Source organism: Hyperolius riggenbachi, chromosome 10 (assembly GCF_040937935.1).
Source record: "Hyperolius riggenbachi isolate aHypRig1 chromosome 10, aHypRig1.pri, whole genome shotgun sequence".
In the NCBI taxonomy this organism is placed as follows: domain Eukaryota; kingdom Metazoa; phylum Chordata; class Amphibia; order Anura; family Hyperoliidae; genus Hyperolius; species Hyperolius riggenbachi.
In genome coordinates this window covers 266,297,141-266,419,636 of record NC_090655.1, presented here as the reverse complement: position 1 = coordinate 266,419,636, position 122,496 = coordinate 266,297,141, and the positions used below count along the sequence as shown (strand labels likewise).

Genomic DNA, 122,496 nt, shown 5'->3' with positions numbered 1-122,496 from the left:
GGGGGTCCCTGAATGCCCAGGACCCTTTGTCACACGGAGGTGCGAAAAAACTAGGTAATAAGAGCATTTGCTACATTTGACCAGGGAGAGGAACTGTTAACCCCAGGCTTCCCTGGTCTTTTTATAAACCAAGCCTTTCCCTATCTGCTGTCATTTTTTTTTAATAGTGGCAACAGGGAATATTTTATAAGGCTCTAACTACTTTTTTAGGACGAATAAACGTTGATTCGTCACAATGGTCACTATACATTACTGTACAGAGAGTGGTCACAGTAGGGGTGACTTAGTGTTACCGGCCTGATTTAAGCTGATAATGGTCACTGTACATCACTGTACACAGATTGGTCACAGTAGGGGTGACTTAGTATTACCGGCCTGTAATAAGCTGATAATGGTCACTGTACATTACTGTACACAGATTGGTCACAGTAGGGGTGACTTAGTGTTACCGGCCTGTAATAAGCTGATAATGGTCACAGTGCATTACTGTACACAGATTGGTCACAGTAGGGGTGACTTAGGCTCAACACACACCATACAATCTAGGTTGTTCAATCTTACCACTTTCATGTAGTATAAGAGCTTATCCAATCAATCATTCAAGGTATTTTCAATCTGTTAGCCCTTATACTACATAGATTTGGTAAATCTGTCCAACCAAGATTGTATGGTGTGTGTTGAGCTTTAGTGTTACTGGCCTGTAATAAGCTGATAATGGTCACTGTACATTACTGTACACAGATTGGTCACAGTAGGGGGTGACTTAGTGTTACCAGCCTGTAATAAGCTGATAATGGTCACTGTACATTACTGTACACAGATTGGTCACAGTAGGGGGTGACTTAGTGTTACCGGCCTGTAATAAGCAGATAATGGTCACTGTACATTACTGTACACAGATTGGTCACAGCAGGGGTGACTTAGTGTTACCGGCCTGTAATAAGCTGATAATGGTCACTTTATAGGTGCGCACACACGCACTACTACAGAGAACGACGGGTCCGTCAGACCCTCCCGCTGGGCGTTCGTTCTCCCGACAGTAGTGCATGTGTACAGTCTGTCTGCAGACTGATAAGGCTGTTTCTGTACGATCCGCTCAGCGAATCGATCCGAAACAGCCTTATCAGTCTGCCGAGAGACTGTACACACCCACTACTGTCATGAGAACGAACGCCCAGGGGGAGGGTCTGATGGACCCGTCGTTCTCTGTAGTAGTATGTGTGTATGCACTTTTAATTACTGTACACAGAATGGTCACAGTAGGGGTGACTTAGTGTTACCGGCCTATAATAAGCTGATAATGGTCACTGTACATTACTGTACACAGATTGGTCACAGTAGGGGGGACTTAGTGTTACCGGCCTGTAATAAGCTGATAATGGTCACTGTACATTACTGTACACAGATTGGTCACAGTAGGGGTGACATAGTGTTACTGGCCTGTAATAAGCTGATAATGGTCACTGTACATTACTGTACACAGATTGGTCACAGTGGGGGGGGGGGTGACTTAGTGTTACTGGCCTGTAATAAGCTGATAATGGTCACTGTACATTACTGTACACAGATTGGTCACAGTCAGCTCATCACCCCCCCCCCCCCCCCACCCCCCCAGTGCTTGGTGTCCTGTTACGACCTTGACACAAGATATTCTTATGTGTCAGGAAATGCATTTGGTTCACTGAATTCCAAGCTACATAAAATCAGCATGCAAGCCGAAGTTACAGTCATGTGATTGATTGGCTGCCTGTAATGAGCACAACCTTCTGCAGTTCTCTGTCAGGCTGATAACATGTGATGGTCAGTGAGGGCTGGTTCACACCCGGATGCTTTTGGCAAGCGTCTCAGCGATTTGTTACTGGCCAGCGATCAGCAAATAGCTGGATGTATGCAATTTACATTTTCCTATCTGAGTGTGATCCAGCCCTGACATGCAGAAATCTCTGAGATGGTGCAAATAGTATGCTTATTTTATGCAAATGTATGCAGCTGCTGGTCCATTTCTAATCTGCATACATTTTTCATCAATTTGGAATTCTCAGCCGCTCACTGACCCTCCCTAATGATAATTGCTCCCCCCCTCAGAATTCTTTAACAGTGTTACTTTGATGTTTGTCTATTTGCAGGGTGGAGTCCCGGCATCAGGAACCTTTCAGAGACTCGTCTCTCTGTATCCACAGACTGTACAACGGATGATGATGACACTGGACAAGAGTCTCCTGCAGATATCCTGGCTACCCCAAATATTCCCCCAGACCTGTCTAACCCTGAGGGGCCTCACACCCAGCAGAGCTCTCCCCCTGCTGGAGGGTCTTGTTCCTGTTCCTGGTGTGGGAAATGTTTTGGGCGTAAATCAAATCTCATCATACATGAGAGAACTCACAGTGGTGAGAAGCCCTATTCATGTGCTGAGTGTGGGAAATGTTTTGCACGTAAATCACAGCTTGTCAGACACGAGAGATCTCATACTGGTGAGAAGCCCTATTCATGTGCTGAATGTGAGAAATGTTTTGGATCTAAACCAGACCTTGTCATCCATGAGAGATCTCACACTGGTGAGAAGCCCTATTCATGTGCTGAGTGTGAGAAATGTTTTGCACAGAAAGCACATCTTGTCATTCATGAGAGATCTCACACAGGTGAGAACCCCTATTCGTGTGCTGAATGTGGGAAATGTTTTGTATGGAAATCGGCTCTTGTCAGACATGAGAGAGCTCACTCTGGTGAGAAGCCCTATTCATGTGCTGAGTGTGGGAAATGTTTTTCACACAAATCACAGCTTGTAAGACATGAGAGATCTCACACTGGTGAGAAGCCGTATTCATGTGCTGTATGTGGGAAATGTTTGGTTCGTAAATCACATCTTGTCCCACATGAGAGATCTCACACTGGTGAAAAGCCATATGCATGTTCTGAGTGTGGGAAATGTTTTTCACGTAAATCACAGCTTGTCATACACAAGAGAGCTCACACTGGTGAGAAGCCCTATTCATGTGCTGAGTGTGGGAAAAAGTTTGGAAGTAGGTCACATCTTGTCACACATCAGAGATCTCACACCGGTGTGAAGCCTTATTCATGTGCTGAATGTGGGAAATGCTTTGGGTCTAAATCAAACCTTGCCAAACATGAGAGATTTCACACTGGTGAGAAACCCTATTCATGTGATGAGTGTGGGAAATGTTTTGTACAGAAGTCAGACCTTGTAAAACATGAGAGGTCTCACCCTGGGCAGAAGTCTTATGTGCTGAGTGTGGGAAATGTTGTGGATGTAAATCAGACCTTGTCAACTATGAGAGATCCACACTGGTGAAAAGCCGTACTCCTGTTCTGAGTGTGCAAAATGCTTTGGGCCTTAATCCCATTTTGTCACACATGAGAGATCTCACACCTGTGAGAAGTCTCATTCATGTGCTGAGCAGGGCTGTGGAGTCAGTACAAAACACTTCAACTCCTCTAATTTGCATATTGCAACCTTGTTAATTGAAAATATGTTACATAAAAGGCATCTCATCACTGCCAACGCTTAGGAATTTTAAAGGTCAATTGAAGAGAGAGGGCTATGGAGGTTGCTATATTTATTCCCTTTAAAATAATTCCAGTTAACTGGCTATCCAGCTGATCTTCTGCCTCTAATACTTTAGCCATAGACCCTGAATAAGCATGCAGCAGATCAGGTGTTTCTGACATTATTGTCAGATCTGACAAGATGAGCTGATTGCTTGTTTGTGGGGTTATGCAGACACTGCTACAGCCAAATAGATCAGCAGGACTGCAAAGCTACTTGTATTGTTTAAAAGGAAATAAATATAAATATTCTTCTCAACTGAGTTTTCCTTTAAAGCTATATTAAGATGGCATCTGCTTTTGGTAACAAAAAGCTCCTGGCCAGGAAGCTGACACTTTACCCTGCCAGCCATACCAGCCTGTCATTGCTAACGTGCATGCCTCAGTATGCTGTCTGTATAATAAGATTCAGCGGAGCCCCATATCTGCTGGGTTCCAGCGTGTAGCCCTGACACCTTGCAGAAAAAGGGCTCTACCTTTTCTATATCTGAGATAGAGAAGGTCGGGGCCATTTTCTGCAAGAGGCAGATGTATGCTGCAGAACTCAGCTGATACGGGGTTCCAGTGAGTCTTATTAAACATACAATGTGTTGGGACATTTTAACTTTCAAACATTAGTGTACCTCCGTGTTTTTTTTGGGGGGAGGGATGTTGTACACCAGAGATGCATTTTAACTAAATGTAGGATATTGCTGTAGAGTAGCTGAAAAATAGAAATCAAAACTAGATCTTGGTAAGAGAACTTGTAGAGGGTGCAGACCAGAACAATGAAAATCGATCAGGCCCTAGGCAGTCTGACTGTGGGTATATGTAAAGGTACCCATACACTCATAGATTTCCAACAGATTTCCAGATTTGATCATCAGATTCCTGTCAGATGCCTGTCAGGTCGAATCTGACAGGAATCTATCTGATGTGGGCCACACACTAGGAACACATTTCCAGTAGATTTCTGTATGAAATCTATTGAAACTCCATCAAAATGCAGCACTGCACTATTCAATCTAATTCAACGCTATGGGCTTTGATATGCCACCTGCAGCCGATCGACCTAGATTTTCCATCCTGACTGATCGTGTTAATTGATGGAATTCTGACAAAAATTGATTGATCGGTCAATCAATCATGCTGCCTGTATTGATTTCTAGTAGATTCGATCAGACCAGATGAATCGGCCATATATCGATGGCAGAAATCAATGAGTTTATGGGTACCTTAAGAGTCATGTGCAGGTAATCTGCAGGAGAATGGGGAGATTCTTCTTCTATTACACATTCTTCATGCATGATCTGAACATGGATCAGGCTCCTAGGCAATGTAACTGTGGGTACATGTAAGAGTGCTGTGCAGGTACTCTGCAGGGGAATGAGGCGATTCTTCCTCTGTTACACATTCTTCATGCACAATCTGAACATGGATCAGGCCCTAGGCAATGTAACTGTGGGTACATGTAAGAGTGCTGTGCAGGTACTCTGCAGGGGAATGAGGCGATTCTTCCTCTGTTACACATTCTTCATGCACAATCTGAACATGGATCAGGCCCTAGGCAATGTGACTGTGAGGACATGTAAGAGTGATGTGCAGGTACTCTGCAGGGGAATAAGGAGATTCTTCCTCTATTACACTCTCTTCATGTACAATCTGAACATGGATCAGGCCCTAGGCAATGTAACTGTGGGTACATGTAAGAGTGATGTGCAGGTACTCTGCAGGGGAATGAGGAGATTATTCCTCTATTACACATTCTTCATGCACAATCTGAACCAGGTTTAGGGGTGATAAACAACATCTCTGCGATCAGTGAGCACAATATTCTCAGTGGACTCACAACATCTGTTACTGTTATTACTGTATATATGTTATTTATGATCACTATTATCTAAGAAATAGAACACTTTATCATATTTTCTATTTTATTACAGTTTATATTCATTAGGAGTCGGAGTTGATGCATTTTTCCCGACTTCGACTCCAGGGACCCAAAAAATGCTCCAACTCTTTGACTCCGACTCCACAGTCCTGGTGCTGAGTGTGGGAAAGGTTTTGCAGAGAAATCACAGCTCGTCATTTCTGAGAGATCTCACACTGGGAAGATGTCTTATTCATGTGCTGAGTGTGGGAAATGTCGGTGTAAATGAGACCTTGTCACACATGAGAGAACCACACTGGTGAGAAGCCATATTCATCTGCTGAGTGTGGGAAATGTTTTGGGTGTAAATCTCAATTTGGCCGACATGAGAGATCTCACCACTGCGAGAAGTCTCATTCATGTGCTGAGTGTTGGAAATGTCAATGTATGCCACCGTTTATCAGACAATTCTATTAAGTGTGGGAAATGTCTTGGCCGACATTGTTTGATACACTTTGTCTATTTTTTTGTTCTTCACATGGAAGCATAATTACACAGCATCCAGAGGACTATTTTGTGCTACACAGTGTATTGGTTTGCAAAGTGTTTAAGTCCCTGAACTGAGGTAGCAGGATGAGAAAAAATATGGGCACGTGTAGTACTAAGCTTGCTTAGAACTTGCCTGTATTCAATTTTCCATTAGAAGGGTTGATAAACCACGGTTAATAGCTATGCAAATCCTGAAGAGTAAATAAAAACCAAAACACAAATCTGGCTGAACAAACTCTCTTGTTAAGAAGAGAATGCTGGGAAGTGATTTGTTTTTGTTGGGAGCTGAATGAGCCAGATTTTATGTCACACTGAAATGGCTACTTTGTACATTCACAGTCGGAATTGAACCCCCTTAAATTTAAAACCAGAGTTAGAATCTAGGAAAGTTCTGTATATAACTGTTATTTACCTCTTATTTGTCTTTTTGTGCTTTTACAGAGGCTTGAAACTGTGAAAAAAATGCAATGAAAATAAAGTCAAAATAATAAATGTATCCCTCTTTCCTGAATAAAGAGATCCTTATTTGTGCCCCTATAGATAACTTTTGTTTCCCAGCTCTTTCGGGTACTGTTGCCATGTAGTAGGAAGCTAACTCAGCCAGAGGCATTGTGGGTATTTGTATTATTTGCATATATTGGGAGACCTTAGTGGTGTGCCACTACACCAACAGTTACCATAGATAGATTCAGGAATATATATAGTCATGGACGAAATTGTTGATACCCCAGAAATTTTTCAAGAAAATTAAGTATTTCATTCTCACACAAGTATTGCAGTAACACATGTTTTGCTATACACAAGTTTATTCCCTGTGTGTGTATTGGAACAAAACAAAAAAAGGGAAGAAAAAAGCAAGTTAGACATAATGTCACCCTAAACTCCAAAAATGGGCTGGATAAAATCATTGGCACCCTTAAAGAGACTCCGTAACAAAAATTGCATTCTGTTTTTTATCATCCTACAAGTTCAAAAAGCTATTCTAATGTGTTCTGGCTTACTGCAGCACATTCTACTATCACCATCTCTGTAATAAATCAACTTATCTCTCTCTTGTCAGACTTGTCAGCCTGTGTCTGGAAGGCTGCCAAGTTCTTCAGTGTTGTGGTTCTGCTATGAACTCCCCCGTCCAGGCCCCTGTATGCACACTGCCTGTGTGTTATTTAGGATTAGAGCAGCTTCTCTCTTCTCTCTTATCTTTTACAAGCTGGATAAATCGTCCTCTGAGCTGGCTGGGCTTTCACATACTGAAGAATTACAGACAAGGGCAAAGCTGTTTGCAGGAAGAAACAAGCAGCCTGAAACTTCAGTGCATGAGAACAGGGGGAAAGAAACACACAAATAATCTCTTGAGATTCAAAAGGAAGGCTGTATACAGCCTGCTTGTGTATGATTGTATTTTCTATGTGTGGACATACTGTACATCAACCTACTTCCTCTTTGGTGGCCATTTTGTTTGTTTATAAACACACTTTTTAAAACTGTTTTTAACCACTTTTAATGCGGCGAGGAGCGGCGAAATTGTGTCAGAGGGTAATAGGAGATGTCCCCTAATGCACTGGTATGTTTACTTTTGTGCGATTTTAACAATACAGATTCTCTTTAACTAAATATTTGACTCTTCCAATACAGTACTAGACTCTTCCACGATGATGACATGCCCTCTTGGAAGAGATATAACCACTAGCTAAACCTAATCACTAGCTGACAGTTAAAAACCTAGTATGAACCAGAGGCTGCTAGCCATAAATGGTCTACACATTTTCTAAAGAACAGGGTAAGGATTGGCCGCGCTCAATCAGGCTGCAACTGAAATGAAACCAACAGAGGCATGCAGCTCCCCTTAGGGACTTAAATGGCAAAAAAACTATACACTAAACCCTAATCTAAATTAATTGAATGCAAACTGATACACATGGATGCATCTAGCCTCAAAGGGAACCTAAACTGAAAAAGATATGGATTTTCCTTTTCAAATAATACCAGTTGTCTGACTCTCCTGCTGATCCTGTGTCTCTAATATGTTTAGCCACAGCTCCTCAACAAGCCTGCAGATCAGATGCTGTGACTGAAGTCAGATTGGATTAGCTGCATGCTTGTTTCAGTTGTGTGATTCAGCCACAGAGATCAGCAGGACTGCCAGGCAACTGATATTTTATAAAAGGAAACATCCATATCCCTCTCAGTCTAGGTTCCCTTTAAGTAGACTTCTACTTATGGCTAGCTGCAAAATGGACCAATTGTAGTGAGAGGTATATGGAGGCTGCCATATTCATTTGCTTTTAAACAATACCAGTTGCCTGGCAGACCTGATGGTCTGTTTGGCTGCAGCAGTGTCAGAATTAGTGCAGAAGGAATGGTCCGCACTTGTTCAAGCTGATCCAAACTTTATGTGTCTGAATTAGACCAGAAACAAGCATGCAGCTAATCTTGTCAGATCTGACAATAATGTCAGAAACAGCTGATCTGCTGCATGCTTGTTCAGGGGCTATGGCAAAAAAAGTATTAGATGCAGAGGAGCAGCAGGGAAGCCAGGCGACTAGTATTCCTTAAATCGAAGTAAATATGGCAGCTTCCATATACGTAACACTACAGTTGTCCTTTAAAGCTGCTAATAAAGTGATTCCTCTGGATAATGTGTTGAATATCAGCTGTATATTGTTCCCCCAGTGTGACGTGTTTTGTTCCTCTGCATGGAATGTAAGATGTACTATTACCTGCATCACTCACATTTACTGTAATAAATACATTGCATTGTTATAATGACTGAGGCCAGTGTAAGCTCAGTGTTTGCAGCCAGAGCTCTCTGTAACATTGCAGGTCTGCAGTCTGTCACTGGTGAGGGTCAATGACATGCAAATTATTCTGAGTTGAGGCAAAATTCAGCAAACTTTTTATGTTACTTTATGCAGCTTGAGAATGTACCAGTCGAATAATGATGAGGTGAGGTGCAATTGCTCCATTTTCAAAATGTGTAAATTTGCATCATTTTGGAAATATTTACATCTTATCTACCATCCCTATCTGTCACCTCCTATATGATGTATACAGGCATAAGCTGGAGCACATGCCGCACCCATGGAGGTACCCCTCACCTGCTGGTAAAAGGGTCCTTCAATAATAACCAGCTCTCCTCCAACACAAGCTGCATAATGTCACATATGAAGTCATTGTGTACATCCCAACCAGGGAATGCTTCATTCAGGGAACACTGTCTAATACTTCTGTGCAATACCAGGGATCCTTAGTGACATTTACTGCCGTAGTCAAGTAAGCTAACCAACCACTCATCAATGTGACCCCTTATCTGGTGACTCCTCTACCTGAAACATGCCTCTGTACCTGTGCCATGTGCCATGCTCAGACCGGACAACTAATGTCAGTTAGGGCATGACAGGAGGCTGGTGTGGAGCTGCAAGCTCCGGGCATAGTACATAGGCATGCTGCCAGCTAGTGTAGGATTGTCCAGGTAAGGTGTCACACTGATGTCAGTTAGGGCATGGCAGGAGGCTGGTGTGTAGCTGCAAGCTCCGGGAATAGTACATAGGCATGCTGCCAGCTAGTGTAGGATTGCCCAGGTAAGGTGTCACATTGATGTCAGTTAGGGCATGACAGGAGGCTGGTGTGTAGCTGCAAGCTCCGGGCATAGTACATAGGCATGCTGCCAGCTAGTGTAGGACTGTCCAGGTAAGGTGTCACATTGATGTCAGTTAGGGCATGACAGGAGGCTGGTGTGTAGCTGCAAGCTCCGGGCACAGTACATAGGCATGCTGCCAGCTAGTGTAGGATTGTCCAGGTAAGGTGTCACACTGATGTCAGTTAGGGCATGACAGGAGGCTGGTGTGTAGCTGCAAGCTCCAGGCATAGTACATAGGCATGCTGCCAGCTAGTGTAGGATTGTCCAGGTAAGGTGTCACACTGATGTCAGTTAGGGCATGACAGGAGGCTGGTGTGTAGCTGCAAGCTCCGGGCATAGTACATAGGCATGCTGCCAGCTAGTGTAGGATTGTCCAGGTAAGGTGTCACACTGATGTCAGTTAGGGCATGACAGGAGGCTGGTGTGTAGCTGCAAGCTCCAGGCATAGTACATAGGCATGCGGCCAGCTAGTGTAGGACTGTCCAGGTAAGGTGTCACACTGATGTCAGTTAGGGCATGACAGGAGGCTGGTGAGTAGCTGCAAGCTCTGGGCATAGTACATAGGCATGCTGCCAGCTAGTGTAGGACTGTCCAGGTAAGGTGTCACACTGATGTCAGTTAGGACATGACAGGAGGCTGGTGTGTAGCTGCAAGCTCCGGGCATAGTACATAGGCATGCTGCCAGCTAGTGTAGGACTGTCCAGGTAAGGTATCACACTGATGTCAGTTAGGGCATGACAGGAGGCTGGTGTGGGGCTGCAAGCTCCGGGCATAGTACATAGGCATGCTGCCAGCTAGTGTAGGACTGCCCAGGTAAGGTGTCACACTGATGTCAGTTAGGGCATGGCAGGAGGCTGGTGTGTAGCTGCAAGCTCCAGGCATAGTACATAGGCATGCTGCCAGCTAGTGTAGGATTGTCCAGGTAAGGTGTCACACTGATGTCAGTTAGGGCATGACAGGAGGCTGGTGTGTAGCTGCAAGCTCCGGGCATAGTACATAGGCATGCTGCCAGCTAGTGTAGGATTGTCCAGGTAAGGTGTCACACTGATGTCAGTTAGGGCATGACAGGAGGCTGGTGTGTAGCTGCAAGCTGCGGGCATAGTACATAGGCATGCTGCCAGCTAGTGTAGGACTGTCCAGGTAAGGTGTCACACTGATGTCAGTCAGGGCATGACAGGAGGCTGGTGTGGGGCTGCAAGCTCCGGGCATAGTACATAGGCATGCTGCCAGCTAGTGTAGGACTGCCCAGGTAAGGTGTCACACTGATGTCAGTTAGGGCATGACAGGAGGCTGTTGTGGAGCTGCAAGCTCCAGGCACAGTACATAGGCATGCTGCCAGCTAGTGTAGGACTGTCCAGGTAAGGTGTCACACTGATGTCAGTTAGGGTATGACAGGAGGCTGGTGTGGAGCTGCAAGCTCCGGGCATAGTACACAGGCATGCTGCCAGCTAGTGTAGGACTGTCCAGGTAAGGTGTCACACTGATGTCAGTTAGGACATGACAGGAGGCTGGTGTGTAGCTGCAAGCTCCGGGCATAGTACATAGGCATGCTGCCAGTTAGTGTAGGACTGTCCAGGTAAGGTATCACACTGATGTCAGTTAGGGCATGACAGGAGGCTGGTGTGTAGCTGCAAGCTCCGGGCATAGTACATAGGCATGCTGCCAGCTAGTGTAGGATTGTCCAGGTAAGGTGTCACACTGATGTCAGTTAGGGCATGACAGGAGGCTGGTGTGTAGCTGCAAGCTGCGGGCATAGTACATAGGCATGCTGCCAGCTAGTGTAGGACTGTCCAGGTAAGGTGTCACACTGATGTCAGTCAGGGCATGACAGGAGGCTGGTGTGTAGCTGCAAGCTCCGGGCATAGTACATAGGCATGCTGCCAGCTAGTGTAGGATTGTCCAGGTAAGGTGTCACACTGATGTCAGTTAGGGCATGGCAGGAGGCTGGTGTGGAGCTGCAAGCTCCGGGCATAGTACATAGGCATGCTGCCAGCTAGTGTAGGACTGTCCAGGTAAGGTGTCACACTGATGTCAGTTAGGGCATGACAGGAGGCTGGTGAGTAGCTGCAAGCTCTGGGCATAGTACATAGGCATGCTGCCAGCTAGTGTAGAACTGTCCAGGTAAGGTGTCACACTGATGTCAGTTAGGACATGACAGGAGGCTGGTGTGTAGCTGCAAGCTCCGGGCATAGTACATAGGCATGCTGCCAGCTAGTGTAGGACTGTCCAGGTAAGGTATCACACTGATGTCAGTTAGGACATGACAGGAGGCTGGTGTGTAGCTGCAAGCTCCGGGCATAGTACATAGGCATGCTGCCAGCTAGTGTAGGACTGTCCAGGTAAGGTATCACACTGATGTCAGTTAGGGTATGACAGGAGGCTGGTGTGGGGCTGCAAGCTCCGGGCATAGTACATAGGCATGCTGCCAGCTAGTGTAGGACTGCCCAGGTAAGGTGTCACACTGATGTCAGTTAGGGCATGGCAGGAGGCTGGTGTGTAGCTGCAAGCTCCAGGCATAGTACATAGGCATGCTGCCAGCTAGTGTAGGATTGTCCAGGTAAGGTGTCACACTGATGTCAGTCAGGGCATGACAGGAGGCTGGTGTGTAGCTGCAAGCTCCAGGCATAGTACATAGGCATGCTGCCAGCTAGTGTAGGACTGTCCAGGTAAGGTATCACACTGATGTCAGTCAGGACATGACAGGAGGCTGGTGTGTAGCTGCAAGCTCCGGGCATAGTACATAGGCATGCTGCCAGCTAGTGTAGGATTGTCCAGGTAAGGTGTCACACTGATGTCAGTTAGGGCATGACAGGAGGCTGGTGTGTAGCTGCAAGCTGCGGGCATAGTACATAGGCATGCTGCCAGCTAGTGTAGGACTGTCCAGGTAAGGTGTCACACTGATGTCAGTCAGGGCATGACAGGAGGCTGGTGTGTAGCTGCAAGCTCCGGGCATAGTACATAGGCATGCTGCCAGCTAGTGTAGGATTGTCCAGGTAAGGTGTCACACTGATGTCAGTTAGGGCATGGCAGGAGGCTGGTGTGGAGCTGCAAGCTCCGGGCATAGTACATAGGCATGCTGCCAGCTAGTGTAGGACTGTCCAGGTAAGGTGTCACACTGATGTCAGTTAGGGCATGACAGGAGGCTGGTGAGTAGCTGCAAGCTCTGGGCATAGTACATAGGCATGCTGCCAGCTAGTGTAGGACTGTCCAGGTAAGGTGTCACACTGATGTCAGTTAGGACATGACAGGAGGCTGGTGTGTAGCTGCAAGCTCCGGGCATAGTACATAGGCATGCTGCCAGCTAGTGTAGGACTGTCCAGGTAAGGTATCACACTGATGTCAGTTAGGGTATGACAGGAGGCTGGTGTGGGGCTGCAAGCTCCGGGCATAGTACATAGGCATGCTGCCAGCTAGTGTAGGACTGTCCAGGTAAGGTGTCACACTGATGTCAGTTAGGGCATGACAGGAGGCTGGTGAGTAGCTGCAAGCTCTGGGCATAGTACATAGGCATGCTGCCAGCTAGTGTAGGACTGTCCAGGTAAGGTGTCACACTGATGTCAGTTAGGGTATGACAGGAGGCTGGTGTGGGGCTGCAAGCTCCGGGCATAGTACATAGGCATGCTGCCAGCTAGTGTAGGACTGCCCAGGTAAGCTGTCACACTGATGTCAGTTAGGGCATGGCAGGAGGCTGGTGTGTAGCTGCAAGCTCCAGGCATAGTACATAGGCATGCTGCCAGCTAGTGTAGGATCGTCCAGGTAAGGTGTCACACTGATGTCAGTCAGGGCATGACAGGAGGCTGGTGTGTAGCTGCAAGCTCCAGGCATAGTACATAGGCATGCTGCCAGCTAGTGTAGGATTGTCCAGGTAAGGTGTCACACTGATGTCAGTTAGGGCATGACAGGAGGCTGGTGTGTAGCTGCAAGCTGCGGGCATAGTACATAGGCATGCTGCCAGCTAGTGTAGGACTGTCCAGGTAAGGTGTCACACTGATGTCAGTTAGGACATGACAGGAGGCTGGTGTGTAGCTGCAAGCTCCGGGCATAGTACATAGGCATGCTGCCAGCTAGTGTAGGACTGTCCAGGTAAGGTATCACACTGATGTCAGTTAGGGTATGACAGGAGGCTGGTGTGGGGCTGCAAGCTCCGGGCATAGTACATAGGCATGCTGCCAGCTAGTGTAGGACTGCCCAGGTAAGGTGTCACACTGATGTCAGTTAGGGCATGGCAGGAGGCTGGTGTGTAGCTGCAAGCTCCAGGCATAGTACATAGGCATGCTGCCAGCTAGTGTAGGATTGTCCAGGTAAGGTGTCACACTGATGTCAGTCAGGGCATGACAGGAGGCTGGTGTGTAGCTGCAAGCTCCAGGCATAGTACATAGGCATGCTGCCAGCTAGTGTAGGATTGTCCAGGTAAGGTGTCACACTGATGTCAGTTAGGGCATGACAGGAGGCTGGTGTGTAGCTGCAAGCTCCGGGCATAGTACATAGGCATGCTGCCAGCTAGTGTAGGATTGTCCAGGTAAGGTGTCACACTGATGTCAGTTAGGGCATGACAGGAGGCTGGTGTGTAGCTGCAAGCTGCGGGCATAGTACATAGGCATGCTGCCAGCTAGTGTAGGACTGTCCAGGTAAGGTGTCACACTGATGTCAGTCAGGGCATGACAGGAGGCTGGTGTGTAGCTGCATGCTCCGGGCATAGTACATAGGCATGCTGCCAGCTAGTGTAGGACTGTCCAGGTAAGGTGTCACACTGATGTCAGTTAGGGCATGGCAGGAGGCTGGTGTGTAGCTGCAAGCTCCGGGCATAGTACATAGGCATGATGCCAGCTAGTGTAGGACTGTCCAGGTAAGGTGTCACACTGATGTCAGTTAGGGCATGACAGGAGGCTGTTGTGGAGCTGCAAGCTCCAGGCACAGTACATAGGCATGCTGCCAGCTAGTGTAGGATTGTCCAGGTAAGGTGTCACACTGATGTCAGTTAGGGCATGGCAGGAGGCTGGTATGTAGCTGCAAGCTGTGGGCATAGTACATAGGCATGCGGCCAGCTAGTGTAGGACTGTCCAGGTAAGGTGTCACACTGATGTCAGTTAGGGCATGACAGGAGGCTGGTATGTAGCTGCAAGCTGTGGGCATAGTACATAGGCATGCTGCCAGCTAGTGTAGGACTGTCCAGGTAAGGTGTCACACTGATGTCAGTTAGGGCATGACAGGAGGCTGGTGTGTAGCTGCAAGCTCCGGGCATAGTACATAGACATGCTGCCAGCTAGTGTAGGATTGTCCAGGTATGTCAGTTAGGGCATGACAGGAGGCTGGTGTGTAGCTGCAAGCTCCGGGCATAGTACATAGGCATGCTGCCAGCTAGTGTAGGATTGTCCAGGTAAGGTGTCACACTGATGTCAGTCAGGGCATGACAGGAGGCTGGTGTGTAGCTGCAAGCTCCGGGCATAGTACATAGGCATGCTGCCAGCTAGTGTAGGATTGTCCAGGTAAGGTGTCACACTGATGTCAGTTAGGGCATGACAGTAGACTGGTGTGGAGCTGCAAGCTCCGGGCATAGTACATAGGTATGCTGCCAGCTAGTGTAGGATTGTCCAGGTAAGGTGTCACACTGATGTCAGTTAGGGCATGACAGGAGGCTGCTGTGTAGCTGCAAGCTCCGGGCATAGTACATAGGCATGCGGCCAGCTAGTGTAGGACTGTCCAGGTAAGGTGTCACACTGATGTCAGTTAGGGCATGGGAGGAGGCTGGTGTGTAGCTGCAAGCTCCGGGCATAGTACATAGGCATGCTGCCAGCTAGTGTAGGACTGTCCAGGTAAGGTGTCACACTGATGTCAGTTAGGGCATGACAGGAGGCTGGTGTGTAGCTGCAAGCCCCGGGCATAGTACATAGGCATGCTGCCAGCTAGTGTAGGACTGTCCAGGTAAGGTGTCACACTGATGTCAGTTAGGGCATGACAGGAGGCTGGTGAGGAGCTGCAAGCTCCGGGCATAGTACATAGGCATGCTGCCAGCTAGTGTAGGATTGTCCAGGTAAGGTGTCACACTGAGGTGTTGGTTAGCTTACCAGTAAGTAATTAGGAATACTTGATTTCTTACAAAAGAGTGCAGACAATCCTTGTATTCATGGCTGGATTTAGGCCGAGGGCACCTAGGTCATGACCTAGGGCACCACAGGAGCAAGGGCACCAAATCAGCAGGCTGAAAAGGAGGGAGGGGTCATCTGGCTACCTATACTGAATGGGGGCAGCTGGTGACAGTGGCTTTGGGCTTATATGTCAGTACACGGCCTAACTACTCCTAGTCTGCTACAAACCTGCTTATATGTCAGTACATGGCTCCCTAGAAGACAAATGTAGAAAGCAGAGAAGCACCACAAGTAACACAGCGGTGTACCACAACCTCAACCCCCGTGTCCCAAGGGGTACACTAAGTCCACTTGAAAGCAAACATTTGGCACCACCAAGGAGTCTTCAAGCCCTTTTATTGAATAGTAAAAACAAGTGCAGTAACAGATCGCTGTTTCGGGCTGTATATCCTTTACTCAAACTGCATCAGCCAAAATCAAAGTGCCCATATCACCCTTTAAAGTGGACCTGAACTGGGAACATCCTCTCTGCTGTAAAAGATATGCAACAGCATAATAACCTTCAAAGAAAAACATTTCTTTGTTACAGCTGATACAAATCCTGCCATAAATCTGCAGTGTTTCTACTTCCTGCTGTCATGGAAGCAGCCATATTGTTATAGAGAACCTGAGGGGGGCTCATAAAATAAAATTTGGCTACTTGATCCGGGGGCTGAGCGAATCAAGTGGCCTCAAAAACCGCCGCTCCCCACTGCTCCTGTGGGTCGCAATGACCTCTGGTTTATGATGCTGCAAGGACAGACTGTGTGTCTCTCACCAGGAGCGGCAGGAGGTGTGGCTAGGAGAGAAAGCTGCCCAATGGCAGCTCTGGAGACCCTGTAGGAACTCCCCTGGTGGGTGTTTTGAACAGGAAATCCCTCCTCAATGTGAACCCTCGAGAAAGTGACAAATTTTGTCGCTAATCTGGGGGGGGGGGGCACAGAGGCATGTCATGTGTCCAATCTGCCTCACTAAGAACCTCCTCGGGTTCTTTTTAACATCCTGTGCTTTCAAATGAGCTCTGCCATGGCAGTCAGGTGACCCAGGGAAGAGATCAAATTACAACTTGTGATTAGACACAAATGAGGGGGTATTAAACATGCTTAACACTCTAAATACATATAGGGTGCATGTCTCTATGTTTTCCTTCAGTCCTGTGCAAGAGTTCAGGTCCACTTTAAATACTCCTTCACCTTAGTAAAAACAGAAAGAATTTGCGATAATTCAGGTTGGAGTGAGCTTGAGATGTTTCCCAGAGCAACACTGCTGAACCTGAATTATCGCAAATTCTTTCTGTTTTAGGAAAGCAAACTTTTGTTTTTCTTAACATCTTAGTAAGGGGGCTTTTAGGACCATTGTAGTCCCTTACACACTCCAATGAGTTCTGGGTCACCATGAGCTTGCTGGTTAGTCTGTGCCTCTCGGATTCACAAGCCCTACTCCATAGAGCCAAATGAATCCATGCCATGCACTGATGAGGATCAAACAATCCGAAACAGTCTGTATGCATGTTGGATTTTTATGGCTCTGTACAAATTAACAAGCTGACACATCATTGCATTCCAGCGGTTCTGGAGGTGTGTTTAGCTTCCAAGGGTACAATGGTTAATTTGCATATATTCAGCAGTGTTGCTCTGGGAGACATATCAAGCTCACTCCAACCTGAATTATCGCAAATTCTTTCTGTTTTAGGAAAGCAAACTTTTGTGTTTCTGTTATACTAGTAATAGATTTCTGAATGCAGGAGATTCCACAAAGGCTGCAGTTAGCTTATTCACCACAAGATGGCGATCACATAGGGAGGAAGTGATGTAACACAGTAGGAAGATAAGTTGCAGGAAGTGGAGAGAACACCAGGCTGAATAAAGGTAATTGTGTGACTCTTATTGCTACTCCAGAATAAGCATCCACAACTTCATGAAAACAGGATGTGCTTAATCAGGACTATCCTACCTAATACTGGGACACCTCTGGCTACCTAATACTGGGACACCTCTGGCTACCTAATACTGGGACACCTCTGGCTACCTAATACTGGTGACACCTCTGGCTACCTAATACTGAGGGGACACATCTGACTACCTAATACTGAGGGGGACCTCTGGCTACCTAAATATGGAGGAATTATTTTGGCTACTGAATACTGAAGGACACCTCTGTATACTTAACACCAGGGGCAATCTGGCTGCCTAATACTGAGGGCACCTCTGGCTACCTAACCTAATACCATGGCACTAATGTCTAACTAATACTGGGGGCACCTCTGCCTACCTAATACTGGGGACACCTCTGGCTACCTAATACTGGGGACACCTCTGGCTACCTAATACTGGGGGCACACCTCTGGCTACCTAATACTGGGGGCACCTCTGGCTGCCTAATACTGGGGACACCTCTGGCTACCTAATAGTGGGGACACCTCTGTCTACCTAATCCTGGGGGCACCTCTGGCTACCTAATACTGGTGATACCTCTGGCTACCTAATACTGGTGACACCTCTGGCTACCAAATACTGAGGAGACACATCTGACTACCTAATACTGAGGGGGACCTCTGGCTACCTAATACTGGGGGCACCTCTGGCTACCTAATACTGGGGGGCACCTCTGGCTACCTAATACTGAGGGGGACCTCTGGCTGCCTAATACTGAGGGGACACATCTGGCTGCCTAATACTAGGACACATCTGACTACCTAATACTGAGGGGGACCTCTGGCTGCCTAATACTGAGGGGACACATCTGGCTGCCTAATACTGAGGGGGACCTCTGGCTACCTAATACTGGGGACACCTCTGGCTACCAAATACTGAGGAGACACATCTGACTACCTAATACTGAGGGGGACCTCTGGCTACCTAATACTGGGGGCACCTCTGGCTACCTAATAGTGGGGACACCTTAATACTGTGGGCACCTCTGGCTGCCTAATACTGGGGGCACCTCTGGCTACCTAATACTGGTGACACCTCTGGCTACCTAATACTGAGGGGACACATCTGACTACCTAATACTGAGGGGGACCTCTGGCTACCTAAATATGGAGGAATTATTTTGGCTACTGAATACTGAAGGACACCTCTGTATACTTAACACCAGGGGCAATCTGGCTGCCTAATACTGAGGGCACCTCTGGCTACCTAACCTAATACCATGGCACTAATGTCTAACTAATACTGGGGGCACCTCTGCCTACCTAATACTGGGGACACCTCTGGCTACCTAATACTGGGGACACCTCTGGCTACCTAATACTGGGGGCACACCTCTGGCTACCTAATACTGGGGGCACCTCTGGCTGCCTAATACTGGGGACACCTCTGGCTACCTAATAGTGGGGACACCTCTGTCTACCTAATCCTGGGGGCACCTCTGGCTACCTAATACTGGTGATACCTCTGGCTACCTAATACTGGTGACACCTCTGGCTACCAAATACTGAGGAGACACATCTGACTACCTAATACTGAGGGGGACCTCTGGCTACCTAATACTGGGGGCACCTCTGGCTACCTAATACTGGGGGGCACCTCTGGCTACCTAATACTGAGGGGGACCTCTGGCTGCCTAATACTGAGGGGACACATCTGGCTGCCTAATACTAGGACACATCTGACTACCTAATACTGAGGGGGACCTCTGGCTGCCTAATACTGAGGGGACACATCTGGCTGCCTAATACTGAGGGGGACCTCTGGCTACCTAATACTGGGGACACCTCTGGCTACCAAATACTGAGGAGACACATCTGACTACCTAATACTGAGGGGGACCTCTGGCTACCTAATACTGGGGGCACCTCTGGCTACCTAATAGTGGGGACACCTTAATACTGTGGGCACCTCTGGCTGCCTAATACTGGGGGCACCTCTGGCTACCTAATACTGAGGGGGACCTCTGGCTGCCTAATACTGAGGGGACACATCTGGCTGCCTAATACTGAGGGGGACCTCTGGCTGCCTAATACTGAGGGGACACATCTGGCTGCCTAATACTGAGGGGGACCTCTGGCTACCTAATACTGGGGGCACCTCTGGTTACCTAATACTGGGGGGCACCTCTGGCTACCTAATACTGGTGACACCTCTGGCTACCAAATACTGAGGAGACACATCTGACTACCTAATACTGAGGAGACACATCTGGCTGCCTAATACTGAGGGGGACCTCTGGCTACCTAATACTGGGGGCACCTCTGGTTACCTAATACTGGGGGGCACCTCTGGCTACCTAATACTGGTGACACCTCTGGCTACCAAATACTGAGGAGACACATCTGACTACCTAATACTGAGGGGGACCTCTGGCTACCTAATACTGGGGGCACCTCTGGCTACCTAATAGTGGGGACACCTTAATACTGTGGGCACCTCTGGCTGCCTAATACTGGGGGCACCTCTGGCTACCTAATACTGAGGGGGACCTCTGGCTGCCTAATACTGAGGGGACACATCTGGCTGCCTAATACTAGGACACATCTGACTACCTAATACTGAGGGGGACCTCTGGCTGCCTAATACTGAGGGGACACATCTGGCTGCCTAATACTGAGGGGGACCTCTGGCTACCTAATACTGTGGGCACCTCTGGCTACCTAATACTGGGGGCACCTCTGGCTACCTAATACTGAGGGGACACATCTGACTACCTAATACTGAGGGGGACCTCTGGCTACCTAATACTGGGGGCACCTCTGGCTACCTAATAGTGGGAACACCTTAATACTGTGGGCACCTCTGGCTGCCTAATACTGGGGGCACCTCTGGCTGCCTTATAGTGGGGACACCTCTGTCTACCTAATACTGGGAACACCTCTGGCTAACTTCTACTAGGGGGCACCTCTGGCTACCTAATACTGGGGACACCTCTATCTTTTTAATATGGGGGGCATCTCTGGCTACCTAATACTGGAGGGACACCTCTGACTACCTAATATTATTGGGGCACACATTTCTATGTAATACTTTTGGGGGGTAATCTGGCTACCTAATAATATTTTGGGGGCACATGTGTTTACCTAAAATTACTAATTGGAACTCTCAAAGGGCGGCCTAGATACTGCTTATTCAAGGTCACATTTGTCTACCTTATAATGTTAGGAGTTGACTCAGAGGACTATCTAATACTGCTAATTGGGGGGCACATATGGCTACTTAATCCTTGTATCTAGGGGAACATGGCTACTTAATGTATGCATTTGGGGGCATAATGATTTTAAATTCTGGTATGTGAGGTACCAGCTGTTTAAAGGGAACCTTAACTGAGAGGGATATGGATGTTTCCTTTTAAACAATACCAGTTGGCTGGCAGTCCTGCTGATCTCTAGCTGCAGTAATGGCTGAATCACACAACTGAAACAAGCATGCAGCTAATCCAGTCTGACTTCAGTCAGAGCACCTGATCTGCATGCTTGTTCAGGGGCTGTAGCTAAACGTATTAGAGACACAGGATCAGCAGGAGAGTCAGGCAACTGGTATTATTTTAAAAGATAAAATACATTTCCTTCTCAGTTTAAGTTCCCTTTAACTCTGATATCGGGGGACAACACAGCTGTTTGATAATAGTAGTGTGGTCTGCAGATAAAAGCTAGACTGTCTCTATAGCAGTACAGCAAATTGCAGTGACCCATTGCTTGTCCATTGGACTGAGATCTTCCAACGTCCCAGAACACCCTAAGTGTTTTGTGATTGTAAAAGCTCTTGGTAATGTTATCCTATGTGTGTGTTCTCACTGGAGCGATGTGATTTTGTAAAAATCTCCCATAGCATTGCATTAGCAATAGCTTTTCAAAATCACTAGCTCTTAAAAAGCTATTGAAGCCCTTAATCTGGCTCTAGTTAGGAGGATTGTGACTTTGATTATGGTCTTTCTTTACAGAGTTCTACTCATTGGGAAGACTGGTAATCATGTGACCATCACAGTGCCCCCACCTTACTCCCTGATATCTGAGGGACACAACAAGCAGAAGATTCTGGAAGTCACCAGGAAGATGATAGAGCTGCTGACAGGAAAGGTGAGTGGTGCTGGGAATTATGGGACATTATCTAGTAATAGCAAGGGGTGTGTCTGGGTGGCGTCAGGTTCCTATGAGGTGTCAGGACGGCATGCTAGGGATTCAGCCACCCCTCACATCAGCAGGTAAGAGGAGACCTTGTTTTTTTTGTACAGGAGAGTGCAGTGCAGATCCCCTCCCAAATCCTCTGATAAACACATAGGGACAATGTATTCCAGTAACAGAAACCCACCAGAGAGATGTACAGGTCCTCTTTATTCTCAGGATTGTCTACAAGAGGATCCCATCATCCCCCCAGGCAGATGGAGCTGAGGGTCATAGAGACCTCCAACTGTGTGACATTGTTTCCTTATGTGCATATGCCGTTATCTGTGTTCACAATTTAAATTACCTCTCATTGTGTGCACTTAGGGTGGAGAACAAGTAAGTGCTGTGGTTAGAAAGGAAGAAGAAGAGACCTATGTGAGGGGTGATCAGCAGTCTACGGAGGAGGGTGACATGATGGGGACAATTAAAGAGGAAGAAGAAGAGACGTATGTGAGGAGTGATCAGCAGTCTGTTGAGGAGGGTGACATGATGGGGACAATTAAAGAGGAAGAAGAGGTGTATGTGAGGAGTGACCAGCAGTCTACCAAGGAGGGTTACTTAATGACGACTATTAAAGAAGAAGAGGCCTATGTAAGGATTGATCAACATTCTATGGAGGAGGGAGACATGATGCGGACAATTAAAAATGAAGAAAAAGAGACATATGTGAGGAGTGATCAACAGTCTATGGAGGAGGGTGATATGATGAGGGCAATTAAAAATGAAGAAAAAGAGACATATGTGAGGAGTGATCAGCAGTCTATTGAGGAGGGTGACATGATGAGGGCAAGTAAAGAGGAAGAAGAGACATATGTAAGGAGTGATCAGCAGTCTATGGAGGAGGGTGATATGATGGGGACAATTAAAGAGGAAGAAAAAGAAATGTATCTGAAGAGTGATCAGAAGTCTATGGCGGAGGGTAACAGGATGCGAACAATTAAAGAGGAAGAAGAAGAGACGTATGTGAGGAGTGACCAGCAGTCTGAGGAGGATGGAGATGTGAACAAGACAATTAAAGTGGAGCACACTTTTGCCGAGGGCAGAGCAGGTGAGTTAATGCTGTTTTTAGGCACAGCCATTCCAGGCCTGCACCTGGAGCGCCACCAAGATCCACTCTTTGCCCTTTCATGCTCCTGTAATGTAGACCCTTTAAGGTATGGGAGCTCGTGATTGGTGATTTGTGAACTCCTTAGGCCATTTAGAGGTAATAATGATAATTCTGATGTCAGAAGAGACCCCGTCCCCTTACATATGTAGCTGGAGTAGAGCAGTCTCATGGGCTGTGGGTGAGGGAATGGATGGAGTAATGCGCCCCCTGCAGGCAACTCTCACTCTGGCTCCTAAAGAGTGTGAGGAAGTTTTACCAATCATTCCACCCACTAACACCAGGGAAATGTAAGCCCTTTTTAAATATACAAACTCTCACTACTTACTGTCACCAGCCAGCATTACCCACCATTACCCACCATCTGCTGCTAAACCCACTACCTGTCACTGCCCATCAGCCAGTGCAGATTGCCCAACTATAAAGCATTCCCGAAGTGACATGTGAAATGATGAGATAGACATGTGCATTCACAGAGGTGCCAAGTGCTTTTTGGACTTCATGCTGTGTATTGCTCCTGTTTATTGCCTGATGAAGCGGGATTTTGCCTGCGAAACGCGTTGCAACTTATTTTAGGAGTTTGTAAATAAATTGTCTACATCTTTAAATCGACAGTACTTTGGTCCTTGTTTTGGGTTGGCTGGTCCACCACCGCACCCCTAAGGTTTTAAACGATTTAGTGACTTTTATCCTACTGGCGCCTCTGTACATCCTCACATATCAAGATATCCACCCTTGGTGGAAGGGTGCGACACCCTCTTTTCTCCCTATCCACAGAGAGCGACGTCTTAATCCTGAGTGGGGACAGGCTTGTTCTCCCCACCTGCTATTTCAGTGGTTGCCTTGGAGTTAACTCTGGTTTGTAAGTATATTACTTACATTTCACATTACCTCTTCCCTCCTCCAATACATACTACACTATATTGGGCTCTCGGTTTTCTACCCCTTATATGTGTATATACAGTGCCTAGCACACAAATAACTATGCTGGTTTCCTTTTTTTCTCTGCCTGAAAGAGTTAAATATCAGGTGTGTAAGTGGCTGACTCAGTCCTGACTCAGACAGGAAGTGACTACAGTGTGACCCTTACTGATAACAAATTCCAACTATAAAACAATTACCTAGTAGAAAATGGCTTCTGAGAGCAGGAAAGAGATAAAAAGGGTCAATAGTTCATAGATTTTAGCTCTGGTATACGTCAATGTGTCATTGAGCAAAAACAATAAAACTGTTGAAACTTAAAAAGTAGATTTAACCACTGTACACCCACAGGTGTGGATATCTCCATCCCTTTTTCCATCCTTTCACCCCCAGGGACGGAGATATCCGCACCTCTCGTGCTTCCGCCACTGCCCGCGCTCGCATGCCGCCGCCCGCTCGCCCGGAGATCAATGAATGGGAAAAAACGTTCCCGTTCGTTGATCTAAGCCCCCCGCAATGATCAGCTGCTTCTATGAGAAGCAGCGCGATCATTGTGGAAAAAAGTTTCACAGCCTCATAAGATTTCCTGCAAGTGTACGTCCTACGCTTGCAGGTCGCATGAGAAAAAAGTTACTGTGGCCATCTTGTGGCCAAATAGTAAAACTACACCCTAAAGCATTTTTCATATACAAATACATTAGTTTTACACTATAAATTAACCCATTACCTCCGACACTTTCCATTTTTTTATTTTTTTTTGTAATTAAAAAAAAAAATTACAATAAAGAAAAAATACATAAATAGTTATCTTAGGGACTAAACTGTTTAAATATTTATGTCAAGAGGGTATAGCACTGTTACTTTAATAAACTATGGGCTTGTAATTAGGGATGGATGCAAAACTGAAAAAAATGCACCTTTATTTCCAAATAAAATATTGGCGCCAAACATTGTGATAGGGACATAAACAGTGTAATAACCGGTACAAATGGGCAAATACATTTCATGGGTTTTAATTACAGTAGCATGCATCATTTAAAAACTATAATGGCCGAAAACTGAAAAATAATGATTTATTTCCCACATTTTTTCCTATTTTCCCATTAAAACACATTTAGAATAAAATAATTCTTGGCATAATGTCCCACCTAAAGAAAGCCTAATTGGTGGCAAAAAAAAATTTCATTGCGATAAGCAATGATAAAGTTATAAACAAATGAATGGAAGGAGCGCTGAAAGGTAAAAAAATTGTTCTGGTGTTTCAGGGGTAAAACCCCTCAGTTGTGAAGTGGTTAAACATACAGTAAAATAAAACTAGAATATCTTAAAAAGTCATTTTTAAAAGAAGATAGATACAATTGTTAATTTCATGAGTTTTTTTTTTTTGCTTCGGTTGTCCTTTAAGAGCTACAAGAAAGTGACACTATGTTCTTCCCCAGCCACACCCTAATACAACTGTATGATGTCTAGTGGTCATTCTCCAACCCCTATACACTTCCCTGGTGTCTAGTGCTTCCCCCTCCCTCCCCAATATAGCTTCCCTGGTGGTGTCTAGTGCTGTGATAATGGCTGTGATACTGTACCACGTGTGGCACTTTGTCAGCTCTTGACAAAGTGGTCATGTGGAGCATTCCTGCACCTCTCTCTGCCCTGATTCAGTTTCTGCAGACTTTCTCTCATTGTGGGACTCTGGTCTGGTACAGCATCACAGTCATTACCACTGACTTCTGTACCTTATGTGTTATTGTTATCATCACATGGTTTTCCTGTCATTGATTGTTTACGAGCATATGCACTTTCCTTATCTCATGGACTTTGATTCGTGCTTTTATTGCTGCATTCAGCACTTACTTTAAAGGAACACTGTAGGGGGTCGGGGGAAAATGAGTTGAACTTACCTGGGGCTTCTAATGGTCCCTCGCAGACATCCTGTACCCGCGCAGCCACTCACCGATGCTCCGGCCCCGCCTCCGGTTCACTTCTGGAATTTCAGACTTTAAAGTCTGAAATCACTGCGTCTGTGCACCCATGCCCTCGCTTCCGCTGATGTCACCAGGAGCGTACTGCGCAGGCACAGACCATACTGGGCCTGCACCGTACACTCCTGGTGACATCAGTGGGAGTGAGGACACAGCAACGCAGGCGCAGTGGTTTTCAGACTTTAAAGTCTGAAATTCCAGAATTGAACCGGAGGTGGGGCTGGGGCATCGGTGAGTGGCTGCGCGGGTACAGGATGTTTGCGGGTGACCATTAGAAGCCCCAGGTAAGTTCAACTCATTTTCATCCAACACCCTACAGTATTCCTTTAAACACATTGTTGGCACTGAGAAAAAGAGAGAACACCAAGAGCCCAATATAGTGTAGTATGTACTGGTAATGTATAATTGGAAGAGTAAGAATATTAATTTAATACTCACAAACTAGGGTTACCAATTAGGCAACCACTGTCAAAGCAGGTGGGGAGATTGTTCTGACCCCACTCAGTCACTCTCTGTAGTAGAAGAAGGAAGAGTACAAACCTCCACCAAGGGTGGACTTGATGTAGATAATAGGGTAACAGAGGCGCCAACAGGATAAAAACCACTAAAAGAACTTAAAAACCCATCTTGGTAATAGAGGAGGTAGTGGTGGACTTACCTCCTCTAAGCAGAACATACGACTGTAGATTTTCAGTCAAAACAATTTTATTGGATACTCCAAATAAAGTGCAACGCGTTTCGCGGGATACAAACCTGCTTCATCAGGCAATAACAGGAGTAAACAGCATCTGCCAGTATCATCAACGCTGAGCGCCTCGGTGAAGCTGTGTACTCCTAATTGCCTATAGGATTTCCATGCATCCCAAATAAGATTAAATCTTGCTATATTCTCAACACTATAATAATAGACTCGATCAATTAACATCACCAAGTCAAGACGCTGAGTAACCAAAGCTAACTCCAAATCAGTGGATTTCCACTGGAGGGCTATTGACCATTGGGCAGCAAATAACATATATCTATATAGGGGTCAGAAGCTTCCAGGTACTTTATCATTAGCCATATATAAAAGGGCCTGGGAAGCAGACAAAGAGATTGGAAAACCAAACACGTCTCGTATTAAATTTTTCCATGAGTCCCAAAAACATTGTGCACGAGGGCAATCCCAAAAAACATGCACCAGAGACCCTTCCATACCACAACCGCGGAAACAAGATGAAGAGGCCGAGGGATAAATTGTATGAATTTTAACCGGGGTATAATACCACCGAAACAAAAGCTTAACCGCCGTATCTTTCACCATATTTGACTTTCCACCTTGGAGACGGCAGTCCAGATAAGGGACCAGTCATATTGTGTAAGCTGAATTCCCAATTCCTGTTCCCAGGCCCTCATGTATGGCATTTTATCTACATTGTCCCGACCCAATAATAATCCATACAATAATGAAATGAGACCTTTTCGACGAGTAAACTCGAAGTAAAGTGATTCAAAAGCTGTAGGCTCAAACATTGGAAAGGAAGGAAATAACGATGAAAATTAATGTTTAATTTGACAAAATCGAAACGCCTCTTCCAAGGGGGCATCTTGACCAAATCGAAGCATATTAAATGTAACTGAGACGTCCCTAATCCAAAACGTATTAGCCGTAGAAAGGCCCTTATCTCTCCACCAGGAAAACATCTGGGGGTTCCTAAAAAAGGGAACAAATCGAGGATTACCAAAAATAGAAGTCCTGGGGGAGGGAAAGGACATAAGGTTATGTGAAGTGGCTATGGAAATTCATAATTTGGCTAGTGATGATACAATCCTGTTCTGTTTCCTGCCAGAAAGAGCTGCTATATCTTTTTTAGCTGCAACCGTGACCAAGGAAGATAAATAAAAAGGAGAGATTGAGGTTGATTCAAACTGATACCAAGCAGGGGGATTAGAATCTATACCCCAATCCAGGATTTGACCAAGTTTAGCAGCCAAATAGTAATGCCACAAACTCGGTAGACCAATACCACCCTGTAGGGGAGATCTATAAAGAATCTGTGCCCAAACTCTAGCAGGTTTACCATCCCAGACAAATTTGTTTATTTGAGATTGCAGGCCAGACAGAGATTTCTTAGCCATAGTTATAGGGAGCATGCGGAATAAATATAATAACTTGGGGAGAATGATCATCTTGCATGCTATACTTCTTCCAAGCCATGAGACCTTGTATGAGGACCAGGTTTTCAGAAGTTGAGTGATAATAGAAACTGTATGTGAAAAATTAGCTCCATACAGATCCCCATAGCAAGGCGTAAGAAACACTCCCAAGTATTTAAATTTAGATCTACTCCATTTGAATCCATAAGTAGTTTCCAGCCAGTTAATCGTATGAGGATACAAATTAACCGGGAGGGCTGTAGATTTAGAAGGATTAACCTTGAGACCAGAAAAAGCGGCAAATGTATCTAATAATTGAAACAAATTAGGCAAAGAGGTCAAGAGTCTAGTCAAGAACAGGAGAGCATCATCAGCATATAAGGCCAATTTAACGTTATCAGCTCCGTACCCATGTATATCGGGATGTCGTCTGATCGCAACCGCCAGAGGCTCTAAAGCAAGACCAAATAGCAATGGCGAACGAGGGCAACCCTGTCGAGTGCCTCTTTTGAGAGAGACAGGTGCAGAAGAAGCTTCAGGAATGCGAATTATAGTGGATGGAGAATTATACAAAGCTGAAACTGCAGTGATAATAGGTCCAGATAGGCCAAAGCCCTCCAATGCTGCAATCAAGTATTGCCAACCCACTGAATCAAAGGCTTTACTAATATCTAGGCCTAACATCAAAAATCAGGATTTTTTAAGTTCAGCATCTTGCAAGATGTTTACAGCTAGTCTAACATTATCAGAGCCTTGTCTACCGGGAATAAAACCAGTCTGAGTAGGAGCTACAAGGTTACCCACCATAGAACCCAATCTAGTAGCCAGGATCTTTGCAAACAATTTAATGTCATTGTTGAGAATGGAAATAGGCAGGGCCGGATTTGTACTTTTTACCGCCCAAGGCCAACTACAGTATACCATCTGTATGGTTGTTGTCTCTGTGTGCCCCAATGAGAATTCTACTTACTTTCTATGATTGGATGTCACAGACAATAGCTATTTCAGTAATATGCGTATAGATTATAAGTTATGTTTTCCTTAACACCATTTACGTTATGTTTGCCATCTCATTAATGATGGACCCATTGTGTCTCCATGTGAGTTAGGCTGATGTGTACCTGCAGGATAGCGCTTACAGGACTTGCAGGGATGACACAAGTATAGGACAGAGAGTTCAAAGGTTAAAGCTGTCCTTGTAGATAGGGATGGCTGCATAAGACAGCTTTACTGCCCCTCACTGAGCGCCCCTAAATTTCTGGTGCCCTAGGCCATGGCCTATGTGGCCTTGCCAGAAATCCGGCTCTGGAAATAGGTCTAAATCCAGCCGGAGAGGAGTGATCAGCATCCGGTTTGGTAAGCAGGGACATGGAAGCCAAAAGCATATCAGGAGGGGGTTTTTCGCCGTGAAGTATAGCATTGAACATTGAGGTCAGAGGGATCGTAAGTATGTCTGCAAATTTTTTTATAATATAAAGGAGAAAACCCATCTGGGCCCGGAGCAGTAGAAGGCTTGAGAGATTTAATTGCAACAAGCACCTCTGTGGTTGTAATCGGAGCATTGAGTGAATTTAATTGTTCAGAAGTCAAGACAGGCAGATGTAGGGCATCAAGCCATGCTTTGAGCTCAATGGTATTAGATGATACCTCGGTACCTAGGAGGTTCCGATAATACTCCTCAAAGATTTTTAAAACTTTTGAAGGGAGAACTTCCTCAACGCCTCTAGAACTTTTTAATTTGTAAACATGAGGAGGTTTATAATACTGGTTAAGTTCGCGAGCAAATTGAGTAGAGGGATTATTGCGCCGTAGCAAAAATTTTGCCTTAGAAAACTTCAATGCCTTAGCATGAGAGGTGTTTAATAAAGAATTCAGTTCAGTTCGTTTCAAATTAATTTCGTGCAGGATATCTCTAGTCATAGTTCCGAAATGACGCTTGTAGAGCGAGTCAAGTTCAGCTGATAATGAAAGAATCTTTTGTGACCTAAGTTTTTTTGCACAAGCCGCTTTAGCTATAAAAACGCCTCTCAAAACCGGCTTATGGGCCACCCATCTAAGAACAGATGAGGTGTTATCCTCATGGTTAAAGAAAAAATATTCCTCCAACTCACCCATCACCGACAATCTATCTGATTCCTCAGCTAAAAGAGAATCATTAAGTCTCCAATTGTTGGGACTAAAAGGTAAAATAAAGCCGACCATAGTAGACTGAACCATATGATGGTCAGACCAACTACACGTAACATATCTGAGGTGGAGGAATTGGAGGCAAGTACTGAGGACGAAAAGATGTAGTCCAAACGAGCATAAGACTGGCGGGGGTGAGAAAAAAAAGTATACTGTTTGCAACCAATATTATGGGCTCTCCAGATGTCAATTACATTAGATCTCGAGAGAAGTCTAGTGAGTCTTCTAGGAAAGGTTTGAGCAAAAGGGGATTGTACCTATCAATTGGCTGATCAGATACTGGCATATCAGTAAAAACACTGTTGAGGCCTGGTGCTGGAGTATGCTGTGGAGAGGCCTCTGAGTCAGAGTCTGCAGGGCCCGACAGCCTGGGCTTAGATTTAGCTGGACTGAGGAAGGTGGGAGAGGGGGCCTCCAGGTCAGAGATATCAGAGGCTGGCGAACTATGAGACAAGGCAGCGTTGGACCCCTGTGATGCGGATAGCTGTGAGGCACCCACGGCTGGAAACGGAATTATGTACGCCTGCCGCCTGTTTAGATGACTGGGATACGTTCGTGATGCGTACAGGCAATGCGGACTTACGCGTCACGGAGGAGCCGGCACCATCTTGCTCACCATGCGGCCTGGGCCTCCTCCGGCTGAACATGTCGGGGATACGCTGCGGACGCTGAACCATCGGCTGAGAAGTGCAGGAGGCCTCCATCTCCTCTCCCATTGAGGTTTGAATGCAATTCTCTTTGCTGGCCATGCTGTGGAAGTCGCTTCAGAAGGCTGGGGTGAGGAGCTCCTCTATCAGGAAGCCATTCGTAGATTAAGATTTATAGCTTATAGTTACTAGTGATCAGGAGTTTATGCCTGTAGTGTGGTAGTTACATTAGGATGGTAGTAGGATAGAGTGGTGGAGGAGATAGACTTGAGATGCTGTTTGCTGAGGCTCTTTTGTACACTGTATTGTTCCTGTTAGTAGTTAGTGCTCATGCTACTGCTGTAAAGCAGTTTTCTCCTTGTTATTTGAGCCTATTGGCACCTTCAGAGCAGTTTTTTTCAAGTTGCGGCCTAGTATGCTGGAGAAGCCTGGGCCTTGATTTGTGATGGCACCCGAGCCGCGGGAGGGGTCTGGCGCGGTAGTTCCGCAGGTTCTCCAAAGTTTCCCTGCTGGAATTGTGAGAGTGTGGGGAGGTTCAGGAGGGTGTCCCTTTGTGTTTAGATCCGGGGGTTTTGTTTTTTTGTTTAATAATGGGACCCACCTCGTTCTTCTGTGTGCTCGGGCTGCTGGATGTCTGTTGCTGCTGCTGGAGGCCTGATGCTGCCTCCTCTGCTCCAGCGATGTGTGAGCTAGGGGAGCTTTATTATCCTGCTCAACCCTTCTGTTGGTGGTCCTGTAGCTGCCTCCGAGTCTCTGACAGGCTTTGGGGTATCAGGTTAAGCTGGGTGCCTGTTGTTAGCCGGGTCTTGTAGAGGAGCTGCAAGATTTGCTTCCATCCACCATTAGCGCTAGGCCACGCCCCCCAGCTGCAGCAATTAAAGCTCATTTGAATCACGAGAGATGTGGATGTAAATAACAACCTTTCGAGATCAGAAACACCAGAGAAAACTTTGGTCGTCAGAAGCAAAACGTATTTTATTCACGCGTGCAGATTTCTCAGCCAGCTTTTTATGTACTGTGTCTGTACTACAGCACAGCTGAAGAGAAATCTGAAGATCACTTCCCCGCCCACCATTTAAAGTGACTCCGAGCTGGGAGCCGGCTGCTGCGCGTCATGCGCGGTTTAATCGCACATGCGCCGTGCTGTCACACCGGCTGCCGTCATGACGCGCGGCGGCCGGCGTGTGACGTCATTCGTGACGTATACGGAAGGAGAAGGCCCGACACTCGCCAGTGTCGCCCGGGGGACCGGCCTGTACGCGCTATGCGGACAGCCGCCGGGAGAAGAGCCAGGAGGCCGGCGTGGGACGTCCCGACCAGGGCTGGGATGGAGAAAGCCCAGGGTAAGTTCAAATTTTATTTTTACTCTGAGCTCGGAGTCCCTTTAAGTAGTCTATATGACGTGTCATCTCTTGGGTGTAATCCTTCGATAGCTTGTTCGTTTATTCTCCAATCATAATAGCTCAGACCACCTTCCTGGGTGGAACCCTCTGTGTTTCTTCACCAAACTTCCTGCTGTACTATCTTTAAAACCACCCTGGCGTTCTGATTAAATCGCCAGGGTGGCTGCGGGAGGGTTTTTTTTAAATAAAAAAAAAACTATTTCATGCAGCCAACTGAAAGTTGGCTGCATGAAAGCCCACTAGAGGGCGCTCCGGAGGCGATCTTCCGATCGCCTCCGGCGCCCAGAATAAACAAGGAAGGCCACAATGAGCGGCCTTCCTTGTTTTGCTTATATCGTCGCCATAGCGACGAGCGGAGTGACGTCATCGACGTCAGCCGACGTCCTGACGTCAGCCGCCTCCGATCCAGCCCTTAGCGCTGGCCGGAACTTTTTGTTCCGGCTACGCTGGGCTCAGGCGGCTGGGGGGACCCTCTTTCGCCGCTGCTCGCGGCGGATCGCCGCTGCTCGCGGCGGATCGCCGCAGAGCGGCGGCGATCAGGCAGCACACGCGGCTGGCAAAGTGCCGGCTGCGTGTGCTGCTTTTTATTTGATGTAAATCGGCCCAGCAGGGCCTGAGCGGCAGCCTCCGGCGGTACTGGACGAGCTGAGCTCGTCCAGACCGCTCAGGTGGTTAAGTTTTGATTTCTCAGAATGATGTCAGAGGGGACTAATCAAGAATATCCAGTTCAAACTGCTTTAAGTCCAGGAATTTCTTTTGTCTCTCTGCCCAGCATGCGGTGTGGGGGAAGGTTTCTTTGTCTCTCTGCCCACCATGCGGTGTGGGAGAAGGTTTCTTTGTCTCTCTGCCCACCATGCGGTGTGGGGGAAGGTTTCTTTGTCTCTCTGCCCCCCATGCGGTGTGGGAGAAGGTTTCTTTGTCTCTCTGCCCACCATGCGGTGTGGGGGAAGGCTTCTTTGTCTCTCTGCCCACCATGCGGTGTGGGGGAAGGTTTCCTTGTCTCTCTGCCCACCATGCGGTGTGGGGGAAGGTTTCTTTGTCTCTCTGCCCACCATGCGGTGTGGGGGAAGGTTTCCTTGTCTCTCTGCCCACCATGCAGTGTGGGAGAAGGTTTACTTGTCTCTCTGCCCACCATGCGGTGTGGGGGAAGGTTTCCTTGTCTCTCTGCCCACCATGCAGCGTGGGAGAAGGTTTTTTTGTCTCTCTGCCCACCATGCGGTGTGGGGGAAGGTTTCTTTGTCTCTCTGCCTCTCTGCCCACCATGCGGTGTGGGGGAAGGTTTCTTTGTCTCTCTGCCCACCATGCGGTGTGGGGAAAGGTTTCTTTGTCTCTCTGCCCACCATGCGGTGTGGGGGAAGGTTTCTTTGTCTCTCTGCCCACCATGCGGTGTGGGGAAAGGTTTCTTTGTCTCTCTGCCCACCATGCGGTGTGGGGGAAGGTTTCTTTGTCTCTCTGCCCACCATGCGGTGTGGGAGAAGGTTTCTTTGTCTCTTTGCCCACCATGCGGTGTGGGAGAAGGTTTCTTTGTCTCTTTGCCCACCATGCGGTGTGGGGGAAGGTTTCCTTGTCTCTCTTCCCACCATGCGGTGTGGAGGAAGGTTTCTTTGTCTCTCTGCCCACCATGCGGTGTGGGAGAAGGTTTCTTTGTCTCTCTGCCCACCATGCAGTGTGGGGGAAGGTTTCCTTGTCTCTTTGCCCACCATGCGGTGTGGGGGAAGGTTTCTTTGTCTCTCTGCCCACCATGCGGTGTGGGGGAAGGTTTCTTTGTCTCTCTGCCCACCATGCAGTGTGGGGGAAGGTTTCCTTGTCTCTCTGCCCACCATGCAGTGTGGGGGAAGGTTTCCTTGTCTCTCTTCCCACCATGCAGTGTGGGAGAAGGTCTCTCTGCCCACCATGCGGTGTGGGGGAAGGTTTCTTTGTCTCTCTGCCTCTCTGCCCACCATGCGGTGTGGGGGAAGGTTTCTTTGTCTCTCTGCCCACCATGCGGTGTGGGGAAAGGTTTCTTTGTCTCCCTGCCCACCATGCGGTGTGGGGAAAGGTTTCTTTGTCTCTCTGCCCACCATGTGGTGTGGGGGAAGGTTTCTTTGTCTCTCTGCCCACCATGCGGTGTGGGAGAAGGTTTCTTTGTCTCTTTGCCCACCATGCGGTGTGGGAGAAGGTTTCTTTGTCTCTTTGCCCACCATGCGGTGTGGGGGAAGGTTTCCTTGTCTCTCTTCCCACCATGCGGTGTGGAGGAAGGTTTCTTTGTCTCTCTGCCCACCATGCGGTGTGGGAGAAGGTTTCTTTGTCTCTCTGCCCACCATGCAGTGTGGGGGAAGGTTTCCTTGTCTCTTTGCCCACCATGCGGTGTGGGGGAAGGTTTCTTTGTCTCTCTGCCCACCATGCGGTGTGGGGGAAGGTTTCTTTGTCTCTCTGCCCACCATGCAGTGTGGGGGAAGGTTTCCTTGTCTCTCTGCCCACCATGCAGTGTGGGGGAAGGTTTCCTTGTCTCTCTTCCCACCATGCAGTGTGGGAGAAGGTCTCTCTGCCCACCATGCGGTGTGGGGGAAGGTTTCTTTGTCTCTCTGCCCACCATGCGGTGTGGGGGAAGGTTTCTTTGTCTCTCTGCCCACCATGCAGTGTGGGGAAGGTTTCTTTGTCTCTCTGCCCACCATGCAGTGTGGGAGAAGGTTTCTTTGTCTCTCTGCCCACCATGCGGTGTGGGGGAAGGTTTCTTTGTCTCTCTGCCCACCATGCAGTGTGGGGGAAGGTTTCTTTGTCTCTCTGCCCACCATGCGGTGTGGGGGAAGGTTTCTTTGTCTCTCTGCCCACCATGCAGTGTGGGGGAAGGTTTCCTTGTCTCTCTTCCCACCATGCAGTGTGGGAGAAGGTCTCTCTGCCCACCATGCGGTGTGGGGGAAGGTTTCTTTGTCTCTCTGCCCACCATGCAGTGTGGGAGAAGGTTTCTTTGTCTCTCTGCCCACCATGCGGTGTGGGGGAAGGTTACTTTGTCTCTCTGCCCACCATGCAGTGTGGGGGAAGGTTTCTTTGTCTCTCTGCCCACCATGCGGTGTGGGGGAAGGTTTCTTTGTCTCTCTGCCCACCATGCGGTGTGGGGGAAGGTTTCTTTGTCTCTCAGCCCACCATGCGGTGTGGGAGAAGGTTTCTTTGTCTCTCTGCCCACCATGCGGTGTGGGGGAAGGTTTCTTTGTCTCTCTGCCAACCATGCGGTGTGGGGGAAGGTTTCTTTGTCTCTCTGCCCACCATGCAGTGTGGGGGAAGGTTTCTTTGTCTCTCTGCCCACCATGCGGTGTGGGGGAAGGTTTCTTTGTCTCTCTGCCCACCATGCAGTGTGGGGGAAGGTTTCCTTGTCTCTCTTCCCACCATGCAGTGTGGGAGAAGGTCTCTCTGCCCACCATGCGGTGTGGGGGAAGGTTTCTTTGTCTCTCTGCCCACCATGCAGTGTGGGAGATGGTTTCTTTGTCTCTCTGCCCACCATGCGGTGTGGGGGAAGGTTACTTTGTCTCTCTGCCCACCATGCAGTGTGGGGGAAGGTTTCTTTGTCTCTCTGCCCACCATGCGGTGTGGGGGAAGGTTTCTTTGTCTCTCTGCCCACCATGCGGTGTGGGGGAAGGTTTCTTTGTCTCTCAGCCCACCATGCGGTGTGGGGGAAGGTTTCTTTGTCTCTCAGCCCACCATGCAGTGTGGGAGAAGGTTTCTTTGTCTCTCTGCCCACCATGCGGTGTGGGGGAAGGTTTCTTTGTCTCTCTGCCCACCATGCAGTGTGGGGGAAGGTTCCTTTGTCTCTCTGCCCACCATGCGGTGTGGGGGAAGGTTTCTTTGTCTCTCTGCCCACCATGCAGTGTGGGGGAAGGTTTCTTTGTCTCTCTGCCCACCATGCGGTGTGGGGGAAGGTTTCTTCGTCTCTTTGCCCACCATGCGGTGTGGGGGAAGGGATCATCCTGCAACCAAAGAAATCTGGGAAACAATAACTATATTCATATTCTTAAAGTGTCACTCTAGCACACTAGATTAGCGTGATTCTTATAGCAGTATAAAAATATAAAAGAAATACACAGAATTAATTATAAAAACCTTCATTAATTCTTTCCACAAGAACCACCGTGGTTTCTGGTGATTATTCCGTGATGAGCATCCCTGGCTGCATTGTGACATCCAATACATCTTTGTAAATGGTTTTACTTGTCATGACCTTACGTCCCACTAAAGTGATTTTTGTAGAGTATAATCTCGATATAGTAAACATTTGTGTATTTATCCATTATAAGTATATTGGAGGTATAGTGAACCTAGATATAATAGAACGTCTTTTATAGTAAAACTTTTTTTTTTGGGGGGGGGGGGGTGCCTCTGCATTATTTTGTATCCGGCTATAGTGGAAAGTGGGCGGGCACATGCATCACATGTCAGTCAGAGACCCATGAGCCGTGGTCTTTGGAGAGTAACCATTTGTAGCCTGCTCGCTATCTGCACACTACTCTTCTAATTCCTTAGTTGGATTACTTTAAAAGCACCAGCCAGTGTAGTTTATGCTTCCTGTGTAAGCTGCTGCCCGATTACTGAGGGAATTGCCTGTCATCTGAGACTTGCTTGTGCATGGCTGCAGTGCTACAGCATCATCCAGGCTGCATAGATACTGTATGTGAACAGAGGAGTACACTATCAGTACTGTATCTGCATTAACTGGTGAGACCTAAGCTTCCTGTACAAACTGTTGCCTGATTACTGAGGGAATTGCCTGTCATCTGAGACTTGCTTGTGCATGGCTGCAGTGCTACAGCATCATCCAGGCTGCATAGATACTGTATGTGAACAGAGGAGTACACTATCAGTACTGTATCTGCATTAACTGGTGAGACCTAAGCTTCCTGTGCAAACTGTTGCCTGATTACTGAGGGAATTGCCTGTCATCTGAGACTTGCTTGTGCATGGCTGCAGTGCTACAGCATCATCCAGGCTGCACAGAAATGTGAACAGAGGAGCACACTATCAGTACTGCATCTGCATTAACTGGTGAGACCTAAGCTTCCTGTGCAAACTGTTGCCTAATTACTGAGGGAATTGCCTGTTATCTGAGACTTGCTTGTGCATGGCTGCAGTGCTACAGCATCATCCAGGCTGCACAGATACTGTATGTGAACAGAGGAGCACACTATCAGTACTGTATCTGCATTAACTGGTGCGACCTAAGCTTCCTGTGCAAACTGTTGCCTGATTGCTGAGGGAATTGCCTGTCATCTGTGACTTGCTTGTGTATGGCTGCAATGCTACAGCATCATCCAGGCTGCACAGAAATGTGAACAGAGGAGCACACTATCAGTACTGTATCTGCATTAACTGGTGAGACCTAAGCTTCCTGTGAAAACTGTTGCCTGATTACTGAGGGAATTGCCTGTCATCTGTGACTTGCTTGTGCATGGCTGCAGTGCTACAGCATCATCCAGGCTGCACAGAAATGTGAACAGAGGAGCACACTATCAGTACTGCATCTGCATTAACTGGTGAGACCTAAGCTTCCTGTGCAAACTGTTGCCTGATTACTGAGGGAATTACCTGTCATCTGAGACTTGCTTGTGCATGGCTGCAGTGCTACAGCATCATCCAGGCTGCACAGATACTGTATGTGAACAGAGGAGCACACTATCAGTACTGTATCTGCATTAACTGGTGCGACCTAAGCTTCCTGTGCAAACTGTTGCCTGATTACTGAGGGAATTGCCTGTCATCTGTGACTTGCTTGTGCATGGCTGCAGTGCTACAGCATCATCCAGGCTGCACAGAATGTGAACAGAGGAGCACACTATCAGTACTGCATCTGCATTAACTGGTGAGACCTAAGCTTCCTGTGCAAACTGTTGCCTGATTACTGAGGGAATTACCTGTCATCTGAGACTTGCTTGTGCATGGCTGCAGTGCTACAGCATCATCCAGGCTGCACAGATACTGTATGTGAACAGAGGAGCACACTATCAGTACTGTATCTGCATTAACTGGTGCGACCTAAGCTTCCTGTGCAAACTGTTGCCTGATTACTGAGGGAATTGCCTGTCATCTGTGACTTGCTTGTGCATGGCTGCAATGCTACAGCATCATCCAGGCTGCACAGAAATGTGGACAGAGGAGCACACTATCAGTACTGTATCTGCATTAACTGGTGAGACCTAAGCTTCCTGTGCAAACTGTTGCCTGATTACTGAGGGAATTGCCTGTCATCTGAGACTTGCTTGTGCATGGCTGCAATGCTACAGCATCATCCAGGCTGCACAGAAATGTGAACAGAGGAGCACACCATCAGTACTGCATCTGCATTAACTGGTGCGACCTAAGCTTCCTGTGCAAACTGTTGCCTGATTACTGAGGGAATTGCCAGTCATCTGTGACTTGCTTGTGCATGGCTGCAATGCTACAGCATCATCCAGGCTGCACAGAAATGTGGACAGAGGAGCACACTATCAGTACTGTATCTGCATTAACTGGTGAGACCTAAGCTTCCTGTGCAAACTGTTGCCTGATTACTGAGGGAATTGCCTGTCATCTGAGACTTGCTTGTGCATGGCTGCAGTGCTACAGCATCATCCAGGCTGCACAGATACTGTATGTGAACAGAGGAGCACACTATCAGTACTGTATCTGCATTAACTGGTGCGACCTAAGCTTCCTGTGCAAACTGTTGCCTGATTACTGAGGGAATTGCCTGTCATCTGTGACTTGCTTGTGCATGGCTGCAATGCTACAGCATCATCCAGGCTGCACAGAAATGTGAACAGAGGAGCACACTATCAGTACTGCATCTGCATCAACTGGTGAGACCTAAGCTTCCTGTGCAAACTGTTGCCTGATTACTGCATGCAAATCCCTGTATATTGAGTTCTGTGCATTCTCATCTAGCTTAGTCACTGCCTGTCACTGTCTATAAAGAGATTATCCTGTATTGATAATACTGGTGGTGCTGCCCTTTCCTCCCAGGAGCGCTGTGTTATCTTTTGTGTTGATTGGTTTGATATATTGATCCCGGGGCTCCATGCATGATTTTTGGTGTGCTGATATCTTTGTAAATTACATATAGGTCTGTTGTCACAGGAGTAACACATTGCTTCCATTGTCTCAGCAAGCTCTATAGGCCCGTACACACGCCGGACTGGAGGCAACGACGGGTCCGTCGTTGCCTCCTGCTGGGTGGGCGTGCCAACGACAGTCCGGCGTGTGTACGCACTGTCGGCGGACTGATATGGCTGCTTCTGAGAGATCCGCCGGGCGAATCGCTCAGAAGCAGCCGTATCAGTCCGCCGACAGTGCGTACACACGCCGGACTGTCGTTGGCACGCCCACCCAGCGGGAGGCAACGACGGACCCGTCGTTGCCTCCAGTCCGGCGTGTGTACGGGCCTTATGAATTACTGCTTTCTATGCATGGTCAACGGTTTAGCTGCAGGGAGGGTCAGTAAGGTGCAAATAACTCTGACTTGTATGCAAATGTAACACAAATTGTATGCAGATAATCACATTTGTCAGGTAATGCATTTGGTCAAATTAAGTTATAGTCATGTGATTGGCTGCCTGTAATGAGCTCAACCTTCTGCAGTTCTGTCAGGCTGATAACTAGTGATGATCAGTGACAACTCTGAGCTGGTGCAAATTGTATGTTAATTATATGCAAAGTTATGCAGCTGCAACATTTGGTCCATTTCTAATCTGCATAAACTTTGCATCAACTTGGAATTATCAGCAGCTCACTGACCGTCCCTATTGATAATTGTTCCTCCCCTCAGAATTCTCTAACAGGAAGTGATGATGTTTCTCTATTTGCAGGGCGGAGTTCCGGCATCAGGAACCTCTCAGAGACTCATCTCTCGGTATCCACAGACTGTACAACGGATGATGATGTCACTGGACAAGAGTCTCCTGCAGATATCCTGGTTACCCCAAATATTCCCCCAGACTCCCCTCACCTTTCTAACCCCGAGGGGCCTCATACCCAGCACAGCTCTCCCCCTGCTGGAGGGTCTTATTCCTGTTCCACATGTGGGAAATGTTTTGTTTGCAAATCACATCTTGTCAGACATGAGAGATCTCACACTGGTGAGAAGCCCTATTCATGTGCTGAGTGTGGGAAATGTTTTGGATATAAAGCATACCTTGTCATACATGAGAGATCTCACACCGGTGAGAAGCCCTATTCATGTGCTAAGTGTGGGAAATGTTTTGCGTGTAAAGGAAATCTTGTCATACATGAGAGATCACACACAGGTGAGAAGCCCTATTCATGTGCCGAGTGTGGGAAATATTTTTTGATGAAATCAAGTCTTAACATACATCAGGAATCTCACATTGAAGGACATGCTTATTCATGTGCTGAGTGTGGGAAAGGTTTTTCACGGAAATCAAATCTTGTCATACATGAGAGATCCCACACTGGTGAGAAGCCTTACTCATGTACTGAGTGTGGGAAATGTTTTCCACAGAAGGCATATCTTGTTGCACATTGGAGATCTCATACTGGTGAGAAGCCCTATTCATGTGCTGAATGTGGAAAATGTTTTGGGTGTAAATCAAACCTTGTCACACATGAGCGATCTCACACTGGCGAGAAGCCCTATTCATGTGCTGAGTGTGGGAAATGTTTTGGATATAAAGCATGCCTTGTCATACATAAGAAATCCCACACTGGTGAGAAGCCTTATTTATGTGCTGAGTGTGGGAAATGTTTTGTACAGAGATCACACCTTGTCAAACATAAGAGATCTCACACTGGTGCGAAGCCCTTTTAAAGTTCTGAGTGTGGGAAAGTTTTGCATATAAAGTAAGTCGTATAATACATTACAGATCTCGCACTGGTGAACAGCCCTATTCATGTACTGAGTGGGGGAAATGTTTTGAGTGTAAATCATATTTTAACACACATGATCATGCTGGCAAGAAGTCCTATTCATGTTCTGAGCATGGGAAATGTTTTGCATATAAAGACAAGCTTGGCAGACATGAAAGGTCTCACATTGCTGAGAAACCCTATTCATGTTCTGAGTGTGGGAAATGTTTTTTGTAAAGCAACCTTTGTCACATATAATAGAGCTCACTCTGGTAAGAATCCCTATTTATGTGCAAAGTGAAATGTTTTAGATGTAAGGCAGACCATGTCAAACATGAGTACACTCATTATTTAGACGTATTATTTATTTTCTGAGTGTGGAACATGTTTTATATGGAAGTCGGACCTTGTTAGCCATGAGAGATTTCATACTGTTGAGACGCATTATACATGTGCTGAGTGTGGGAAATGCTTTGGGTATAATCACTGCTTGTCAAACATTTATGTTGAATGAGAGAATGGCTTGGCCATAAGTGTTCTTTTTCATTGTTGCTTTAAAGAGACTCTGTAACACAATTTTGAGCCTTATTTCTTCTATCCTATAAGTTCCTATACCTGTTCTAATGTGCTCTGTCTTACTGCAACCTTTTCTAGTTGCACTGTCTCTGTAATAAATCTTATTTACTTTCCTCTGTCGCTCTGTCGGCTGAGGCTAGAATGTGTGGAATGTGCTGCACTGCTTGTCATTGGCAGAAGCTTTACACACCGCCTCCAAGCTCTGCATGAGTCACACAGTAAGCTAGTTCTCAGCCTATGATAGAAGCCAGGCTTTTGTTTGTAAAAACTGCCTAAAACTGTTAATTACAAGCCAGGATTGCAGCAGGGAGTGGCAGAAACAGCACAGAGGGGCCCAGGAGAACATAAGGAATTGAATGGTATGCTTTTTATTGTAAGAATTTTAGAGTACAGATTCTCTTTAATTTCTTGAAACATGCACATGGATAGCTGTGTACACAGAAACCTGGGGACACCTTCATGCTTCACCACTGTTGGGACTTTCCCCTTGGGCACCAGAGCAAGTTTCACCTTTCAGCTCTCCTCCCATTCAATTGCCAATAACTTTATCACTACTCATCCCAACAAAATGATCTATATCTTGTTTCTTTCAATACCAATTAGGTTTTCTTTGGGTGGTACATTATGCTAAGAATTCTTTTATTGTAAATACATTTTAATAGGAATAATAAGGGGGAAAAAATGAAAACATTAATTATTTCTCAGTTTTTGGCCATTATAGTTTTAAAGGGACTCCGAGCTCATCTAAAAAATAAAAGTTGTACTCACCCGGGGCTTTTTCCAGCCCAGTGCTGGTCGGGAGGTCCCACGACGGCGTCCTGGCTCCTCTCCTACTCCCCGCTCCGGAATGGCTGACCGACCGCAGCCCGGGCGACACTCGGCCGAGTGTCGGGCTGCTCCTTCCGCGTATGACGCGGCTGACGTCACACACCGGCCGCCTCGTGTCATCATGGCGGCCGGTGTGGCAGTACCGCGCATGCGCTCTTTAATCGCGCATGCGCGGTACTGCCACGCCGGCCGCCGTGATGACGCGAGGCGGCCGGCGTGTGACATCATACGCGGAAGGAGCATCCCGACACTCGGCCGAGTGTCGCCCGGTCAGCCATTCCGGAGCAGGGAGTAGGAGAGGAGCCAGGACGCCGTCGTGGGACCTCCCGACCAGCACTGGGCTGGTAAAAGCCCCGGGTGAGTACAACTTTTCTTTTTTAGATGAGCTCGGAGTCCCTTTAAATAAAGCATTCTACTATGAATAAAACCCACACACTTTGTTTACCCATTTGTTTCGGTTATTGCAATGTTGAAAATATTTTCCTAGTACTATGGCGCCAATATTTTATTTGTAAATAAAGGTGCATTTTTTTTCAGTTTTGCGTCCATCACTAATTAAAAGCCTATAATTTCAAAAAGAACAGTAATATATCTTCTTGGCATACATACTAAAAAGTTCAGTCCCTAAGGTAACTATTTATATATATATATATATATATATATATATATATATATATATATATATATATATATATATATTTTAATGCAAAATTATTTGGGAGTAACTATGAGAGAGTGTGGGAGGTAAGGGGTTAATTTTAAATGTAATTTTACTTTTTGGCCACAAGATGTTCTCACTCCTTATTCTCCGGTTAGCATACTAATAGTATGCAAACAAGAAATAATGCGTGGGCGCGTGACTTTTTTTTGTTTGTTTCTTTTACAATGACGTGGCTTCTCATTGAAGCCGGCGATCATTGATATGGCGGCTTAGATCAATGAATGGGAACTGCATTCCCATTCACTGATCTCCCTACTAATGGGTAGCGACATGAACGAGCGGGAGCGCACACACGAGCGAGCGGGAGCATGGCAGTCACAGTGGAGATGCATATATTTACTACCTGGCCGCTGAAATGAAGTCTGCCAGGGCGTAGATGTTCTGTACGGGGGCGCACAAGTAGTTAAAGCATTATAGTCCTTGAACTGAGATGACATGATGAGTTAAACATTTGGTACATATAGTAGTACTAAGCCTAGTTATTACTTGTCTGTGTTCACATCACATTTTTTTCCAATGCAAAGGTTAATAAACCTGGTGCATAATGTACCGGTATGTAAATGAGGCAGGATCTGCAGTCCAATGAAGCCACGGCTCTCCTGAAAGGCAAATAAAAGCCAAAACACTTATCTGGCTGAACAAACATGTCTGATGTAGGAAAAGTATACATGTAGTTGTGATTCAGCAAATGAATTGGTGTATATATTATAGAGCAGTGTCATATTCAGCACCAGCAATTTAGGTAGCCAAAGTGTGTATGTCAGCAGGCAAACGAGTACTTAGTACTTAGTATGAGTACTAAGCAGCGCAGCTTAATTTGAAGGAGCGGCCACTATGCATGCCTTACATAGCAGCGCTTGCTGCTATGTAAGGAACGTGCCTTCCTTATTTACGGGTGCTGCTTACATAACAACAAGGGTAACTTTAAATGTGGGTGGTCCTTTGAAGTATCACGTGTAATTAAGGAAGACATGTTCCTTAGATAGCAGCGAGTGCTGCTATGTAAGGCGTGGATAGTGGCCTCTCCTTCACATTAAGCCCTTAGTGTCCAAGCAGCTAGTCAGCAAAGTTTGTTTTTTATTTTGAATTTGAGATTTGAAGCCTAGCGTATGCAGCTGGGAGGGGTGATCAGAACACAGTGCAGTTGGAATTGTGCCTCATGCCCTCATGCTCCCTGTCACCTCCTTTCAACCAAAAAGATGGCTGCCCCCATGAAATCACAAACATTTGCCTGTTCTTTTAAAACAGGGTGAGTAAGAGATTATATTACCTATTTTAATGAACATAACTAATGTAACTTAATGACAGTAAGTTTGTTTAGCCTGAAGTTCCTTTTTAGGCCCAGAGACTGCTGGTATTTATTCTCCACTTTGCTGGAGAAATAAAAACCTAGGAACCACATACTATGGAACTATATTAAAAGACACCCAAGGCGATAATAAACTAATGAAATAAACGATTGTATCTATCTTCCTTTGCCTAAAAATGACTTAAGATATTCCACAGTTTTATTTTATGTTTAAATCTACTTTTTAAGTTTTAACTGTCATATTGTTTTTGCTCAATGGCACATTCATTGAAGGATGCCAGAGCTAAAAATCTATGAACTTTTGACCCTTTTTATCTCTTTCCTGCTCTCAGAAGCCATTTTCTGCTAGGAAAAGGGTTCCTAGAAGGGTTAATAGATTTTTGCTGTTTTCTGGCCACACCTCCTTCAGCACCTCCCTTTCCTTAATAACTTATTTAATGTCCTAACTAGAGGCGATGTGCCTGGATATATATGTATTTTTTTCTTGTTACTGACCCCTGTGGCTAGGGTTTTAATTCAGTGCACTCCCACCTTCCCCTGTATGTGTTTGTCAGCATGCAGACAGCTTATGCTGGTGTATGTACATGGTGCACATGGATACATTACGTTAGCTCCCTTGTACGATTGGTAAGATGCACTATCTGTCCCAGGAGAGGACGTCAGGATGTGTGCTCCTAATCCATTGATAGGTTTGATGCAATGAATGTGTTTGCATGTCTGCACTATGCATGTTACAGGGCCAGAGTTAGGACACCTATGTTTACCTGGGTACTTCTGTGCAGTGTAGGCGACTAAGCATAAGAATGCATTCTTCTGTGAACTAAGACCCCGGCTTTTAACTTAGCTGTAGGGATAACAGTGGTGCCTGGATGAGTGAATCTGTGAATGCATTTGTTTGAACATTTGCATGCGAGAATGCGAAGGGTTAATAGATTCTTCCTGTGTCTAAAACTACCCTCCACCCATCCCACGCCTAACCTATCCTATCCTGTATGTAAAACTACCCTCCACCCATCCTTTTCCTAACACTAACCTTCTAATATAAGGATGCAATCAGCCCCAGATTTACCATAAGGCACTGTAGGCACGTGCCTACAGGCGTCTGATGACGGAAAGGCGGCTCTCTCCCTCTTTCCCTATGTAGAGTTGTGCTGAGAGTCCAAATGAGAGGTTACTCACTCTGCTATCAGCATTCCACTGATGAGCGCTTACTTCAGCCAGGGCAACTCTAGCTACTTAATACTTGGGGGCTCCTCAAGCTACTTAATATTAGCGGTACTTCTGGCTACCTAATACTAAGGGGCACCTGTAGCTACCTATGATGGGCAAGGGAAGTAAGGGAGAAGTGACAGCTGGGAAAACCGGCACACTTGCAGTGCAGTTTGGCGGGGGTTTGTAGGTTCGTGGAGGGTGCCAGAACATCTGTCTAGGGTGCCAGGACATCTGTGTCCATAGGCTCCTGTGAGGTAAATCCGGGCCTGGATGCAATCTCTGATAGATTGCAAAATACACTACCACATTCAGTTTAACCTCCTTGCCGGTTATCCCGAACACAGTTCGGGGTAACCTGCGCAGGAGGATTTCTCCGGCCCCGCTGGGCCGGTTTGCATAATTTTTTTTTTCTTACACGCAGCTAGCACTTTGCTAGCTGCGTGTAGTACGCGATCGCCGCCGCTCGCCGCCGATTCGCCGCTACCCGCCGAGCCGCCCCCGCCCCAGACCCCTGCGCAGCCTGACCAATCAGTGCCAGGCAGCGCTAAGGGGCGGATCGGGATTCCCTCTGACGTCACGACGTCTATGACGTCGGTGACGTCATCCCGCCCGGTCGCCGACCGGGGAAGCCCGGCAGGAAATCCCGTTCTCAACGGGATTTCCTGCATACTCTGATCTCCGAAGGCGATCGGAGTGGGTGGGGGGATGCCGCCGCTTAGCGGCTATCATGTAGCGAGCCCTGGGCTCGCTACGATTTAAAAAAAAAAAAAAAGTGCGGCGCTGCCTCCTTGACGGAATTTTTAGACCGGCAAGGAGGTTAAGAAAACAGGATGACATAAATGCAAAACAGCAGATAGACAGGCATGGACTCGAGATAATAGTGTACAGAGGTCAGGGGCTGAGAAATAGACTTTTATAATTAGATAGAGATGATAATGAAAGGGGGATGATCAGGATAGTGACAGGTGTACTATGACCTCCTCTGTAACAAAGTATGTCCCCCCCGACCTCTGCTCTGCCCAATATATAACAAGTATGTCCCCCCTGATTTCTGCTCTGCCCAATATATAACAACAATCACACATTTACCTCTTCCAGCCGTGTGCTCTCTCTCCTCCTCCTGAAAAAGTCTGTACACCATTTCCTCTCTTTAGTTTCATATTTTCCTGTCTGTGCGTTCCACCTGGGAGATTTGAAGTCGCCATCTTGTGGTGAATAAGCTAACTGCAGCCTCTGTTTCTGGAATCGCTTGTAGTCAGCTATTATTATTCTCTGTTACTAACAAAATTAATATACAAAATAACAAAACTACATATGCATCCCATTCTATAATCATATTTTGGTCCCCATACAGTTGCTGGACATGTAGAGCTGCCATATGGATGTGGCTCCATAGCTACACGAAAGTGTCAGCTTCTTGCACCAGACTGGGAGGAAGAGGCAAAATTACTGGAGAAATTGTCTAGACTGGGATGTAGCCCATTTGTTGCCATTGAAGTCTTTGTAGCCCTGTTCATTATTTGGAGGGGTGAGGGGAACAAATAACCTGTGTGTGTTTATGGGATATAAGACTGTGTGGAAGTCCACGGAGAAAAAACCCCATGCGAACACGGAGAGAATGTGCAAATAATGCCCATAAAGCAGAATAATTTTTGGCACTTCCAGAAATTGACTGTTGTATTACAAACGTGTACATGTGATTGCTATTTGCCACATGACAACATGAATGCTGCAAAATTATGTAAAAAAACTTCCACACTGACTAGCAGAGAAATGTCACACGGCATGAATTGTCAGCAACGCTGCATCATCACGCCATAATAACAGAGAGCTGTGTAATTTTGTTGTTAAATAAAACCTGTATAAAAAAAACTTCCCCTGGGGGTACGCATCTCGGGTGGGGGAAGCCTCCGGATCCTATTGAGGCTTTCCCCGTCCTTCTCGGTCCCACAAAGGCGGCGATAAAGCTCCCCGAACAGCAGGGATGTAAATATTTACCTTCCCGGCTCCAGCGCAGGCGCACTACCGGCTCTCCGCCTCGAAGATAGGCGGAAATAGCTGATCGCTGTCGGCCCGCTCTACTGCGCAGTAGAGTGGACCCGACAGAGATCGGCTATTTCCACATATCTCCATCCGGAGAGCCGCAACAGCACCCCTGCTGGAGCCAGGAAAGGTAAATAAATCAGCTTGTCAGGCTTGTTGAGGGAGGACTGCCGGACACTTCAGGGGAGCCAGCGCTGGACTGCCTGCAGCTACAGGGGAGGGGGAAGCCTCATTGGGACCCTGAGGCTTCCCCCTCCCTAGGTGAGTACCCCCCAGGGGAACTTTTTTTGTTACAGGTTCTCTTTAAGGTTGCTACACACGATGCAATAAATATGATCCGATTTTACTGCAATTCGATAAAGAAGAGCAGATTTCCCAAAAAAACAAAAGCATTTTTTTTTTATTCAAACAAGAAATTCAAAACTGATTTCCCGTTTTTTTGATAAAAGTTGATCAGGAATGGTGGAATCTTCTGATCAATTTTCATGAAAACTGAATGGTGTGTGGTAGATTTATCAATTTATTAATATATACACCCAAACAATTTTCTCAGAGTTCAATTTTCATCATTTTTATCATGATTGGGGAAAAATGTAACACGTGTGTGGGGTACATTGGTCATATTTTTGAAATGTTACAATCAGTTAGAAAAATTGATCACTATTCTTGAATTGAACAGATATTTGGATTGTATGGTGTGTGGCCACCTTAACACTTACAAAAATTGAATTTTGCATGAGGGACGTATAGATGGCAGCTTGATGTGGATGAAACATGTGACACTAAAGCTTAACACACACCATACAATCTTGGTTGTACAGATTTACCAAATCTATGTAATATAAGGGCCAACAGATTGAAAACACCTTTAATGATTAATTGGATAAGCTCTTATACTACATGAAAGTGGTAAGATTGAACAACCAAGATTGTATGGTGTGTGTTGAGCCTTACAGTGGAAACATTCCACCAATGCAGCACCACCTGAGACTGTGGCGGTTGTGTTGGCAGCCAGTGTCTGGGGTAACTGAAGCAGCATGAATTGGCATCTCTCTGGCATCAGTCTGTGACATCAGCGGAGGGAGGCGGGTAGATGTTACTGACCCATCACTTGTTTATTTTTAAACTCCCTGGCGTTAAGTTTCTGCTGCATTTCTGTGCAAAAAGTGATCCAATTAATTTTCATAACGGTACACCAAGGCTGGGTTAAAAGCCATGTTTTCAACTTTTATTGACACATCAGTAGGCACATACAAGGCTGACGCGTATCGGAGCTCTAAAAGGCTCCTTAATCATGGTTTAAAGAGGCGCCCTGGTGGTATATAAAAGCGTTTAAAAGCAGTTTTAAAACCGATAAAGGTTTCAGGTTGCTTACCTCAAGGACGACAAATCTTTGTAGGGACAAAAGATTTTATTGGTAGCACAGGCAACGCGTTTCACGGGTCTGAGCCCGCTTCCTCAGGCCAATAGCAGTGCCAGGTCAATTGAAATAGCAAGCTAAGGGAGCCTCTACTTTAGCTTGCCATTTCAATTGGCCTGGCACCGCTATTGGCCTGAGGAAGCAAGCTCAGACCCGTGAAACGCGTTGCCTGTGCTACCAATAAAATATTTTGTCCCTACAAAGATTTGTCGTACTTGAGGTAAGCAACCTCAAACCTTTATCGAATCAATATGAAGAAAAAAAGCGGGGCACCACTCCTTAAAAGTCCCTTTATTCCGGTGGGGGAATTATCGGTTTTAAAACTGCTTTTAAACGCTTTTATATACCACCAGGGCGCCTCTTTAAACCATTTAGTGCAAATATAAAGGAAGTGGGCGGAGTCCCACAAAACGCGTTGCCAGTGCTGCTGATAATGTTCATTTATATATGAATGTGTCTTCATTGAGGTAAGCCACCTTAACCCTTACAGTATCTTTTATTTTTATTCATTTTAATACCTTCTGGGCACCTTTTCACCTTGTTGTGCACCAACACAAAAGGACCCCAGATAATCACAAGCCATTAGCTTAGCCATTGTCTGTGAGTATGGCCCAATGATTCAGGTATTTCAGATGGTCACAGTCAGTCAGTTTATCCAGGTCCCATAAGCTCTCTCTCTCCCCTGAACCTTGGCCAAGAGGGGGAGATGTGTGTGGCCTGGTACTAGCAGCACTGCCAGGGGCATAACTAGAAATCACTGGGCTCCCCCCTTCTACACACACACGTACACACACACACACACACACACACACACCATACACACACACACACACACCATACACACACACACACACACACACACACACACACACACACACACACACACACACACACACACACACACGTGTGCTCCCAGCATCAGCTTTTTATTAAACTCATTCTTTCCTCCTCTGATGGAGCAGAACTGGCACAGCAGACTCCTCCAACACTTTGGGAGGGGTAGAGAGGTTGGGGGCTGGGTGTTGTACACAAGAGCCTGCTGCACACTGAATAGGGACTGTCTACAAATCTTTGTCTACAAAACGTTGTAGGATTCCTGATCAGTGGCTGAGCAGATGCAGTCATTAGAACAATTGTGCAGACAGCAGAAAGTTTTTTTTCCTCTCCGTGCCCTTAATTGTCAATCTCTCAGAACAGGAAAAAGAAACTTCTCCTTCCATGGGGCCCCCTGTGGCTTCTGCGCCCCCCCCCCCCCTGCAGCTGCATCCCTTGCAGTGCCTATTGTTATGCCCCTGTGCACTGCTAGAAGGAGCACCATTAGAAATTTCTAGGCCCCATATTAGGCAAACCTACTGGCACTGCAGCCTAATGTGCAGAGGGCTTAGGTCTATTTTCAACTGATTCCAATGCAGCACAAGGCAAAACTTCAGGAAGGATGCACAGTACACACCAACATATGTTCATTGCAAAGCACAATATAGGCATTGCATTACAGTGTATTGTATCCAACAGACTGCTGCATGCTCTTTGACCTGATGCCATTGTCATACATGTGTGTGCACTGTACATCCATACTAGCCTACCACTGACTTATGCTGAACCGGGTTCAGTGTAAACCAACCCTTATAGTACTCCTCAGTGATCTAGTGATCTAATGGTTCCCTCCCTCCCCAATTAGTTTTCTGTGGTGGGCTAGTGGCCCCTTCCTCAGATAACATGTTCCATGATAGTCTAATGGACATCCTTAATAATGTAGTGGTAAGGCGGAACTGAAAGCTGAGCGGAGCCCACAAATGTAAGTGAACTTCCACTCCATGATCACCAATACAGTATCCTGCAGGAACCGAGTGGCAGATATAGCTGCATGCCCCGATGCCTGAGCAACCTGTGCGGCTAGCAGTGATGTCTGTGATGACAATCAGGCAAAAAGCAGCCGAGAAATTGCGGGAGTTCGCCCTGGTGGACTCTCAATCAAGCTGGCACCCGCACAGTGGTAGCGCTACTCTTGGGAATGCTGGAGCACGCCCCCCCCCCGGAATCTCTACGCCCCTCTAAGTGCCCCCCTGCTCAGTAACCTACTGCTCAGTAACCTACAGTTAACTGTTTCCAGGCTCCAGCAGTGTACACTAAACGAATAGGGTCTGTAAAAAACGCTCCATGTCAGCCTGAGTCTATGTAGGCATTAAAGTGGATCCGAGATAAACTTTTACTCATTGCATAATTGTGTGCCTTACATATAGTTTATAGGGCATTCCTCAAACCCAATACTTAAAAAAAAAATTAATACCCTAATTCCCTATAAACTAAACATGCCTCGCCCACAGGTCCTCCAGCGCCTAGGTACTCTGAGACCCATGTAGCAAGGGCTTATGGGAGCTCAGTCTAGGCAAGAAGAGTAGGTTACTAGCAAGAGATGTCAGAGGCAGAGGGGAGGAGAGAGGAGGAGGGAGAAGGAGAGGGGAGTGAAGTTTTCACAGGCTGAGGGGAGGAGATGCAGAGCAGCTTGCCTGTGTGTAATGATCACAAGCAGAACATGGCTGCTGTCGTATCACAGGAAGAAATAATCATCTACTGTTGAAGCTGTTTGCAGCTACATTTACTGTGTAAAGTATCTAAACTTTAGATAAGATATACAGACAAGTTATTTGTTATAGTTAGTTTTTCATTTCAGATTCTCTTTATGTAAGCCCAGGGTCTTATCTATTTGCCATGTATACCTTTCAATACTTGCAAGATCCCTTGTAATTAATGTATCTGGATGACACTTATATTTGCAAAAGAAAAAAAAAATCTCTCCACTGGCTTCTGATTGTATGTTCTAACATGGTCAGTGACAGTGAACAGGAATAGAGTTTGAAGAAGTCTTACTAACTGAAAGCTTACGGTTTTTCTTTTAAATTAGCCTATAAATGGTATTATAAATGGTATTATCCTGATTCAAAACTTTCTGTCTGTAAAAGTCTGCAGCAATGCATAGCTAGCTACTAAGATAAGGAATTAGGATGATCATTTGGGCAATCTGCTCTGTTTAAAAGCCTCTGAGTTTGGTTTGGTTCCTGTCATTGCTGAACTAGTTAGACTTAAAGGAATCATAAAGCAAATTGTGCTGCTGATATACTTACCTGGGACTTCCACCAGCCCCTTGAAGACGACATGTCCCATGCAGCATCTCTGCTCGCAGTTAGCGACCCGGGGTCCCCGCCAGTGTAGTATATATAGCAGTAAGTATATCATGGGGCAGCACAATTTGCTTTATGATTCCTTTAATTTTATCACAAAAATATATAACCCAAAAATATTTAATCAGCATGCCTTAATTTTAAGTCCCTGCACGCTACGTACGCTAGTGGCAGCATAGCGTGCGTAATTAAGCTCAGTCAGAGGAGTGCGCACTGTGACAGGCAGCCTATTGGGCCAACCAAATTGCCGGGATCATGTCCTTTAAACTCACTGGACCAGAAGTGGCTCAGGGCAGGATGAGATGGAGCGCCCGTTACTGGCAAGGAGTGGGCATAAGTTACCTGCACTCGCTATGCTGCACTTCCTCAGCATAGCGTGCGCTGAGCTCACACACCTTACTTACGCACGCAATGCTGCCTATGCAGCATTAAGGTGGGCTGATAAAATAGCGCGAGTAACAAATGGTTACTCGCGCTATTTTTGTTAATTAATCAACCCCAAAATATCTAAAGCTCACCATACAAACATTGATTTTGATCACCCAAATGGGCCTTGCCAGCCAGGCATCGTGCCCCCATTGTGCCCCTTCCCCTCAGCTAGAGCCGCCACTGCGGCCGCAAGGACGTGAGACATGTGGCTGCAGCTACAGGGGACCCGCATGGTGGAACTACTGCACAGCAGCTGGCATCTCCTCTCCCTCCCAGATCCTCCAGCAAGGCTGCACAAGTATGCCACGTAAAGGAGGGAAATCGAGGCATACAGAAGGGACAAGAGAACAGGACCCTGAATCTGTCTATGGCAGCGTGTGATAGGCCCAATATGGAGGCAGGAGACTGGGGGGACTGGGGTCCTGTAAGGAGAGTGATTGTGACAAGACTCAGTAGTTGGAAGATGGCGAAGCTAATATTACTCTTAAGCAAGTAGCAGATCAACTCCTAGAGGCCGTCACGTCTTTATAAACTGAACTGACTGGAAAGCTGGAAGAGGTGAAAGTGGACATGGGGCTCATTAGGCAAGATTTACATAATAATCAGAGCCCGGGTCACTGTGACTTGGAAGATACTTTTCCCCCCATACCTGGCAACTATACTGCACTGAATAAACAGGTGGATTTCTGGTGGCAAAAGGTGAATGTAAAAACATTAAATGAATATTGGTATGCACACCATCAAAAATAGCAAGTGTATGTATAACACAAGAGGGTGCTCAGTCAATAAACCAGACCTACCACTAGGTCTTACAAAATCCTATATACAAGAAATAACTGGCACACCACGCAGTTGAAATTCTTAGTTTGTAGTTATATTATAAACACAAAGGAAATTTGCATATGGAGTACAAACAATGGGCTTTAAACAAACAAGGAATGGCCCAAACTGTAACACAGTGTACAAGCAAAAATACACAATGAGGGCATATACAGCAAAAGGGATCAAAAAGAACAATCAATTGCATACGAGCTGACTGCTGCCTGTATAAACAAATGACAGTGTCAAATGTCTGCCCAGCGGCAGACCACAATAGGAAGCAACTGGCAGCGTTATAGGAAAAAGCAGAGATTGTACAGTGAGCAATTAAATTACCCTGACAGCGCTGTTTCGCCAAATGCTTTATCAAAGGGTAAGAATGGAGTCCCCAAGGAGTGCTGTACCATTTAGGCTGAAAACCGCCAGTTAAATAGCGGTATGCGCCCTTTGCAGCCATGCCAGACACCGTGGGCCGGCCCATTGACGTCAATGACGTCACGCGGCTTCCTGCCGCGGCGCCATTGCGTCACTTCCGATTCCCATACACTGGGAATGGACGCTGCCAGCCATACAGGGCTAGCAATTGCCAGCCACAGCATGGACGGCAGGCGCCCCCTATCCCAATGGCAGGATCAGGTATTGCAGCCATAAATACATGCTGGGGGAAACATTTAAGCAATAGGCATAAACTGTACAGCTGCAAAACGTCACGGTGTCCGGCTTGTCTTAAGAAGTGTCGGTGTCTGGTCATGGAGGCACTGTGTATCTAAAATATAAAAGAGAGAAATAAAGATTAAAACAGATGTATCAGCCACAAAAGCTGGGGAACATATAGATAAGCCCATAACGAGCTGGGACCTGTTAGTAGTGGTGACAGGGATCACTGTGGGCTAACTGATCCATATCCACAGAGTATCGATGGTGGCCACCCCAGTCATGAAATACACACTAATAGAGCAGGCTGAAAGCCTGTGGAAAAGATCCCATTTTTGGCTGTGGCTGGCAATTGCTAGCCCTGTATGGCTGGCAGCGTCCATTCCCAGTGTATGGGAACCGGAAGTGACGCAATGGCGCCGCGGCAGGAAGTCGCGTGACGTAATTGACGTCAATGGGCCGGCCCACGGTGTCTGGCATGGCTGCAAAGGGCGCATACCGCTATTTAACTGGCGGTTTTCAGCCTGAATGGTACAGCACTCCTTGGGGACTCCATTCTTACCCTTTGATAAAGCATTTGGCGAAACAGCGCTGTCAGGGTAATTTAATTGCTCACTGTACAATCTCTGCTTTTTCCTATAACGCTGCCAGTTGCTTCCTATTGTGGTCTGCCGCTGGGCAGACATTTGACACTGTCATTTGTTTATACAGGCAGCAGTCAGCTCGTATGCAATTGATTGTTCTTTTTGATCCCTTTTGCTGTATATGCCCTCATTGTGTATTTTTGCTTGTACACTGTGTTACAGTTTGGGCCATTCCTTGTTTGTTTAAAGCCCATTGTTTGTACTCCATATGCAAATTTCCTTTGTGTTTATAATATAACTACAAACTAAGCATTTCAACTGCGTGGTGTGCCAGTTATTTCTTGTATATATGGCAAAAGGTGAATGACCTGGAAACGCAATCACATCAGGATTCTGGGCCTGCCTGAAAGAGAAGAGATCCTTCTACTTCTGTTGAGGACTGGCTTGTTAAGGGCATCCACCTTGTTAAACTGAGTTTCTCGTGGGCACAAGATGTCAGATTTTTCTTCTGTGTTCATCTTCCATATTAGGAAACTCTTTTTGTGAGAATTTAGACCTTTCACATTGAGAGTTAGAATTTGAATATATCATCATGAAAAGAGGGGTATGCATACAGAGTGGGTGAGTTTACATAAAGTAAATGAGCAGTAGTACACAATGTAAAAATGACGTGTTCAAGGAAAGTGAAGATACCTTAGCTCAAAAGAAATGGGAGCAGGAATGTGTAGTCTGCTCAGCATGCCCACCACTCCCCCGTTCTCCTCCGGCACGCTCTGTTCCTCTGTACCGACCCTCGGAAGCCACTTCCTGGTCCGGAGGGTTGGCAAAGACAGCGCATGTGCTCTCCGGTGGGGGGGGGAGCACCTCTGCACAAAAGCAGTGCTGGGCCGAAATTACGCATTAGCGTAATTACGCATCGTAATTCACTACAAATGCACCGTAAGCGTTACGTGTAAGGATACGGTATTACGCGTAATTAATTACGCGTAGACCGTAGGGTTACGTTTTACGCGTAACAAATTACGCGTAAGACAGTAAACTCCCATTGAAATTACACAGTCTGCCGTAATCGCGTAATATTACGCTCCCGTATAATATAAAAAAGCCGCCGACTTTAAGGGTTAATAGCAAAGCCCCCTTAAGTGCTAAGAGCCTCAAATTTGGAGAATATATTAAGGAGATCAGAAGGAATAAGAGGAAAAAAATTTTTTTCAAAAAGACCTTATAGTTTTTGAGAAAATCGATGTTAAAGTTTCAAAGGAAAAATATATACATTTAAAAACCCGCCGACTTTAACGGTTAATAGCAAAGCCTGCTTAAAATTTAGGAACACCAAATTCACAGGGTATATTAAGGGGATCAGTGGGAATAAGAGGAAATTTTTTTTTTCAAAAAGACCTTATAGTTTTTGAGAAAATCGATTTTTAAGTTTCAAGGGCGAAAATGTCTTTTAAATGCGGAAAATGTCAGGTTTTTTTGCACAGGTAACAATAGTGTTTTATTTTCATAGATTCCCCCAAGTGGGAAGAGTTTTACTTACTTCGTTCTGAGTGTGGGAAATATAAAAAAAAAAACGACGTGGGGTCCCCCCTCCCAGACCTCTTTAACCCCTTGTCCCCCATGCAGACTGGGATAGCCAGAATGCGGAGCACCGGCCGCGTGGGGCTCCGCACCCTGACTATACCAGCCCGCATGGTCCATGGATTGGGGGGTCTCGGAAGGGGAGGGGCAGCCAAGCTTTCCCCTCCCCCTCCGAGCCCTTGTCCAATCCAAGGACAAGGGGCTCTTCTCCACCTCCGATGGGCGGTGGAGGTGGAGGCCGCGATTTCCTGGGGAGGGGTTCATGGTGGCATCTGGGAGTCCCCTTTAAAAAGGGGTCCCCCAGATGCCCACCCCCCTCCCAGGAGAAATGAGTATAGAGGTACTTGTAGTACCCCTTACCCATTTCCTTTAAGAGTTAAAAGTAAATAAACACACAAACACATAGAAAAAGTATTTTAATTGAACAAAAAACATAACCACGAAAAAAGTCCTTTAATATTCTTAATTAACCATTAATACTTACCTGTCCCTTTAAAAGCCAGTTCCCACGCAATATCCTCGGAAATATACTAATCAGTTACAATGTAACAAAGTTATTACAATGTAACAACTTTGTTACATTGTAACTACGCCGCACCCGACGTCACTCACCGCCGCCGCCGCCACCGCGTCTGTGCTGCAGGACCCGACAGAGCTCTGAGCTATAGCTCAGAGCTCTCTAAGCATCTTTGTATTTGGGCTCCAAGGAGCCCCATTGGTCCTTAGCAGACCAATGGGGTTCCTTCTGATTTGAAGGAACCCCATTGGTCTGCTAAGGACCAATGGGGCTCCTTGGAGCCCAAATACAAAGATGCTTTCGAGAGCTCTGAGCTAATATAGCTCAGAGCTCTGTCGGGTGAAGGGACGCTAAGTCCCCGCCGGCTCCGCTGCCCTCCCCGCCTCTCCCACATGTCACCTATATACATGCTGGCACCCATGGGTGCCAGCATGTATATGAGTGACAGGTGTGGGCGGAGTGGACGGCGGGAGCCGGCGGGTACTAGCGTGTATGCGGCGGCCGGCGGGTGAGCGGCGAGTGACGTCTGGTGCGGTGGTGTTACAAAGTAACAAAGTTGTTACATTGTAATAACTTTGTTACATTGTAACTGATTAGTATATTTCCGAGGATATTGCGTGGGAACTGGCTTTTAAAGGGACAGGTAAGTATTAATGGTTAATTAAGAATATTAAAGGACTTTTTTCGTGGTTATGTTTTTTGTTCAATTAAAATACTTTTTCTATGTGTTTGTGTGTTTATTTACTTTTAACTCTTAAAGGAAATGGGTAAGGGGTACTACAAGTACCTCTATACTCATTTCTCCTGGGAGGGGGGTGGGCATCTGGGGGACCCCTTTTTAAAGGGGACTCCCAGATGCCACCATGAACCCCTCCCCAGGAAATCGCGGCCTCCACCTCCACCGCCCATCGGAGGTGGAGAAGAGCCCCTTGTCCTTGGATTGGACAAGGGCTCGGAGGGGGAGGGGAAAGCTTGGCTGCCCCTCCCCTTCCGAGACCCCCCAATCCATGGACCATGCGGGCTGGTATAGTCAGGGTGCGGAGCCCCACGCGGCCGGTGCTCCGCATTCTGGCTATCCCAGTCTGCATGGGAGACAAGGGGTTAAAGAGGTCTGGGAGGGGGGACCCCACGTCGTTTTTTTTTATATTTCCCACACTCAGAACGAAGTAAGTAAAACTCTTCCCACTTGGGGGAATCTATGAAAATAAAACACTATTGTTACCTGTGCAAAAAAAACGGACATTTTCCGCATTTAAAAGACATTTTCGCCCTTGAAACTTAAAAATCGATTTTCTCAAAAACTATAAGGTCTTTTTGAAAAAAAAAATTTTCCTCTTATTCCCACTGATCCCCTTAATATACCCTGTGAATTTGGTGTTCCTAAATTTTAAGCAGGCATTGCTATTAACCGTTAAAGTCGGCGGGTTTTTAAATGTATATATTTTTCCTTTGAAACTTTAACATCGATTTTCTCAAAAACTATAAGGTCTTTTTGAAAAAAATTTTTTTCCTCTTATTCCTTCTGATCTCCTTAATATATTCTCCAAATTTGAGGCTCTTAGCACTTAAGGGGGCTTTGCTATTAACCCTTAAAGTCGGCGGCTACCTAACATTGATCCATGCGTCAACTTTTCCGCTTGGCAGCATGACCTTACGCATTAATTGCTAGTAGGATTTTACGCGTAAACCTATAACGTAATAACCTGAATTACGGTATACTTACGCGTAATTGCGTAAGTGCTATGCGTAATTATAGACATGTACCGAAATTGACTGTCTATGCCGTAAGCGTAATTTCGTAATGCGTAATAGCGTAAAATTACGCGTAATGATCCGTAAGCGTAGCTTTCTCCATTACGACCAGCACTGCACAAAAGCACTACATCACAACTATGTGCTGCACATACACAGAGCGCTCCCGGCCACGGATGCTTGATCAAGGACTTGTTCTGCCAGGCAGCGCCTGTACAGTCTTCACCGACCCACTCGACCAGGAAGTAGCTTCAGAGGGGGTCAGTACATTGGAACAGAGGGGTGGTGGAGGAGAACAGGGGAGTGGTGGGTATGAGGAGAGCCCACTACATATGCCTACTCCCCCCCCCCCCCCTTCCTTTTTATATTTCTTTTGGGCTAAGGTATTCTTTAAAGAGACTCCGTAACAAAAATTGAATCCTGTTTTTTATCATCCTACAAGTTCAAAAAGCTATTCTAATGTGTTCTGGCTTACTGCAGCACTTTATACTATCACCATCTCTGTAATAAATCAACTTATCTCTCTCTTGTCAGACTTGTCGGCCTGTGTCTGGAAGGCTGCCAAGTTCTTCAGTGTTGTGGTTCTGTGATGCATCTCCCCCCTCCAGGCCCCTCTATGCACACTGCCTGTGTGTTATTTAGGATTAGAGCAGCTTCTCTCTTCTCTCTTATCTTTTACAAGCTGGATAAATCGTCCTCTGAGCTGGCTGGGCTTTCACATACTGAAGAATTATAAACAAGGGCAAAGCTGTTTGCAGGAAGAAACGAGCAGCCTGAAACTTCAGTGCATGAGAACAGAGTGAAAGAAACACACAAATGATCTCTTGAGATTCAAAAGGAATGCTGTATGCAGCCTGCTTGTGTATAGATGTATTTTCTATGTGTGGACATACTGTACATCAACCCACTTCCTGTTTTGGTGGCCATTTTGTTTGTTTATAAACAAACTTTTAAAAACTGTTTTTAACCACTTTTAATGCGGCGAGTAGCGGCGAAATTGTGTCAGAGGGTAATAGGAGATGTCCCCTAATGCACTGGTATGTTTACTTTTGTGCGATTTTAACAATACAGATTCTCTTTAAGGACAATGTTAGCCATCCGATGAAACGTAAGATAAGACAACAGAAAGAATAAAGTAAACCATCAGGTTATAACAACCCAAAACTAGGCAAAACATCAGAAACATAACAACCTGGATGGGATAATAGACTTTCAGGACAGGTGGCCACCAAAACTTTAAGGGCATCGCTCCCAAATGGTTATGAGTTGGATCCTTCTGCAGCTGGGGAAGGGTTCTCTGAGCAGTCCATGTGTTGTGTGGTAGTTTTTAATATGTAAAGCTTGCCTTGTTTCTGGATCAAGAGTTTTGTTGGGAAACCCCACCTGTATAGAACCTGACGTTCTCGCAGCATGGCTGTAATAGGGGTGCAAGCATGTCTGGATTATAAAGTGACTTGCGACATGTCCGCAGATAAGGAAAGGTCTTGGTAGGGCGACGGCAGCTTTTGGCCTTTTTTGGATGATAAAAGAAAAGCGGCATTAAAACAGTAGAGATGGAGGCATGTGATGAGATCTCTCAGTACTTTTGCTGGCAAGAATCCTGGCTTAGGTAATCTATGTGCCCTGTCAATCACCAGCTCATGGCCTGGAGCATCAGGGAGAGGCAGTTTAATCACATTGCAGTTGTATGATTAGAGGGCGGCTCTGATGACCGTTTTGGTATTCCCCTTATTTTTATGTTATTCCACCAATTGCTGTCTTCTGCTTCTACTTATTTTTCCCTGAGCCAGCAGACATCCTCCCCTAACTCCTCGTGTGCATTGACAAGCTCATTGTGTGCGCAGGTATAGCCAGACATTCTTGCTTCTATGCGTGACACTCTTTAATTTGTTTCTGTGGACATACAGTATGATACAATTGTTCAGACAGCGGTCTAATGTCTCCATATGAAGCTTCTCTAAATGACAGCATAAACTCTTTCATAAAAAGCCTCAGAGATGGGCTGATTTGTAGTTGGGAACTGTTCTAAGGGGTCTGCTGGCTTGTCAGAGGGTGTGCCACCCTCTGACCGGACTCTGACAGTGCCTGTGAGGCCTACTTTTGTAGATGGGCCTGGATTTTGCTGGGCCACTGGGGGTGGATGAGTCAGGTGTGGAAGACCCGCTGCCTCTAGGCTGCTGTAAAGCCTGTGTCTGCTCTGGTTCCCCCTCCTGAAGCTGACAGGTGCTGCGGTAGGGGCCATGGCTGGGAATGGGGAGAGAAGCAGAGAGCCTCTGGGGCAGATTCTGATGCAATCTTAGATATCGCCGTTCATGGCAGCACTAACTAAAAGTCCTTCAACTTACAGGGTTTGAGGGATTTCTTCTTCTGTTTCCACATCATAATTGCTGGTACTGGCCTTCCCCATTTGGTGGCTGCAAGTCAGGTATAAAGGATCACTGGATCAGTCTCTGTACAGAAGCTACACATGGAGCAACAGGCTCACACTTCCATGCAGCCCGGCAGTCTACCACACCCACCCCATCCCAGCAAATCTAGATCAACACCAGTTTTCCTACTGAACAAATAGATTGACTAAGGATGCCATCCATACAGCTCTCCATGCTGCCCTCTCACACCTAGAAAAGCTCACAACCTTTGTTAGGATGCTCTTCAATGACTACAGCTTGGCATTTAACACCATCACTCATAGCAAGCTGATCAACAAACTCTATGCACAAGGTTTTGCATTCTCCATATGTAGCTGGTTATTGGGCTTTCTTACAGATCACCCTCAAGCTGTCAGGATAGGAAAACAGACATCCTCCACCCTTACCATGAGCACTGGCGTGCCACAGGGCTGTGTATTAAGTCCTCTCCTCTACCCTCTTTTCACCCATGACTGCCAACCTATGTATAACTCAGACAATTGTTACATTTGCAGATGATACGACTATGATGACCATAAAGTACTTGAATCTTCAATTCCAGTTTAGATCCACATCCATATGGCGTCTCTACATCTCCAGCAACTGTCTTGGGAGTACTTAGAATTAATATTATTAATCATTATGACATTGGATGCATCTTTCGATTTATATATTGTACAGTGACAGAGAAAACTAGTAATAGTATACTAATAATACTGTATTAGATGATTGAGTGGAGGTGATTCCACAAACAGAGGTTGCAGTTAGCCTATTCAACACAAGATGGCGACCTCACCTCTCCCAGGTGGAACGCACAGACAGGAAATAATGAAACCAAAGACAGGAAATGGTGTAGCAGACATTTGCCACAGGTGGAGAGAGCACACGGCTGGAAGAGGTAATTGTGTGATTGTTATATATTGAGCAGAGCAAAGCAGAGGTGGACATACTTGTTATATATCGGGCAGAGCAGAGGTCGGGGTGGACATACTTGTTATATATTGGGTAGAGCAGAGGTCGGGGTTACATAGTTACATAGTTACATAGTTACATAGTTATTTTGGTTGAAAAAAAGACATACGTCCATCGAGTTCAACCAGTATAAAGTACAACACCAGCCTGCTCCCTCACATATCCCTGTTGATCCAGAGGAAGGCGAAAAAACCCTTACAAGGCATGGTCCAATTAGCCCCTAAAGGGAAAAATTCCTTCCCAACTCCAGATGGCAATCAGATAAAATCCCTGGATCAACATCATTAGGCATTACCTAGTAATTGTAGCAATGGATGTCTTTCAACGCAAGGAAAGCATCTAAGCCCCCTTTAAATGCAGGTATAGAGTTTGCCATAACGACTTCCTGTGGCAATGCATTCCACATCTTAATCACTCTTACTGTAAAGAACCCTTTCCTAAATAAATGGCTAAAACGTTTTTCCTCCATGCGCAGATCATGTCCTCTAGTCCTTTGAGAAGGCCTAGGGACAAAAAGCTCATCCGCCAAGGTATTATATTGCCCTCTGATGTATTTATACATGTTAATTAGATCCCCTCTAAGGCGTCTTTTCTCTAGACTAAATAAACCCAGTTTATCTAACCTTTCTTGATAAGTGAGACCTTCCATCCCACGCATCAATTTTGTTGCTCGTCTCTGCACCTGCTCTAAAACTGCAATATCTTTTTTGTAATGTGGTGCCCAGAACTGAATTCCATATTCCAGATGTGGCCTTACTAGAGAGTTAAACAGGGGCAATATTATGCTAGCATCTCGAGTTTTTATTTCCCTTTTAATGCATCCCAAAATTTTGTTAGCTTTAGCTGCAGCTGCTTGGCATTGAGTACGATTATTTAACTTGTTGTCAATGAGTACTCCTAAGTCCTTCTCCAAGTTTGATGTCCCCAATTGTATCCCATTTATTTTGTATGGTGCTAGACCATTAGTACGTCCAAAATGCATGACCTTACATTTGTCAACATTGAATTTCATCTGCCATGTATGTGCCCATATAGCCATCCTATCCAGATCCTGTTGCAATATGACACTATCTTCCTGAAAGTTAATGATTCTGCACAATTTTGTATCATCTGCAAAAATAGCAACATTGCTCACTACTGCATCTACTAGGTCATTAATAAATAAATTGAAGAGCACTGGACCCAGAACAGACCCCTGTGGGACCCCACTGCTAACAGTCTCCCATTTTGAGTATGATCCATTGACCACAACTCTTTGTTTTCTGTCCATTAGCCAGTTCCCTATCCATGAACACAGACTCTTCCCCAGTCCTTGCATCCTCAACTTTTGCACCAGACTTTTGTGGGGAACAGTGTCGAAGGCCTTTGCAAAGTCCAAGTATATCACATCTACAGCATTCCCAATATCCATATTAGCATTCACTACCTCATAAAAGCTGAGCATGTTAGTCAAACAGGACCTGTCTTTAGTAAACCCATGTTGATGCTGAGAAATAAGATTATTTTCTACTATGAAGTCATGTATAGTATCTCTTAGTAACCCCTCAAATAGTTTGCATACAACTGGACATACTTGTTATATATTGGGCAGAGCAGAGGTCGGGGTGGACATACTTGTTATATATTGGGCAGGGCAGAGGTCGGGGTGGACATACTTGTTATATATTGGGCAGAGCAGAGGTCGGGGTGGACATACTTGTTATATATTGGGCAGAGCAGAGGTCAGGGTGGACATACATACTTGTTATATATTGGGCAGAGCAGAGGTCGGGGTGGACATACTTGTTATATATTGGGCAGAGCAGAGGTCGTGGTGGACATACTTGTTATAAATTGGGCAGAGCAGAGGTCGGGGTGGACATACTTGTTATATATTGGGCAGAGCAGAGGTCGGGGTGGACATACTTGTTATATATTGGGCAGAGCAGAGGTCGGGGTGGGCATACTTTGTTACAGAGGAGGTCATAGTGCACCTGTCACTATCCTGATCATCCCCCTTGAAGTAATTGCCATACAAGAGACTTTATATAACTACTGTGCCAGTTTTCTAGTGGTCCCCCTACATGTGCCATAGATTATCATAGCTCCCAACTGTCCCTCTTTTGGAGGGACAGCCCCACTTTGGAAACCCTGTCCCTCTTTCCTCCTCATTTGTCCCTCTTTCTATGTAAATATATACATTTCTCTACTAGAAAAAATGTGTTTGACTCTAAACTTTATTCACATGCTTTAAATTGATATATTACTAATTTTAAAATGTTAATATGATGGAGAAAGGACCAGTGTGGTTTGAATTATAAAACATATTTTTCTTATGAAATCTTCATGGTATGTGTGATGGGGGCGTGATCAGGGGTGTGGCTTAAGTGTCCCTCTTTCTCATCTCAAATAGTTTGGAGGTATGGATTATGGCTTGCATCTCACCTTCCTAGTAATAATTCAGTCACATCACAGAGACAACAAAAGATGTATATGGAATATAGCCATGTCCCTCCAGTGCCAGCATCTCACCTTTCTAGTAATAATTCAGTCACATCACAGAGACAAGAGAAGATGTATATGGAATATAGCCATGTCCCCCCAGTGCTGGCATCTCACCTTCCTAGTAATAATTCAGTCACATCACAGAGACAAGAGAAGATGTATATGGAATATAGCCATGTCCCTCCAGTGCTGGCATCTCACCTTCCTAGTAATAATTCAGTCACATCACAGAGACAAGAGAAGATGTATATGGAATATAGCCATGTCCCTCCAGTGCCGGCATCTCACCTTCCTAGTAATAATTCAGTCACATCACAGAGACAAGAGAAGATGTATATGGAATATAGCCATGTCCCCCCAGTGCTGGCATCTCACCTTCCTAGTAATAATTCAGTCACATCACAGAGACAAGAGAAGATGTATATGGAATACAGCCGTGTCCCTCCAGTACTGGCATCTCACCTTCCTAGTAATAATTCAGTCACATCACAGAGACAGGAGAAGATGTATATGGAATATAGCCATGTCCCTCCAGTGCTGGCATCTCACCTTCCTAGTAATAATTCACATCACAGAGACAAGAGAAGATGTATATGAAATATAGCCATGTCCCTCCAGCGCCGGCATCTCACCTTCCTAGTAATAATTCACATCACAGAGACAAGAGAAGATGTATATGGAATATAGCCATGTCCCTCCAGTGCCGGAATCTCACCTTCCTAGTAATAATTCAGTGACATCACAGAGACGAGAAGATGTATATGGAATACAGCCATGTCCCTCCAGTGCTGGCCTCTCACCTTCCTAGTAATAATTCAGTGACATCACAGAGACGAGAAGATGTATATGGAATATAGCCATGTCCCTCCAGTGCCGGCATCTCACCTTCCTAGTAATAATTCAGTCACATCACAGAGACAAGAGAAGATGTATATGGAATATAGCCATGTCCCTCCAGTGCTGGCATCTCACCTTCCTAGTAATAATTCAGTCACATCACAGAGACAAGAGAAGATGTATATGGAATATAGCCATGTCCCTCCAGTACTGGCATCTCACCTTCCTAGTAATAATTCAGTCACATCACAGAGACAAGAGAAGATGTATATGGAATATAGCCATGTCCCTCCAGTGCTGGCATCTCACCTTCCTAGTAATAATTCACATCACAGAGACAAGAGAAGATGTATATGGAATATAGCCATGTCCCTCCAGTGCTGGCATCTCACCTTCCTAGTAATAATTCACATCACAGAGACAAGAGAAGATGTATATGGAATATAGCCATGTCCCTCCAGTGCCGGAATCTCACCTTCCTAGTAATAATTCAGTGACATCACAGACGAGAAGCTGTATATGGAATATAGCCATGTCCCTCCAGTGCTGGCATCTCACCTTCCTAGTAATAATTCACATCACAGAGACAAGAGGAGATGTACAGTGGAGGAAATAATTATTTCACCCCTCACTGATTTTGTATCTTTGAGATCTTGCGTGGAGCCCCAGAGCGAGGTCGATTGATGGTCATTTTGTGCTCCTTCCATTTTCGAACAATCGCTCCAACAGTTGTCACCTTCTCTCCCAGCTTCTTGCTAATGGTTTTGTAGCCCATTCCAGCCTTGTGCAGGTCTACAATTTTGTCTCTGACATCCTTGGACAGCTCTTTGGTCTTTCCCATGTTGGAGAGTTTTGAGTCTACTTGATTGATTGATTCTGTGGACAGGTGTCTTTTATACAGGTGACTAGTTAAGACAGGTGTCCTTAATGAGGGTGACTAATTGAGTAGAAGTGTCTAACCACTCTGTGGGAGCCAGAACTCTTAATGGTTGGTAGGGGTTCAAAACTTATTTCACTCAATGAAATGCAAATCAGTTGCTATCTTTTATTTAAGGTTATTTTTTCGATTTTCCTTTTGATGTGCTATCTGCCACTGTTAAAATAAACCTACCATTGAAATGATACTGTTCTGAGACTTTTCATTTCTTTGTCATTGGACAAACTTACAAAATCAGTGAGGGGTCAAATAATTATTTCCTCCACTGTATATGGAATATAGCCATGTCCCTCCAGTGCTGGCATCTCACCTTCCTAGTGATAAGTCACATCACAGAGACAAGAGAAGATGTATATGGAATATAGCCATGTCCCTCCAGTGCCGGCATCTCACCTTCCTAGTAATAACTCACATCACAGAGACAGGAGAAGATGTATATGGAATATATCCATGTCCCTCCAGTGCCGGCATCTCACCTTCCTAGTAATAATTCAGTCACATCACAGAGACAAGAGAAGATGTATATGGAATACAGCCGTGTCCCTCCAGTACTGGCATCTCACCTTCCTAGTAATAATTCAGTCACATCACAGAGACAGGAGAAGATGTATATGGAATATAGCCATGTCCCTCCAGTGCTGGCATCTCACCTTCCTAGTAATAATTCACATCACAGAGACAAGAGAAGATGTATATGAAATATAGCCATGTCCCTCCAGCGCCGGCATCTCACCTTCCTAGTAATAACTCACATCACAGAGACAAGAGAAGATGTATATGGAATATAGCCATGTCCCTCCAGTGCCGGAATCTCACCTTCCTAGTAATAATTCAGTGACATCACAGAGACGAGAAGATGTATATGGAATACAGCCATGTCCCTCCAGTGCTGGCCTCTCACCTTCCTAGTAATAATTCAGTGACATCACAGAGACGAGAAGATGTATATGGAATATAGCCATGTCCCTCCAGTGCCGGCATCTCACCTTCCTAGTAATAATTCAGTCACATCACAGAGACAAGAGAAGATGTATATGGAATATAGCCATGTCCCTCCAGTGCTGGCATCTCACCTTCCTAGTAATAATTCAGTCACATCACAGAGACAAGAGAAGATGTATATGGAATATAGCCATGTCCCTCCAGTACTGGCATCTCACCTTCCTAGTAATAATTCAGTCACATCACAGAGACAAGAGAAGATGTATATGGAATATAGCCATGTCCCTCCAGTGCTGGCATCTCACCTTCCTAGTAATAATTCACATCACAGAGACAAGAGAAGATGTATATGGAATATAGCCATGTCCCTCCAGTGCTGGCATCTCACCTTCCTAGTAATAATTCACATCACAGAGACAAGAGAAGATGTATATGGAATATAGCCATGTCCCTCCAGTGCCGGAATCTCACCTTCCTAGTAATAATTCAGTGACATCACAGACGAGAAGCTGTATATGGAATATAGCCATGTCCCTCCAGTGCTGGCATCTCACCTTCCTAGTAATAATTCACATCACAGAGACAAGAGGAGATGTACAGTGGAGGAAATAATTATTTCACCCCTCACTGATTTTGTATCTTTGAGATCTTGCGTGGAGCCCCAGAGCGAGGTCGATTGATGGTCATTTTGTGCTCCTTCCATTTTTGAACAATCGCTCCAACAGTTGTCACCTTCTCTCCCAGCTTCTTGCTAATGGTTTTGTAGCCCATTCCAGCCTTGTGCAGGTCTACAATTTTGTCTCTGACATCCTTGGACAGCTCTTTGGTCTTTCCCATGTTGGAGAGTTTTGAGTCTACTTGATTGATTGATTCTGTGGACAGGTGTCTTTTATACAGGTGACTAGTTAAGACAGGTGTCCTTAATGAGGGTGACTAATTGAGTAGAAGTGTCTAACCACTCTGTGGGAGCCAGAACTCTTAATGGTTGGTAGGGGTTCAAAACTTATTTCACTCAATGAAATGCAAATCAGTTGCTATCTTTTATTTAAGGTTATTTTTTCGATTTTCCTTTTGATGTGCTATCTGCCACTGTTAAAATAAACCTACCATTGAAATGATACTGTTCTGAGACTTTTCATTTCTTTGTCATTGGACAAACTTACAAAATCAGTGAGGGGTCAAATAATTATTTCCTCCACTGTATATGGAATATAGCCATGTCCCTCCAGTGCTGGCATCTCACCTTCCTAGTGATAAGTCACATCACAGAGACAAGAGAAGATGTATATGGAATATAGCCATGTCCCTCCAGTGCCGGCATCTCACCTTCCTAGTTATAACTCACATCACAGAGTCAAGAGAAGATGTATATGGAATATAGCCATGTCCCTCCAGTGCTGGCATCATACCTTCCTAGTAATAATTCAGTCACATCACAGGGACAAGAGAAGATGTATATGGAATATAGCCATGTCCCCCCAGTGCTGGTATCTTACCTTCCTAGTAATAATTCAGTCACATCACAGAGACAAGAGAAGATGTATATGGAATATAGCCATGTCCCTCCAGTGCTGGCATCTCACCTTCCTAGTAATAATTCACATCACAGAGACAAGAGAAGATGTATATGGAATATAGCCATGTCCCTCCAGTGCTGGCATCTCACCTTCCTAGTGATAAGTCACATCACAGAGACAAGAGAAGATGTACAGGATCTTCTCAAAAAATTAGCATATTGTGATAAAGTTCATTATTTTCTGTAATGTACTGATAAACATTAGACTTTCATATATTTTAGATTCAAATACACACAACTGAAGTAGTTCAAGCCTTTTATTGTTTTAATATTGATGATTTTGGCATACAGCTCATGAAAACCCCAAATTCCTATCTCAAAAAATTAGCATATTTCGTCTGACCAATAAAAGAAAGGTGTTTTTTAAAACAAAAAAAGTCAACCTTCAAATAATTATGTTCAGTTATGCACTCAATGCTTAGTCGGGAATCCTTTTGCAGAAATGACTGCTTCAAAGCGGCGTGGCATGGAGGCAATCAGCCTGTGGCACTGCTCAGGTGTTATGGAGGCCCAGGATGCTTCGATAGCAGCCTTAAGCTCATCCAGAGTGTTGGGTCTTGCATCTCTCAACTTTCTCTTCACAATATCCCACAGATTCTCTATGGGGTTCAGGTCAGGAGAGTTGGCAGGCCAATTGAGCACAGTAATACCATGGTCAGTAAACCATTTACCAGTGGTTTTGGCACTGTGAGTAGGTTCCAGGTCGTGCTGAAAAATGAAATCTTCATCTCCATAAAGCTTTTCAGCAGATGGAAGCATGAACCCACTTTTGAACCAGAAACAGCGGCAGAAGCGCTTGACCTGGGCTACAGAGAAGCAGCACTAGACTGTTGCTCAGTGGTCCAAAGTACTTTTTTCAGATGAAATCAACTTTTACATGTCATTCGGAAATCAAGGTGCCAGAGTCTGGAGGAAGACTGGGGAGAGAGAAATGCCAAAATGCCTGAAGTCCAGTGTCAAGTGCCCACAGTCAGTGATGGTCTGGGGTGCCATGTCAGCTGCTGGTGTTGGTCCACTGTATTTTATCAAGGGCAGGGACAATGCAGCTATCTTTCAGGAGATTTTGGAGCACTTTATGCTTCCATCTGCTGAAAAGCTTTGTGGAGATGAAGATTTCATTTTTCAGCACGACCTGGCACCTGCTCACAGTGCCAAAACCACTGGTAAATGGTTTACTGACCATGGTATTACTGTGCTCAATTGGCCTGCCAACTCTCCTGACCTGAACCCCATAGAGAATCTGTGGGATATTGTGAAGAGACAGTTGAGAGACTCAAGACCCAACACTCTGGATGAGCTTAAGGCCGCTATCGAAGCATCCTGGGCCTTCATAACACCTGAGCAGTGCCACAGGCTGATTGCCTCCATGCCACGCCGCATTGAAGCAGTCATTTCTGCAAAAGGATTCCCTCCCAAGTATTGAGTGCATAACTGAACATAATTATTTGAAGGTTGACTTTTTTTGTTTTAAAAACACTTTACTTTTATTGGTCGGATGAAATATGCTAATTTTTTGAGATAGGAAATTTGGGTTTTCATGAGCTGTATGCCAAAATCATCAATATTAAAACAATAAAAGGCTTGAACTACTTCAGTTGTGTGTATTTGAATCTAAAATATATGAAAGTCTAATGTTTATCAGTACATTACAGAAAATACTGAACTTTATCACAATATGCTAAGTTTTTGAGAAGATCCTGTGTATGGAATATAGCCATGTCCCTCCAGTGCTGGCATCTCACCTTCCTAGTAATAATTCAGTCACATCACAAAGACTAGAGAGGATGTGTCATGCCGGCTGTTAATGATGCGGATAGCGGCGCAGCCGCCGCTTCCGCATCTGATCTCGCTGCATTTTCGGGCCTCCCGCCGGCATCAGGGAGGTCCGGTCTCTTGCAGAATGTGGGCGAGCGTCAGGCTTGCGTGCGCGCGGATCGCCGCCGCACTTATGCTCCCAGAAAGCCGGTCAGCTGAGAACTGCTTGCTCGCTGATTTTCTGGGCGGCACCTTGGTGGTCCTTAGTATATTAGGACCTGCTTTTCATTTGCTCCTTGTCTGTTGTTGCGAATACTTCACAGTGCTAGCTCTCAGACCTTAGTCAGATCCTGGTGTGTTTGATCCGGCAGGACCCCGGGGATTCGCACATAGCTTAGGATTATTATTATTATTATTGTAATTGATATTCTGTGTATGACCTCTAGCTTGAACCTCTGACTCCGCTCTCTGCCTCCTGATTCTGTACTGTACCTATCTGATCTGTTGCCGATTCTCTGCCTGATTACTGACCCTGATTTCTGCCTCACGATATCGGTACCTTGCTATTCTGATCTGCTGCCAAACCTCGGCATGTTATTTTGACTACGATATTGCCTGACGATTTTGTTCTGTTACTGACCGACCCGTTGGCGACCTTGCTTGTACGACCACTCTCTGCATAGTGATAGCCCCAGCCAATAGGGCTATCACTTTAGGCGTACTCCTGATATTACTGTGCACCAATACACCTGTGATCACACTCTGAATAAAATACTGACTACGGTTCTGACAGCACGATCTGATCATCTGTTACGCCACTGATTGTTACATAACAACAGACCATGACCACTATGGAGGATTTATGTGCACAGGTGCTAGCTCTTACTACAGCTGTGGAGCAGTTAAATACCACTGTGACGTTACAACAGGCTCAGATTAATCTCTTATCTGATAAGGTGTGCAATTTGCAAGCACCTCCAGCACAGTTGCCTCCCCCTCCCGTAGTTGAACCGAAAATGGCACTCCCAGCAAGATTCTCAGGTCATGAATCAGATTTCAGGAACAGGTGTATGTCTTACTTTGAAATGAGACCCACATCATCAGGCACTGAACTTCAGAGAGTGACATTGATCAAAACCTTGTTACATGAGGATTCCCAGACATGGGCTTATAGTTTGCCTGATGGCCATGAGGCCTTGTCTTCTGTGCAGGATTTTTTTAAAGCCATGGCTGTCATCTATGATGACCCGGATATAGCCGCTACGGCCGAGAGAAAACTGAAAAAATTACGTCAGGGTAATGGTACAGTGGAGGATTACGCCTCGGAGTTCAGAAAGTGGGCAGTCTCCTCCTAGATGGGAACATTTCGCCTTATTGGACTGTTTCCTCTCAGGGTTGTCGGAGTCAGTCTCAGATGTTATGATCAGCCACCCTGAGCCCAAAACCCTTGATGAGGCTATAGCGTTAGCCATTAAAATAGATTGCAGGGTCAGATATCATAACCAGGGCAGATTACGTACTTTTGCTAGAGCTGTACCTTCCTCTCCCTCTGGTGTGTCTAGTGCAGATGAGCCAATTTAAATAGGCCATTCCAAGTTGTCTGAGGCAGAAAAGATCAGGAGAAGGAGGTCTCTGCTTATACTGTGGGGAGGAAGTAAAGAGATGCACAAAGTCGGCACTGCTGGCAATTTGTGTTTAATCTTAAATAAGTGGTACACATCAATGAAGTTCATATAGAACAAAAAGTTAGACATACCATATTGCTGGAGGCTGTGAGCTGGCGGTGGGTGCAGGGCACAGGATAGCCTTACGGCCGTTTTGCGCTGTCAATGCGCTTCTACGGAGGCTGTTATTATTATACTGTGGGGAGAAGGGACATCTTGTTCAGAATTGTAGCAAGAAGTCTGAAAACTTCTCCGCCTAGGTGTAGTTGGAGGTGCTACCCTGGGCGAACTTGTTTTACCTCCTGAGAATTCTAAAATGTTTGTGCCCTGTTCTGTGATGTGGGAGAATCAAGTTCATGATACGCAGGCCTTCATCGATTCAGGCTCTGCAGCAAACTTTATCGACTTTGATCTGGCCTCTAGTTGGAATATTCCTATTCTATCCATGAAGAGGCAGATCTATGTCACCGCCATCAATGATTCTCCCCTGCAGAATAGACAGCCCCTTTCCCAGACTCCTCTCCTTACCTTTCAGGTGGGGGTTCTGCATAAAGAGGAAATACAATTCTATGTACTTAAGATGTCCTCTTCTACTATTGTGTTGGGTTTACCCTGGTTGCGCCAACACTCACCTCAGATAGACTGGAACTCTGGGCAATTACTGTCGTGGTCTCCAGCTTGTAAAGAATCTTGTTTAAAGAAAGTGGCCCTGTGTTCATCTGAGATTCATGTGGAAGGTGTTCCTCCTCCATATTCAGACTATGTTGATGTGTTTTGTCCCCGCTCAGCTGATAAGCTTCCCCCTTATTGGGATTTTGACTGTCCCATTGATTTAAGACCTGGTACCATGCCCCCCAAGGGACATTTATACAATCTTTCTGGCCCTGAACAACTGGCTATGAAAGATCATATCCGGGAGAACTTGGAGAAAGGTTTCATCTGTCCTTCCAAGTCACCGGCTGGGGCCGGATCATTTTTTTGTTCAGAAAAAGGATGGTGGACTCAGACCCTGCATTGACTACAGGGCATTGAACAAAATCACCATCCCCAATCGTTATCCACTACCTTTAATTGGCGATTTATTTTCTCAAGTCTCCAAGGCTCAGGTGTTCTCCAAGCTGGATTTGAGGGGGGCTTATAATCTAATACGCATCTGACAGGGGGATGAATGGAAAACGGCCTTTAACACATCCAATGGACACTACGAGTACCTAGTGATGCCCTTCGGATTGTGTAATGCTCCGGCAGTGTTCCAGGAATTGGTTAATGAAATTTTCAGGGAGGTTCTTGGACGTTTTGTTGTCGTGTACCTTGATGACATTTTAATTTTCTCTAGAACCCTCAGAGAGCACAGGCAGCATGTCAGATTTGTGTTGGAAAAGCTCAGGCAGAGTTGTTTATATGCTAAGTTGGAAAAATATTAATTCGAGGTCTCAGAGGTGTCCTTTTTGGGTTACATTTTATCCACTAATGGTCTATCCATGGATCCCAAGAAGGTTTCCGCAGTCTTGGAATGGCCACAACCTGTGGAGTTAAAGGCTCTCCAAAGGTTCTTGGGGTTCGCCAATTATTATAGAAAATTCATCAAGGGGTTCTCCACTGTAGTGACACCTCTCACTGACTTAACCAAAAAACGGGGCAGATACCTTTAATTGGTCCAGTGAGGCATGCGCAGCCTTTTCCCAAGTAAAGACGCTCTTTTGCTCAGCTCCTATCCTGTGACATGTGGACGTAACATGTCCCTTTATTGTGGAGGTGGATGCCTCTGAGATAGGTGTGGAGGCTGTGTTGTCTCAACATTCAGGAATTCAGGGGCGGTTACACCCGTGTGCTTTCTTTTCACGCAAGTTTTCATCTGCGGAAAAGAATTATGATATTGGTAACCGGGAACTGTTGGCCATCAAGATGGCCTTTGAGGAGTGGCGTCACTGGCTGGAAGGGGCGGAGCATGTCATTACAGTATACACAGACCATAAGAATCTGGAGTATATTGAAGGGGCAAAGAGGCTTAACCCGAGACAAGCTCGTTGGGCACTCTTCTTCTCCAGGTTCAGGTTCATAATCACCTACAAACCTGGTAATAAGAATATCAAGGCCGATGCACTGTCCCGTTCCTTTGAACCTGAGGTGGTCCGACCCTCGCCCCCTGTTAAAATCTTGCCAAAGCACATAGTGGTAGCAGCCACAGAACCCATGGAGGATCTGACTACCACTCTGCAGCCTTACCAGACTGATACTCCAGAGGGAAAGCCAGATGGTGTTCTGTTTGTTCCTTTGCACCTGCGCCTCCAGGTCCTGCAAATCTTTCATAGTCATAAGAATGCAGGGCACCCAACTATAGCCAGGACCCAGGAGCTTTTGTCCCGATGTGTGTGGTGGCCGACTCTCAAAAATGACTGTAGAGAATTTGTATTATCCTGCTCAGTTTGTGCTCAGAGCAAAGCTTCCAGGCAAGCTCCTTCAGGGACACTACAACCTTTACCCGTACCTACGGAGCCATGGACCCACATATTCATGGACTTTGTGGGGGAACTTCCTAGTTCTGAGGGGATGACGGTCATTTGGGTGATAGTGGACCGTTTCAGTAAAATGGTTCATTTTGTGCCCCTGAAAAAACTCCCCTCAGCTCAAGAACTGGCAGACTTGTTTGTCACCCACATTTTTCGGCTGCATGGGATACCCCTGAATGTGGTTTTAGACAGGGGTACAATTTATTTCAAAATTTTGGCGAGCATTTTGTCAGCAGTTGGGCTTAACTCTGTGCTTCTCCTCAGGTTACCACCCTCAGACTAATGGCCAAACCGAAAGAATGAATCAGTCATTAGAACAGTTTCTTCGTTGCTATAGGCCCATACACACGTCGGATTTTAGCGAACGACCCGTCGTTTGAACGTTCCGTCGTTTGGACGTTTCCGCGTCAAATCCGACGTGTGTACAGACTATCGTTCGGGTGATAAGACTGGTTACCAACGATCCGCTGGGCGGATCGCTGGTAACCAGTCTTATCACCCGAATGATAGTCTGTACACACGTCGGATTTGATGTGGAAACGTCCAAACGACGGAACGTTCAAACGACGGGTCGTTCGCTAAAATCCGACGTGTGTATGGGCCTTTAGTGTCTGATTCTCAACACGAGTGGGTCAAGTTTCTTCCTTTCGCAGAATTTGCCCACAATAATCTGAAGAACACTTCCTCTGGATTTTCCCCATTCCAGGTGGTCACATGGAGGTCCCCAAAGTTTTCCTCCTTTCATGTGAACAATTCGCCCTTCCCTGCATTGGAACAGTGGCAAGACTCTTTGAAAAGGATATGGTCTTTGGTAAAAAGCAATTTGACTAAAGCGTTCCAAACACAAAAAAGGCAGGCGGATAGGAAGTGTTCTCCTGAGTGGGTCTTCGCTCCTGGGGATATGGTATGGGTCTCTACGCGTCATGTAACGTTGAGGCAGCCCTCGGCAAAATTGGGACCCAAATATATCGGTCCATATTCAGTTTCTGAAAAGCTCAATGAGGTGACATACAGGATTGCTCTACCCTCTACCATGAGAGGTGTAAGATCTTTTCATGTGTCGTTATTGAAGCCTGCTGTTTGTGTGGACTCCCCCCCCCCCCCCCCTGTTCTGATAGATGGTGAACCTGACTATGAGATTGAGGAGGTCTTGGACTCTCGCAGAGTGTGAAATTCCATACAGTATTTGGTGCATTAAAGAGGGTACGGTCCTGAGGAGAGGCCGGCCCGCCCATAAGGCGGAGTGAGGCAGGTTCCTCAGGCGGCGGATGTGGGGGGGTGGCACCAGGCAGAAAGAGGAAGTGAGTGCACCTGGCTTTTGCCGCCTCCCATTTTCCTGTCTGGACTGGACCCCTGGGACCCTCTAGGCTGTGCACGCCAGCCCGCCACCCTAGATGCGGCCTCTGAGGGAGTCCTGCATGGCTAAGCTGCCATCACGATAATTGTGTGCGCCGGGTGCGGGCGGAGGCAGAATCCGGAAGTGACTGGAGTCACGCTGCCTGCCGCCCGTCTTGAAGAGCACTGCCAGTAAAATGACCTGCCGCTGCCCCCTGCTCGCCAGAGCCTCAGTCACTGTTTCAGCCACTGTAGCTCCGCCCACTAGTGTTTGAATGGAGCGCGGGGCTGATGGGGAGCAAGAGCATGCCACTGGAAGAGAAGTGAGCTGCGTGGGCCAAGGAGGGAATGAGGCCAGAGCCAGTAGGAAACCATCTCGGAAGATCAAAGGATGCAGCTAAGCCAGCAGACTGCAGATATTCTGGGCAAGTGTCAGGGGAGGAGGTGTGTGTGATGTGACTTGTGATGTCTCCCTTAGTTGTTCTTTCTCTGTGTCTGCCTTGGTGTATGTATTTGTGTGTGGGTGTGTGTGTTTGTTTGTTTGTTTCTCCCTTAGTCGTTCTTTCTCTCTCTCTCTCTCTCTCTCCCCTCCCTCTCTCTACCCCCCTCTGTGTCTCTCCTCTCTCCCCCTCTCTCTCTCTACTCTCTCCCCCCTCCCTCTCTCTCTCCCCCCCCCCTCTCTCTCCCCCCTCTCTCTCCCCCCCTCTCTCCCCCCCCTCTCTCCCCCTCTTCTCTCTCACCCCTCTCTCTCTCACCCCCTCTCTCTCCCCCCTCTCTCTCTCACCCCCTCTCTCTCCCCCCTCTCTCTCTCACCCCCTCTCTCTCCCCCCTCTCTCTCTCCCCCCCTCTCTTTCTTCCCCCCCCTCTCTCTCCCCCTTCTCCTATCTCTCTCTCCCCCCTCTCTCTCTCCCCCTCTCCCCCCCCTCTCTCTCTCTCTCTTCCCCCTCTCTGCCCCTTTCTATCTCTCTCTGTCTCTCTCCCTCTCTTTTTCTCTGTGTGTCTCTCTCTCCCTCTCTTCCCCTTTCTCTCTCCCTCCCTCTTTCTCTCTCTCTCCCCCCTCTCTCTGTCGCAGGACATCATGGCCACCACCAGCTCTGATCACTCTCAGCCGCACTAACATTGCGACCACTGTCAGCTCTGCCACCAACGACTCAGATCCACCAGCCCTGTGGCAGCCAGGCCGCCATTCCTGGCCCTGTTCCAGGGCAGCCACCCTCCACCTGGTCCCCACAGGGTCAGCCACTATTTAAATATTACTCCAGCATCTCACAAGTAGGGCTGCTCGAATCCGGTTCTGGGAGATACCTGGATAGTTGCTATCCGGATATCTCCCAGTAAACCTGTGCGGAGTGGGTGGGGGGGTCAATTTTACCTATCTGACGTCGTCTTCGTCCGTCCCTCAGCACCTCCCACGATGCGCTCCACGTGCGTCACGTGATTACAAACACTTCCTCCTTCAACCCGGAAGGAGAAAGTGTTTGTGATCACGTGACCGCCGCTTGGACCGCATCGTGGGAGGCGCCGAGGGACGGACCGAAGAAGACGTCAGACAGGTAAGATTGACCCCCCGCCCACCCTGCACAGGTAACTGGGAGATATCCGGATAGAACTATCGTCTTCCGGATTTGAGCAGCCCTGCTCACAAGGGCCCCCCCAGACTAGCACCTACTTGACACTATACCTGGCTACCCTATACAGGGGGCACCTATACCTGGCTACCTAACTACCTATACTAAGGGTGAAAATTGTGGAGTGCTGTGTGATCATTCCAAATGGGGGGGGGGGGGGGCGTATACTCACAAGTTTGCCTCAGGCAGCAAAAAGTCTAGGACCGGCCCTGGGTACCCGATCACCGACTACATGCAGAAGAACTGAATTGGGAATTTCATACTTTACATCCTGAAAAACCGTTTCATTTATACATACAGTAATAGCTGTGCTTAGTCCACAAAAATGAAATAAATCAATCAAAATTAGTTACTTATGCTGCTTCAATAAAGCAGTCCACGTATTTTTAAAGTCAGATATACATATCTGATTGTGACTGTATATATGATGTGTACACAGGAATCTCTTATATATACTAAATAACATTTATGCTGTAAGAATAAAGCCTGATGTGTAGCCGTGTCACTAATAGAGATGGTCAATGAGATGGACATAATTCTGCATTGATTCTGATTTATGCAAATGTACATAAATCAACTGCGGCAGTACAGTTGATTTGATTGCTCATGAAATCAAATAATTTGATATGTTGTTAAAATTTGGTTTGGTGACTACGAATTAAATGGTACGTGAGAAGGATGAAAAGAAAAGTTTTATACATACCTGGGGCTTCCTCCAGCCCCCTTCAGGCTATTCAGTCCCTCGCTGTCCTCCACCACCTGGATCTTCTGCTATGAGTCCTGGTAATTCAGCCAGTCAGCGCAGTCCGGCCGCATGCCGCTCCCACAGCCAGGAACATTCTGCACCTGCGCAATAGTGCTGCACAGGTGTAGTATGCTCCTGGCAGCGGAGTGTGTTTATGCGCACTACGCCTGACTGGCTCAAGTACCTGGACTCATAGCAGAAGATCCAGGTGGTGGAGGAGGACAACGAGGGACTGATTATCCTGAAGGCGGCTGGAGGAAGCCCCAGGTATGTATAAAACTTTAATTTCATCTGTCTCAGGTTTCCTTTGTTACACAGTAGTACTATACTCTACATATGCACTCCCCACAGAGCTGCAGGGAATCCACTGAGAATGTTGTGCACATTGAATACAGAGGTGTTTGTCTATCACCCATAAACCTGGTTCAGATTGTGCATGAAGAATGTGAATTACAGGAAGAATCTCCTTATTCCCCTCCAGAGTAACTGCACATCACTCTTACATGTACCCACAGTTACATTGCCTAGGGCCTGGTTGATGTTCTTTGTTCCGGTCTGTACCTTTTACCAGTACTCTTACCAAGGACTAGTTTTAGTCTAAAGGGAATAAATATGGCAGTCTCCATATCCTTCTCACTTCAGTTGTCTTTTAAAATTCCTAAGCGTTGGCAGTTAAGAGACAAATTTCATGTTACATACTTTTATTCAACAAGATTGTAATATGCAAATTAGAGGAGTCGGAGTCGAGGAGTCGGTGGAATCCTAAACTGAGGAGTCGGAGTCGGTGGATTTTTTTACCGACTCCACAGCCCTGTTAAAAAGTGTGGGCACCTCTGGTCTATGGAAGATCTCCAACCCAAAGTTATGTTTTATGTTCTCTGTTTATTAGTACTAATATCTTACTGATATAATTTGTTGTTCTTTTTAGAACTAAGATCTGAGCGCAATGAACAAGAGACGTATGTGAGGAGTGATCAGCAGTCTATAGAGGAGGGTGACATGGTGAGGACAATGAAAGAGGAAGAAGAAGAGACGTATGTGAGGAGTGATCAGCAGTCTATAGAGGAGGGTGACATGATGAGGACAATGAAAGAGGAAGAAGAAGAGACGAATGTGAGGAGTGATCAGCAGTCTATGGAGAAGAATGACATGATGAGGACAATTAAAGAGGAAGAAGAGACGTTTGTGAGGAGTGATCAGCAGTCTATGGAGAAGAGTGACATGATGGGGACAATTAAAGAGGAAGAAGAAGAGACATATGTGAGGAGTGATCAGCAGTCTATAGAGGAGGGTGACATAATGAGGACAATGAAAGAGGAAGAAGAAGAGACGAATGTGAGGAGTGATCAGCAGTCTATGGAGGAGGGTGACATGATGATGACAAGTAAAGAGGAAGAAGAAGAGACGTCTGTGAGGAGTGATCAGCAGTCTATGGAGAAGAATGACATGATGAGGACAATTAAAGAGGAAGAAGAGACGTTTGTGAGGAGTGATCAGCAGTCTATGGAGAAGAGTGACATGATGGGGACAATTAAAGAGGAAGAAGAAGAGACATATGTGAGGAGTGATCAGCAGTCTATAGAGGAGGGTGACATAATGAGGACAATGAAAGAGGAAGAAGAAGAGACGAATGTGAGGAGTGATCAGCAGTCTATGGAGGAGGGTGACATGATGATGACAAGTAAAGAGGAAGAAGAAGAAACGTATGTGAGGAGTGATCAGCAGTCTATGGAGAAGAATGACATGATGAGGACAATTAAAGAGGAAGAAGAGACGTCTGTGAGGAGTGATCAGCAGTCTATGGAGAAGAATGACATGATGGGGACAATTAAAGAGGAAGAAGAAGAGACATATGTGAGGAGTGATCAGCAGTCTATAGAGGAGGGTGACATAATGAGGACAATGAAAGAGGAAGAACAAGAGACATATGTGAGGAGTGATCAGCAGTCTATGGAGGAGGGAGACATGATGAGGAAAATGAAAGAGGAAGAAGAAGAGACGTCTGTGAGGAGTGATCAGAAGTCTATGGAGGAGGGTGACATGATGTGGACAACTAAAGATGAGGAGCTTATACAGGGCAGAAAGGGTGAGAAATCAACATTAAATATTGAATATCTTTAGCCATTATGACCGTATCACTGCTCACAGACTGGCCACATTAGGGGTTATGCTGTGTACTCATGTTATGTGTTTGTTACCTAAAACTGTCTTTCTCAATTGTATTTGGTGACAGCTTACTAACAATAACAGTACAGACAACCTGATTGCTTTGGAGTGTGCTGTTCTGTTCTATCACACATAAGGTTACTGGCCTGTAATATGCAGATAATGGTCACTGTACTTTACTGTACACAGATTGGTCACAGTAAGGGTGACTTAGTGTTACCGGCCTGTAATAAGCTGATAATGGTCACTGTACATTACCGTACACAGATTGGTCACAGTAGGGGTGCCTTAGTGTTACTGGCCTGTAATATGCTGATAATGGTCACTGTACATTACTGTACACAGATTGGTCACAGTAGGGGTGACATAGTGTTACCGGCCTGTAATAAGCTGATAATGGTCACTGTACATTACTGTACACAGATTGGTCACAGTAGGGGTGACTTAGTGTTACCGGCCTGTAATAAGCTGATAATGGTCACTGTACATTACCGTACACAGATTGGTCACAGTAGGGGTGCCTTAGTGTTACTGGCCTGTAATATGCTGATAATGGTCACTGTACATTACTGTACACAGATTGGTCACAGTAGGGGTGACATAGTGTTACCGGCCTGTAATAAGCTGATAATGGTCACTGTACATTACTGTACACAGATTGGTCACAGTAGGGGTGACTTAGTGTTACTGGCCTGTAATAAGCTGATAATGGGCACTGTACATTACTGTACACAGATTGGTCACAGTAGGGGTGACTTAGTGTTACCGGCCTGTAATAGGCTGATAATGGTCACTGTACATTACTGTACACAGATTGGTCACAGTAGGGGTGACTTAGTGTTACTGACCTGTAATAAGCTGATAATGGGCACTGTACATTACTGTACACAGATTGGTCACAGTAGGGGTGACTTAGTGTTACCGGCCTGTAATAAGCTGATAATGGTCACTGTACATTACTGTACACAGATTGGTCACAGTAGGGGTGACTTAGTGTTACTGACCTGTAATAAGCTGATAATGGTCACTGTACATTACTGTACACAGATTGGTCACAGTAGGAGTGACTTAGTGTTACCGGCCTGTAATAAGCTGATAATGGTCACTGTACATTACTGTACACAGATTGGTCACAGTAGGGGTGACATAGTGTTACTGGCCTGTAATAAGCTGATAATGGTCACTGTACATTACTGTACACAGATTGGTCACAGTAGGGGGTGACATAGTGTTACTGGCCTGTAATAAGCTGATAATGGTCACTGTACATTACTGTACACAGATTGGTCTCAGTAGGGGTGTGTTAGTGTTACTGGTCTGTAATAAGCTGATAAAGGTCACTGTACATTACTGTACACAGACTTGTCTATATTTTTTACGCACGCACGCATGCACGCACGCACACACACACACGGTTCTGTGTCTCAATGACACAAATGGATAATTCCTCCATCTCGCAGCTCCTATAATTTAGTGTTGTGCAACGTCACAATTTCTTTATTTGCACAATTGGGGACAAGAGAGACATAAAGGTACATTACAAGGGGCATATGAGTACACAGACAGATGGAAGGGAGCACCGATCCAATCAGCGAATGCAGCGTGCCAGGGCTTCTCCCCATTGCCTTCTGGGGAGCACCGTCAAAGTAGAACAAAGTAGTCCGGCACCGCTGGCTGTATATAAAGCTCCTTTAATAGCCCACACGTGGCAGCAGTGACAGACTGCTGTTTCGGTTACACAACCTTTATCAAACTGCTTAGTAGCCATAAAACAAGTGACATCCTTACACCTTTAAATACACCCTCCCTGTGTGGGAGGGGTCCTAGAGCGGACCTGATAGAGAACTAGAGTCCCTATATACAAATTATTATTTAGGCGTGGATGAAAGAGTAGTAGCCAATGGTAAAAAAAAGAGGCAAGTACCTGTAGAGGTCGGGCTCCCCGCCCCCTACTCAGGAGGATCCTGTTAGTGCAAAGAACGCCCGCCTGGCATGTTTCCCCTTCCAAGCACGCATCCCATAGCGATGCGGCCATCACTCTGACTACTTCCGGGTCAACTCAGAATTGTACAGCGAGCTGATGTCATCGGGGCGAACACCCGGCGGCGCTTAGACATGCAGTACCTCTAAAAAGCCACCCGATGTCTCTTTTGTAGACAGATGCGACGAAAACATTGCATCATAGGAAAAATAAAAAACATAAATCTAAACTATGCCCACCAGTTATTAGCAAAGCTTAACTGGGTGCGTCAAAAAGGTCGCACTATCTCAGACTATATAGGCAATATAGATCCACCAGAGTGCGACAATAAAGTTGCACCCAGCGAAACATGAAAATCAAAAATGAAAAAAATTAAGGGACAAAAATATGTAGTTTCCCTACCTGGTCCGCTGCTGGTGTACATTAAAAGCATAATCTAGAAAAAAGAGCACAATATGTTATTGAAGACATGAACTACTCCTTAAAGTCAGGGACGCACATTATATACAAAAACTTCAATGATTCAAACCCCCCGCCCCACAGGTATTTCATCTCCTGATCAAGAAGGCCCCCTTTTTAAGTAAGGCGTTTTCTTTATTTGAGCCTCCAAGTGTCGGGTATTCCATCGATTGCCATCACCTTCAACTGTGACACCGAATGTCTGACATCTTTTTGTCCCTTGATTTTTTTTCATTTTTGATTTTCATGTTTTGCTGGGTGCGACTTTATCGGCGCACTCAGGTGGATCTATATTGCCTATATAGTCTGTGATAGGGCGACCTTTTTGACACACCCAGTTAGGCTTTGCTAATAACTGGTGGCCATAGTTCAGTTAAAATAATAATTTGCATATAGGGACTTCAGTTCTCTATCGGGTCCGCTCTGGGACCCCTCCATCACAGGGAGGGTGTATTTAAAGGTGTATGGGTGTCACTTGTTTTATGGCTACTAGGCAGTTTAATAAAGGTTGTGTAACCAAAACAGCAGTCTGTCACTGCTGCCACTTGTGGGCTATTAAAGGCGCTTTAGATACAGCCAGCGGTGCCGGACTACTTTGTTCTACAAGGGGCATGTGAGTGACAGGAGGATACAGCGGTAATAAGAATGTGTAAGTGACACCACATTGCTCTACAAACATAACACAGATCTCTTGCTATAAGTACATATAGGTCTGTTGTCACAGGAGTAACACATTGCTTCCATTGTCTCATCAAGCTCTACAACTTACTGCTTTTCAATGTATAGCCAATGCTTTATGTGTAGGGAAGTCAATGAGATGCAAATAACTCTGTAATTGTATGCAAATATAATGCAAATTGTATGCAAATCACATATGTCAGGAAATATTTGATTGGCTGAATTTCAAGCTATATAATATTAGTATGCAAGGCCAAGTTATAGTCATGTGATTGGCCACAACCATCTGCAGTTCCCTGTCAGACTGATAACAACTAGTAATGATCAGTGACAGCTCTAGGCTAATTGTATGCTAATTATATGCAAAGTTATGCAGCTGCTGCATCTGGCCCATTTCTAATATAAACTTTGCATCAACGTGGAATTCTCAGCAGCTCACTGACTATCCCTAATGATAATTGTTCCTCCCCTCAGAATTCTCTAACAGGAAGTGATGATGTTTCTCTATTTGCAGGGCGGAGTCCCGGCATCAGGAACCTCTCAGAGACTCTTCTCTCTGTATCCACAGACTGTACAACGGATGATGATGTCACTGGACAAGAGTCTCCTGCAGATATCCTGGTTACCCCAAATATTCCCCCAGACTCCCCTCACCTGTCTAACCCTGAGGGGCCTCATACTCAGCACAGCTCTCCCCCTGCTGGAGGGTCTCATTCCTGTTCCTGGTGTGGGAAATGTTTTGTTAAGAGATCACAGCTGGTCACACATGAGAGATCTCACACTGGCGAGAAGCCCTATTCATGTGCTGAGTGTGGGAAACGTTTTGTTCAGAAATCAAATCTTATCAGTCACGAGAGATCTCACACTGGTGAGAAGCCCTATTCATGTGCTGAGTGTGGGAAACGTTTTGTTCAGAAATCAAATCTTATCAGTCACGAGAGATCTCACACTGGTGAGAAGCCCTATCCATGTAGTGAGTGTGGGAAATGTTTTGGGCATAAAACCAATCTTGTTATACATAAGAGATCTCACACTGGTGAGAAGCCTTATTTATGTGCTGAGTGTGGGAAATGTTTTGTACAGAAAGCAATCCTTGTTGCACATAAGAGATCTCACACAGGTGAGAAGCCTTATTCATGTGCAGAGTGTGGGAAATGTTTTATAAAGAAAGCAAACCTTGTTTTACATGAGAGATCTCACACTAGTGAGAAGCCCTATTCATGTGCAGAATGTGGGAAATGTTTTGGATGGAAATTAAGCCTTGTTAAACATGAGAGATATCACACTGGTGAGAAGCCCTATTCATGTGCAGAATGTGGGAAATGTTTTGCACAGAAATCACAGCTTGCCACACATGAGAAGTCTCACACTGGTGAGAAGCCCTATTCCTGTGCTGAGTGTGGGAAATGTTTTCTTCACAAATCGCACCTTGTTATACACAAGAGGTCTCACACTGGTGAGAAGCCCTTTTCATGTTCTGAGTGTGGAAAATGTTTTAGTAGTACATCAAACCTTTACACACATGAGAGATCTCACAGACCCTACACTGGTGAGAAGCCGTATTCATGTGTTGCATGTGGGAAATGTTTTAGGTGTAAAGCATATCTTGTCACTCATGAGATAACTCACACTGGTGAGAAGCCTTTCTCATGTTCTGAGTGTGGGAAATGTTTTAGGAAACGAACAAATCTTGTCAGCCATAAGAGATCTCACACTGGTGAGAAGCCCTATTCATGTGCTGAGTGTGGGAAATGTTTTACACAAAAAGCAAACCTTGTCACACATGAGAGATCTCACACAGCTGAGAAGCCATATTCATGTGTTGAGTGTGGGAAAAGTTTTGCACAGAAATCAACTCTCGTCACACATGAAAGATCTCACACTGGTGAAAAACCCTATTCATGTGCTGAGTGTGGGAAATATTTTATACAGAAATCACACCTTGTCAGACATGAGAGATGTCACACTGCTGAGTAGCCCTATTCATGTGCTAAGTGTGGGAAATGTTTTCAGTGTAAGCCACTGCTTATCAGTTATATTGAGTGTGGGAAATGTTTTGGCCATAAGTGTTCTGATACATTTTGTCTACTTTGTTTTTTGCACATGGCAGCATTTTTACACAGGATCCTGATGACGATTTCATGCAAATAAATGCATTGGTTTATGAAGGGTTAAAATGTTCAAGAGATCAAAATAAACGTATTAATTAAACTCTAATTAACTCTATTACTAAAATTAACTTTTTTTTTAGATATGCCATGGTTTGTATTTTATCTTTACCGACTTTAGTACCACAGGTTTTTTTTTTTTTTGCTTAAAACCAGAGCAATTTTCAAATTTTATCTCTCCTTTCATTCATTCACCAATAACTTTATTGCTACTTATCACATCTAAATGGTCTATATCAATTGTTTTGCCAGAAAGTAGGCTTTTTGGTTGGTAGCCTTTTTTTTAAGTAATTATGTTATTCTCTGTACATTTTAAAGAAAAAAAATGAAAAAATATATTATTTCTCCATTTCCATCCAATATAGTTTTAAAATAAGTAATGATACCATATGTATGTTCCTAGTGCAATGTATGGCAACAGTATATTATTTGGGAATAAAGGAGTATTTTTTCTGTTTTGTGTGTTTTGTTTTCTCATTGTACTCTATCAGTAATTAAAAGCTCTTATGTCAGGAATATAGCAGCTAGTTATGATGTTGGGATAATACAGTAGTATATTTTCATTTTCCTGTCTGCTATGTACTTCAGATGCGTATGTATGGGTGGTCATCTGGCTTTGGGGGAAGCTGTACTTGTCTGTATGACAGTGTGGAATACAATTACCCTCAGTTCCTCTGGGAGCAGAGAGCTAATTAGAAGCCCCATTGTCCCAATCTACAAATCAGGCCAGAGTCAGGGAACTTCAAAGGCTAACAAAAAAACTCTGGAATTTGAAGGAGTGGGGAAGTCCTTTTGATACAATTTTTACCTGTGGAAATTGGATTTTATGGAAGTGTTTTGAAATCTCTGAACGATCCAAAACTAACACAGAATTGCTTTGAAGTCCGCAAAGTGTGACAGGAAAAGCCTTGAAATTCGCATGTCACATCTAGCCCAGATGTGACAAGAGGCTCGGCAGACCGTGATGACACCGTCTGGGAAATTGCGTTAGTTCTGGGGGTGGAACATTCAATGCCCCAGGCCCCCAAGTGGACTATATAACTCAAGCCTGGGACAGTCACAAATCATCTTCTCTTGGAGGTAGCGCATAGCTAGAGGGATCCCGAGCGAATCGGACCGACGCTGGTAACGTTATTTCCCTTTTATTTTGCAACTTGTTTTGTGTTTATCGTTGTAACTTTTATTTTGTAACTTTTTACTTTGTTTTTTTTGTAAATCTTTTGTGTATATTACTTTCTGCATTGTTCCACTTTTTTCCTGGAATATTAAAGCGTTATTTAATACGTTTGACTTCTGCTGTACTAAACTAACACTCATAGCCTAGAAGAGACTGAAGTGTAACTGTGTATAAGTCCATGCCTGATTGTATGACTGAGCAACACTACCGTATAAGATTGTAATTGCATTGTGTGTATGTGGCACTTCTGCGCTTGACAGCAGAGTGGGAAGTCTAACAGTATCGTTCGGAACGACTGTTAGTGGTTTTGCTTCACTACAGTGTAAGATTGCAACTGTGTGTGTGTGCGTGGCGTTCTCGTATTTGGTCTAAGCGCAAAGCTGACCTAAATACGAAAACGCAGATTGCGTGTTGAGAACTCGACAGCTGAGTGGACGTCTAGCAACGGCTAGTGGTGGCAGTAAGAAGCGCTTGAGGGGTCACGGCCTTATTTTTAGCTTGAATATGGCTGCTCCCCGCTTGATCTGGTCAAACCCGCAGTCGGGAACGGTATACGCAGGCGTGCCACGGGGCCGGTTCCTGACACCTTAGCAGGGCCGGGCTGAGGCATAGGCTGGAGAGGCTCCAGCCTCAGGGCGCAGTGTAGGAGGGGGCGCAGAATTCATTCAGCTGTCATTCCTAATTGTGTTTGAAGCAGAAATAAATAAGAAAAGGGGATACATGGCAGTGACTGCAAGCCAGATAACTAGAGATTAAGTTGTTGGGGGCTCTGGTGCACCTCTGTCTAAGAGCAATCAGTGTGTGGCGGCTGAGGTGGGAGGGATGGGGGGGCGCACTTTGGTGTCTCAGCCTTGTGTGCTGGAGGACCTTGTCCCGGCTCTGCACCTTAGCTGCCAAATTCACAATAATACACCCTCATGGCATACATATTTATAAAGCAGAGTCCCTAAGGTAACTATCTATGTATCCTCTATTCAATTCTATCACTTTTGTTTTTTATTACAAGAGTTTTATTTTGGTACAGAGTATATGAAAATAACTATTGCTTTTCATTCAGTTCACCGGTAAAAATCAAACAATTTCACATGACATAGGCCTCAGCTGTCATACACCCCAAATTCTATTCTCTCACTTGTCACAGTTAAAATGATTCCCTGTATTCATAATCAGATAGCTTTTTGGGCAAACAGACTCTTAACCACAAGTAGCACCAATGGATTTTTCACGGACATTTTTTTGCACCAAAAGTAATAATCATTCTTTCTTACCAAAGCACATGGAGCGTTTAAACAATTAACCTCCTGAGCGGTATGGACGAGCTCAGCTCGTCCATCACCGCCGGAGGCTGCCGCTCAGGCCCTGGTGGGCCGATTTTTTTCAAATAAAGTGCAGCACACGCAGCCGGCACTTTGCCAGCCGCGTGTGCTGCCTGATCGCCGCCGCTCTGCGGCGATTCGCCGCGAGCAGCGGCGAAAGAGGGTCCCCCCAGCCGCCTGAGCCCTGCGCAGCCGGAACAAAAAGTTCCGGCCAGCGCTAAGGGCTGGATCGGAGGCGGCTGACGTCAGGACGTCGGCTGACGTCCATGACGTCACTCCGCTCGTCGCTATGGCGACGATCTAAGCAAAACAAGGAAGGCCGCTCATTGCGGCCTTCCTTGTTTATTCTGGGCGCCGGAGGCGATCGGAAGAACGCCTCCGGAGCGCCCTCTAGTGGGCTTTCATGCAGCCAACTTTCAGTTGGCTGCATGAAATAGTTTTTTTTTAATTTAAAAAAAACCCTCCCGCAGCCTCCCTGGCGATCTCAATAGAACGCCGGGGAGGTTAAGGAAAACCATAAATGTCCCCATTCTGAAAACTAAAGACACGGGCCTACTCAGATATACATATTTTGTGACATATGGACTTATGCAGTTTTGCTGAAATTGCACCATACACAAGCAAGGCAATATTTACAGTATCTACAGTACAGTATCTTGTTTTTTTTCAAAGCGCCAGAGCTGCAGCCACTAGGACACGCTCTATAGGCAGTAGCAGTGTTAGGGAGACTTGCCCATGGTCTCCTACTGAATAGGTGCTGGCTTACTGAACAGGAAGATCCAATATTGGAACCCAGGTCTCCTATGTCAGAGGCGGAGCCCTTAACTATTACACTATCCATCCACAGCTTTGAAAATGGTATTTTTTACAGGTTTTTTTTGTTCACTTTACCACTAAAAATTACATAGTTAGTTTGGTTGAATAAAGACATCCAACACACACACACACACACACACACACACACACACACACACACACACACACACACACACACACACACACACGTTAATGTCCTAGTGTGGTGTACAAAACTGTATCCCATACTCCAGATGTGGCCTCACAAGTGATTTTAAAGAGGGAGTAGTATACTGTCATCTCAGGGTTTTATTTCCCTTTTCCTGCATCCTAGAATTTTATTTGCTCTGCTTGGCATTGTATGATTACCTAACTTGTTATCAACCAGTATTCCTAAGTCCTTCTCCAAGTCTGATGTTCCCAGCTGTAAGCCATTTATTTTATATGATGGCCCATACGTGGTATATGGAATTTAATATTGATAAATGTAAAGTCATGCACTTTGGACGTACCAATTTACTTTCCCAGGCTACCAGTCTTAATGAGTCCCTGATCTTATTAAAGTTTGCCTTTTTAGAACCCTGTTGAGTAGTAGGTCAAATGTTACTATATTGTGGTCACTATTTCCCAAATGTTCTTGAATTTGCACATTAGATATATGGTCTATTTGAAATGACCAAATTAAGCAGAACATCTCCCCTGTTTAGTTTGGTTACCATATGAGTTAAGTAATTGTCTTGCAGTGTTGATATTAATCTGTCACTTTTACTAGAGTAAGTGGCCTCAATTTCCCAGTTAAAGAGAGTCTGAAGCGAGAATAGATCTCGCTTCAGACCTCATAGCTAGCAGGGGCATGCGTGCCCCTGCTAAAACGCCGCTATAGCGCGGCTTGACGGGGGTCCCTGTCCCCCCAAACCCCCTCCGTGCAGCGGGGGAGTGCTTCCTGGTTGGGGCAGGGCTAACCGCCGCAGCCCTGCCCCATGCGCGTCTGTCAGACGCGTATCTCCGCCTCTCCCCCGCCCCTCTCAGTCTTCCTTCACTGAGAGGGGCGGGGGAGAGGCGGCGATGCGCGTCTGATAGACGCGCTGGGAGGCAGGGCTGCAGCCGTTAGCCCTGCCTCCAGGAAGAGTTTTCCCTACGACTATTTTACGACCAACTTTTGCGGGGGGTGGGTTGGGGGTGAAGGGACCCCCGTTAAGCCGCGGGATAGCGGCGTTTTAGCAGGGGCACACGTGCCCCTGCTATATATAAGACCTGAAGCGAGATTTAGTCTCGCTTCAGTGTCTCTTTAAAGAGAATCCAAGGTGGGTTTGTGAAACCCTATTAGGACACAGAGGCACATTCCGTATACAGTGGCCAGCCTCTCAGATGGTGGTCAGAGTGTGGTTCAGCATCCATGCCAGAGGTCAGAGGGTGGTTCGGCATCCATAGCAGAGGACAGAGGATGGGTCCACATCCATGCCAGAGGACAGAGGATGGTTCAGCATCCATGCCAGAGGTCAGAGGGTGGTTCAGCATCCATACCAGAGGTCAGAGTGTGGTTCAGCATCCATGCCAGAGGTCAGAGTGTGGTTCAGCATCCATGCCAGATGTCAGAGGATGATTCAGCAGCCATTCCAGAGGTCAGAGAGTTGTTTGATATCCATGCAGGAGGTCAGACTGTGGTTCAGTAGTCATGCCAGAGGTCAGAGGGTTGCTTGACAACAAGGGCAGAGGGTGGTTCCACATCCATGCCAGAGGTCTGAGGGTGGTTCGGCATCCATAGCAGAGGTCAGAGGGTAGTTCGGCATCCATGCCAGATGTCAGAGGACGACTCAGCAGCCATGCCAGAGGTCAGAGGGTGGTTCAGCAGCCATGCCAGAGGTTGGTTCAATATCAATGCCAGAGGGATGTTCGACATGCAGGAGGTCAGAGGGTGGTTCGGCAGTCATGCCAGAGGTCAGAGGATTGTTTGACATCCATGGCAGAGGGTGGTTCGGCAGTCATGCCAGAGGGTGGTTCACCATGCATGCCAAAGGTCAGTGGGTGGTTCAACAGTAATGCCACAGGTCAGACGTTGGTTTATCATCTATGCCAGAGATCAGAGGGCGGGTCAGCAGCCATGCCAGAGGTCAGAGGGTGGTTTGGAAGTTATGGCAGAAGTCAGATGGTGGTTCAGTATCCATGCCAGAGGTCAGGATGGTTCAGCAGTCATGCCTGAGGTCAGAGGGTGGTTTGGCATCCATGCCAGAGGTCAGAGGCTGGTTCAGCATCCATACCACAGGTCAGAGGGTGGTTCCGCATCCATATCAGAGGTCAGGATGGTTTCACATCCATGCCAGAGGTCAGAGGGTGGTTCGGCATCCATGCCAGAGGTCAGAGCGTGGATCGGCATCCATGCCAGCGATCAGAGGGTAGTTCGGCATCCATGCCAGAGGTCAGAGCGTGGATCGGCATCCATGCCAGCGATCAGAGGGTGGTTCGGCATCCATGCCAGAGGTCATAGGGTGGTTCAGCAGTCACGCGTGAGGTCAGAGGGAGTTCGGCATCCATGTTTACAACTTTGCATGGAGTTTGTGCGCTGCACCTGGCGCAAAACAGAAACAAAAGCCCAAACCTGCAACCAGGCAGAGAGGTCACTGTTAGGAAAGGACTGACAAACTAGGAGTAAATGAATAATAAGGATTTATTATTAAATGAAAATAAAGTAATGCTGTGCATTAACCTCATGCACAGAAACAATCAGCATAGACTTGCAGGCAAAGTATTCTACAGGCATACATACACTGCAGCAATAATGCAGGCAGATATATTCATATAGCATATATACACAACAATGATGATACCGGCAGATGTATTCAATAAGCAGACAAATGTATGAGAATCAGGGTATATACAAGGACCTCTCTGCATAAAGCGATTTATGCAGAATAGATCCAGTGAATAGAACTGTGTGCACACTGACCCTGGATCCGGAATAGTATCCACAATATAAACCTAGAAATATATACACAAATACAAGATGCACAATTGAGGAGGAGACACACGGATAGTCAGCAAGCATAGGTCATACACAGGAGATCAAACAGTACAGTAATCGCTAGGCAAAGAATAGTCAGTAATACAAAGCACAAGGTCAACACGGGAGATCAATAGAGCAGGGAATCAAGGAACTAGGAAATATAATACCAGGAACAGGGAACTCAGGGCAGGATGGCTAGAACCAGGAACAAAGAGCTAGCAACTAGTGAGTGTTCAGGTGTGGCTTAAATGCCATGCTGAGAGACCATGTGACAGTCCAGGCCTCCTCCCTGTCTGTGGAGAGATATCAAGAAAGTCCGCCCTCTGCTGGTGGGCAGAGGAAAGTTCAGGTTGCAAATTCACAGAGGCTGGTGACATCTGCTGGTGAAGCAAAGGTAGTTCATGCATGAATTTACCAGCAGATGCAGATTGTGACACCATGCCAGAGGTCAGAGGGTGGTTCAGCATCCATGCCAGAGGTCAGAGGGTGGTTCAGCATCCATGCCAGAGGTCAGAGGGTGGATCGGCATCCATGCCAGAGGTCAGAGGTTGGTACAGCATCCATGCCAGAGGTTGGTACGGCATCCATGCCAGAGGTCAGAGGGTGGATCGGCATCCATGTCAGAGGGTGGATCGGCATCCATGCCAGAGGTCAGAGGGTGGTTCGGCATCAATGCCATAGGGTGGTTCAACAGTCACGCGTGAGGTCAGAGGGGGTTCGGCATTCATGCCAGAGGTCAGAGATTGGTTTGGCATCCATGCCAGAGGTCAGAGGTTGGTACGGCATCCACGCCAGAGGTCAGAGGGTGAATCGGCATCCACGCCAGAGGTCAGAGGGTGAATCGGCATCCATGCCAGAGGTCAGAGAGTGGTTCGGCAGTCACGCGTGAGGTCAGAGGGGGTTCGGCATTCATGCCAGAGGTCAGAGGTTGGTTTGGCACCCATGCCAGAGGTCAGAGGTTGGTACGGCATCCATGTCAGAGGGTGGATCAGCATCCACGCCAGTGGTCAGAGGGTGGATCGGCATCCATGCCAGAGGTCAGAGGGTAGTTCGGCATCCAAAGCAGAGGTGAGAGGATGATTCAGTAGCCATGCCAGAGGTGAGAGGATGATTCAGCAGCCATGCAGGAGGTCAGACGGTGATTCGGCAGTCATGCCAGAGGTCGGACGGTTGCTCGACAACAAGGGCAGAGGCTGGTTCGGCATCCATGCCAGAGGTTGGTTCAGCATCCATGCCAGAGGTCAGTTCAGCATCCATGCCAGAGGTTGGTTTGGCATTCATGCCAGAGGTCAGAGGTTGGTTCAGCATCCATGCCAGGGGTCAGAGGCAGGTTCGGCATCCATGCTAGAGGGCAGAGGGTGGTTCGGCATCCATGGCAGAGGTTGGTTCGGCATCCATGCCAGAGGTCAGTTCAGCATAGAGGTCAGAGGGTGGATCGACGTCCATGCCAGAGATCAGAGGGTGGTTCGGCATCCATGCCAGAGGTCAGAGGGTGGTTCAGCATCCTTACCCGAGGTCAGAAGGTGGATCGGCATCCATGCCAGAGATCAGGGGGTGGTTCGGCATCCATGCCAGAGGTCAGAGGGTGGTTCAGCATCCATGCCAGGGGTCAGAGGGTGGTTCAGCATCCATGCCAGAGGTCAGTTCAGCATCCATGCCAGAGGTTGGTTTGGCATTCATGCCAGAGGTCAGAGGTTGGTTCAGCATCCATGCCAGGGGTCAGAGGCAGGTTCGGCATCCATGCTAGAGGGCAGAGGGTGGTTCGGCATCCATGGCAGAGGTTGGTTCAGCATCCATGCCAGAGGTCAGTTCAGCATAGAGGTCAGAGGGTGGATCGACATCCATGCCAGAGATCAGAGGGTGGTTCGGCATTTATGCCAGAGGTCAGAGGGTGGTTCAGCATCCTTACCCGAGGTCAGAAGGTGGATCGGCATCCATGCCAGAGATCAGGGGGTGGTTCAGCATCCATGCCAGGGGTCAGAGGGTGGTTTAGCATCCATGCCAGGGGTCAGAGGGTGGTTCGGCTTCCATGCCAGAGGTCAGAGGGTGGTTCGGTAGTCATGCCAGAGGTCAGAGGGTGACTCAACATCCATGCCAGAGATCAGAGGGTGGTTCAGCAGCCATGCCAGAGGTTGGTTCAATATCAATGCCAGAGGTCAGAGGGTTGTTCGAAATCCATGGCGGAGGGTGGTTCGGCAGTCATGGCAGAGGGCAGAAAAGGGTTCTGCAGTCATGCCAGAGGGTGGTTCACCATGCATGCCAAAGGTCAGTGGGTGGTTCAACAGTTATGCCACAGTTCCAAACCACCCTCTATGCCAGAGATCAGAGGGTGGTTTGGAAGTTATGCCAGAGGTCAGATGGTGGTTCAGTATCCATACCAGAGGTCAGAGGATGGTTCAGCAGTCATGCCTGAGGTCAGAGGGTGGTTCAGTATCCATGCCAGAGGTCAGAGGGTGGTTCAGTATCCATGCCAGAGGTCAGAGGGTGGTTTGGCATCCATGCCAGAGGTCAGAGGCTGGTTCAGCATCCATACTACAGGTCAGAGGGTGGTTCCGCATCCATATAAGAGGTCAGAGGGGGTTCGGCATCCATGCCAGAGATCAGAGGGTGGATCGGCATCCATGCCAGAAGTCAGAGGGTGGATCGGCATCCATGCCAGCGGTCAGAGGGTGGTTCGGCATCCATGCCAGAGGTCAGAGGGTGGTTCGGCATCCATGCCAGAGGTCAGAGGGTGGTTCGGCATCCATGCCAGAGGTCAGAGGGTGGTTCGGCATCCATGCCAGAGGTCAGAGGGTGGTTCGGCATCCATGCCAGAGGTCAGAGGGTGGTTCAGCAGTCACGCGTGAGGTCAGAGGGGGTTCGGCATCCATGCCAGAGGTCAGAGGGTGGTTCAGCAGTCACGCGTGAGGTCAGAGGGGGTTCGGCATTCATGCCAGAGGTCAGAGGTTGGTTTGGCATTCATGCCAGAGGTCAGAGGGTGGTTCAGCATCGATGCCAGAGATCAGAGAGTGGCTCAACAGCCATGCCAGAGATCAGAGGGTGATTCAGCATCGATGCCAGAGGTCAGAGGGTTGTTCGGCATCCATGCCAGAGGTCAGAGGGTGGTTCAGCAGTCATGCCAGAGGTCAGAGGGTGGTTCAGCATTGATGCCAGGGTTAGAGGGTCGTTCGGTAGTCATGTCAGAGGTTAGAGGGTGGATCGGCATCCATGCCAGAGGCCAAAGGGTGGTTCGGCATCCATGCCAAAGGGTGGTTCGGCATCCATGCCAAATGTCAGAGGGTGTTTCAGCATCAATGTCAGAGGTCAGAGGGTGGTTCGGCATCTATGCCAGAGGTCAGAGGGTGGTTCAGCATCGTTGCCAGAGATCAGAGATTGGTTCAGCATCTATGACAGAGGTCAGATGGTGGTTCGACATCCATAACAGGGGTCAGAAGGGGGTTAGGCAGTCATGCCAGAGGTCAGAGGGTGGTTTAACATCCATACCAGAGGTTAGAGTGTAGTCATTAGCCATGATAGTGGTTAGATTTGCAAGGTGAAATAAAGTTTAATGGTGAAGAAGAAATTTGTGCAGTAAAATGTAAAGGAGTAAAAAAAAAAACACTAATGATTTTTGGCTGTGTGGTATATTTCAAAGCAGAGATTGAGGCACAGTCCTGCTTTTGACAGACATTTTTCAGACAGTGATACCACGCGTCCATTCTTTTCCGGCAAACTTTGCAACTTTGCACCCTTTTTGGGGGCCTTGCTTTGACGGAGTCAGGGGGGCATTGTAGGGGTCGAATTTGCCGCTATAGTGGAGGTGAAATTGGCCGCTGTAGATTGGAGGGCGTATACATTTGTCTGCTCACAAACATGCTGCAGATTGCGGCCTGATCAACCATCTGCTAAAATAATTTTATCGAATTACCTGAAAGTTGGTGCCACAACAATCATGCCCAAACAACAAATCGACCATTTCGATCTGAAATCGGTCGAATGTATCGATCGAGCAAGCTGGAAAATCTCAGTCTGACGTGGTCGATGAGGTTTGAGGCGTTAATGGCGTGCGATATCACAATGACCGACTGTAACGATTGGTGTCAGAACGCAGAGAGAATCTGATTATTGGCGATCTGCAGTACCACCAAGAATGCAGATATACGCCTGATTATCGATGATCTGCAGAATCAGCGATAATACAGATGTATTACTAACCTCTGGACACCAGAATGTGAGAGTGTTTGGTGTAACAGTAACAACTCTGAGTGGAGACCACCAGAGGAGCTGGCGGCCTAAGACTCCTGAGGAATTCACCCCTGACTGTGGGTGATATTCCTGTAGCCTGTGGACCCCTGAGCGAGGTACCGAGGCTGGGTAGCAGGAAGCCCTGCTGCTAATATGAAAGGTTTTGCCCTGAACTGGGCTAACGTAATACAGTAATAGCACAATCCTAGTCTGGGGTGTGAGGTCCGTAGTCACAACACCCTGGAACTAGTCTAGAGCATAACATAAATGATAATACAATTCCCTAGTCTTGGGTGTGAGGTCCGTGATCATCAACACCCTGGAACTAGTCTGGAGTATAATATAAATGATAATAAAATTCCCTAGTCTTGGGTGTGAGGGCCTTGATCTCAACACCCTGGAACTATGCTGGAGAATACACAGAAGATACACAGTATTCCTAGTCTTGGGTGTGAGGGCCTTGATCTCAACACCCTGGAACTATGCTAGAGAATACACAGAAGATACACAGTATTCCTAGTCTGGGGTGTGAGGGCCTTGATCTCAACACCCTGGAACTGGTCTAACAAATAATAATAACAGTACAAGGTAATCTGGCTCAGTGTGTATTCCCAGGTCCACCTGGTTCAAACACACTGTAATGATCTGACTGGCAACGGCAGACAACCAGCAACTGACAAGCAAGCAGAATATATAGTAGCTGAACTCTGCTGCCCCGCCCGAGCCACTCAGCCAATCATGAGTCCTGCAGGAATCAGCTGATCTTACTGATCAGCTGACACTTCCCCTGCTGGTATAAAGGTCCTGACTTCTGGCCCGCGCGCGCCTAGCTCTTCATCCATCCATGTGGACTAACAGACCCAGCCACTCCAAAGGCACGCTGCTGCGTACAAACCGCCACCTTGGACGCGGAAACAGCCGCTTTGCTGTTAGAACATGCGGCGGCTTTTCCGCGTTCTGCCACACTACCAGACGCGTGCCTACACGTGCAAACCGCCGCGTTGGACGCGGAATCAGCCGCCTTGCTTTCAGCACACGCGGCGGCTTTTCCGCGTTTTCTCACACCGACTAATGCAATGGACACCCAAATTTTAATGTTCCTGGTTCCCGTGCATTGTAAATCCAGCCCCGTTTCTATGGGCGTGCGATACGTGCAATCGCCCGGGTCGCTTTATTTTGCGGCAGGAGGGGGGCGCAGGAGCGGGGGAACAGACATAATAGTTACAACTCACCTTCTTCAGCCGTTCCCCCGCAGTTTCAATGTCTTCTCCCGGCATCCGTCGCCTGGTAACAGCGCCCTCTGTGATGACGTACCGCATGTCATCACAGGAGCCCTGTTACTGAGACAGATGCCGGGGAAGGAAGGACATTGAAGCAGCGCGGGTTCGGCGGAAGGAGGTGAGTTGTAACTATTATGTCCGCTCCCCCAGCCTGCCACACAACTGCGGGAACCTACCTAACTGACCTAAACTGCTGGAACCTACCTAACTGACCTAAACTGCTGGAACCTACCTAACTGATCTAAACTGCGGGAACCTACCTAACTGACCTAAACTGCTGGAACCTACCTAACTGATCTAAACTGCTGGAACCTACCTAACTGATCTAAACTGCGGGAACCTACCTAACTAACCTAAACTGTGGGGACCTACCTATCTAACCTATACTGCGGGAAACTACCTAACTAACCCAAACTGCAGGAACCTACCTATCTAACCCATACTGGGGGAACCTACCTATCTAACCCATACTGGGGGAACCTACCTATCTAACCTATACTGCGGGAGCCTACCTATCTAACCTATACTGCGGGCACCTACCTATCTAACCTATACTGCGGTCACCTACATAACTAACCTATACTGCGGCAACCTACCTAACTAACCTATACTGCGGGAACCGACCTATCTAACCTATACTGCGGCAAACCTACCTAACTAACCTATACTGCGGGAACCTACCTATCTAACCTATACTGCGGGCACCTACCTATCTAAACTATACTGGGGGCACCTACCTATCTTACCCATTCTGGTGGCAACTATATGGGCTACCCTATACTGGAGGCACCTACGTAACTAATGATGCACGCTTTCTGGGATATAGTCCCCTTCTTCAGGCATATTTCCAGATGTGAGCTGAAGTAAAACACTGAAAACACTAAGTGTTTTACTACAACTAACATCTAAAAATATGCCTGAAGAAGGGGACTAGATCCCAGAAAGCTTGCATTATTTAACTTTATCAGTTAGCCATTAAAAGGTATTACTTTTACTTTTTTTCTACCTACATAGATTTCACAGAAACAGGAAACACTGGAAGGATGTCCCTGTCCTTTCACGCTTACAATCTAGAGGGTAGTGGGATGGAGACACTGGGGAAGTGGACAAGAGGTTAGCACATGAGACAGTGAGCTTTAACATTCTAGCTGTAGTAAATGATACGCTCGTCTGAATAGGTGTGTCTTTAGGGTAACATTTGAAAAAGTCCAGGCTTGAAGCATGATGGACAGGCTGTGGGAGAGAGTTCCAAAGGAGAGGTGACACTTGTGAGAAGTCCTGGATGCGAGAGTGAGAGGAGGTGACTAAGCTGGACAACACGAGAGTCTCTTGGGTGGAGCAAATGTCCCAGGAGGGGCAATATCTGGAGATGAATAAGGAAATGTAATGTATGGAGGGGATAGCCTATGTAGAGCTTTGTATGATAGTGTTAGCAGTTTGAACTGGATCCTTTGGGTGGATGGTAGTCAGTGGAGGGATTGGCAGAGAGGGGTGGCAAAGGAGAGGGAGAAGAGGTGGATGAGACAAGCAGCAGAGTTCAGTAGGGACTGGAGAGATGTCAGTCTGTGTTTTGGTAGGCCACAACTTAGGGTGTTACAGTAATCAAGATGGGAAATGATTAGAGCATGCACAAGCATTCTAGTAGCCTCTTGTGTAAGGAAGGGGCAAATTCTGGAGACATGTTTGAGATGGAAATAGCAGGAGGTAAATGACAACTCAGAGTCCAGACTTACCCCCAGACAGTGAGCTTTAGGAGTTGAGATTATTGGGGTATTTTCTACATTAATTGTAACTATAGGTGAGGGACCAGAGAGAAACATTACAAACATTGCAATCTCTGTTTTGTTCATGTTAAGTTTAAGGAAATGTAATGACATCAGTGCAGAAATAGCAGACAGATAGTCAGGGACTCTAATAGTGTAGTGAATTCAGCAGCTGAGAGATAGATTTGAGCGTCATCAGCGTAGAGGTGATACTAGAAAACAAAAAAGCGTAGTAATTGTCCTAGGCCATGAGTATAGATGGAGAAGAGGCCCTAGAACAGAGCCTTGTGATACACCAACAGATAGCTGGTGTGGAGAGGAGTTAGTGCTGGAATAAGAGTCAGTGAAAGAGCGATCAGACAGGTAGGAGCTAATCCAAGAGTCCAATCAAGAGGCAGTTAGGCGCCCCCCCCCCCCCCTGAAGGGCCGCTAGGGGCCGGTGCCCATTTTGCCTCTTAAGAAATACGGAGCCAGCTTGTTGTACTCAAGTTTCCACCCGGAACATTTTTTTATTCTATGCCCTATATCCAGTTTGTCCACTTGGGAGGAACAACAGTAAAGATGAGGGCTTTATACAAGGGAGTCAGGACTTAGGCCTGAGATTTCTGGCCCAGGAATACCAACTACCATTGGTCCATTTATTGTAAAAACCTACTGTAGGGCCAGATCATGCCCTAGTGGTTAATTATTTGAGAGACGAGGAGGAAAAGATGACGTAAGACCTGGGGGGGGGGGTAAGAATACGAACATCCCCTTTATCTTTGAATTCCCCCCCCCAATGGGGGGGAAAAAGCCTGTACCTCGGTTTTTAGAAACTGGGATACATTTAAAGAATGCCCTAAGTTAAAGGACAGAATTCCTAGCGGACTCTTCGTTACCTTCCCTAGCGCTGAAACCATCGGGGATCGACTGGTAAAAAGTGAGTGTAGGGCACAGAGACAGACGGATTGGCTAACATGTTCCAGACCACAGGTAATTTCAAATGTGGCAACAGGTAACCACTGCGCTCAATTCATACCGGGGAAGAGAGTCTCATGGGGGGGGGGGGGTGAAACTTTTGTGATCAGGGATTTTCTGCCAGTCTGTGTTATCTGTATCAGCAATCCTCTGGCCCTGTGACCGATTTTATACAGAGATAACGACATGCCAGCTCTCTACACGCTTTCAAGAGCATGTAAACTTACATAAGACCAAATAAGGAGCAAGCAGGCTAATTCAACACATTGCAGATGAACATGGGTGAAAACTGTTGATCTCCCCCGGAGAAGAGGGGAACGTGAGACATTGTTAGGACAGGAGGAGGCTAGATATATTTCACTCACTAAAGCATGCGGGCCTCTGGGTTTTTATGAGGGAAATGAGATATTATGTTTTTTGGAATGTTATTGAATTGTTTTTTATCCTGCACGATTTTGATTGTATTGTGTAGGGACAATATATCTGTCTAGTTCATTGTATTGTAATGCTTGCTTGTTTATGTATGCCTTTCACAGCTTTTAAGTCAGTATTTCCTGGTAGGAATGCCCACTTTTGATTTTATTAATGTTTTTTATTCTATTTTCAGGTAGTTCCTCCAGAGATTAAGGGCTCTTTCCCACTAAGACGTTGCATTAGATGGAACGTTAAGGTCGCATAGCGTGCCCCTAACGCAACGCATGTGAGCTTTGAAGTTGGACGTTATATAGAGCCGCATTATGCGTCTCTTGATGCGTCCGTGGTGCATACTTTTTGACACATACTATCGGACGAAAACGGTGCATGCGGCAAGACTGTGGAGACCACGTGATCGGAACACTCCGCATCACGTGGTCCCGCCAGCCAATAAGCGGCCGCTCCAGGAAGTAAACACTGCAGTGCAGTGAATATTAAATAGCCATGTGGCTAAGCATAATAGCGGACTTTCCCCTCCTCCTCTCCTGCACTTAAAATTACAAAAAAAACAACATTACTGAGCATGTGCAAACAGTCTAACGCGGCTGAAACCGCATATAACGCACAGCATGCTGCACTTTCATTGAACATGCAACGTTACACTGTAACGCTACGTGGGCACTGTGAACAGCCTATTGATTTTTCATTACTGTGAGTTGGGCTGCGTTACAGGCTGCTCTAACGTGCGCCTGTAACGTGCGCCTGTAATGCCTTGTTACTATGGAGACTACGCGCCACCTGACCAAGAGCCCCGCTCATGTGACCCAGCCCAGCAGACAGCACACACCTTGGGCGAAAGCCATAGATCTGATTGGCCACAAGTGCTGATGACATGCACCCAGAAGGGACGGTTCCAATCCCTGTGAAATATAAATCAGGGGAACAGCTCTTTGGTTTATCTATGTGCCGCTGATGAAGCGGGGAGACCTGTGAAATGGCTGTTATGTCATCTCTTTACTTTCTTTTTCTGTAACTTTATGTACCAGGTGGAATAAAACTTTGGAAGCATTCACACTGGTGCCCAGTGTTTAAATGTACTTTTGCTACTCTTGAAAAGATATCTCCAATTGGACCAAGTAGGGAGGTTAATCCATAAGACTACTATTTTACCAATCTAACCCTTGGCTAATGGACTATTGACCCTTGCTACAGACATTGGTGCTGTAGTCACAAACACACCGGAGTATCTAACCCTTGGCTAATGGACGTCCCTTGCTACAGACATAGGTCCTCTAGTCACAAACACTCCGGAGTATTTAACCCTTGGCTAATGGATGGCCCTTGTTACAGACATTGGTGCTGTAATCAGACACACTCTGCAGTATCTAACCCTTGGCTAATGGACTATTGGCTTTTGCTACAGACATTGGTGCTGTAGTCACAGACACTCCGGAGTATCTAACCCTTGGCTAATGGACTATTGGCCCTTGCTACAGACATTGGTGCTGTAATCAGACACACTCTGCAGTATCTAACCCTTGGCTAATGGACTATTGGCTTTTGCTACAGACATTGGTGCTGTAGTCACAGACGTTGCTTCTGGAAGAGGATCCTTCTTGTGTGGATTGTTTTCAATTAGAACTCCAATATTGCTAACTAGAATAAAATACTGTATATATGCTCGGATATAAGTCAACCTCATGTATACGTCGACCCCCATATATCTGAGCATCTAAAGCTGGGATGTTTTAATGACTCCAGTATAAGTCTACCTAGGAAAGTTACTGGTTTCACTTGGACTCCAGGAGGGGTTAATGGCGGCACTGTAAAAAGTATTGCAACCAATAACTCCTCTTGGTCCATTTGGTATTATCGGCTGGACATCTGCATAGTATCGAGTGGTCCATCGTATTGGCTGATGCATAAGGCTGAAACTTTGCTTGCTATGTTTGCACAAGATATGCTTATCTGAACTGCACAAGACTGGAGCTTTACTTGCAATGCTAGGTACACGATTTTTTCGGTTGATTTTTATATTAGTTTTTCTGCTCGATTTCCTGCTCGATTCTCTTATCTTTTCTTTTAAATTTCCATTCACTTCTATGAGAAATCGAGCGGTAAAACGATCAAAAGTGATATCGGACATAACGGAAATGACCTATCGAACGCAAAAACATATCGTGTGTACGCAGAAGCGTATCATGTGGACCTAGCATAATGCTGGGTACACACAATACACTTTTGTGTTCGATAGATAATTTCCATCATGTCCGATATTACTTTTGATCGTTTTACTGCTAGTTTTCTCATACAAGTGAATGGAAATTGATAAGAAAAGATAAGACAATCGAGCCAAAAATTGAGTGGAGAAATGGATTGAAAGTTGATCGAACAGATAATAGACTGAAAAAAACGCATGGTGTGTACCGAGCATTAGAGTTACGCTTGTTTGAACTGCACGTCACATTGTGCGGCTACTCTTCATGCTGCTCCTGGATCCATGGAGGCCGTCATCTGTGCTTCTGTCACTTGTTTGCTGCTTCACTGGCTGGATCATTGGCTTATTATGAACTGCACATCACATTGTGCTGCTACTCTTCATGCTGCTCCTGGATCCATGGAGGCCGTCATCTGTGCTTCTGTCACTTGTTTGCTGCTTCACTGGCTGGATCATTGGCTTATTATGAACTGCACATCACATTGTGCTGCTACTCTTCATGCTGCTCCTGGATCCATGGAGGCCATCATCTGTGCTTCTGTCACTTGTTTGCTGCTTCACTGGCTGGATCATTGGCTTATTATGAACTGTGCATCACATTGTGCTGCTACTCTTCATGCTGCTCCTGGATCCATGGAGGCCACCATCTGTGCTTCTGTCACTTGTTTGCTGCTTCACTGGCTGGATCATTGGCTTATTATGAACTGCACATCACATTGTGCTGCTACTCTTCATGCTGCTCCTGGATCCATGGAGGCCATCATCTGTGCTTCTGTCACTTGTTTGCTGCTTCACTGGCTGCATCATTGGCTTATTATGAACTGCACATCACATTGTGCTGCTACTCTTCATGCTGCTCCTGGGTCCATGGAGGCCGTCATCTGTGCTTCTGTCACTTGTTTGCTGCTTCACTGGCTGCATAATTGGCTTATTATGAACTGTGCATCACATTGTGCGGCTACTCTTCATGCTGCTCCTGGATCCATGGAGGCCGTCATCTGTGCTTCTGTCACTAGTTTGCTGCTTCACTGGCTGGATCATTGGCTTATTATGAACTGCACGTCACATTGTGCTGCTCCTCTTCATGCTGCTCCTGGATCCATGGAGGCCACCACCTGTGCTTCTGTCACTTGTTTGCTGCTTCACTGGCTGGATCATTGGCTTATTATGAACTGCACGTCACATTGTGCGGCTACTCTTCATGCTGCTCCTGGATCCATGGAGGCCATCATCTGTGCTTCTGTCATTTGTTTGCTGCTTCACTGGCTGGATCATTGGCTTATTATGAACTGCACGTCACATTGTGCGGCTACTCTTCATGCTGCTCCTGGATCCATGGAGGCCGTCATCTGTGCTACTGTCACTTGTTTGCTGCTTCACTGGCTGGATCATTGGCTTATTATGAACTGCACGTCACATTGTGCTGCTACTCTTCATGCTGCTCCTGGATCCATGGAGGCCACCATCTGTGCTTCTGTCACTTGTTTGCTGCTTCACTGGCTGCATCATTGGCTTATTATGAACTGCACATCACATTGTGCTGCTACTCTTCATGCTGCTCCTGGGTCCATGGAGGCCGTCATCTGTGCTTCTGTCACTTGTTTGCTGCTTCACTGGCTGGATCATTGGCTTATTATGAACTGTGCATCACATTGTGCGGCTACTCTTCATGCTGCTCCTGGATCCATGGAGGCCGTCATCTGTGCTTCTGTCACTAGTTTGCTGCTTCACTGGCTGGATCATTGGCTTATTATGAACTGCACGTCACATTGTGCTGCTCCTCTTCATGCTGCTCCTGGATCCATGGAGGCCACCACCTGTGCTTCTGTCACTTGTTTGCTGCTTCACTGGCTGGATCATTGGCTTATTATGAACTGCACGTCACATTGTGCGGCTACTCTTCATGCTGCTCCTGGATCCATGGAGGCCATCATCTGTGCTTCTGTCATTTGTTTGCTGCTTCACTGGCTGGATCATTGGCTTATTATGAACTGCACGTCACATTGTGCGGCTACTCTTCATGCTGCTCCTGGATCCATGGAGGCCATCATCTGTGCTTCTGTCACTTGTTTGCTGCTTCACTGGCTGGATCATTGGCTTATTATGAACTGCACGTCACATTGTGCGGCTACTCTTCATGCTGCTCCTGGGTCCATGGAGGCCATCATCTGTGCTTCTGTCACTTGTTTGCTGCTTCACTGGCTGCATCATTGGCTTATTATGAACTGTGCATCACATTGTGCGGCTACTCTTCATGCTGCTCCTGGATCCATGGAGGCCACCATCTGTGCTTCTGTCACTTGCTGCTTCACTGGCTGCATCATTGGCTTATTATGAACTGCACATCACATTGTGCTGCTCCTCTTCATGCTGCTCCTGGATCCATGGAGGCCACCATCTGTGCTTCTGTCACTTGTTTGCTGCTTCACTGGCTGGATCATTGGATTATTATGAACTGCACATCACATTGTGCTGCTACTCTTCATGCTGCTCCTGGATCCATGGAGGCCATCATCTGTGCTTCTGTCACTTGTTTGCTGCTTCACTGGCTGCATCATTGGCTTATTATGAACTGCACATCACATTGTGCGGCTACTCTTCATGCTGCTCCTGGATCCATGGAGGCCGTCATCTGTGCTTCTGTCACTTGTTTGCTGCTTCACTGGCTGGATCATTGGCTTATTATGAACTGCACATCACATTGTGCGGCTACTCTTCATGCTGCTCCTGGGTCCATGGAGGCCATCATCTGTGCTTCTGTCACTTGCTGCTTCACTGGCTGGATCATTGGCTTATTATGAACTGCACATCACATTGTGCTGCTACTCTTCATGCTGCTCCTGGATCCATGGAGGCCACCATCTGTGCTTCTGTCACTTGCTGCTTCACTGGCTGGATCATTGGCTTATTATGAACTGCGCATCACATTGTGCTGCTACTCTTCATGCTGCTCCTGGATCCATGGAGGCCACCATCTGTGCTTCTGTCACTTGTTTGCTGCTTCACTGGCTGGATCATTGGCTTATTATGAACTACACATCACATTGTGCTGCTACTCTTCATGCTGCTCCTGGATCCATGGAGGCCGTCATCTGTGCTTCTGTCACTTGTTTGCTGCTTCACTGGCTGCATCATTGGCTTATTATGAACTGCACATCACATTGTGCGGCTACTCTTCATGCTGCTCCTGGATCCATGGAGGCCGTCATCTGCGCTTCTGTCACTTGCTGCTTCACTGGCTGGATCATTGGCTTATTATGAACTGCACATCACATTGTGCTGCTACTCTTCATGCTGCTCCTGAATCCATGGAGGCCACCATCTGTGCTTCTGTCACTTGTTTGCTGCTTCACTGGCTGGATCATTCGCTTATTATGAACTGCAATTTACAATGTGTGCTCTATTATCAAACTGCATACATCCGAGGATAAGCCTAGATGCACTTTTCATCAGTCAAGCTATATTTTTATGTTTGACAAACTCTGCTAGAGCCCGCCCCTCACTAGCATTTCATTTCATGCAGCCAGTCTTTGTTATATATATATACAGGATCTTCTCAAAAAATTTGCATATTGTGATAAAGTTCATTATTTTCTGTAATGTACTGATAAACATTAGACTTTCATTTATTTTAGATTCATTACACACAACTGAAGTAGTTCAAGCCTTTTATAGTTTTAATATTGATGATTTTGGCATACAGCTTATGAAAACCCAAATTTCCTATCTCAAAAAATTAGCATATTTCATCCGACCAATAAAAGAAAAGGGTTTTAAAACAAAAAAGTCAACCTTCAAATAATTATGTTCAGTTAGGCACTCAATACTTGGTCGGGAATCCTTTTGCAGAAATGACTGCTTCAATGCGGCGTGGCATGGAGGCAATCAGCCTGTGGCACTGCTCAGGTGTTATGGAGGCCCAGGATGCTTCGATAGCGGCCATAAGCTCATCCAGAGTGTTGGGTCTTGCGTCTCTCAACTTTCTCTTCACAATATCCCACAGATTCTCTATGGGGTTCAGGTCAGGAGAGTTGGCAGGCCAATTGAGCACAGTAATACCATGGTCAGTAAACCATTTACCAGTGGTTTTGGCACTGTGAGCAGGTGCCAGGTCGTGCTGAAAAATGAAATCTTCATCTCCATAAAGCTTTTCAGCAGATGGAAGCATAAAGTGCTCCAAAATCTCCTGAAAGATAGCTGCATTGACCCTGCCCTTGATAAAACACAGTGGACCAACACCAGCAGCTGACATGGCACCCCAGACCATCACTGACTGTGGGTACTTGACACTGGACTTCAGGCATTTTGGTTTTCCCTCTCCCCAGTCTTCCTCCAGACTCTGGCACCTTGATTTCCGAATGACATGTAAAAGTTGCTTTCATCCGAAAAAAGTACTTTGGATCAGTGAGCAACTGTCCAGCGCTGCTTCTCTGTAGCCCAGGTCAGTCGCTTCTGCCTCTGTTTCTGGTTCAAAAGTGGGTTCATGCTTCCATCTGCTGAAAAGCTTCATGAAGATGAAGATTTCATTTTTCATCACGACCTGGCACCTGCTCACAGTGCCAAAACCACTGGTAAATGGTTTAGTGATCATGGTATTACTGTGCTCAATTGGCCTGCCAACTCTCCTGACCTGAACCCCATAGAGAATCTGTGGGATATTGTGAAGAGAAAGTTGAGAGACGCAAGACCCAACACTCTGGCTGAGCTTAAGGCCGCTATCGAAGCATCCTGGGCCTCCATAACACCTGAGCAGTGCCACAGGCTGATTGCCTCCATGCCACGCCGCATTGAAGCAGTCATTTCTGCAAAAGGATTCCCGACCAAGTATTGAGTGCATAACTGAACATAATTATTTGAAGGTTGACTTTTTTTTGTTTTAAAAACACTTTTCTTTTATTGGTCGGATGAAATATGCTAATTTTTTGAGATAGGAAATTTGGGTTTTCATGAGCTGTATGCCAAAATCATCAATATTAAAACAATAAAAGCCTTGAACTACTTCAGTTGTGTGTATTTGAATCTAAAATATATGAAAGTCTAATGTTTATCAGTACATTACAGAAAATAATGAACTTTATCACAATATGCAAATTTTTTTTAGAAGATCCTGTATATATATGGTTATGGAACACCATCTGTTTGATGCGAAGTTGGTGTGTTTGCTCTGGGATGAATGGTTTCTGAATGTTGAATGAGGTGAAAACAGCATGGCGTTTTAACCTTTTGCAATAAAATAAGATGTAAAAGTTTTTTTCATTGAAAATGACTTTTGGTCATTATTGGTACGTACCACCCACGGTTTACATGTTTCCTTCCTAATTGGTTCTATTTCTGTAGAATGGCCACAGTAAAATAATGGCAGTCCGTGCTTTTCTGCCAACAGACCTCTCACTGTACCCCCATTACTGTAGCTGCGTGAGCCGCAGGGGAAGCCTTTCAGCGCTGTGTGCTGTGTCCTCGCTGCCTTCACAATGCTCATTTTCCCTGCTTCTGCTCCCACTTCTTGCTATACCTCCCATGTTGTGAGCCATGGTAGAAGCCACATCAATGCCCGGTTCCGTGTCATGTGACCTCCTCTTGCGCCCTATGTGCTCATGCTGGTTAGCATAATCAGTGTCTCTCAGGTTGCCATGACAGCAGCTGGAGTGAAGCAGATTACACTAACCAGCATGAGCGCAGAGGATGAAAGAGGAGGTCACATGACACGGAACTCGGCATTGCTGTAGCTTCTACCGCGGCTGGCAACGTGGGAGTTATAGCAAGAGGAGGGAGCAGAAGCAGGGAAAAAAAGCATGGAGAAGGCAGCGAGGACACGGCACACAGCACTGAAAGACTTCCGCTGCGGCTCACTCTGCAGTAACTAACATAGGAAGATAGAGGTTTCCCAGCTAATGGTCAGACATTTAGGTCTGACTCACATATTAGGCCCCATACACACTTACAATCACGGGAGTGATTTTTCCGCGATTACACGTGGAAAAATCACTAGACACTGCAGCGATTTTTCCACCATCGCGTTTAGCGCTTCTATAACACTGACACGCGATCGCTGGGAAATCGCCTGAAAATGGTGCAGGCTACGCGTTTGTCGATTTGCGTTAATCGTCGGTTGATTAAGGCAAATCGCGCAAGTAAAAACAGGCCCATAGGGTTTTATAGCACTAGCGCTCTAAAATAGCGCTAGTGCTGGAGCGTTTTGCCAAAATCGCTCTAGTGTGAATGGGCACTAAAGGTGACTCCTATACTTTTCTTTAGTGAATAAGACCTACATTTCTGGACTTACTGTATATATCTGAGGATACACGGTCTATGCACAGTTATTCTCTTCTAGAAAACAATTAAAAAATAGGAAAAGACCATGGCAACATTCACCCTGAAATACTACAGGAGAATGAGATTTGTGAATAATTCTTATTATAGCTGGATTTCCTGCAACATGGAATTTGAGAGACAAGCTTAATGCAAAATGCAATACTAGAGACTGAGCATTGCAGTTGATTGGATGATTGATGCACTTCTAGGACAACCTAATGACGTTTCCTTATACTGTTTTGGAATTAAACACAATCACTTTAGGCATGCTTTGGGATAATCCTGGTCTCCTCGCCCCCCTACTGGAAATTCAGAGAAGAGGAAATCCTTATGAACAATACATCAAGGAAGACTAGCTGCTATGCACTATGTCTCAATGCTGCTCATATCTATCAGCTCATCTATGCCATCAATTCTGACCCTCTACTACCCTTCCTTCCTCCATTCTACTTCTCTTGTCTCATCTACACTACAACACACTGGCCAATATGCAATTCACTTTTTTACCCGAGTTATCACCTAGGAGATAATTTTCATCTTCTCTTTAACCTTCCTGGCGGTAAGCCAGAGCTGAGCCAATCAGTGCCAGGCAGCGCTGTGGGGTGGATCGGAGTCCCCTTTGACGTCACGACGTCGGTGACGTCATCCCGCCCATCGCCATGGCGACGGGGGAAGCCCTCCAGGAGATCCCGTTCTTTGTAGCGGCAGCGGCTATCATGTAGCAAGACCTTGTCTCGCTACATGAAAAAAAAAAAAACGGCTTTGCTGCCCCTGGCGGATTTTGATAAACCGCCAGGAGGGTTAAACAAATTTTTTAGCACTTTACAATTTAAAAAGTATCCAAAATTTAATGAAAAAGTACTATCAAGTTTATTTTGAGTATTTTCTTACTTACTGGTCGCTTAAAAGACATTTTATGACAAGTTATGAAAATCTCCTAGGAGAAAACTCAGGAGAAAAAGCAAATTGCATATGGGCCACTGTGCTCATCTCCAGAACGGGTTATGAATCTCTAAACTATTATTCCATCTCACTATGTCTGCCCTTCAATGTCATGATATACCCCCTCCACTCCACATCTATCCTAACAGGCGGTATGACATTTACATATCCCATAATGTTTGTAAAAAAAGTATTCTGAAATAAAGAACATCTTGCCTGATAATGTATTCTTGCAATGGGAAGGACGTGATACTTGAAATTGTTCTGCAAGGATAGGTTGTTGGAGCTTGTAGTGTGGGCGACATAATACCTGCAGTTGTTATTTGAGGTTCAAGGTGGCAGCAGGTATTACATATCACATGGTTTATATCATATGGAATGTGTTCTATAATGTCTGATTTTTTCCTTTAGGCTACTTTCACACCAAGACGTTGCATTTTAGGGGACGTTATGGTCGCATAATGTGCCCCTAACGCAACGCCTGGTGCTCTTGGATGTGGACGTCAAAGTGAGCCGCGTTGTGCAGCTCACTCTGGCGTCCGTGATGCGTACTCTTGGACGCATGCGGCATCACGTGGTCCCGCCAGCCAATCGCTGCACAGAGCGGCGCTCCAGGAAGTAAACACTGCACGTCACACCATGCAGTGAATATTAATTAGCCATGTGCCTGGCCGAGGAAGAGGAGGGAAGACCTCCTCCTCCAACACTACTGAGCATGTGCGCACAGTCTAACGCGGCCTAGCCGCGCATAACGCACAGCATGCAGCACTTTCAACTTACGTGCTGCGTTACAATGTAATATAGACATTGACAATGTAATATAGACATATAGACATTGATATGTCATTGCTGTGAGTTGGGATGCGTTACAGGCTGCACTAACGTGCACCTGTAACGTCCCACTGTGAAAGCAGCCTTAGGGGCTGCCATAATTTATTGCCTGGGGTGAAAAAAAGCTCGAAAAGGCCCTGATTGCACCAATGTCTCCACCTCTATGATGTCAAGACTTTACATTTTGTAGGCCTGCAAGTGTGCACTTGTGTGTACTGATTATGTTTGTAATATGTTAACTATTTAACAAGGTATCGGGTGCTGTAATTGAAGCAGTTCTGTTTCACAACAATGTGCCTCAAAACCAAACAGGATGAAAACAGTATTTATACCCCCAGAAGGAAAGGCTTATTTATATCTCCAATAAGTAGACTATATATTTGTGTTAGTAATGGTATTGCTAAAAATGAGCACTTTGGAGTTGCTGCAGCTCACTAGAATATATATGACAGCCATGGAATAAGTACATCTATGTTACCTAGCACAAGATGTGTGGCAAATGCATCATAACCAAGCTACAAGGTACAGTATAAAACACACTTTCCTATTAAGCAAGTTGTTTTGAAGACAAAAACAAAAACAAAAAAAACAACAACACAAAACTCACATTGAACTTTAGCCCCTGGCCATGGTTTTCAACCATCTGCCAGGTCTGGTGATTTATGTTATTCTTATCTGTACAAATGAGTCCATTTTGTGGGTATCCTCTTATTGCCAACATGTTTGGAACCATCAAACCAAAACTGTTTTTTTTTTTAAATCTTTATTTTTTTATCAAGACACATAACAGCAAAACAAAACAAACCATTGACAGTGCGAGTCATATTTAGGTTACATCAGGCCATATCACAGAGATATAAAAGATTACACAAAGTCAAGTAACAAGTAGGCATATAGGCATTCAGTAGCATGAAGAACACACAGGATTGCTTCATAAGCTGACCAAGTCACACACATAAAATCTATGGACAAGTATGAAATCCCAGACCATGGCTGCACAAAGCATCTCAGAGGTTTGGTGTGGAGGAACCAGAAGCCCATATCCGAGTATCTATCAGAGGGAGTCCACAATGCTGGGAGATACATCTAGATTATGAATGGCCTTGGGTAAGCTAGTACACTCTAGTAGCACTCTTCATACTCTCAGCACAGTAGAAGAAAGGTTCCAGGTTCCTTTGGCTCACTGTCAAAATACCTATTAAACGCCAAGTAAACTCTCAAACACACAATATATGGTTATGGTATGGTTCTGATCCAGTTCTGAAACATGCCTGAAGAAGAAACTAAAAGTTTGGAAAGAAATCTTGTACAGTTAGCCATTAAAGGTATCACCTAAACAACTTGTTATGTCTTCAGACAATATATGGTAGCAGAGCGTTTACCCAGCCAATGCCCCAACCTGGAAAATGCGTGGCATACGCTAGGCACCAACGCTTGGGCGGGACTGTGTAAGCGCAGTAGGCATAGGGAGCGCGATCATGAAGGGTGTGTGGGTGGGACTGTGTAAGCGCAGTAGGCATAGGGAGCACGATCATGAAGGGTGTGTGGGCGGGACTGTGTAAGCGCAGTAGGCACCAGGAGCGCGATTGTGAAGGGTGTGTGGGCGGGACTGTGTAAGCGCAGTAGGCACTGGGAGCGCGATCGTGAAGGTGTGTGGGCGGGACTGTGTAAGCGCAGTAGGCATCGGGAGCGCGATTGTGAAGGGTGTGTGGGTGGGACTGTGTAAGCGCAGTAGGCAGCGGGAGCGCGATCGTGAAGGGTGTGTGGGCGGGACTGTGTAAGCGCAGTAGGCATCAAGAATGCGATCGTGAAGGGTGTGTGGGCGGGAATGTGTAAGCAAGGTAGGCATAGGGAGCGTGATAGAGAAGGGTGTGTGGGCGGGACTGTGTAAGCGCAGTAGGCATCGGGAGCGCGATTGAGAAGGGTGTGTAGGCGGGACTGTGTACGCGCAGTAGGCATCGGCAGCGCGATTGGGAAGGGTGGGTGTGTGGGCAGGACTGTGTACGCGCAGTAGGCATCAGGAGCGCGATCGTGAAGGGAGTGTGGGCGGGACTGTGTAAGCGCAGTAGGCATCGGGAGCGCGATCATGAAGGGTGTGTGGGCGGGACTGTGTAAGCGCAGTAGGCATCGGGAGCGCGATCGTGAAGGGTGTGTGGGGGCCGGACTGTGTAAGCGCAGTAAGCACCGGGAGCGCGATCATGAAGGGTGTGTGGGCAGGACTGTGTATGCGCAGTAGGCATCGGGAGAACGACCGAGAAGGGTGTGTGGGTAGGACTGTGTAAGCGCAGTAAGCATCGGGAGCGCGATCGTACAGGGTGTGGGGGCGGGACTGTGTAAGTACAGTAGGTATCGGGAGCGCGATCGTTAAAGGTGTGTGGGCGGGACTGTGTAAGCGCAGTAGGCATGAAGAGCGCGATCGTGAAGGGTGCGTGGGTGGGACTGTGTAAGCACAGTAGGCATAGGGAGCGTAATAGAGAAGGGGGTGTGGGCGGGGCTGTGTAAGCGTAGTAACTATCGGGAACGCGTTCGTGAAGGGTGTGTGGGCGGGACTGTGTAAGCGTAGTAGGCATCGGGAGCGCGATCGAGAAGAGTGTGTGGGTAGGACTGTGTAAGCGCAGTAAGCATCGGGAGCGTGATAGAGAAGGGTGTGTGGGCGGGGCTGTGTAAGCGCAGTAGGCATCGGGAGTGCGATCGAGAAGGGTGTGTGGGCGGGACTGTGTAAGCGCAGTAGGCATCGGGAGCGCGATCGTGAAGGGTGTGTGGGCGGGTCTGTGTAAGCGCAGTAGGCATCGGGAATGGGATCGTGAAGGGTGTGTGGGCTGGACTGTGTAAGCGCAGTAGGCATCGGGAGCGCGATCGTGAAGGGTGTGTGGGCGGGACTGTGCAAGCACAGTAAGCATTGGGAGCGCGATTGTGAAGGGTGTGTGGGCGGGACTGTGTAAGCGCAGTAGGCATCGGGAGCGCGATCGTGAAGGGTGTGTGGGCGGGACTGTGTAAGCGCAATAGGCATCGGGAGCACGATCGTGAAGGGTGTGTGGGCAGGACTGTGTACACGCAGTAGGCATCGGGAGCATGATTGTGAAGGGTGTGTGGGCGGGACTGTGTAAGCGCAGTAGGCATAGGGAGCACGATCATGAAGGGTGTGTGGGCGGGACTGTGTAAGCGCAGTAGGCACCAGGAGCGCGATTGTGAAGGGTGTGTGGGCGGGACTGTGTAAGCGCAGTAGGCACTGGGAGCGCGATCGTGAAGGTGTGTGGGCGGGACTGTGTAAGCGCAGTAGGCATCTGGAGCGCGATTGTGAAGGGTGTGTGGGTGGGACTGTGTAAGCGCAGTAGGCAGCGGGAGCGCGATCGTGAAAGGTGTGTGGGCGGGACTGTGTAAGCGCAGTAGGCATCGGGAGCACGATCGTGAAGGGTGTGTGGGCGGGACTGTGTAAGCGCAGTAGGCATCAAGAATGCGATCGTGAAGGGTGTGTGGGCGGGAATGTGTAAGCAAGGTAGGCATAGGGAGCGTGATAGAGAAGGGTGTGTGGGCGGGACTGTGTAAGCGCAGTAGGCATCGGGAGCGCGATTGAGAAGGGTGTGTAGGCGGGACTGTGTACGCGCAGTAGGCATCGGCAGCGCGATTGGGAAGGGTGGGTGTGTGGGCAGGACTGTGTACGCGCAGTAGGCATCAGGAGCGCGATCGTGAAGGGAGTGTGGGCGGGACTGTGTAAGCGCAGTAGGCATCGGGAGCGCGATCATGAAGGGTGTGTGGGCGGGACTGTGTAAGCGCAGTAGGCATCGGGAGCGCGATCGTGAAGGGTGTGTGGGGGCCGGACTGTGTAAGCGCAGTAAGCACCGGGAGCGCGATCATGAAGGGTGTGTGGGCAGGACTGTGTATGCGCAGTAGGCATCGGGAGAACGACCGAGAAGGGTGTGTGGGTAGGACTGTGTAAGCGCAGTAGGCATCGGGAGCGCGATCGTGAAGGGTGTGTGGGCGGGTCTGTGTAAGCGCAGTAGGCATCGGGAATGGGATCGTGAAGGGTGTGTGGGCTGGACTGTGTAAGCGCAGTAGGCATCGGGAGCGCGATCGTGAAGGGTGTGTGGGCGGGACTGTGCAAGCACAGTAAGCATTGGGAGCGCGATTGTGAAGGGTGTGTGGGCGGGACTGTGTAAGCGCAGTAGGCATCGGGAGCGCGATCGTGAAGGGTGTGTGGGCGGGACTGTGTAAGCGCAATAGGCATCGGGAGCACGATCGTGAAGGGTGTGTGGGCAGGACTGTGTACACGCAGTAGGCATCGGGAGCATGATTGTGAAGGGTGTGTGGGCGGGACTGTGTAAGCGCAGTAGACATCGGAAGTGCGATCGTGAAGGGTGTGTGGGCGGGACTGTGTAAGCGCAGTAGGCATCGGGAATGGGATCGTGAAGGGTGTATGGGGGGACTGTTTAAGCATAGTAGGCATCGGGAGCATGATCGTGAAGGGTGTGGTGGTGGGACTGTGTAAGCGCAGTAAGCATCGGGAGAGCGATCGTGAAGGGTGTGTGGGTGGGACTGTGTAAGAGTAGTAGGCATCGGGAGTGCGATTGTGAAGGGTGTGTGTGCGGAACTGTGTAAGCGTAGTGGGCATCGGGAGCGCGATGGTGAAGGGTGTGTGGGCGGGACTGTGTAAGCGCAGTAGGCATCGGGAGCGCGATTGTGAAGGGTGTGTGGGCGGGACTGTGTAAGCGCAGTAGGCATCGGGAGTGCGATCGTGAAGGGTGTGTGGGCGGGACTGTGTAAGAGTAGTAGCCATCGGGAGTGTGATCGTGAAGGGTGTGTGGGCGGGTCTGTGTAAGCGCAGTAGGCATCGGGAGCTAGATAGAGAAGGGTGTGTGGGCAGGACTGTGTAAGCGCAGTAGGCATAGGGAGCAGTAGGCATCGGGACCGCGATCGTGAAGGGTGTGTGGGCGAGACTGTGTAAGCGCAGTAGGCATCGGGAGCGCTATCGTGAAGGGTGTGTGGGCGGGGCTGTGTAAGCGTAGTAGGAATAGAGAGCGCGATCGAGGCGGGTGTGTGGGCTGGAGTGTGTAAGCGCGGTAGGCATCGGGAGCGCGATCATGAAGGGTGTGTGGGCGGGGTTGTGTAAGCGTAGTAGGCATAGAGAGCGCGATCGTGAAGGGTGTGTGGGCGGGACTGTGTAAGCACAGTAGGCATCGGGAGCACAATCGTGAAGGGTGTGTGGGCGGGACTGTGTAAGCGCAGTAGGCATCGGGAACGTGATCGTAAAGGGTGTGTGGGCGGGGCTGTGTAAGCGCAGTAGGCATTGGGAACGCGATCGTGAAGGGTGAGTGGGAGGGACTGTGTAAGCGCAGTAGGCATCGGGAGCGCGATCGTGAAGGGTGTGTGGGCGGGACTGTGTAAGCGCAGTAGCTATCGGGAGCGAGATCGTGAAGGGTGTGTGGGCGGAACTGTGTAAGCGCAGTAAGCATCGGGAGCGCGATCGTGAAGGGTCTGTGGGTGGCACTGTGTAAGTGCAGTAAGCATCGGGAGTGCGATCGTGAAGGGTGTGTGGGCAAGACTGTGTAAGCGCAGTAGGCATCAGGAGCGCGATCGTGAAGGGTGTGTGGGCGGGACTGTATAAGCGCAGTAGGCATCGAGAGCGCGATCGTAAAGGGTGTGTGGACGGGACTGTGTAAGCACAGTAGGCATAGAGAGCGTGATAGAGAAGGGTGTGTGGGCGGGACTGTGTAAGCGCAGTAGGCATAGGGAGCGCGATCGAGAAGGGTGTGTGGCCAGGACTGTGTAAGCGCAGTAGGCATAGGGAGAGCAATCGAGAAGGGCGTGTGGGTGGGACTCTGTAAGCGCAGTAGGCATCAGGAGCGCGATTGAGAAGGGTTGGTGTGTGGGCAGGACTGTGTACGCGCAGTAGGCATAGGGAGCGCGATTATGAAGGGTGTGTGGGTGGGACTGTGTAAGCGCAGTAGGCATAGGGAGCGCGATCATGAAGGGTGTGTGGGCGGGACTGTGTAAGCGCAGTAGGTATCAAGAATGCGATCGTGAAGGGTGTGTGGGCGGACTGTGTAAGCGCAGTAGGCATCGGGAGCACGATCGAGAAGGGTGTGTGGGTAGGACTGTGTAAGCGCAGTAAGCATCGGGAGCGCGATCGTGAAGGGTGTGTGGGCGGGACTGTGTAAGCGCAGTAGGCATCGGGAGCGCGATCGTGAAGGGTGTGTGGGCGGGACTGTGTAAGCGCAGTAGGCATCGGGAGAACGATCGTGAAGGGTGTGTGGGCGGGAATGTGTAAGCATAGTAGGCATCGGGAGCGCGATCGTAAAGGGTGTGTGGGCGGGACTGTGTAAGCGCAGTAGGCATCGGGAGCGCGATTGAGAAGGGTGTGAAGGCGGGACTGCGTACGTGCAGTAGGCATCGGCAGCGCGATTGAGAAGGGTGGGTGTGTGAGCGGGACTGTGTACGCGCAGTAGGCATCGGGAGCGCGATCGTGAAGGGTGTGGGGGTGGGACTGTGTAAGTACAGTAGGTATCGGGAGCGCGATCGTGAAGGGTGTGTGGGCAGGACTGTAAGCGCAGTAAGCATCGGGAGCGCGATCGTGAAGGGTGTGTGGGCAGGACTGTGTATGCGCAGTAGGCATCGGGAGCACGACTGAGAAGGGTGTGTGGGTAGGACTGTGTAAGCGCAGTAAGCATCGGGAGCGCGATCGTAAAGGGTGTGGGAGCGGGACTGTGTAAGTACAGTAGGTATCGGGAGCGCGATCGTGAAGGGTGTGTGGGCAGGACTGTGTAAGCGCAGTAGGCATCAAGAGCGCGATCGTGAAGGGTGCGTGGGTGGGACTGTGTAAGCGCAGAAGGCATAGGGAGCGTGATAGAGAAGGGTGTGTGGGCGGGGCTGTGTAAGCGTAGTAACTATCGGGAGCGCGTTCGTGAAGGGTGTGTGGGCGGCACTGTGTAAGCGCAGTAGGCATCGGGAGCGCGATCGTGAAGGGTGTGTGGGCGGGACTGTGTAAGTGTCGTAGGCAACGGGAGCGCGATCGTGAAGGGTGTGTGGGCGGGACTGTGTAAGCGCAGTAGGCATCGGGAGTGTGATCGTGAAGGGTGTGTGGGCGGGACTGTGTAAGCGCAGTAGGCATCGGGAGCGCGATCGTGAAGGGTGTGTGGGCGGGACTGTGTAAGCGTCGTAGGCAACGGGAGCGCGATCGTGAAGGGTGTGTGGGCAGGACTGTGTAAGCGCAGTAGGAATTGGGAGCGAGATTGAGAAGGGTGTGTGGGCGGGACTGTATAAGCGCAGTAAGCATCGGGAGCGCGATCGTGAAGGGTGTGTGGGCGGAACTGTGTACGCGCAGAAGGCATCGGGAGCGCGATCGTGAAGGGTGTGTGGCTGTGTAAGCACAGTAGGCATCGGGAGCACGATCGTGAAGGGTGTGTGGGCGGACCTGTGTAAGCGCAGTAGGCATCGGGAGCACGATCATGAGGTGTGTGTGGGCGGGACTGTGTAAACGCAGTAAACATCGGGAGTGCGATTGTGAAGGTTGTGTGGGCGGGGCTGTGTAAGCACAGTAGGCATTGGGAGCAGGATCGTGAAGGGTGTGTGGGCAGGAATGTGTAAGCGCAGTAGGCATCGGGAGCACGATCGTGAACGGTGTGTGGGCGGGACTGTGTAAACGCAGTAAACATCGGGAACGCGATCGTGAAGGGTGTGTGGCTGTGTAAGCAGTAGGCATCGGGAGCGCGATCGTGAAGGGTGTGTGGGCGGGACTGTGTAAGCGCAGTAGGCATCGGGAGCAAGATCGTGAAGGGTGTGTGGGCGGGACTGTGTAAGCGCAGTAGGCATCGGGAGCGCGATCGTGAAGGGTGTGTGGGCGGGACTGTGTAAGCGCAGTAGGCGTCGGGAGCATGATCGTGAAGGGTGTGTGGGCAGGACTGTGTAAGCGCAGTAGGCATCGGGAGCGCGATCGTGAAGGGTGTGTGGGCGGGACTGTAAGCGCAGTAGGCATTGGGAGCGAGATTGAGAAGGGTGTGTGGGCGGGACTGTGTACGCGGAGTAGGCATCAGGAGTGCAATCGAGAAAGGCATGAGGGCGGGACTGTGTAAGCGCAATAGGCATTGGGAGCACGATCGTGAAGGGTGTGTGGGCGGGACTGTGTAAGCGCAGTAGGCATAGGGAGCGTGATAGAGAAGGGTGTGTGGGCGGGACTGTGTAAGCGCAGTAGGCATAGGGAGCGCGATCGAGAAGGGTGTGTGGCCAGGACTGTGTAAGCGCAGTAGGCATAGGGAGAGCAATCGAGAAGGGCGTGTGGGTGGGACTCTGTAAGCGCAGTAGGCATCAGGAGCGCGATTGAGAAGGGTTGGTGTGTGGGCAGGACTGTGTACGCGCAGTAGGCATAGGGAGCGCGATTATGAAGGGTGTGTGGTTGGGACTGTGTAAGCGCAGTAGGCATAGGGAGCGCGATCATGAAGGGTGTGTGGGCGGGTCTGTGTAAGCGCAGTAGGCACCGGGAGCACGATCGAGAAGGGTGTGTGGGTAGGACTGTGTAAGCGCAGTAAGCATCGGGAGCGCGATCGTGAAGGGTGTGTGGGCGGGACTGTGTAAGCGCAGTAGGCATCGGGAGCGCGATCGTGAAGTGTGTGTGGGCGGGACTGTGTAAGCGCAGTAGGCATCGGGAGCACGATCGTGAAGGGTGTGTGGGCGGGACTGTGTAAGCGCAGTAGGCATCAAGAATGCGATCGTGAAGGGTGTGTGGGCGGACTGTGTAAGCGCAGTAGGCATCGGGAGCACGATCGAGAAGGGTGTGTGGGTAGGACTGTGTAAGCGCAGTAAGCATCGGGAGTGCGATCGTGAAGGGTGTGTGGGCGGGACTGTGTAAGCGCAGTAGGCATCGGGAGCGCGATCGTGAAGGGTGTGTGGGCGGGACTGTGTAAGCGCAGTAGGCATCAAGAATGCGATCGTGAAGGGTGTGTGGGCGGGAATGTGTAAGCGCAGTAGGCATCGGGAGCGCGATTGAGAAGGGTGTGTAGGCGGGACTGCGTACGTGCAATAGGCATCGGCAGCGCGATTGAGAAGGGTGGGTGTGTGGGCGGGACTGTGTACGCGCAGTAGGCATTGGGAGCGCGATCGTGAAGGGTGTGTGGGCGGGACTGTGTAAGCGCAGTAGGCATCGGGAGCACGACTGAGAAGGGTGTGTGGGTAGGACTGTGTAAGCGCAGTAAGCATCGGGAGCGCGATCGTAAAAGGGTGTGGGGGCGGGACTGTGTAAGTACAGTAGGTATCGGGAGCGCGATCGTGAAGGGTGTGTGGGCAGACTGTAAGCGCAGTAAGCATCGGGAGCGCGATCGTGAAGGGTGTGTGGGCGGGACTTTGTATGCGCAGTAGGCATCGGGAGCGTGATCGTGAAGGGTGTGTGGGCGGGACTGTGTAAGCGCAGTAGGCATCGGGAGCACGACTGAGAAGGGTGTGTGGGTAGGACTGTGTAAGCGCAGTAAGCATCGGGAGCACGATCGTAACGGGTGTGGGGGCGGGACTGTGTAAGTACAGTAGGTATCGGGAGCGCGATCGTGAAGGGTGTGTGGGCAGGACTGTGTAAGCGCAGTAGGCATCAAGAGCGTGATCGTGAAGGGTGCGTGGGTGGGACTGTGTAAGCGCAGTAGGCATAGGGAGCGTGATAGAGAAGGGTGTGTGGGCGGGGCTGTGTAAGCGTAGTAACTATCGGGAGCGCGTTCGTGAAGGGTGTGTGGGCGGCACTGTGTAAGCGTAGTAGGCATCGGGAGCGCGATCGTGAAGCGGAGTGTAGGCAGGACCGTGTAAGCGCAGTAGGCATCAGGAGTGCGATCGTGAAGGGTGTGTGGGCGGGACTGTGTAAGCGCAGTAGGCATCGGGAGCGCGATCGTGAAGGGTGTGTGGGCGGGACTGTGTAAGCGCAGTAGGCATCGGGAGCGCGATCCTGAAGGGTGTGAGGGTGGGACTGTGGAAGCACAGTAGGCATCAGGAGTGCGGTCGAGAAAGGTATGTGGGCGGGACTGTGTAAGCACAGTAGGCATCGGGAGCGCGATCGTGAAGGGTGTGTGGGCGGGACTGTGTAAACGCAGTAGGCATTGGGAGCGAGATTAAGAAGGGTGTGTGGGCGGGACTGTGTACGCGCAGTTAGCATCAGGAGTGCGATCGAGAAAGGCATGAGGGCGGGACTGTGTAAGCGCAGTAGGCATTGGGAGTGCGATCGTGAAGGGTGTGTGGGCGGGACTGTGCAAGCGCAGTAGGCATCGGAAGCACGATCGTGAAGGGTGTGTGGGCGGGATTGTGTAAGCGCAGTAGGCATCGGGAGCACGATCATGAAGGGTGTGTGGGCGGGACTGTGTAAGCGCAGTAGGCATCGGGAGCACGATCATGAAGGTTGTGTGGGCGGGACTGTGTAAGCACAGTAGGCATCGGCAGCACGATCGTGAAGGGTGTGTGGGTGGGACTGTGTAAGCGCAGTAGGCATAGGGAGCATGATCGAGAATGGTGTGTGGGCAGGACTGTGTAAGCGCAGTAGGCATAGGGAGCATGATCGAGAATGGTGTGTGGGCAGGACTGTGTAAGCGCAGTAGGCATTGGGAGCGCGATCCTGAAGGGTGTGAGGGTGGGACTGTGGAAGCACAGTAGGCATCGGGAGCACGATCGTGAAGGGTATGTGGGCGGGACTGTGTAAGCGTAGTAGGCATCAGGAGTGCGGTCGAGAAAGGTATGTGGGCGGGACTGTGTAAGCACAGTAGGCACCGGGAGCGCGATCGTGAAGGGTGTGTGGGTGGGACTGTGTAAGTGCAGTAGGCATCGGGAGCACGATCGAGAAAGGCATGTGGGCGGGACTGTGTAAGCGCAGTAGGCATCTGGAGCACGATCGTGACGGGTGTGTGGGTGGGACTGTGTAAGCGCAGTAGGCATCGGGAGCACGATCGAGAAGGGTGTGTGGGTAGGACTGTGTAAGCGCAGTAGGCATCAGGAGCATGATCGTGAAGGGTGTGTGGGCGGGACTGTGTAAGCGCAGTAGGCATCGGGAGCTTGATCGTGAAGGGTGTGTGGGCAGGACTGTGTAAGCGCAGTAGGCATTGGGAGCGCGATCGAGAAAGGCATGTGAGCGTCAGGAGCGCGATCGTGACGGGTGTGTGGGCGGGACTGTGTAAGCGCAGTAGGCATTGGGAGCGCAATCGTCAAGGGTGTGTGGGCGAGACTGTGTAAACGCAGTAGGCATTGGGAGCGCGATCGTGAAGGGTGTGTGGGTGGGACTGTGTAAGTGCAGTAGGCATCGGGAGCACGATCGAGAAAGGCATGTGGGCGGGACTGTGTAAGCGCAGTAGGCATCTGGAGCACGATCGTGACGGGTGTGTGGGTGGGACTGTGTAAGCGCAGTAGGCATCGGGAGCACAATCGAGAATGGTGTGTGG

General features: G+C 47.2%; 2 protein-coding genes across 3 annotated transcripts in view; both read left to right on the top strand.

Moving 5' to 3' along the window:
* Nucleotides 1–6,458, top strand: part of LOC137535415 (oocyte zinc finger protein XlCOF22-like) — an 18,896-nt gene extending 12,438 nt beyond the window's left edge. For both annotated transcript variants that reach the window (XM_068257251.1, XM_068257250.1), the window contains exon 3: nucleotides 2,127–6,458. In XM_068257251.1, coding sequence (XP_068113352.1) covers nucleotides 2,127–3,310 — 1,184 coding nt within the window. In that variant the 3' untranslated portion in view covers nucleotides 3,311–6,458. The remainder of the gene's footprint in view (nucleotides 1–2,126) is intronic.
* An 11,048-nt stretch (nucleotides 6,459–17,506) lies between these two features.
* On the top strand, nucleotides 17,507–85,914 carry LOC137537162 (zinc finger protein 721-like). Its single transcript, XM_068259284.1, has 9 exons — nucleotides 17,507–17,592; nucleotides 21,602–21,737; nucleotides 22,149–22,872; nucleotides 40,011–40,959; nucleotides 41,025–41,240; nucleotides 61,201–61,370; nucleotides 61,845–61,937; nucleotides 79,353–80,510; nucleotides 84,223–85,914. Exons 2-9 carry the CDS (start codon nucleotides 21,714–21,716, stop codon nucleotides 85,683–85,685), a joined length of 4,797 nt encoding a protein of 1,598 aa, XP_068115385.1. The 5' UTR covers nucleotides 17,507–17,592; nucleotides 21,602–21,713; the 3' UTR covers nucleotides 85,686–85,914.
* Nucleotides 85,915–122,496: the final 36,582 nt, after the last annotated feature.

What these genes read in the sequence shown, in the direction of transcription:
- LOC137537162 (XM_068259284.1), top strand. Translation starts at nt 21,714, where the DNA reads ATGATAGAGCTGCTGACAGGAAAG. An exon ending in TAGAGCTGCTGACAGGAAAG is followed by an intron (nt 21,738 to 22,148) that starts GTGAGTGGTGCT and finishes GTGTGCACTTAG; the next exon opens with GGTGGAGAACAAGTAAGTGC. An exon ending in GCTTATACAGGGCAGAAAGG is followed by an intron (nt 80,511 to 84,222) that starts GTGAGAAATCAA and finishes CTCTATTTGCAG; the next exon opens with GGCGGAGTCCCGGCATCAGG.